The sequence below is a fragment of the Marmota flaviventris genome, chromosome 16 (assembly GCF_047511675.1).
Source record: "Marmota flaviventris isolate mMarFla1 chromosome 16, mMarFla1.hap1, whole genome shotgun sequence".
Classification (NCBI taxonomy): Eukaryota; Metazoa; Chordata; class Mammalia; order Rodentia; family Sciuridae; genus Marmota; species Marmota flaviventris.
This window is the reverse complement of record NC_092513.1, coordinates 31,323,251-31,467,429: the sequence shown is the minus strand read 5'-3', so window position 1 is coordinate 31,467,429 and position 144,179 is coordinate 31,323,251.

The following is a 144,179-nucleotide window of genomic DNA, read 5'->3' as shown; positions in this document are numbered from 1 at the left end:
CCCTGCAGTTATTTTGATAATACTGGAATCTACTAAAGTGCATGGAATTAACAATTAAAGGGGGTTAAGCAGACACTTAATACTTGTTCTATTTTGCACAATTTGGCAGTAATGCATCTGCTGTAATCAGGATTTTTATTTCTCTTTGGGAAAAAAAAAGGGAAATGTTTATGTTTTGGAAGCAAAGCCTCCAGGATTTGCAGCTCCTCCGTGCAGACCCGGCATGTATGTGTTTGTGTTTGTGTGTGTGTGGCTTGTGTGTGTTGGTGGCCCCACCGGGCGCGGCTGGCTTGTCTGGCTTTCTCCTTTTGCAACAGCTCCACCTTTGGGCTTCTTAAGGGAAGGGTTCTTTTTGCTAAAGAATATGAAAAACTGCAACAATCAGAAGGATGCACTCCATCCTCAATCTTTTGTTCAGTGAAACTAAAAAATAAAATTATTACTCTCATCAGAGACAGAAGAATAGCAATAGGAAGCATAGAGGAAAAGGAGAGGCTAACAGAAGAGGGAAAAGGAGGGAGGAAGAAATGAAAGAAGAAAAGGAAAAAGGAAGGGAGAGCAGGGAGGAAATGGGAAAAGCTTTCTTATTTGATCAGAGAAAGATGCAGCAGCTCATGAAATGTTTCTTTGTTGGACTGTAGACTTCTTTAAGATTGATAGACCCCAGGATCCAGGATTCCTTTTTCAGGGTTTATGAGCAATGTATTTCTTTAAAATTTGTTGTTTTTAAACTATAGTACCAGGTTAATGGACAACAGAGTCTAACAGAGCATTTGGGTTTCTATTCAGCCCATTCTTAATAATATAAGAGTTATATGCAACATATGCACTTTGGCAAGGTTTTTATCCTTTCTCTCTGAAAGCTCAACAGTGTTGCATTGTTTCCAGACGGAATATAGTTTCACTCCCAGAAAGCATGACCTTATCTAACCAGAGATGGGGGAAGGAGCCGAGAGGCTTTCTAAATTCTGCTCTCTACTATGTTCCAACTTGTTAATGTGATGTTCAGCTGGGCAGGTATTTCAGTAATATACTATCCATGCTTAGTGAGCAAGGCTGAAAATCTAGCAATTCTTTGTCTAAGAAAATTGGTTTGAGTTTTTGTTTGTTTATTTGTTTTCTTCCATGCTGTGGGTCAAACCCAGGGCCTCATGCATGCTAAGCAAATGTTCTACCTCTGAGCTGCACCTGCAGTTCTATTTGAGATTTTAGTGTATAAAAAAAAAAAAATCAGGAATATTTGCTTATAATTCTGTGCTCTGTAGAAATGCAGATTCTAATAATCTAATCTAATGTAATCTAATCTATAAGGTTATGGGGAGGAGAAAGAACAGAAAAAATGTCACAAATGGAATGGATAGGACACTCTGACACCACAGATTAACTCCGGGAGCTAGATAAGTCCTTAAACTTTTCTTTGGAGCCTACAGTTCTAACCTTCATAGTCAAGCTTGGTTATTTTTCATCATCCTGACTTCTTGCTCTCACTTCTCTGGAAATCACATTGCATACTTCACCCTGATCCCAAGTCCAAAAGTGCCTTCTTCAATAAGTCATTCCTCTGCTCAAAATCCTTTAAGTTCTCCTCATTGCTTGTAGGATAAAATTCTTATTTCTCAGCCCTAATACCAAGATCTTTGCAGCTCTGTTTTCAAACCCCTCTTCCAATAATCCTAAACAGAATAAGCATTCAATGCCTCATTCTCCAGACCACTCTGAGTTTCTCCCATGTTACTCCCAATTAAGTTCCACCTGCCGTCCTCAGCCTTGAAGAGGGCATAACACATTCATAAAAGCATTTAGTGAAAGGGAGAAACAAATTTTATAAAAGTATCCACTCTCATTTATAACTCTCTCCATGTGTGTATGTGTATATGTATGCATATCTGATATTTTCAACTTCACATATGGATTATGAACTTTTTGGGAATGAGAGGGGTACTGGGAATTGAACTCAGGGGCACTTAGCCACTGAGCCCCATCCCCATCCCTATTTTGTATTTTATTTAGAGACTGGGTCTCACTGAATTGCTTAGCACCTGGCTATTGCTGAGGCTGACTTTGAACTTCTGATCTTCCTGTCTCAGCCTCCTGAGCTGCTGGGATTACAGGTATGAACTATCTCTCCTGGTGGATTATAAGCTTTTTGTGGTTACAACTCACACAATTTGAATCTCTGTGTGGCAATTAGGGTAATGCTCTGTGTAGAGGAAGCATTGAATTAAAAAAAAAAAGGTTGATTGATTGAATAGATAGAGAAATATGTCCCATTTTGTGCACCCAAATAAGGAGTTAAATACTTCTGACTGGCATCTTTTTGGATAGCTTGAGAATCCAGTAATTGAATGATTCTGACCTGCAGAAAAGCAGGAGCTTTTACATTTAAATCTTTACTATTTAATATTCAGCCAATCCCTATTGCAGAAATAAGCGGGCTCTTTATATTACCTTCTTTCTTGCAGCTCCAAGCTACGTTTGCATGTTTTTATACTTATTTTAAGTATCTATAAATCTTATATAAGCTGAAACCAGAAAAAGAAGTTTGCTTATTTTGATGCATAATTTTTCATATACCCTATTTTATTGGAAGCAAACTAAGCTCCGAGAATTCCTGTAACTCCTAACAATCACTTAGGCCAGGAATGTATCCAATATATCCATATCTCTCTCTATTATGCATATCCACATTTTATTATTTTTGAATTCGGCTAAAGAATAATAGGTGCTCAGAAATCATCATTTTATATATTCTCCACTTAGAGGCATACCATGCTTTCCTTTATATTCTAAGGAAATATTCCTTCCTTAGTTACGGAACACTGAATTATTTCTCAGGCAGGGCCTTTACATTTCAACTGGTCGCACAACTGTGCAAAATAGACCTCAGGAACCCCTGAATCAGGGCAGAGTATACCACCAAGCACATTCTATAGCATAAATTGTCAGGTAAGGGAGGGTCCTCATTAATACAAATAATTTTTTCATGACTTTTGAAGAAGGTGGGCTTGGAATACATGTTTCATGGAGGAAAGAACAACTGTGTGAATCAATATGTTCATCTTATACAAATATTGTGGTGATTACAGAGGGAGTCTGGGTCATAGTTTCTTGCGTTGAAATTGTGAGCAAGGTCATCAGAGTCTTAAGGCTTAGCAACAGTGGTTTTAAAGAAATGAATTGTAAAAGATCACCTACGCTGAATTTGCTCAGAGAGGGAGGTATTCCAGAACTGGAATTAGAAAGGGCATGCAAAGCCCATGAAGAACTGCCAAAATCTTTTAGTTAGGATTCAATTTAAGCTATGAGGCTCTTTTCCCACATATTGTATGCTTCTTTAAAAATGTAAATTCTGGAAAGGTGCTAGACCTAGGAAAAAACATCTCCTCACTCTCTCATCCTAGTATTTGATTTGTAAACAAGTCTATTTTCTTCTAGAATGTGTGACTTATTCCTCTATTTTATAGAAATCATTTTTTGTCTCCCTCAGCGGGTATTTATGCAAAACAAAATATGTGGCATATCCGTCTAGTCACTTTGTGTTACCTAGAATGCCATCAGGCACATGCTTGTGGTCAATAAATGCTTGTTATCATGTTCCAGTCAATTGTCAGATGATCAGGAGAGAATTATATCTTGACCACACTTTCATCTTTAAAATCTTTAAAGTAATGCCTTGTAAACAGATGAAACTTGATGATTGTGGCTTTAGAAGGGAATGCATGAGGTAATTTCTACAAGATGAATGCTTTGTTAAGACAGAACACACCTACTTCCCAAGTTTGGGGCTCAGATGCAGAATCTGAGCCATTAGTTGATATGAAAAATATATAAGACAATAGACATTTATCTTTTCTTCATCAGAATAGTGTTTCTCAAAAATTTTCTTTTAAAGAAAGGAGCTGTCATTTGTTATTGTGGCATTTCATGTTTGATTTCAAGTTCCATTTCTTGGCGTCAGATTCAGTCCTGCACCATTTCCCTGGTACCATGTGTATGTGTAGCAAGTGTTAACTGCCTGTTGATGGGGCAGTTTATATGTGTCTGAGGAATAATTGTACCTATACTTTCACTTTAATCCTTTTAAAAATACCCTCTGCCTTGTTTTTAAAAGGGACAAAGGCAATTTAATATCATAAAAGGCTGAGAAAGTATCTAAGACAAATACATTTCAAGTCAGAGATAGGCTGGTTCCCTACTGTTCATATCATAAATTCATCCTGTAGGCCTCTGGAATTAAAAAAAAAAAGATTGTTTCTTTGTGCAGTTTTATCCCCACCCCTTATAGACTATTTACATGTGGCTGTTCAGCACATGTAAATAAATATGTCATTATTCTCTTTAGTTGCAGAGTAACTGAAGTAAGATAAAAATTGATGCAAACATCAGGACATAGGCTTACATGTTGTGAGTCTTTGGTCCTTGGAAATGCAGAGACAACCTCTTGCCCTATGCTGTAATTTGTAAGAAGTGGGATGCATGGGTGTGACTGTTGGTGTACTAGTGTTTTCCAGAGATACAGAACCAGCATGCATATGCGTGCACACACTCACACTCACATTTATTATAAGGAATTGGCACACATTGACTAAGTAGGCTGAGGTCCCTCAATGTGCACTTGGCAATCTGGAGACCAAGGAAAACCAATGATGTAAGTTCACCTGTAAAGGTGGCAGGCTCAAGACCCAACAGCTGACTTTTCATCTTGAACTCAAACGTACATAAAGAATGATGTCCTAGTTCTAGCAGTCAGGCAAGAGGAGTTCACTTTTCCTCAGCCTTTTTGTTCTATCAGGTCTTCAACTGATTGGGGAAAGCCACCCTTAATAAAAAAGGTGACCTTCGTAGTCTTTGGATTAAAATACAATTTCATCTAGAAACAACCTCACAGACACACCCAGAATAATATTTGCTTAAATCTTAAATGGCCCAGTCAAGTTGTCACATAAAATCAGCCATCAAACTAGCAATGGCTTTAAGACCATGGTTGACACTTGAATATATAAGTACAAATGTATATATGCAATTTCTCAACTTAACCACCTGTTATGTTACTGTATACATTTATACTTTGAATGCATTTTTGTACTGAATAGCAGCAAACATACATTTAATGTTTTGCAAATACCTTGCTTTCTCTGAAGAATTTTGTATTTCTGGCTTCATTTCTTTCTCAGGGCAAAATATTTCTTACAGGATGCACATTATTAAAACTTTAGATATGTACAAACTAACTCTAAGACAGGTAAAGTAAATTACCCCAAGTCACAAAACTTATAATTCGTAATCCGAGATTAGAATGCAAATCTGTTTGATACTAAAACTCTTCATTCTTTGTTCTATTTTGCAAAACAGGCTTGAAAATCATAATGCACTTAAAATCTGCATTGTATGCAGAATCTCAAGTTTTAAACATCATAATCCTGTTTTGAGAAATAATATTTCTGCTATAAAAGCTAACTTGTAAGAAAATACAATTAGAAAAAGCAATACTTAATCCTTTGTACATGTAGAAAAATAACAAGGAAAAGGAGGTGTTCCTGAGGTATAAATATTGGAATTCAGGTAACTGAATTAAACTCTTGGACAATAGACCACTGCTTTTCTCTGATAGATATAAATATCCCTAAAACCAGAGAGTTCAACTCTCATTTCTTTGAAGGATTTTTGAGTCAGGTCTAATTATGGCCTTCCTGTGGCAACTATTAAACACATAGTTAATGATATAATTATTGATATTTAAAATGTTTATATAGCAACCTGTGTGCTAGACCTAGCTATCTTTCAAATTTTAAGGAATAGCTATGTAAAAAGTGCACCTATGTGTTTTTTTTTTTTTTTTTTTTTGACTTTTGGACTTTAATATTATTCTTCCATAATAGAACCAAAAAAAAAAAAAAATACAATAATACATGTCTCTTATTTGTGCGGTCATCCCAGATTGCACTAATTTTCCTTTAAACTATTTGTTACAAATCCACTTTTAAATTCACCAGGTTATGTCTGAGTATTTCATTTATCTGCCATGACTGACTAACTCTAATCATATCACAACCCTGAAAAAAGCATCTTATAAATCTTATAAAATCTGAGAGAGACTTTTGCTTACAAGACATAATGGAGCAACTGGTACTAGACTCACCTTCCTAACAATATAATTTGGCAAAAATATGAAACACACTGTTTTTTAAGTATAGGACAAGAGGCAGTGCATAATTAAAAAGCTCAAAACAAGGTAAACAAAGAAAAGGAATCCTATAATTGCTCAATATTTCACTCTAGAAATATCTCCCAGACCATAGCCTGCAGGCCATTAAACCATTGCATGAGGCTCTTACAGAGTGAAGAACAAAACTCAGAATTTAAAATTATGAAAGAGGCTGAAATTTGCAGAACATGGAATCAAGAAGGAAACAGAACTAGGAATCTGCATAAGAACACTTTGAGATTTTGAACAGATGCTAATCAGCGCACTGCACGTACTGTTGAAAAGATGACTCTATACCACTAGGCAAAAACAACCATCATGGGAAGAAGGACTGTGGAGTGGCTACAACCAAAGCAATTCCTGGGGCTCACACAGTCTGGGTGATTTTGAGCTGTGATAGCCAGAATGAAAGGAAATAACTAGACAGCTAAAGCACTCAGTAGACACCCCAGAAGAACAAACCTGGGGGGCATTGCTTAGCTGATCCTAGGGTAAAGTCTATTCTAGACTCTACCTATTAAACTTTAAGCAACTCTATAAAGAAGCAAGCTGATCTACAAGAAAACTAATTTTCTGCCTGAATGAAACTTCATACTCTTCAAAGAAAAACAACAAAATCTAAATAAGCAGCAACATAGAAATCATAATTCTGAACACACAATCAAAACTTACTAGACATGTAAAGAAAGAAGGATGTAACCTAAAACAGAAGTGGAGGTGGGGAGGGAAAGCCAGAAGGGACAGATCATGGAACAATGGAACTGGCAAACTAATGCTTGCTTGATTTATTGATTAATCATTCTAATTTGTTATATATGACAGCAGAATGCATTAATTTATATTACACATATAGAACACAATTTTGCATATCTTTTGTTGTACACAAAGCATAGTCACACCATTTATGTCTTCATACATGTACTTAGAATAATGATGTCCATCTAATTCCACCGTCTTTTGTACTCCCATGCCCCTCACATCCCCTCCCACCCTTTGCCTATTTAGAGTTCATTTAATTCTTGCATGCTCCCTACCTCCAATCCCATTATGAATCAGCATCCTTATATCAGAGAAAACATTTGGCATTTGATTTTTTGGGATTGGCTAACTTCACTTAGCACTATATTCTCTAGCTCCATCCATTTACCGGCAAATGACATGATTTTATTCTCTCTTATTGCTGAGTAATATTCCATTATGTATATATACCACATTTTTTTAATCCATTCATCTACTAAAGGGCATCTAGGTTGGTTCCACAGGTTAGCTGCTGCTATAAACAATGATATAACAGTGTCCCTGTAGTATGCTGTTTTTAAGCTGTTTGGGTATATACCAAGGAGTGAGATAGCTGGGTCAAAAGGTAGTTCCATTCCCAGTTGTTCAGGGAATCTCCATACTGCTTTCCATATTGGCTGCACCAATTTGCAGTCCCAGCAGCAATGTATGAACTAATGTTTTTGAATAACTACTTCAAATTTGCCCAAGATTTTAAGGGAAAAAAACATGGATAATGGTAGAGAAAAGAGAATATCTCAATAGAAGACTAAAAACCACACATAAAGAATCAAGCAGCTGGTAGCAGGGGTGCATGCCTATAATTCCAGTGGCTAGGAGACTTGGGCAGAAAAATTGCAAGTTCAAGGCCAGCTTCAGCAATGTAGCAAGGCCCAAACAACTTAACTGAACCTTGTCTCAAAATTAAAATAAATAAGTTAAAAGTGCAGGGGATGTGGCTCAGTGGTTAAGTGCCTTGAGTTCAATCCCAAGTAAAACAAACAAACAAACAAAGCCAAGCAGAAATTCTAGAAATAAAAATATAACATCTGGGACCAGGGATATAGCTCAGTTGGCAGAGTGCTTGCCTTACATGCACAAGGCCTTGGGTTCAATCCCTAGCACCAGAAAAAAAAAAAAGAAAAGAAAAGAAAAACAAAATTTAAATATATTGATAGACATATATCCATCACATTTAATTCAAAACTAAATAGAAACTATAGAAGGAAAACAAATCAATTTGAAGATAAGGTAATGCAAATGATTCAAATTCCTTCAGAAATTTGAGAGAAAAGAAAGACATTTTTATGAATTGTACCTAATATTTAATACAGGTAAGAATATTACAAGGAAAGAAAATTACAGACCTGTGTCACTGCTAAATCTCCATAAACATCACTAACATTTATTATAAAATTTAATCCATCCAGTATTTAAAAGAGTAATACATAATGACCAAATGAGGTTGATCCTAATACTAATTCAAGGTTTGATTAACATTCAAAATCATACTAATTTAATGCATCACATTAACAGAAGTAAGAGAAAATTCACATGGTCAGCTCAATAGATGCAGAAAATTGCTTTGCAAAATTCAATATTCATTTATGATTAATTTTTTTTAAAAAGGAATTATGAGCAAACTGGGAAAAGACGAGAACTTCCTCAACCTGATAAAGGGAATCTGTGTAACACCTGGAGCTAACTTCAAATTTAATGACAAAGACTGAATCATTTTCATTTAAAATCAAGAATAAAAAAAAGTTCAGTCTCACTAGTTCCCTTCAACATTATGGTAAAAGTCTCAGAATGTTTATTAAAATATAAACATAAACAGAAAGCAAACAGATTTGAATAAAAGATGAAATAATATTTTATTTACAGCAAACTGATTGTATATAGAAAATCTTAAGAAATATACAAACAACAATGCTAAAACTAATAAGTGAATTTAACAAAATTGAAGCACAAAAATTTATTATGTAAAGTTCAGTTGTAATTTTAGGAGATTTTTTTAAAATGTGGGAATAAAAATGAATAAAGGAAACAAACGACGGTAGTACTAAAACAGTAGTACTAAGTGAAAAACAGTAAGTTTAACAAAATTGTGTTGTCGTTTAGATGTGATGTGTCCCCCCAAAGTCTGATGTGTGAAGAAACAATGCAAGAAGACTCAGAGAAGAAATGATTGGGTTACGAGATCCATAACCCAATCAGTGAATGACTCACCAAATAGGGATTAACTGAGTGGTGATCCAAAGTGGGTAGAGTATGGCTAGAGGAGGTGGGCATTGGGGGTGTGGCTTTGGGGTACATAGTTTGTATCTGGCGAGTGGACTCTCTCTGCTTCTTGATTATCATGTGAACTGTTTCCCTCTGCCATAATCTTCTGCCATAATGTTCTGCCTCTCGAGTAAAGAAGCCTGCTGTGTATGGACTGAGATCTCTGAAATCCTGAGCCCCTCAAATAAACTTTCCCTTCTGTACAGTAGTTCTGGTCGCATCTTTTAGTCAGAACAACACAAAAGCTGATTAAAACAAAAATTTGTCTCAGAAGTGGGATTGTTTCTTTGACTAACCTGACCATGTGGTTAAGAAGTATTTGGAGCATTTTGGAATTGGTGGGAGGAATTTTGAGATGTGTAGCCATGCACATCAAAAATGCTTTATATTGTTGAAAGTGGAGCTTAATAGCTGTTTTTCTGGTGGGAGTTCAGAAGACAAAAAAGTCAACGGGACTCTAGACAATGAAGACAGGGCTTAGGAGGGTTTTGAGGAAAGGAGGACACTACTGGTAATAAGATTAGTGGCCATTCATGTTATGTTCTGGCTGAGAAGTTGTCTGCATTTTGCCAGTGTCTAGAGACTTTCTGTGAGGCTGATTTTAAAAGCAATGGACTTCTTAATCTAATGGAAGATTATTTCTAGGCAGCATAGCATTGAGGCAGTTGCATGGAAATTGCTGGCAGCTTTTAGACAAGTTTATTGTGATATTCAGGAGCAGAAAGATTCAAAAAACTTAGACTTGGTAGGAGTAAAACTAGGACTAAGGAAGTTAATTTTAATACATAAAAAAGTTAATTTTAATATATTGAAATTCAGTTGTCATTTTAGGAGATTTTTTTTTAAATGTGGAAATAAAAGTTGAGTAAAGGAAACGAATGACAGTAGTACTGAAACTCATGTAATGGAAAGGTAGGAGTAAAACTGGGACTAAGGAAGTCGCAGTTGTTAAAGATATCACTGCCACTAAAGAAATGCTAAAGACTTTGCCCAGAGACAATAAGGAAGATGACTTAAGGTTGAGGGCATCTCAGAAATTGGCAAGATAATATCCATCTTAGTCTCAAGGGAGTAAGAGTAAAATTTTCTTGAGAAGAGACCAGTGGGGCACCCTTCTTACAAAAGGGGGCCTGGCAAGTTTTTTCAACGTACTCGGTCACCTACACATACACAGGCTGCTCCAGCCAGAGTGCCTGGAGGCTTGGCTACTCCTTGAGGTGGCAGAAGACCTTGGTAGTGCTGCTGGTTCTGAAGAAATGCAGGATGCTGGAGTTGGGGGTCATGCTGGCTTCCACAAAGATTTCAAAGGAAACCTGGGAAGCCAGGCAAAGTGCCCCAGGGTCAGAGTCCCTGAGGGTTGACCATGAAAGGGAAACGTGTGCAGATGTGAGAAGGAAGCCAAAGCTTCAATGTAGAAATGCCAGTACTGTGGAATGTATGCTCAGGAAGGCAGCAGGAATTTAGCTGAGACAAGCCAACAGAAAGGCCATTTGGGCTGCAACCAACAAGGCCACAGGGGCGGAGTTACTGAAGCCCTTTGGAGAAAACATCTGGATGCCATGTGTTCCAGATGCCAGACACAGAACTACAGAACTTGTTGGCCTAGCTACATTTCAGTCTTACTTTGGTTGAAGCTCTTCTTTCTATGCTCCTGTTTTTGTGAATGGAAAAGTTTACTCTGTACCTTTATATGTTAGATATTTGTAAATCACTTTTGATTTTTACAGGAGCTCACAATGGTAGCTTGCCCTGAATATCAGAGGAGATTCTGGACTTGAACTTTTGAGCAGTCCTGGAACTGTTGACAATATGGGGACTCTTGGAAATGGAGAAAATTCATTTTGCATTGAGAGATGCTTGTGAGCTTTTTGGATCCAGGGGCAGAATGTTAAGTTTTGGACATGAAGTATCTCCCAAATGCTCATGTGTGAAACAATGCAAGAAGGTACAGAGAGGAAAAAATTGGGTTGTGAGAGTCTTAACATAATCAGTGAATTAATCCCCTGATAAGGAGTAACTGAGTGGTAACTGAAGGAAGGTAAAGTATGGCTGGTTGAGGTGGGGCATTGGGGGGCATGGCTTTGGTGTATATATTTTGTATCTGGTGAGTGGAATCTCTCTCTCTGCTTTCTGATAATCATGTGAGCTGTTTCTGTCATACTCTTTCATTATGATGTCCTGCCTCACCTTGAGCCACAAGAAATGGAGCCTGCTCTACAGGGACTGAGACCATGAATCTCCAAACAAAATTTTCCTCTTCTACAATTTTTCTGGTTGTGTTATTTAGTCATAGCAGCAAAAAAGTTGAATAAAACAATGTGCAAATACCTACACACTGAAAAACACACGCCATTGATAAAATAAACTCTAAATAAATATTTTTGGAATGGTGGCAATATTGTTGAGATATCTCTTCTGTATAATTTGTTCTATGGATTCAGTGTAATCTCAAACAAAAATCACAGAAGAATTCTGCAGAAAATCATAAGCTCTATTTAAAACTAATACAAAAATTCAGTGACCTAATGTAGGCAAAGGAAGCTAGAGAAAGAACAAACTTGGAGGATAACTTATTTGTGGATCTATTATAAACCTATATTAATTTAGGCAACATGATATTTTATTTAAAAAAATATATATTAATGGAACAGAATGCTAACTCCAGAAATAGATCAACTATTTTTTTAAGAGAGAGAGAGAGAATTTTTTAATATTTATTTTTTAGTTTTCAGTGGACACAACATCTTTATTTTTATGTGGTGCTCAGGATCGAACCCAGCTACCTGCGCATGCCAGGCGAGCGCACTACCGCTTGAGCCACATCTCCAGCCCAAGACCAACTATGTTTTAGCTTTTGTATGCATGGTGTCTAAGTAATGCAATGAAGGAAAAACAAAAACATTCTAAAAATATTCTGGAACGACTACATAGCTATAAGAGAAAGAGAAAACAAAAGAATGAGAGCCACAACCTTTACCACACACCATAAAAAAATAAATAAATAATTCTAGCTGGCTCACAATTCCACACAAAGATAAATCTAGAAAGCTTTAGAAGAAAACAGGGGACAGTAAGGCAGGCAAAGGTTTCTTAGATGATACATATAAAGTGTTATAATTAAAAATGGATAAATTTATCTAACTTAAAATTTTTGGCTCCTTAAGAAACATTGTTAAGAAAATCTAAGTCCTCTAGCCACATATGAAGAAAAGATATTTGTAAATACACATATTTCTTAAAGGACGGGTTCATAATATATAAGCAACTCAGAAAAGCCAATATAAAAAGGCTTTTTAAAAGAGTATAATTTAAAAATGTGTAAAAGACCTTAGTAAGCACTATACTAATGAATACATAATAAACATCTAATAAAAACATTAAAAAGCACTCAACTTATTTGTTATGAAGGAAGTATCAAATGAAATCTCAACTGCTAGTTCATATCCACCAACAATGGCTAATATTAAAAATATTGGCAACGCCAATTATTGGTTAGTAAGAATGTTGAACCACCACATTGCTGGTAGATATGTAAGAGCATTCAGCTCCTCTGGAAATAGATTTGGCAGTTTCTTTCAAAGTTAAATGTGCATACACTCTTATGATCCAGTAATTGCACACATAGGAAATTATACAAAAGAAATGATAATAAATGTCCATTGAAAATCTTGTACAGAATACACATAGCAACTTTAAATATATAAGTGAACCAATGGATTAAAAATATATTGCATTTTATTCACACAGAAAAAAACCATGCAGCAGTTAAAAGGAACTACTGATACATGAAACCACATAGAGGAATCTCAGCAGTATATAATGCAAAAGATCAGACATTAACTGGTACCATATGATTGCACTTATAAGAAGTATTAGAATAAGAAAAATGAATATATGGTAAAAGAAATTGGATAAGTAGTCAAATCTGGGGCAGGATGAAGATTGACAGGGAAAGAAAACTTTATGAGATGAGAGAAATATTCTTTCTTGGTAGAAGCATGAAAATACACAGGTGCGGGTATTTTTCAAAACATGAAACTACATTCTTTAGATCTATGCATTTCATTGTCCATCAATAATATCTCAAGCTAATATTCTTAACCCTCCAAAATAATTCAATGGAGACTACAATGCCCTGGTACATAGTAGGCACTCAATAAATACACATTGCCTGATATTCGTAAGAAGAATCATACATAATATTTTTCTTTGCAAAGAACTACAGCCAATATTGAAGAAACAAGTCAAAGAGAATGTGAGTTGCATCATCTTTGCTCATAATGGATGTGAAAATTATTTTTTCAATATTGATTTTTGTTCCAAGTGAAACTAAAACAGACCGATTTGTTCAATCTGTAGAGAGATTTAGGTAGTGTTAAAGTGGCTCATCAGCAGAGTAGAAACAGAAGCAGCACAGATCCCTCGGCCTGACCTCTACCTTTATCAAACCCAAGCCAAAGATTGTGGTTGCATCTCACAAAGTCAATTTGACCGACAGGAACTGTCAGCAACAGTGATACTTAGCAGAGATTCATTAACCTGCAGACCTTTCCCATTTGGGGAAATATTTTCTCAGTCTATTGAAAGCATACTCATTTCTCTAAGAACAACCTCACATGTACTTCCTCCTTGAAGTCTTTTTCAAGCATTGCAGCCTGAAATGATCTCTACATCTTCTAGATCTTATGGCAATTTCCTAGTGCTTCTATTATAAAACCCATCACCTTCCACTTTATATTACAGCAATTTGGGTACCTGTTTTATCCCCTCTTGGATTGCAAACTGCTTTAGAAGAGAGAGCTTGTTATTCATTTTATATTTCCACAGAACATACTACACTGTAGTTTTCTATTCACGTATATGCCCAAAATGATCATGAATAAATAGAAAATGGAGAAATGTTTGGATGGATGATGAGAGAGGAAAAAAGTGGAAGTACAAAAGAACAATGTGATTCTATTTAACAGGTTTTATTGTAATTTTATTAATTTTTTCAAAGAAATTTATTGAGCCCTGATATTTTTTCTAGTTATTTTTTATGGGTAGTACTTGAATTAGACAGGGATCTTGCCATTGAAAAAGATCAGAGATAGGACTGGGGAGAGGGATATGTAAATAAATAACCCTAAATGATAACTTTAGTGTAACAAGTGGCCTAAGGGAGAAGAGATCATGGGAGACTGACAACACAATGAAAAAAAAAAAAAAAAACTAAACATATTAAATGCAAGTTTAGAGAAATATATGGGGAAATTGCACATAACTTTTTGGGCTCATAGTAGCAACTAATCCACCAAGAGTTTCCCAAGCCCTGCTCAAGTCCTCTAATTCTTTCAATAACCATAGGATGTATTATTGTTATTCTTATCCTCAGATGAAGAAATGGAGACCCTGAAATTAAGTATTTTGTCTAAGGCACTGGAGCAATCCGTAGTGGATTAAGGATTTGGGTAGGGAATATGCAAACCCAAAGTGTACATTTTTAATCGCAATGATCTGGGTCTTGAAAAGTGAGTGGGTTTCCTTTGTAGGGTACATATGAGGACGTTCATGTGCAGTTAGAATGGTTTCCATCAGTCAATATTTTTACTGTTTTACTTAGAACAAATTGCTGAATCTTGCTACTCAGAGAGGTAACAACATTTATCAGAGTTTCCAAGCAGGTATTGGTATTCAAACCCCAGGAAGGGCAGGAACCACATCAGAGTAACAGATCTTAGCAGGCAGAGATAATGGGTCTTCTCTCTTGATATGATTTAATTCTTCAATCAGGTATAAATTCCTGGATCAATCAATTTTGGATTGGGGAAAGGCCCAATTGAACCAGGACCACTGTTTAATTTACATGGGACAGCATTTTTATGACAAACTATTGGCATATATTGTAAAATATATCAACTAGAGTTGTGTGATATGGACACTCATGTGAAGTTTGATAGTAGCCAAGTGGCAGGTGGGGTGAGTACAGATTTAAATATAAAAAAAGCAAAACTACACAATAGGTATATGCCTCATGGATGGGAGAATCCTCATGTATGAATGAGTGTCAGATATTTTATATCAGGCCATTCTTTTCTTCCTAGTTCCTGCTTGTATTCAATGCACTGAATAGTTTCCAACAATCAAGATCCCATTTCCTGTGATTTCTTTTCTGTTTCCCTCAAAATTATTCTAGATTGATTTTACCTGGATTAAAATACAGGACATTTTCTCTCTGACTCAATACATTTCTTAGAAATAGTACCAACCTTTACATTCTGAACTGTTTAGCATCAGGGTGTGATGGGACTGGGTAACTAATAAACTAAGTAGTTCTCAATTTGAGTTGTTAGAAGATTCAAGATCAGAGTTCTGTATCCAAAGGCAAGTCTAAAATAAGACTGTTTGCCTGCAATAATAATGTTGATTGTTCTAGTTGTCTTGTCTGCTTTGTCTTTGTGGGAAAAGGGAGAAAGCACAGAGAAAATAAATAATAGTATTTTATTTCCATGTAATTATTAAAGACTACACCTATGTGTGTATTATTTTATTGAATCTTTCAATTGGCACACACATTTCTTCCTTTTATTTTAAAAATGTGAAAACAAGCTGACTTCAAACAAATAATTTATTTAAAGTTTTACTGCTAGAAGATGGAACAGGTAAATAAAACTCTACATCTCTGCTTGTGTTTTCCATGTCAGATCCGCCTGAAAAGACACAGAGCAATTTTCCAGGCTCCTGGTGGACACTGGAACAAACCTGGTAGTTGATATGATTGGGAGATTTACCAAGATCCTAATTAACTTTCATGATTACCTCCCTTCAAACCCATACTTCTTGTTCTTCAAGGGTCCAGTATGATACATTTAGTCAATTCCAATGTCATAGAGAAATTAAGGTGTTCATTTGGTAAACTTAGTTACCAAATGCTGCATTGCTTTTGTTAAGCAATAGAACTACCATTTACTAATTATGGAATTCATCCTTGATAGCTTCTGTCCAGGTTTCCTGTTATCTCCCATAAGTCTCTTTCTCCTTACAGAAGGGCCATATTCCTCCTCTTACTATTGGTTTTATCTATACTTAATAACAACTCATGAGAAAATGGCTTCTTCTTTCTATCAGTAGACTTGAAAATAGAGACCCCTAATATTTAGTACAATGAATTCCATGCAAGTAGGTGGGAAGTTATACTCTCATTGTTGGTTTATCAGTGTCTCATAAGATATGCTACACAACTAATGTAACCACTCAGGGCTTCTTCTTCCCCTCCCCTCACCTGTCAATCATAACACTAGGTCTATTCCCTAAAACACCGAGAAAAGGCATAAATGAGTTAATGTCTAAGCAACTGCCTTAACCAAATACAAAATCTACTGTTACATATTTCCGTGCTTTCCTTTGACAGACATTGTAAAAGAATTCACTAATTCTTCACACTTTTTCAAAGGGGAAAAAGTGGGAAGCATTAAGTTAAAAATAGAAAATACATATTCCAAGAGTCCAGTATAGGAATTGAAAGACCGGAGAGGGTTCTAGGGGCTAAATAGCCAGGTGGGATTTACTCTAAAGCAGGTTAGCTATGGCAGGTGCTGATTTTTCAAGACAATAAAAATAAAACTTTAAGAACCCACTAACTTTAACTAGTAACATCTGGAATTTTTAAGCTCCAAGATCTACCATCCTCACCTGTCTATTGACCTTTGTATTTGGTAAAACCTTCCCTGACTTTCTCCCTTTAATGAAGCCCTCAGGAATATCAAGCTTTACTGCAATGACTCAGAGGTCACAGGCAAGAATCTCTTCTGGTCTACTACCAAAGCTCCAAACTGCAGGACTCTCGATCCCTTTGAGATTTCATTTTATTTAAATGCTCCCACCTTCTAGAGAGTCCTCTCTTAAGGCTTCGTTAGAAAAGACCATATATTTCCAGATTTCCTTCAGGGACAGCATTCAATCATTCAGAGAAAGACAAAACTAATTCCCTGGGGCACACTGACATTGGTAAGAAATAAAGTTAGATCCCTACAATAGTGCGAGAGACAAGGCAAACACCAGCAACTCGGAATGAAACTCACAAGATGATTCAATTGCTCACAAAAAATGTGCAGAACGTTTGGAGAAACTGCAGCCACGTACTGGAAAGTCCTTTTTAAATGTGGGTTTGGGGGATACAGATGGTAGGAGGAGGTCCTCTCTGAAGAGGTCTGTGCAGCCAAACTTTTGGTCCAGTCATTTTGGACAAAGTGCGTTGAGTCAGTCTGCAACAGCATCAGCTAGCTGGAAAATGATTTGACCTTCACTGGAGTGTCAGTCATTCTTTTGCTTGAGTAGCTGAATGAAGAGTATGTCATTCTGTCATAGCAAAAACCTAAAGAAGGGGAAAAAATTAAATCGATCCTCTCCTACTCAGAGAGGCTTAGTTTCATTGGTGTCTAACTGACACAAATACTCTTTGCTAGGTTTCTGTTTGCTCACAGTAATTAAATATTCCTGTCTTGGACTTCACAGCCAAATGCCCTGGCTGATGGGCAGGACAATACTATCCACATTCAAAGGACAGGGTTGGAATTGTGTTTATTCTAAGTGCCTCTGATCTCAGATATGTGTTTGCCTGGGTTCTCTCCCATTCTCGTTACAAAATCCATTCCACTCACCAAATGTAAGAAGCTATTAAAAAAAAAATACTATGCATAATGTGTAATTCATTGACACTTGTAGTTCTTATCTCAGCTGTTAATCAGAGCATATCCTTACCAAAAATATGGATTTCAGATGAATAATTTAAGCATTTCATGAACTTCTAATTTTTCAGTTATTAATTAAAATATTGAAAATGAATTAAAAAATGGAGAGAATAGTGACAGAAAGTAGGAGATCTAGGCAATAAATCCTGTAATTATTTTCCTACAAACTGTTCCAAGATTATCTTACCTTTCTGGTTTGTTTGCTTGATTGATTCTATTTGTATTTGAGCATCTCCCTGAAGTTAGAAGGTAATGGAATGGTTCTGTGACTGACCACAGTTTTTTTTTTTTTTTTTCTAAGATAGTGGTAAAACACAGGGACTTCTCTTTCTTAAAAAGAAATGAATAACAATTGTCCCATGTGCCTTTCAATAACTAGCAAGATTAACCCCAGAGAAACCTCTTGTAGCTGGGACATTGATTGTTCTTTCTCATCTGGGCCAGAATCTATTTGAGGAGACTCAGTGCCATCTTTACAAGGAGAGGGAGGAGGTGAAGGTCAGCAGTTACACAGTCCGATTTTCTTCTTTAGATTCCTGTGCTCAGGACAAGTCTCTACACATGGTCTACTTGGGAATTGGGGCTATCACCCACAGACTTACAACCCTAAAAATGCTTTATTTGGAGATATATACTTTAATTTAGAGAGCTTGCTTTTTATTTCTTACTTCAACTTTTCTGAAAATTACATTTGGACTCCACACTGCTTTGCTATAATTTATCAAACCAGTCTTCTTATATTATCTAAGAATCTTAGGATCTGAAATTATGCAGCAGAAGCTGTAGGAATATCTTGACAAACACTAGATGCTAAATAAATGCAATTGAAGTGCTGAAGATCTCAGCATAAATATTTTCCTTTTATGTTTTAGATATACACAATTTTATTGATTCTATTTTTTTTTTTTTTTTTGGTACTGGGGATTGAACTCAGGGCCACTTGACCACTGAGCCACATCCCCAGCTCTATTTTGTATTTCATTTAGAGACAGCGTCTCACTGACTTGCTTAGCACCTCGCTCTTGCGGAGGCTGGCTTTGAACTCACGATCCTCCCGCCTCAGCCTCCCTAGCCACTAGAATTACAGGCATGCACCACCACGCCTGGCTAATGATTCCTTTATTTTTATACAAAGTTTGTACATTGGGAACTTGGAAGAGCCAGAATGTGTCTTTTGGATCATATGTGTCGATATTCAAATTAAAAAAAATTATGATGAATTCATTAAGATTTTAGAACTCTTGTTTAATTTTATAAGCTAAACCAAGGTAAACCAATAATATAAACATGTACCATAAAAGGCATTGATTGAAGCTGGGAATAAATTGGTGTGAAAAAAAAAGGAAGAAGAGCTACAGGCATAGAACTTCCCCTTCACTAAGTGGCCACACAACACAATTTTCTGGATGTGACTTATGTCTATCCTCATGAATGGATTTGTATTTATCAGGTTTGGTCTAGTTCTTATGCTTATACATAGTATTTTTTTTATTTCTGATCTTCATTGTAATCCTAAATTATTATTCACCAACTTAGATGGCAAACTTTTGACAGAACTTAGAAGAACTCATTCATCTTTCTTCAAAGTCAGTACTACTCCAGTATAATATGCTACTTCTACATGATCAATGAATTGGCTAAGGGAAGAAACATTGGTGTTTAAAGAATGCTAAAAACTCTGTGGTGACCAGGATGAGCATACATGTTGGGGTGTAGGCAAGTTAACTTTAAATAGAATGAATGGGATAGTTAAAGGAGGTCTTTAAACATCAAAAGTTAAGACTGAGCTCTATTCTGGAAAGTACAGAAGGCCACTCAAATAGAACACAGTGTGAATGCTACTTAGATAATAAGAAATAAAAATAGTTCACTATAATTTTCATTATTTTGTAGGCAGGTAAATACATTGAACCAGGGATACAATAGTTACTGATCAGTAAAACTTTTATGAAATAACAAATAAACTTCAGTTATAAATTTGCATAAGGAGACTAATCAAAATTTATACTAGGAATCAAAAATCAGTTCTATTATAGATTAGATTTCATTGATCAATTGTGATACCAGTGGCAGAATTTGAACCCAAGTTTTTCTCATTTCTAAGTACTCATTGAACAATTGTATATTAAATACCAGCTTTTTGTAACAAATATATATTGAGCACCTGCTATTAAAAACAATATACAAAGCTATTAAAAGACCCACTTTGATTCTTTGCAGATTTCATGAAGTTTAAAATAATGACTCTCTTTCAAAATACTTAAAATCTTGCTGCATGGAGTAGACTTAGTCATTTGAAACCCTTGCTACTAATAAAAGCAATAGCAGTTCACTGGTAAAAACATAGGAAATACATGATTATGTAGCAAGAAATGGCTCACATGTTTTGTGACTTGAAACTACACTGTAAATTAAGAGCCAAAGTTATTAATGAAGCCAACCTCATGGTCTGTTCTGAGAGGTTTCTTGTTATTCTATTCCCTCCTTAGCTTCATATTATTTTAAGGCTCTCGTTCTGTTTTGTTTTTTAACATCTATGGGGGCAAATTTGTTATGATATTTGGACCAGTTAAAAATATACTCTGAATGGTGCTACTTTCTGTCTCTGACATCCTCTTCAAGTTCAATGTAACCATTATAATTGAAATCACCCTTCCTGGATCTCAGGTTTATCTGTTAGGGTGACTATATTAGTTAGCTCATCCTCCTTCTAGGCATTAAGGTCCACCCTGAACTCATGGGGAGAAATCACTTTATCAAAGAAGAAAGCATCTCACTATGAAGAAACCACTGTTGACCACCTCTTCCATATTAAAGAATAAGAAGGAAAAGAAGAGGAGGAGGAAGAAGGTGGTCATCCAAGTTGTATTCAGTTTCAAATTCAAGTTTAGTTCTACATATCGGGTGAGAAAGAGATGGCTGTGTATTATAAGGAAGATTCATGATATACCCACACTGTAAATGATTTACAAGTGTACTTTCCTGTAGTCAGAAGTCTGCATTAGTTACCCCTGTGGAAGACACACATTTAAATGCAAATGCTCTCTAGCAGTGCATTAGAGACTTCAAGTACTGGTTGACATGAAGTCTAACAGGGTTGAAGGGTCAGGAAATATGTTACTGACAACATTTGTGGAGAAGGAAAAGCTTATTTGGGAGGTCCACAAAGAAAATGAGGAAGGATTCACAGGATCATTCTATGACTGTATGGGAATGGAAGCATTTTTGAAAAGAAGTGTTTAGTACTTCAAAGATCAAACTTATTTATTTATTCTGTTCCAAAATCTGGCCAATGGTCAGACTATAAAGTTTGTTCAAAATATCTGATATTTTACAGAGTTTAGATGTAATAGAGAAACTGAGCTCCTCCAATGTTGCCTTCCCTTCTAAAGGCTAGGAATGTTTAGTTTTTTCCTAAACTTTAGATATTCTCCCACCATTAAGAGACACTGTGTCCCTTCAATGCTGGTGAAGCTCAGTGAAGACCAGGACCCTAGTATGAATGAATGTTGATAAAAGAATTCAGAGTTAAGTTTGCCTCTTCATTTTAATTCATTATGTAAATTCTGAAAAACTTTTTTAGATATATTCACATTTTATTTATGTTGTTATCTATATGATAATGCCATGAAATTCCATCAAACAGTTTTCCTGCTTGATTCTTTGATGATTTACAAACTGTTGTTATCTATTCTGCCTGAGGACAGTTTTCTCCAACTAACAACAAATAGAGCTGCATTCAAGTGGTTGAATTATATTTCCCTATTACCTGTCAGCCAAAAAAAGAAGTGGAATCATATCAGTATATGCTGGAAAAAGTATAATAAGTAAGAAGTTTAGCTTAATTATTCAATTCACCAATCATGTATGTAACTAAATTGTGTATAACAATGATCTAAAGAGAATGCACTATACTGTTAATGGAAGTAAAGGAAACTTAATAATAGTTACCATTTAATTTATTCTAAGGACTTCATAAGAATTCTCTTAAGAATATCAGGATCATATGCAATAGAAATTGTTCAAGTTGTTGTTGTTATCAAGATGAGAAGCCTGAAGCTTAGTACTTTGAACAAGGCCTCATGTATAAGGGGAGTTAGAGATGGAATGCAAACCAATCTGTGACTTTGAGTCAGCACTTGATACTTTATCGTATTCTTTTCTTACATTTAAGGTTTTTTTTACAATTTTATTTTATTTATTTTTATGTGGTACTGAGGCTCACCTGTGCTAGGCAAACATTCTATCACTGAGCTACAACCCCAATCCTACTGTATTATTTTCTAAATAGTCCTCTTCTATTGACATAGTCCACTATCCTCTCTGAGCAGAACTAGGAGCCATCTCTAATATGTTGAAAATGCAAAAGTATCAAGAGGTGAATTTAATAACTTCTGAGTAAAAAATAAACAGATCATCTAGATGTCTTGAGAGGAACTACCAGCTATAGTATTCCTCTTCTATGGCCCAACTCTGTTCCCCAATACCATATCCAGGTTAAATTAGTACCTATGGCTTCTCTGCTTTGAATTCCATTTTATCACATTCCCAGTTCACCTCCCTTTCCCTCTTACTGAGTCCCTGCAGGAACTTTAGCCTGTGTGTAGCTTGGGTAGGTTTATCAGCCTAGTTCTCACTAGCCCACCCATGCTGGGCACCACTCCTCCCACAGTATCAGTTGCCTTCCTCTCTACAATCTCCTACCCTTCCTGCTTGGATTGATAAGCCTGAGTTTGGTTGCAGCTTTCTATAACAACAAAATTTGAGAACTTAATCCTAAGAGATTCTAGTCTTCACACCTCTAGCTATAAAGTGTAATAATGCCATGACTGGAAGAATTCTTGTAACCCTAACATGTTTATGTCTGATTATATTACCCATCAAGTGGAAAAATTCACTTTGCAAAACTGTAAGTTTCTTGTGCACAGAGACCCTACCTATCTTATTTACTGATGCAAGCTGAAAGGCACTGTAAGGAATAGCCCTTAATAAGAGGTCAATTTTTTTTTTGAATTTGAATCAATAGAGGAATGATAGAGTGCATGAAAGAAAGGATGACGACATGCCCACTGGCTAACATACCTGCTCTCTCCCCGCCACCATACATACCTTTTCCTCATGATTATGATAACTCTATTAACTGCTTCTGATTCTTGCAATTAAGGCTTTGTTACATCACATAATTCACTCTATTTCCCAGGATACCTGAACAAAGTATCTATGGGAGATACGATGGCCTAGGAGTGTATTAGATTACCTGGGTAAAGTATCATGTCCTCCCATCACTCCTCTTTCTTTCCTGGAAAAATTAATTCGTTTAATTACCAAAAATATTTATAAAGAGGACAAACATCCACATCACACATTTTCTCATCTCAATTCTAATTGCTTTTGTTCATTTTGTGTTTGTCTGATTTCTTTTCTCCACTGTAAACCTCATCCATGTAGAGGCACTTTGGTTTAGCTTAGTAAATAAATTCTGATGAAATTTTACACGGAAGTGGCATGGTCATAGTCAAAGTGCATATCTTTAAGCAACAGTATTATTAAGAAGATGCTTTTAGTTTTTATGATATATTTTGAATCCAATTTTGAGTGATTGAAAAGTTTTCTTAAAATGTGTACCATATGCCTACATTTTTAACATTTATAAAGAAGGCTATTCTATATCCAAGCTCTTTGGTTATCTGACTACTGGAGAATATGATGCAGAGAACACTTACTGAAAGGGAAATGCTCTTTTACAGCATCCTTTAGTATGCATTATAGCCCTAAAAGAAATGGAAGCCAAGACTTCCAAATATATTAGGCTCCAAAAGTTATCACTCAACAATATTTGACACAAGGGGAGGCGATAGATGAAGTTTGCATAGTCCTTGTTAAACCCTGAGTTTAATGATTTTTAGGACGTTTGCATTAAAATGGGATCGTTAAAATATACTGCCATTCCAGCAGTATAAAAAATACATACAATAAGTTCACACAATGCATACCGATAATGACTCAACAAAATAAATGGCGAAATAAAGCCAGCATTGCTCACCCTGTGTTTAAAATAACCTTTAGGCATTTGGGGATTTTTATTGGTAACAATTTGGTGGCAAACTATGCAGTGTAAAAGAACAGTTTAAAAGCTAATAGGAAAAATCTGGCATTAATAATAGTGTAGATTACAGTGAGGACAATAGTGAGGTTACTGCAGAGAGCAATGTATCTAGATAATTAAACTGAAACCCTTTTAGTCCTATAGCAGTGTAAGATATGCTGCTGAGAAAGTTAGAGATCCCATATGCACAGCTAAGAGTAGGAAGTTGGCTTTCTGGTTACACAAGTAGATTGAAAATGAATGTTGAGGAATGCAGGGAAGGGTAGGCAGATCATCAGAATTAATTGATCATCATTTCTTTAATGCCAAAGATTCTTATTATCATTCAAATCTTGAATTATATTGGTAAATATGATACCACCCTCTTAGCTTAATCTGTTCCAAAATCACAAATAAACAACTTAAATGTACCAAATATCTCTGAAACCCATATCAAAATGAACTATGGATAGAATTATCCATGACTTGATATTAAAGATAAAATCCTCATGAAGTTACTTCTTACACAAATTCATGAATAGGCTAGTAGTATCTCTGTATCTCAGTGTCTCAATAAGAATGATAATGAAGCAAATGTTAATCCTGATCTTGTGATTCAGAGTGATTATTAAGTGATTAGTTCTTGTTATAGCTAAATGATTTTTGTTGGGAGTCTTAGATATGTGTTTCTTAGAGAGCCACTGCTGTCTGAGATTGATTCTGACAATGAGTATGAACGAAAATAAAAGAATTATAATATTTTATTAATAGCTAAACAATAATAGGAGTGGATTTGGGCTAAGTCATTGCACAGAATATGATCACAGATATTTAGACATCAATGTAAAAGACATGCTTGAAAGCTATCCCACTTTGCTATGCAGAAATTAAAACCATGGAATCATCCTATGTATTTTATTCTATTTGGTGTTATGAAGGTTTTTAACTCATAGTCTTTGGGTATTGCTTTTTTGCTTTCTATCATTCTAACCTTAGCAGCATCCTAGATGAGAAACATTGTGTGCTACATATTTTACATTTGTGATCTCTGAGCTCCAAATTTAAAGAGAAGAGACAAGCACTTTTGATTCTAGCTTGCCTAAATAGGTATTCAAAATACTGAGTTCAAAATTTTTCAAATACTCACTAGTTCCTTACACATGAGGATCCCATGAAACTTTTCAATATATATCATTCACATTTAGTTTTTCACTTGCAAACAACAAAAGCCAGGTCCTATGTGATAAAGATGTTGAGCCCCCTTGGAATGATGAAGAAACTTTAAGCTCAGGGACTCAAGAAACTTGTTCGCATAGAAAGTCAAGTCCTTGGACATCGAGTTCTCACATGTTTCAATTAAACAGAGTCAAACTATCATGATACAAGGGCAATTTTGATTTAAGGTGAGTAGTCCATGTTAGAATTTCACAAAATAGCCATAAAATTGTTCCAAAGAAACCAGAAAAGAAGTTAAAAATAAATATGCAGAGGCCACCACCACATCCAAGGGAGGAGGCAGGAGGGGTTCTCTGCTTCATTTTAACAAATGACCCTGAATTCAGATTTGTAATATTCACTCTCAGTATTTTTGTACATCAAGTGTACAAAAGGGAAAGGGAAAAGTGTTTTTACATTTACATTCTGAATAGTATTTTCAAATAAGCTGAAGTTTATTTTATATCTTACAGGATATCCCCAAAAGACCAATCAATAGTAGAAGAGAAGGAAAAGCAGGAGGAGGGAATTCTCATTTCCCTTGGTTTCCCTGAATTTTTCAGCCACAGACCCAGCATCATGATGCTTTTCAGAGTCAGTTCAATAGGGATTGACTATTAGCACAAAGAACCCAGAAAGAGCCATGCCAACTTAAGATGGCAACTATATACATATAGGGATCAATACTTGATAGTCTTCCCTCTTTTATTCCTGGGCTGTATTCTGCTTTCTTAAAACAAGAGCTATCTAAAAGAACTGGGAACAGAGAGGGAGGCATCTGCTAGATGGAAGAAAAAGATAAAAAAGAAGAGGAGGAGGAGGGGTGGAGGAAGAGAGAGAGAAGGAGGAGGAGGAGGAGAAAAAGTAGCCTGATTGCAGCTTAGTTTTGTGAATTCAAGAAGTGTGTGTTTGAAAAATGAAGGTGCATAAGTTAGTGTAGCTCCAGGGCGCCAGCTTCCCTAGTGTTAGCATAGCTGACACACTGACAGTTTATATGGAATTTATGTGCCTATTTCCTCTGCTTTTTATGGGAAAACATGTTGTTACCTTACAGCTGCCCACATCACACGCCGCCAATCCGCCTCTGAGCCATAGAGCACCTTTCTCAAGGAAACATACATACATCAAGGGCTTATGTATTTTTTACAATGTTGTAAGGGGAAAATAATAAAATATGGGTTACTGTGTACACCATTCCACGGTTTAATTTTTTTTTATTTCACTGGTTTAATTGACTCTGACCATTTTTATTGCCCTTTTTTCCCACCTCATCTCGCCATTTTAATTGTTTATGTGTTTGTGTACAATTGGATGGCATCTGGAAAGGACAGGAGCTGTAACCACAACTTAAACGCCAATTGCAGGGCTTTAAAAAGTAAATAAAGCATTTAAGCTGCCACATCAGTGGCAAGATATATGCAGATGTAAACAGAAGGAAATGTACATTTTAAAGTGAAATGCTTAAAAATCCGCTCCTCTTTTCAATCACCTGCAGGAGCTCCGGGTCCTCTGTGCTCTCTGAATGATGCCTAGAAGCACACAAGGAAGCAGAACTGGAGCCTTGTTCTGTCTATTTCTTTCACTATATGGTGCTCTGGGTGGGTCACACCTAAGTATCACCGAGAAGTAGGTTGATCATGGCCAAGGAACTGGGGCCCTTTGACTTGTTACCTTGCCTTTGATCTGCCCTGTTGCCCACACTCCCATGTCTGCCCATCTGCCAGCTTATAACTTAACCTAGCTTTGGCATTGCAGCATTTCATCCAGGAAGCAAACCATTTTTCTCTTTAGCCTCTATTCCTATTCTTTCAATGAGATGACAGAAGCAGGCAGGGGTAAACTCTGCCAGCTTACATTTCCCAGAGTTTTCTCCACTTGCATATAAGATCTTACTGTTCTAATTCAGTCTCTAACTCAGAAGTGAAGACTACAATGTAATAAGATCAGAAATCTGGGGACAGACTGATGAATCCAAAGCCTAGGAGGCAGCTTCTTCTTTGCAATAAATAGGACTGGCTCTGGACCTTACAATAAACGGAAATAAGGATCAGTATTTACCTTGCCACATTCCCCTCACACTTGTGTGCCCAAGCTTCTTGTGGTATCCCTGCTTATGGGCATAGGATTAGATAAGAGATCATATAAGAGATTTTCACTGAAAAAGGAAATATGGTGCATGTGAACTTTGCCTTTCAGTGAGTAGGTTGGCCACTGAATGGTGTAAAGAAGTATCTCATTTTTCTTTCGTATGTGTGTGTAGGTACATCTTGTACATCCCTGCCTGCCTAATGCTCTTGTCATAGTGAAGGTCCAGACGTTTTTATATTGACTAATTCATTGAGCAGATGAAGATTTTAACTCTAAATATTATAGTCCTCCACCATACTAACTTTTTAAAACAAACATTCTGTAAATGCACAGTTGAAAATGTCATAATCTAGGATATTTGCATTGGAAAGATCAAGCGAGGCATAGGACCAGCCCCACCTGCAATCTGGGTGAATTATAGCAAAATCAATGGAATCTACTTGTTCTCCTTGTAATGTTTGTCTCCTAAAATGACATATCACCTTCTTTTAGTATTCTGTAATGAAACTGACACAGGGCTTGACTATTTAACACATTTTAAAAGTATCTGCAACAACAAATAGCAAATAAATACATATTTTCATAAAGCAATTTTCCTGCTTTGCTAGATACAGATTATTTATCTTTGTGTTCATCCTGATTTAGGTTTGGTCCCCTCTCTAATTTCTAATCTGCTTCCACCTGCCCTCTTTGGCCCCACCTGCTGGAATTCCTTGAAGCCCATATCAAGTCCAGTCAAGATATTTCCTGGTCAGTCTACTTCAAACACATGAGATTCTCCCACTTGGGAGAGAAATTTGACTTCCTCTTTGCATTTCTGGTGGTTGATATTATGACAAATGAAAGTGACACGAAGATAAAGCCCAGCCCAGAAAGAAGAATTTTCAAACGATTAGCTCTGGATTGCAATGGAATATGATTCTTTAGGAGCAGCACCAGTTCCCTGTGCTGTGTGTCTAGCAAGCACAGGAAGGACATAGGATATTCACAAATGAGGACTGGAGTGGTTTGTAAAGTTGCTTATAGGGTAATCATTCTTTTTATCTGAAAGTCAATTACTCTATCCTGGTTTCAGTTTCATGCTAAAATTCTTAATGAAATAGCTCCAAAGGAGGAGGCTCCACCCTGATGTAACTCATCCTACAGTTAGGTAGTAATGGCATTTGCCAACCCCTAGGTTTGGATGAATGTCAAAGGTGAGAACAAACGTTAGGAGGATTTGATTACCTGCAACACATAAGTCTTAGTGATATCAGAAACAGCAGGGTGGTATTGGTTTCCTCTTGCAGTTATTTAGATAATGTTTTGGATAAGTTCTCAGCTTGGTTTTATCTATTATTAGTTTTAGGTTTCATGTATGCTTATCCTATTTATAAAAGGGTTGTGTATGACCTCGCTCATGGCTCTCTTAGCATAGATTCTGAGGGATAGAAATGTGCTCTGCAGTTTTCTTGCCCTTCAGTTGTTCCTCCAGACCAGGAATATACATACACAGGAAGAAATATGACAAATATAATCTGCTCTCATGTCAACATGCATTAATTTAAAGCGAAAAGCCAAAGAGATCAGAAATTCTCCTGTACCAAGATTTGTACAATGAGTATCTCTTGACACTCACAGGGACAGAACAGGAAGCAACTTCAGCTTCCTGCAGTGAACAGTGTGTTAAAGAAAGAGAAGGTTTTCAACCAAGCATCTGAGTGTATGTGGCCATGCTCAGTCTTTTGTTGAGCACGCTGTTTTGCTAGACTCCTTTGATCTTCTAAACTTTGTCTAAAAAAAAAAAAAGAAAAAAAAAAAAACAATAAAAACACAGAGAGGTCAGCCTGAAAGGAATCCCAGAGAGTCTTCAACCCAACTCCCTCATTTCACTGATAGGAAGCGTGAAGCCACGGAGGTGAAGGTGGGTAGACTGTCTTGTCCAGAGTTGCACAGCTTGTTCATGGCAGAACCAGGACTGGGCAGCAGTCCTTTGTTCTTCCCTTCACCACATCCCTTAGGCAAACCACTGATGGGTTTTCAAGTAGCTTGAATAGAATGGTGGTTTAATAAAGAATTGCTATTGAACCTGATCTTATGTATCTACTATAGGGTATTATGGGTTTGAGGACATTGAGAGTCACACCTAGAAAGCTATTTTTCATAGTATCCTAGTATACTACTGACATGAAGCACAGTAAGTTTTTGATAAAGGGTTAGACCTAAAAGTAGTATTTATATGACAAAAAAAAATGGCTAACATTTGCTGAATGCTTGCTTCGTCAGTCTCAGCTCTGAGTGATTTCATATATTATTCTTATATAATCCTTAATATAGAGCAATGATGTAATTATCATAAATATTCCTCTTTACAAACGAGGAAACTGAAATGCAGGAAATGTGCCCGGTGGCACAGTTAGTAATAGCAGGAACAGAATTGCAGTCTCAGCAATACCACTTGAGGGGCTGCTTTCTGAACCACTAAGTTATGTTGTCTCCCTACAAATGAGTGTACCACAAATGGTTCCCTGTGCTGTGTGATTCAAAAAAAGAAAACAGTCCCAGATTGGTTCATTGCCACTTTGGAAAACATATTACTCTAAGAGAAAGGCACTTGGAACAAGTTGCTTTTCTGACATGGCAGCACTAGAAAATTCCAGATCCTACAAAGATTTATATAAAGGCTTAGAGTAAAAAAAAGTTATGCTAGCTAGGCTTGGTCGCTGTAGTCCCAGTGACTTGGAATGCTAAGACAGGAAGACTGCAAGTTCAGGGTCAGTGTGGGCAACTTATGGAAACTCTGTCTCAAAAGGGCTGGGGATGTGAGTCAGTAGTAAAGTGTCCCTGGGTTCAATCTCTAGTACCAAAACAAGACAAAACAAAAATTATCCTAGTAGAAAGCTTAAGGAATCTAGAGCAAAGAGAAATTCCTGGGATTCTGAAGGGAAAGAAAGCAAGAAAAATGAGATGAAATCAAGGAATTGATAAATATATACAATGCATATAAGTCTATTGCATGTGTTTATATTTCACCTATTAATAAGCATGTGTGTACAAGGTCTGTCACAATGTGTGCTCCCATACACAGCCATTTAACTATTAGAGCTGAGGTTACAGTGCATGCTCATTCTTTCTATCCTTTACTAACTAAGGTCACAATTTAAATATGATGTCCCCTCACTCTTTTCTTTAATTTTTTTTTTTTACTATAATTCAGGTCATTAGCACCTCACCTCAGAATTGGTGCATTAGTTTTCATATTACTATATAAATTCCTCTTTTGAATAATGCCCCTTTTTTTCTCCAATCCTTCCAAGTCATTTTCTTTTTCTTCTTTTTTTGTGTGTTTTTTTAAATTAAATTATTTATTTATTCTATTTTGTTATACATGATGGCAGAATGCAATTCATTTCATATTACACATATAGTGCACATTTTTTCAAGTCACTGATTATACACAAAGTATTTTCACACCATTTGTGTCTTCAACCATGTACTTAGAGTAATGATGTCTAACTTATACTCATTCTACCATCATTCCTACCCCTTTGCCCCCTCTTTTCCCCTCCCTCCCTTAGCCTTATCTAAAATTCCTCCATTCTTCCCATGCTCCCCTGCCCCTACATTGCCATATGAGTCACCATCCTCATATCAAAGAAAACATTCAGCCTTTGTTTTTTGGGGGGAATTGGCTTGCTTCACTTAGCATTATATTCTCCAACTTCATCCATTTACCTGCAAATGCCATGATTTTATTCTCTTTTAATGTTGAGTAATGTTCCATTGTGTCTGTATACCAAAGTTTCCCTATCCATTCATCTACTGAAGAGCATCTAGGTTGGTTCCATAACAAATATCTTCTTTAACTTCTTGCCTTCTAAAAGTATGGACCCTGAAGTGTCCCCATCATCCATCTGTAATCTCTGCACTGCTTTGATAAGTCTAGTCAGGGGGAGCCATTGGCCACCTCAGAACTTGTTTCTTCTTCCTGTTTCTGAACCTTGGCAACTGTTATGTCCTCTACTTAGAGTAACCTCTCTCTTTTGCCTGAGTTGAACCATCCTCTTCTAGGAGCTTCTTTTATTGTCACAATCAGAAAACATGCTTTCTGGTGAATAATACAGCACCCAATTACAGGTAGCCTTGAATGATTGTTATTTTTATGTAAGTTAAGAACATTCAGTAGTGACTCAATCCGTGTCTGTCTCTCAGCCCCCTTCATTGCTGGATACATTCTTCTTGATCCTAAATTACAGCTTCCCATTTCAACCCTGTTGCAGAACTGCTCAGAATTAGGTTTCAAATACATAAAAGTTCTAAATGAAGCTCTGTAAAGTAAAAAGATGATCAGTGTTTCATGATGTGTCTGTCCACTTGCTAGCTCTCTGACCTCATCTTCTCCTAGTCTCTCTTATACACACAACTAGGTTCCATGGCCCCCTATTTTGTTCCTCAAAACTTCCAGAATAGCCTCCGTCATGACTTTTCTCTGGGACTGTTCTTCCCACAAAGATCTCCTGACTCATACCCTCAGTGGAAGCAGGGCTCAGCTCAGATGTCACCTGATTATAAAGTCCTCATGACAGCCTGATATAGATATCAGTCCCTTACCACTGTTCCTACAATTTCCCTGACCCTATTTATTTTCCAAATACTTTTCTCATTACTTGAAATTTATTAATTAATTTTTTGGTTTTTGATCTGACTCTCCCCAATTGACAGAAAAACCCACTGATATAAAGCATAGTAAGTTTTTGATAAAGGGTGACTTAAAATTAGTATTTATATTACAAAAAAGCAGCTAACCATTTGCTGAATGCTTGCTTTGTCAATCTCAGTTCTGAATGCTTTTATACACTATTCTTATATAAATATAATCCTTAATGAAGAACAACGTGTTACTCTGGGAATATGACCACTAGCTAGTAAGAATGAATTATTTGGTTATTATTTTGTGTTTTTTTAGCAGAATATGAATTGAAAAGAGCAAAGAAATCATCACTATCCCTAAATCAAGGTAATTTAAAATTTCAAAAAACAACATAAATCAATGCCACATAGTACTGTTTAGATGTGTGTTTCTATAAGTGTTAGAAGAAATGAATAGAGGACCTTGGCCCAATGATATCAAGGTGAAGTCTGATCCATTCTCTAGGTCCAATTGACAGTTCATAGAATATTCTAAGTGCAGAAGAACATGTTGAACTGAGTCAGGAATGTGAATTCAGCAGTACACAGGCTATGGGAAATGTTCTACAGCTCTAACAAGGTAAATTGTTTAGATAAGAAAGGGATATTCTGATGGCTAGGGGATTACCCACCTGTCGCGCTGGTTTCAATGCAATAAGAAAACAAATAACCCAATCAACAAATGGGCCAAAGACCTGAACAGACACTTCTCAGAGGAGGACATACAATCAATCAACAAGTACATGAAAAAATGCTCACCATTTCTAGCAGTCAGAGAAATGCAAATCAAAACCACCCTAAGATACCATCTCACTCCAGTAAGATTGGCAGCCATTACGAAGTCAAACAACAACAAGTGCTGGAGAGGATGTGGGAAAAAGGGTACTCTTGTACATTGCTGGTGGACCTGCAAACTGGTGCGGCCAATTTGGAAAACAGTATGGAGATTCCTGGGAAAGCTGGGAATGGAACCACCATTTGACCCAGCTATTGCCCTTCTCGGACTATTCCCTGAAGACCTTAAAAGAGCGTACTACAGGGATACTGCCACATCGATGTTCATAGCAGCACAATTCACAATTGCTAGACTGTGGAACCAACCCAGATGCCCTTCAATAGATGAATGGATAAAAAAAAAAATGTGGCATTTATACACCATGGAGTATTACACAGCACTAAAAAATGACAAAATCATGGAATTTGCAGGGAAATGGATGGCACTAGAGCAGATTATGCTTAGTGAAGCTAGCCAATCCCTAAAAAACAAATACCAAATGTCTTCTTTGATATAATGAGAGCAACTAAGAACAGAGCAGGGAGGAAGAGCAGGAAGAAAAGATTAACATTAAACAGATACATGAGGTGGGAGGGAAAGGGAGAGAAAAGGGAAATTGTATGGTAATGGAGGGAGACCCTCATTGTTATACAAAATTACATATAAGAGATTGTGAGGGGAATGGGAAAATAAACAAGGAGAGAAATGAATTACAGTAGATGGGGTAGAGAGAGAAGATGGGAGGGGAGGGGAGGGGGGATAGTAGAGGATAGGAAAGGCAGCAGAATACAACAGTTACTAATAGGGCATTATGTAAAAATGTGGATGTGTAACCAATGTGATTCTGCAATCTGTATTTGGGGTAAAATTGGGAGTTCATAACCCACTTGAATCTAATGTATGAAATATGATATGTCAAGAGCTTTGTAATGTTTTGAACAACCAATTTAAAAAAATGGAAGCATACAGGATTTAACCTTTAAAAAAAAAAGAAAAGAAAGGGATAGAGGGAAACACTTGGAGACTAAAAGAGTCATGCTGTGTTAATTAAAAAAAATAATGGGTAAGATGAAGCTAAGCTAATCTGGAGATGATCACTTGGGTGATAAAAACCATAGAGATACGCATGTAAGTAATATCTATGAAAATCAGAAAAACCATTTGGGCAGGAGAAGGGACTGGATTGGGACATTGTCCATGGAAAGGTAGAAGGGACATGTTAGTAGCACAGTTCTATTCTTCATCTGGGTGATGAGTCAGGAATATTTGTCATATAGTGAGTAACTAAGCCATGTGTGTGTAATCTTACATTATATTATAATCAAGTGAGGATAAAAAAGGTTTGGCTCCAAAATAGAGGCTTTACACTTTAAAATTCGCATTCACACTGTTGCAGCATCTGCAGTGTGTGGTCTGTGTGATGCCTCTTCCTTCGCATCACCCATGAGAGGTCTAGATGATGAATTTGGTAAACTGGGGAAATCAGGGCCAATGCCTCAACACCTCCACCCACCCTCCCCTGTCCTTGGCTTTCTATTTTCCCACTGAATTCAAGAATCAGTCTGTGTGCTCAGTGGTCTGTTGCTTGCTACTTAGGGAGATTTAAGAGAGACCTTCTAATTTCCCTACAAAGAAGGAGGAAAAAAGGAATGGAGGGAGGAAGGGACAAATGGAGGGAGAGAGAGAAGAGGGGAAAGAGAAAAAAGGAGGAAAAGGAGAGGAAGGAGATAGAGAAGAGAGGGGAAAGAGGAAATAGTAATTCCCTATTTACATTGTGTTTTTGTCCACAGCTCTACCTTGAGTGAAAGAGAGAGTGAGTGGAGTCTTAATGAAGGTTCTGTTTATTCATTTATTTTCAAAAAGCAGGAAACATTGGTCCTCAAACAGCTTTAAGGATAATTAAAGCAATGATGAAATGTATTGATCGATTGCAAATTTCCTCACAGGAGTGATTAATTGCATTTTGGACTTTGAGAAATTCCAAAGGTGATTGCAAGAGAAGAGACTCTTGATCCTGGGCCGTGTCTCGCATGCTTTCTTTGTTTCTGTTTTTTCCTTTTGCTTTCTTGCTGTTGTTAAGATTGCAGCTCTGGATACACAGACAGGAAAAAAAAAAGTGAACCCAAAGCTTAAGAAGATTTAAAGAATGACTCTCATTATGTCACTATGCTGATGACATGCAGTCAATAATTTAGGAGAAAACAATCAATATATGGACATGACATAAGCCCACAGTCAACCTAGGTTATGGAAATTTCGGCTGTTTCTCTAAAGGTGTGAAGCGATGTGATGGGAGTTTTGCTTCTTTCGATACTGCAGTAGATTAATTTAACACAATGGTGGTCTCAAGAAGTCAGAGGAAAAGTATGAGTTTTCCTCCTGCGGAAGCTGTTTTTCTTGGCCAGAGATGAGTGTTGAGTCACACACCCCAAAGTAAGGGGGATCTACAAGGTTAGGCAGCCAGAATCCGTTTCTGTATCATAAGAAGAATGACTAATATTAATCAAGTGATCTCACAGGTTCGAGCTAAGACCTCAGATTTAATCCTCCCCATGATCCACCACAGAATACACCCTGCTTTACCACATACAGAAGACACAGTGGTGTGGAAGGCTTAGGACACTGGTCTCAGAAAAAAAAAAAAAAAAAAAAAACAGAAGAGATGGAATGGTCCACCCTGTGGAGCATTCCTAAGTTCACTCTCCCAAAAGCAAACAGGCTCACTATTTGTGATCCTGCCGAAATTGCATGCAGTTCCTCAGATCATCAAATATCTCACAGATAAAAAGCCTAAAATGCTAACCTTTGAGATAATTCTAAATGGGGGGGGGGGGGAGGAAGGGGAGCTTCCACAGCACCTGGCGTCAGAGATCTGGGCTTCAATTCCAGGGGTGCACATTTACTGGCTCCGTGATTCTGAATAAGTTTCTTATTCTCTCGGACCCTCATTTTCTCATCTATAAAATGGGCATTTATGTTACACATTTGGCAGGAAATAGTTGAACAGCAAATGTGACATAAATATGCTTTTATGGGTTGTCTATGAGGAAACTGAGTCCCAGAAATGCCCAGAAGCTGGTTAGCTGGTTAAAGCCTAAGCTAAGGACCCAAGTCTCTTGACACACAATTATAAACTTTCCCTCAACAAGTGGGTTCAAACAAAATTGAATCAACTCCTGTTAGTCTTGGAGATTTTAGAGGTAAAATGTAAACATTAATATTTTAGCACTGTGCTTGGTATGCTATAGTTAACCAATAAATGTTAGATATTATAATTATGAATATTACTTTCTCTCAGCATTGTTCTGCAGAAGAAATTAGATGAGAAATATAAATAGATTTCTCAAAAATAATGTGCTATAATAGTAATGTTGGGCAATGCTAGAAAATTATCTCCAGTATTCAAATTTAACAGCTCTTAAGTATAGCGAGTTCAACCATTTTCAGTCAGAATGCCATCAAAAAGAAAACAATTGATCCTTTTGGTAAAGGGTCTTACCTTCTATTCCAATCTAATTTTTAATCGAGTAGGTTTCATAACCCAAATCATTAAAGACACACAATATCTTTCTCTCGCCTCACAATCCAGTATAGATTTAAAAGTGTTTGAAGGAAATTTACATACTTTCACCCATGTGCTCAAAACTGTGATCGCATCTCTTGGTCATCTCTCTGAACTCTGGCAGAGGGACTCCTCCCATAGACCTTCTGTTCCCACCAAAACTAGCTGCTGTTTCATTGGTACCTTAAGCCAAAGGCCATTTCCAAAGGGGATTTGAACACATCACTTCATAGAGCATTCATTCACAAATCACCTGCCCCAGTGGGCCTCATTTTTGTGCAGCTGAAATTGGGTCAAATAAATAACACCCTTAGGCACTGGGGTGGGTGGTAGAGGATGGGCAAGAAAACAGGACTTAGGTTTGCAATTAGGTAAGGATTGTTCTCATTATCTTAGTGTAAGATGATACTGTTGGCAGGGGGCACAGCTATAATGTGCCATTTGTCTATTTTAAGTTCTTGCCACCTCCTCATGACCTTTCTTATTGTGAGTTGGGTATTCTTATCTCTGGCTTCTGGTGTGGATCCCCCAACTGGAAGCCTGGGTTGAATTGTGACCTGGCAGCCTTCTCTGGATCACCCTACGCTGTACCTGAGCTCCAACAGCTGCTGCATTCCTCATGAATCAGATACACAGGGGCCTAAATCAATCAGCCTGACTCTTCTATCTATAGCAGGAAGTGCCTTCTCTCTGTTCAACTGGCACACACCAAAAGCTGATACCCGTGGTGTGGCCCTTGCGTTATCAGGAGATGGCCATGCAGCCGGGCTAAGCCAATGACAGCCTCTCCCTAGAGCTGGGGGCTTTTCCCACTTGTTTTCTTTTTCTTTTCTTTTCTTTTTTTTTTTTTTTATTTGTCGACCTATGATGTCTCTTTGCCTTGTGCAAAGGACATAAGAAGTCAGCCCAGGAGCTTCCCACTGGTAGTGCCTGCCAGGAACTGAAAGGGCCAATTAGCAGGGTCCCCTATCCGGGATCTCTTCTCTTCTGGCTGTCTTACTGGGGACTCATAAATTACCCATGCTGAGGAAGACGCTGAGACCCTGGGCACCTGCTTGCAGCTCTTCAGACACCACAAACTGAACAGAGGCTTCCCTCTGAGATACCTGCGGGACTTTCACTAAACTTGCCTCAGTGGGAAATCAGTGGTTAACTAGGTCACTGATGAAAACACGGGAGAGAGTGAGTCTGCTAGGGACTAGCTGTCTTTAGAAGAAAAAGTTTATTCTTTATTCAAGGAGGAAGGATTGGAAGAAACTGGAAAGGGGGACAAAGCTTTACGAAAGAAAAGAAAGGAAAGGAAATTCTATGAATTTCTGCTTCTGCCTGCTTCTCAGAAAAAGCACAGAGACTTGGGCCCCTTGATATGTTAGGATCTAATACTCACGTTAGGGCCTGATTGAGCAAGAATTGAGATATGTAATTTTATAAAGAAACATCTCATGTGACATCTCCTCTGATTCAGGTTCACCGTGGACATAAACTTGAACATAGGTTTTTCTTACTACAAATTTAGTCCTTTCTCTGAGCTGCTAAACTGATACATTGGTTTGAATGAATCAAAAGGAGATGACTAGATAGAGAAAAAGGACGAAGGGATGAGAGGAAGTGGAGCGGGGTAGTGCCAGGAAGCCAAATTGGCCAAATTACATTGTCCTACTGTGTACATGTACTAATGTGTAACAACAAATTGCACCATTATGTGCAACCATAATGCACCAATAAAAATGTGGGGAAAAATGTATAAACAATTTAAATAAAATCCTCATCTAATTTTTAGAGGTTGGACGATTTTTCTTCCCGATATCTTCCAAGGAGAGAAAACACAAGCAGAGAAACAGGGGTGGGAAAGGGAATGGAAAGTTTGCTTCTAAATCTGTTGAGGCAGAAATCCAAAGAAAGCTAATGCACCAAAGACTAAAATGTACACTAGATTTTCAAGAGTTGGCATTAAAAATTAAAATATCTCATTAATAATTTTATATTGATTATATATCAAAATGATGATAGTTTGAATATATTTGGCTAGCGACAATTTATCATGAGAATAAATCTAACTTGTTTCTTTTGACTCTTTTAATGTGATTACTAGAAAATTTAAAATGACCTATGTGGCTTACATTGTATTTCCATTACAGCTGCTAGAGAATGTTTGACATATCATACTGTGTTTTCTTACTGTTAATGTATATCAGCCTTCCTCCCAGAAGATTGGGAAGCTCAAGAGGGGAGGAAGCAAGTCATTCTATTTCAACCATAGTAGCTGAGTAATTCCAGGAACTCAATAGTGTTTACTTAAATAAAATTCAAGGTGGAGTTGGGGGTCTTTTTCTTTCTTCACCATTGTGGTCTTTCATAAGTTTGGTTGCTATTCATGATTTATTTTCTGTTTGTTTCTTCTTATTGAATTTTTTGGGTCTTTTTGTTGTTGATTTGCAAGAATTCTTTATATATTCTGGATATGAATTTGAGTTCCTTGTATACGGAATATCTTTTCACTCTTGTGTGAAAAGAGAGCTCTTGATGAACAAAAACATTTAATTTTATGCAATTGAATGTATTAAACTATACCTTTATAGTATGTGATTATTTTGAGTTAGTCATAACAATAGTTGTCTGTATTTCTTCTAAAATGTTTAATTTTTGAATTTTGAGATTAATTTCTTGATTCATATGGGACTGAGTTTTTAAAAATTCAGTAATACAGTATCACAATCAAATACAACATATTAAATTTAGTGTTACATTTCTAGTAGCTAAGACTATATTTTAACTACCTTGGAATTACTGCGAGGGCAAGGTAGAACTCTTTAGTTGACTCTTTCTAAAATATAAAAGTATTAGAGACTCACCTTCCATTCTGGGCGTACAATTGAACTACTCTAGAATCCACTCAATAGAGTTCAGGTTTGTACAAAGCCAAATAGGATTTTGTTTGTTTCTGCCTCTTTTCTCTATACCACAAGCAACTTTCTCCTCTTTCAGCATAATTTTAAGAATATGAATAATAATGAGTCCCTAATTGCTATCCCTTGGTTTCTCAACTGTACCCCCACTACTGCTAGGAATTTGGAGATAATTCAGGATAGAAATACAAAAATTATCTTTCATATGTGTAAGGCAAGGAAAAAGCTATGTGTCAAGTGAGCAAATGTTATGTTTGTGAGTAAAAGACTGAAACACAGTAGATCAATTTATAAATTTTTACCTGAAATTTACCAAAAACAAGCAAAAATGTGTTTTTTTCTACTTTTAAATGTAGAAAAAGTCAAGTGCATTTGTGAAAATATGTGTAAATATAAAAATAAAAATTATGCACTTTTTTAAATTAAAATTTTATTCTATGTATTTATATTTTTACATCATTAGTATATATTATAGGTATTTTCATGTGTTAAAATCTTTTTTTTTGCAAATAAATTATTAAAGATGGTTTTCTATGTACCAATTCTCTTTTTGATTAGGTTTTATTTTTCCCTTCCTCATTTTTTTTTTGTTGTTGTAAATAACAATGTAAGTATCTGAGGACTTCAAAGAAATTTGAGCTATATCCTAGTATTTCCTTAGAACAGCTTCTGTAAATGGAATTATTGGATTAAATGGAATGCACATGTTGAACAGCTTTGCCACATACAAGATAAGGTGAATGCTCACACTTCTCTCCTATGTGAGGGTTGCTGCGGAAGATAGATTCAACATATTTTTTTTTAAATTGCAGAGTTTCCTTACTTTACTAGGTGAATTGCTAATGACTTGTAACCTGGTTCCCAAAGAGCAGTGAAACCTTTTGTGAGAGAATAACAAAAGGTCTGGGGTTGGGGCTCAGTGGTGGAGCACTGGGCTAGCACTGGCACGTGTGAGGCACTGGGTTTGATCCTCAGCACCACATAAAAATAAATAAATAAATATATTGTGTCCAACTACAACTACAAATTTATATATATATAAATGAAAGAATAAGGAAAAAAAAGAAAAAGAATTCAAAGAGAAGGGCAAAGGGTGGACCTGTTTCTGATGAAGGAGAGGGGAAATGTCATAGAGAAAACAAACCCAAACCTGATAAAGGAAGGCTGTCTTTGAAAGGGCATCTTGAGGCGGAGAAAGAAACCACAGCAATAAGAGAGAGACCTTTTGCACCGAGGGTGAAATTTCCCCTTGTTAGATTTGCTGGGGTCTCTAGTGAAACAAGACTAAATAAAATGGAGTGTGAGGAAGTAAAATGAATGGCGGTGGGATAATAGGACAGTAGATCAGATCAGAGAAGGTTTTCTCTGAGGCCATTCTCAGGAGTGGTAGTGAGGGCTGATCCCTGTGTGATGGAAATGTGGAGGGCCTAGGTCTGGCTTTGTCATAGGTAAACAAGGCAGGTGTTATGATTTGAATATAAATCTGTCCCCCAACAGCTCCTCTGTTGATGCAGGAGGTGAAATTATCAGATTATGAAAGCTATGAGCTAATCAGTGCATTAATCTATTTAATGGATTAATAATTTGAAAGCACTACGGTACTGGTTGGTAACTCTAGGATGGTGGGACATGCCCTGGGGATTATATCTTGTCTTCCTGGCTCCTTTCACTTTCTCTCTCTGCCTCCTGGCTACCTAGAGGTGAGCAGCTTTCTGCTGTCTTGACCTTCTGTCATAATGCCTCTGGCCCAAACCCATGGAGTCCTCTGATGGTGGACTGAACCTCTGAAACTGTGAACTCAAAATAGATAGTTAAGTTGTTCTGTTTACAATGATGGAAAGCTATCGCAGCAGATGTACAAGAGTTGTATCCATGCCATATGGAACAAGGCAGTTCTTTGTAGTAAGCTGTTTGGAGAATACAAAGGGATAAGGAGAATTGCTTAATCTTTGCTCTTTTCTAGGGAAACAGGGCTCATTGAAACATCGTCAGGAAAACAGACAGTCTTAAAACAAAATGGTCAGAAGTGGTGAAAGGAGGGAATTGGAGAACAATTTCCCCAAGAAATTGGACCAAAAGAATATATGCTGACCCCCAGAACTCTTTATTTGAGGGAAAGCCCATGAGAGCTACAGAAATGGCCCCTTGAAACAAAGAAGGTACTTGGGCTTCTCTGGCAGACTGCCCGGCTAGAGGTGGAGGATGCCTCCATACATCTCACCCACAGCAGAAGTGATCCAGGGTGAAGATGGCTTTGCCACTAGACTTTGCTGGTTCTTTCCAAACATCTAGTGAAACAGACAGACATACAAGTAAACAAACACAGAGTGTGATCTGAAGTAAACGAAAAAGCAGCATCAATAAAAGAAACACAGACAGCTACTTTGGAAAGTTGAGTCATGGAGGAGATATTTAGGCTGAAGTCCCAGGGATGGGCAGAAAGGAATCAGGTGGGAATTGCCTTCTAGATAAGACCCACCAAAGACTCTCAGGAAGGCAGAGGCAGCTCAGCCTTTGAGAGAAGGAGAGGTAAGTGCAGCAAGCTGTCTGGCTAAGACCTTGAGACATGGAGAAAAGTTTAGATTATAATTTAAATGATCAAATATTTTTAAATGGAAGGACTGCAGGATATGTAGTCATCTTCTAATGATGCTTCCAGCTGTTAGATGGGGAAGAGATTGCAGGAAGACAAAGACCCAAAGTGGGGATTTCTAGGGGAGAGACAACAGTGGCACGAGTAACAATTATATTCTCCTGTCTACATCATGTTGTTTTAATTGTTCCACTTTTATATTAAGACTTTAATGCCTGATGTCGAAATCTCTCACTGTTCTTTTTCAAAAATATCTTGGGCATTTTCAGCTATTTTATTTGTTGAGATAAATTTTATAATTACCCTGTTACAGTTTACATCCTCTGATATCCTCTGAGATTTTGAGCAGAATTACATTTTTAAATCATTTTGTAGAAAATCTGCAAATATCTAATATTAAAATGAGCCTTCTTGATCAACAGAGATATATGTATTTCAGCTTATTCATTTTTTAAACAGGTCCCTCCATAATGTCTGATAGTTTTTTATATACATGCTAGATAAAAATATTCTTTATTTGCATTACAGATATTTTGTATTTTATGCAATTTTCACCTGTATATTTTCTTTTTATACCTTCTAATAATATAATGTGGTAGAAAAGAAATGTACAGATTTTCATGTTGTTTGTAATATTTTTGAAATTGGTTTTATTGGGTTTTCCAAGTGGAGTCACATCATCTTCCATTATTGATAACTTTTCTCAAATTTTTCATTACTTATTCTTATTTTTTTTAAACTTTCAACTTCTATTGTCTTCTTATTCCAAACAATATTTTCAAGTGGTGCAGGAGCATCCACCTTATATATAATCTTGATTCTTAATGTGAAACAAATATCATATTTGGGAAATAATTTGTTTTCATTTCAGTAAGCATTTTGACTAATATTAAATTTAGGTTATTTATAACTTGTCAATATTTAGAGGTGACTTTCATTAATAGTTTCATTTCTAATCTTTCATTTATCTGACTTAAAGTCAGTATAATTTTTTTCTAGTATCTTAAAATGAATTTGGAAACCTTTTACCTCCTGATATTATAGGGAAGTTTTCCTGTCTGTGTAAGTTAGACATAACTCACCCATTGAAACAAGTAGATCAAGTAGCATTTTAAAAGTAATTATTTAATAGAAGATGTAGCTCAATGGTTGAGTACTTGCCTAGCATATGTTATTAGTGCCCTGGGTTCAATCCCAGCATTGGGAAAATAATAATTATTTGATAGTTTTTTTTTCAATTTCTTTTATAAATTCCAACTACTAAGATTTATATTTCTTCCTGGGTCTATTATAGTCACAGTTTTTCTGAAAATTTTATTCTGTTCATGTATGCATATATAACTGTAGATAATTTTCCCTTAGTATTATTTCTATTTCACTTGTGTATATATAATCTCTCTTTTACTAATTCTTAATATTTCTGCTGTTATACTTCTGTTGCATGTTAGTCATCATTTTTTTCCTCTCTGTATTATTTGTTTTCCAAATAAGTTAAACTAATATGCTAATTTTGCTTATTTCATCCTTAGTTGTTAATTTTTTTAACTTCATCCTGTTCTTCCTCATTGTTTCAAAGTGTGTAATCTACAGATTGTTCTGTTAAATAGCCTTCTATGACTATAACATAAAACCTGAGGAATAAACTTACAAAGAAAAAAGTTTTATTTTGGTTCACAGTTTTGGAAGTTTTAATCCATGATCAGTTGACCTCATTGGTTTGGGCTTGTGATGAGGCAGCACATCCTGGTGATAGCACATAGCCAAGAAAAAGAGGAGGATAGGACTGAGTCCCCCGATCCCTTTCAATGAACCGCCCCTAGGTTCCACCTCCTCAAGTTCCCACCTCCCAGTAGCTCCAGGGGGGTTTCAAACTCTAGCAACTATTTAGAAAAATGTGTCATAATTTTGGTTGTACTTTCTTTTCTCTCTTGTAACTTTTGATATTTACTTTAAGCTGTTTGTTGAAATCTTGTAATAAAATCTAGATGATTTTGTGCTTTTATATTCTTCCCCAAAGCAGAGAGTTTGGACTTTACCTATTAAACCAATTTGTAAGTTTGCCTCCTTAATCTGTGAAACACCAATGGTGTGAAATTCAAATATCCTACTTCAACAACAACTTTTGCCTTACATGCCTATGGAAAATAATCTCATGGTAATTTGTATATCCTTTATTTTATAAACATAACCTTTTTAGTCATACAAGGTGATTATTCCAGATTTCCATACATGTGATACTTTCATGAGGATCATTGCTTCTTGTTCTCTCTCTCTCTCTCTCTCTCTCTCTCTCTCTCTCTCTCTCTCTCTCTCCTTTCCTCTCTCTTTTCTTCTCTCTTCCCCTCCATCTTCCCTTTCTCCTCTTTCTTCCCCCCCCTTCTTTCCTCCCTGTATCCTTTCCCTCTACATTAATTCTAGATCTTTTTGTTTAGGTAGGGTCAAAACTTTTCAATTTCTTATCAGCTGCATTGGGCAAATGAACATTTGTAGCTTATGTCTGTCTTTTTTATTAAAAAAAAAAAAACTTTTGATATGCATTCCTCTGATATTTTTTTATTTTCTATCTTTCACATTTTATCTCCCACTCTTTGTCTTCTTTCAATAACTTGGAAAATTTACAGATTTAATTTCATGTTATACTTGTATCTATAATTAAGTTTTAAAATATCAATGCATATTTTAACCTGTGTTTTTCTCTGTCCTTAGTTTGTCTTATTTATTTTATTTTAAATTTATTTCAAAATTATGGACATGAGTTTTATCAAAAACATTTGTACAAGAATCACGAAGAAAACCTTTCTCTGATTCCAAATGAGAGTAAAAAGAGCAATAATTTGAAAAATGGGGTTTTATTGCATAATATAATCTGACTGGTGGGAAAGAGAAATGAATTAAGAAATGGCCTCAGGAACTCAAGAGAATTCATTGTGTGAAAAAGATTCCTATTAGAAGAAGAAATGATGGAATACTCAATAAATGATGTTGAATAAGATAATTATGTATTTGGAAAAAGTAAAGTCTATGTCCTATCCCAGAAGCATATATTCTAATGGGAAAAGAAACTGATTAAAAGATGAATCCAGGCACTTTTAAGAAAATGTAGAAAATTAAAATGATAGAAAGCAGAGAGAAAAGTAGGAACGGTGAAAAATTTCAATAGGACGCTGTCGAAACCTTTTCTGAGGATCAATACTGAGGAAACAGAATATTTAGCAAGAGTCAGGCACATTTCATTTAAGGAAGTTCATTATAGGACAAGGTATTGTATGTATAAAAGTCCTGGGGTAGAAACAGCCATAGGAGGCTTGTGTGAAGCCCTGTATTTCTGCAGCTCAGGGTAACCCTAAAGACACAGAAAGTTAAAAACAAATTAAAACAAAATTCATCCCTTTAAAGCCATATTGCCAAAATTTATTCAATAGCTAATACAGAGTTTGGCAAGTATATAGAAAAATGATCAGTGTTACGAATTCGTTTTAATTGTAGATTGGTAAAACCTATTTGAAGAGTAATTGGCTGCATCCACCAAAATGGAAAAATGTCTCTTTATTTGAGTATTCCATTTTCTTAACATTTATCTGAGAAAATCTCCCCAAAATAAAAAAAAAGCATTTCTACTGTAGCATTTATAAAAGAAAAAGGGGACAACATGTTATGGTATAAACCATGTAGTAGAATAAAAGGTAGTCATTAGGATAATCAAAGATATCTACCTGTATATATTGATGTGGAATTTTCCCCAATACATTTTTTTGTTGCCATTTGATTTGAAATTGACATTCATGGTTTTTGTGGGGTTGTTTTTTGTACCAGAGATTGAACCCAGGGGCACCTAACCACTAAGCAACATCCCCGGCCCTTTTTAATATTTTATTTATACTTAGAGACAGTGTCTCGATAAGTTGATAATGGCCTCACTAAGCTGCTGAGGTGGCTTTAAGCTCATGATTCTCCTGCCTCAGCCTTCTGAGCTGCTAGGATTATAGATGTGGGCCACCATGTCTTGCTTCACAGTATATTTTTAAGTGGGAAAACTATTGTAGGAATTTCATAGTATGATCAATTGTTATTGAAAATATAATGTTTTATGTTCCATACAAATGTATATGCAGTCCCATATATTTAGACATAAATTTTTGGGATGAGGCCCCTGGGCATCTAACATCGATCTGTACTGTGATAAACACATTGACACGTTTTTCTTTTTCAGATCTAGAGTGTTATTTCCATGACTTCTATGTTACAGAGATTGCTTGTAGTCCTCAAGCACATGAATCGTGATGTGTACCCATATTTGAAGGAATCATGTCATCTATCTCTGTGACTGGATATTACCCACTATCAGGATTCTCTTCCCAGGTACTAAGGCAAATGGATTATCAGTTCACATTCCAACATAGTTAGCGTGGTGGATGAAGGGCACATCTGTGTTTTGGAAAGTTTTCATCACGCTATTTCTTCTTCCAGCAAAATGTACACCCACACAAACATGTAACTGGATTTCATTGCAGCAGTCATCAAATTACAGTATGATTGTCAAATAATAATACTTTTTGGAGAAAGCAAAGTAGCTCACATCTTACAACTATCATTGCTCCATCTCTAGTCCCAGAATAAGGTTTCTCTGTTCCTTTCTTTAGGGAATACAGTCACTATAAAATACTCACAAAGTATTTTCTTTAAATCTGTAACTCAAAGTGATTGTATTTTTGTGAAGTGAAAAATCAGAATATAATTTTATGCCTTTTGAATTACTTTTCTAATCCCAGAAGAATATTTTATTTTACTGCTTATTGGCAGTGCCACATTCAAAATATTCTTAAGTGAGTAGAATAGAGAGAAACAAAACATTGTATTCAGAACACACCACCTTCTCAGATGGATCATATTGGTCCGCATTCTAGGACCATTTCCCTCTGTTTGAACAAACCAAAGTGTAGTGTAGTAAATATCACATCCATTATTTGTATCAGATAATCCTCACTTCCATGTAAATAGTGATTGGTTTTATTGACTAAATGCATAGGAACAAGGTAGACAGCTATCTCCCCTTGATATAGTAGTGCCTTCGGCAAATGGGAGGATACTAACTACCTCAACTATCTTGCTTGCTGCTCTATCTTTTAAAATACTCAAAGACCACCACACATCAACTTTCTGTTATGTTTTCCTAGCTTGCTAGTATATATATTTGTTAAAAATAAAATAGAAAGTTCCTAGGTTGGTGTATTCTATACATCAGAGTAGTCTATGCTATAATCTACATTTTAAGAGACATTGTTTCTTATATTTGAAATATAATAAAATAGATGTACTTCATCATATCTGTTTCAGATCTGCTAACCTCATCTTCTAACAGTCCTGCAAACATCCCTTCACATGTCACTCTTTGTACATCTTTGTTCATCATTTCCAGTGGTACCAGAATGCTCAAATTTTCCTCCTCCACTTCAATAAATCCTTCTCACTTTTCAAGATCCCCTCTATTCTTTTCTCTGTTTTGAAGCCTCACTCACATCTTTTTTTTACTCTTCCTTTCATTCTAATTATTTCTGCAGCACTAATAGTTTATACCATACTACTCCAACATCTAATTATATGCTGTCACGTTACGATGTTCAAAATTTCTTCCTTTCACAGACCGTGAGTTCTACCAAACATGAGTAATACATTTCTTCCACATTTTCTTCAAAAAAAGAGACACATGTTATGAATTTATTAATAAATGTCAAGGAGATTAACTGATTACATAATTGATTTTAAGAAATAATGTTTCTTCAAACACAGATTTAGCAGAGACTACCCTGGTATATAAAATACACAAACCTAGGAACTTTCTATTTTATTTTTAACATATTAAAAATTATGTACATTAATGCAGTACTACCTAGAGATTTTTAAAATCCTACACGACCTCTGTATTCCATCATTCTTTCTCTATGCCTCCTCTGTGTCAGCCTGATGTTTCCACCAGAGGGGATATATGTCTGTCTATGAGAACCATCATCACAGAGAGGAAAGGGCACTGATGGAAATGTTTCACAACCTTCTATGAGGCAGAGTGTGAAAAAGTCCTTGACCTCTGAGCTGTATCACAGAACGTGCAAATCACTATAAAAGTATAAATATATGAAAAACACATTGTATTCAAATCCTTAATGAGAACAACTTACCTGTGTCTAATTGAGATACAGAGATAGGCCATATTATGTAAGGTCTTGGATACCATATGAGTATTCTCCCTGCATTTTTTACAAAATACATATTCCTTAGACCTAGGCTTTCTTTCACCAAAGAATGAAATCTTGAACTTCTTTTCATGTTAATATTTAAGAATGATATCATTTTATACTCACACCTATTATATTTTATTATCAAAAATGTTAGAAATAATAAGTGTTACCTAAAAGGAGGAGACATTGAAACCCATGCATACTGTTGGTGCAAATGTAAAAGAGTAAATGCATGGTGGAAAACCTAAAGTTTAGTGATTTCTCTAAACGTTAAACACAGAATTACTATAGTATCCAGAAACTGTACTTCTAAGTTTATACCCAGAAAAATGGAAAGGAGGGAGGGATGTTAAAATATTTGTATACCCACATTCATTGTACCTTTACTCATATTAGGCAAAAGATGGAAGCAAACCAACTGTTCCATCAATAGAAGAGTGGATATACAAATAATAGATTATTATTACACCTTAAAATGAATGAAATTTCAATGCATGATACAAAATTGATCAATTTTGAAAACATGATAAGATAAGTAAAACATACATGAACCAAAAATTATTGTAGAGTCTCACAAATAGTACAGTCAAGATGATTAAAGTGGTTAATTTTATGTTAAGTTTGTTTTAACACAATATAAAATAAATATATCTTTTAAAAATTGCTCTGTAGATTCCACAAGCCCAATTTGAATATTTCCTCTATGTTTATTTTTCATTCTTTTCTTGTTCATTAATTCAAGCTATGCCTGCCTAGAATGATTGCTTAGAAACACTCATCTATACTTGTATCTTATAACTTCCCATATATGGAACACATGGTTCTTTGGTACCTGCCTATCTCCCTCATTGAATGTGTTCATTTGGTAATGTCAATCATACCATTGCCTCACTTTTCTACAGGTCTGCTATAACACTCCCTTAGTCCTAACCACATTTCAGATGTCCAGTTTAAGAGCAGCCACTTCAGACACATGCAAAACACAATTTTTATCATAATTAGGAATCTTATATTGCATTTGAAATGACATTCTGTAATGCTGCTACCTCACAAAATATAATGTTTCCACCATTTTACTATACTTCCGTATTTTAATTTTATACCAAACAGTATGCATTCTGTGAGTTTATTTTGTTAAGTAAATTCCAACAAGCATTCATTTCCATGAGTTGAATTAATGTAGAGTTAGGTCTTCTATGACTCAACCAGACAAGTCTATTCACATTACTTTGCCTGGCAATCTGGCCAACTTTATATGACTTCTTTCTTTATTTTTCAGGTAAACAACAAACATTCATTCTTAGGTAGCATTTATCATTCTAGTCAGTTCCAGTATTTAATTTCATAAGCAGTAGCTAAAGTAATTATGGTTTTGGCTTAGGTACCTCAGAAATATCTCTATAGTGACTGCCTAATTGTTCTTTACTCTTCAGTAGAATTTTCTGGATTTCCACCCATTTTCTGGAAAGAGAATTAAGTCAATTGTTCTCTCTTATAATTAGTGTACTTATTTTATTCACCATTGTTAAATACTATTCTAAATCTTATAGCAGGAGCAAAACTGATTATAAAACCAAACTTGCTATATAAACTAATTTGACTTTAGCTAACCAGCTATTTATCCATAGTGTTAATTTTGAAATTCCATTAACTTAATATGACTCCAAGGAGTAACTATTAAGACAATATATGTTGATAGTAAAAACTTGTAAGAGCTCATTTCAATAAATAAAAAACTTTGTTGTGAAAAGAGATAACATTATCATCAGCCTCAGATACATAAAGTGAGAGGGCTTATGAAGAAGGAAGAAAGGGAAAGATTTCAATTAAGACAAAAAAAAGTCTTAACAAATTAAGCAATACAGCAAAAAATAAGTCAGCAACTTTGTGTTGCTGGGTATATAATACATCGAATCCACCTTAGGGGCTCTTAAAACATAGTGGGGCGATAAAATAGTGTGCACAAGAGGATCACCCTTTCCAATTGCTAGGGGTATATACCAAAAAATACCATTTAGAGGAGCAAAGCACAGAGAAGCCTTTGTTAAGTTGTGTGGTACTTGGGTACCATCTTGAACAGTGGACAGGATTGGGTGAACGTGGAGGAGAACAGAGAGTGTAAGGAACAGGGAAATCCACAGCACAGGAGTCTGAAGTCAACATGACAGAAGGCGATCAGAAGCTATTAGGAGGAAGTGAACTGATTTTGAAGAGAGTATCCAGAACTCTCATATAGACCACTGGAAGGGGCAAGCAGCCTGTGGATGACTTTGAAGGCCAGAAGAGCCAACTGCATTTGAACATTGGAGGCCCCACTTCTCAAGAGGCATTTTAGGGAGACAAATCTGCTGACAATATGAAAAATGTTTTGGAAGGAGACACTTCAGCAAAAAATCAAACAAACAAAAAAACAGGAACTAGGAGCAGAGTTAACAGTAGGCAGAGATTATGATTATGACTTTCCCACAGAGATTCTGAAGTAGCTAGAAGGGAGACATCAGGGTCCCTCTTGTGTGGTTGGGAGGGCAAAGCATTTTCCCCCACCATCTGATTTCTTTTAATCATACAGTTTACCTTGAGACCTCATAAACATTTTATTTTCCAGTGGAGAATTTTTTAGGGGTCAATATCCACTAAATAATGTTTTGAGTTTTACTTTCTGTTGGTCTATTTTACAATTTACAAGTACAAAGGGAATTTTAAAAGTACAAATAAACCTTTGAAAATTGAAGACATATTTAAGATTAAGCCAAATAAAACTTATATAACAGCAACAATTTTATAATAGCTAATCTGTATTAATGTTTCCTATGTACCAGCTAATATTTGAAGCATTTTCCTTACAAAATCTTATTTTATCAGCACAAAAATCTCTGTGAGGTAGGTCCTATTACTATCCCCGTAGATGAAGAAACCAAGGCACAAAGAGAATAGGTTTGCCAAAGCTGTCACAGTTGAGAGGGGATAGGATTAAGAGAAGAAACTGAGCATTCTGCCTATAACCCAGGGTAGGAATCAGGGCAAACTGGCTGTGGAAGCAATAGTAAGGTAAATCCAAGACGAGGCCTTACAACACAGGCACTCTATCAATCAGTGACAATAACAGTAAAGATTAGAATGCTTTAATTTTTTTTTTTTTTTTTTTTGGTGGGTTGGTTGTTTGTTTCTTTTGCAGTGTGGGTAATTGAACCCAGGTTCACACACATGCTAGGTAAGCGCTCTCACACTGAACTGCATCCCCAGTCTTTTAAGAAATATTTTCACCATCTCATTACTGCATGAGGTTCTCACCATGTACAAGAGAAACTGAGGCACAGTCAGATTATTTGACAGAATATTCTAGAAGCATAGGGCTTAAGCTTAAATTTTTTTCAAAGTTTCCATACTCGTCCACTTTACTTAGCATACCCACAATTACCATAAAAATTTAGCAAGTAACAGGGAAAAAATGTAAAATATCCCCAAAGAGAAAAAAAGTTACATGCAATCAAAACTGAAAGGAATGTCAAAATTAACAAATAGCACCTGCAGAAAATGAATAAATTAGGTACTTATAATGCTTTATTATTTTAAATTATGGCACTGCTAGCTGAGCTTGGAAACTTTTTTATATTTTTTTCCTGGTTGTTGTATCTTTAAAAATATGAATTCCATCTTGACTGCCTCTTTAAATAAGATTAATTCCTAGCATTTCCCATTTAATTGCTTTATCTGTTTTGGTCCATTAGATTCTATTCGAGAATATAGCTTGTATGATAAATTAAATTCTGGGGTTTTATTTTGACATCTAAGTTAATTTTTAATTCTGGAAAAAGTTCTGCCTTATGCAATTTAGTTCTTTTAGAAGTGGTTAAAAAAAAAGTGAGATTTGGAACATTGTAAGTTTTCTGTGAAACAGGTGTTTCACAGCCAACCTGACTTGACTGGGCTTTCTAAAGATTTTCTTAGTCCTTATCCACACTAATGAAAGGCCTCTTCAAGGGATATCTGTATATCACATTTTGCTAAGATTTCCAAAGAGAGGTTTCATAAAAGAAAGTTGCACACCTGGTTGATGTACACCTGTTTGTCAGGATGGAGTTGAATTTCCATGCTGACTTCACTTGAGCCCTGAAAAGGCATCTGAGATTTCCGTATGGGCTATTGCCTATGAATTAGTCCAAGTTTCATGAAATCAGAGCTTCCCTGATATAGATATTAAAAGTTAGAATATAAGAATTAGGGCTCACACAGGGAAGAAGAAGGTCAGGATGATTCTAGACACAAGGTTGGAGAAGTTGTCACTGATGCCTTTAGCTTGAAGCACTGACCTGAGGAATTGGCTGGAAAACTGTCCATCCTCTAGTTTACATAATGACCTCTCATCGTCCCAGTCTACCTTTTGAAGTGGGAGATTCAAAGATTTGATTTTGATTTTCATGACCTCCCAAAAGCAATGCCCTCTCTTCCTTTCTACCTTGTGAATTTGGAGCTATATGAAAAAAGGGACTGAGAAACATAGCTCCTCACTTCTCAAGAGAGACTTATGATAGAATGAGTCATTAAACTATAGAACAATGAGGATTCAAGCTCTTCCATGAAACTTTATTTTAAAGTGTCTTGCTACATGGAAAATCAACCCAACCAATACCAGTTGCTGTTTGGACATCTGCTGTATAGCTGGTGCTCTGGTAGTCTCTCCAGGTGTATTTTTGGTATTACCAAATCAAATTCTCTTCTGAGATAAACTTTTAAACTAGGCATCCTTTTAGAAAAAAATGCTAAGCAATGTTGTCCAGGATTATGTAGCTTAAAGTCAATTCCAAGATTTCTACAGAACTCTTGCTGAATCCAGTCTCCAAAGGTCAGACTGTGGTATCAATGAGTAGTTTTATATGCTCAAGACATAGTCCAGGATGACCCCTGAGAAAGAGAATATGGATTGTTAGTATTAATACAGGACATCATGTGAAACTGTCCCAAAGCTACTCATCTTCCTCAGAGTAAAACCTTGCTAGGAATTATGACTTCATGACCCTGTATGAACTAGCCTCTGGTCACCCTCTGCCATGGTCTCCTCTGCTGCCCTTTATGCTCCAGATACTGTCACTTTAACTATACTGGCCTTCTGCCTTGGAGCTTGCCGGGCACTCTTTCACTTCAGGACAGATATAATACCTCTGCCAGGAAATTTTATCTCCAAGACAATACCAGACATTCTCTCTCTCTGTGTCTGTCTCCTACCATATTCATTTCCACCCTCCATCTCTTTCTCTCTTTTTCTCCTCCTTCCATTCATAAGCTAATCTATAGTTATGGCTCCTTCTATATAACACATTTTAGTCCTAAAAGATTTCCTGACATATATAATACAAGCTCAATAAATATTTAATGAATGAAGATTGAATTTCAATTAACATAATATTCAATCAGGAAAAAACCAAAAATTTATTGTTAGGTTGTTAATAAAATCCTTGTGATTGTTCCATACTGCTGCGAACCAGCAATGAGTGAGTAGTTAGATGAAGAGTGCAGTCCTTCTGCTTGATCAAGGGTGCTCACAAAGATTCCTAATCAATTACCTAACATTAGAAGTCAAGGAACTAGAAGGAGGACAATGAAATAAAATGCAGCAGATCATGGGTAAATCAAAAAGAGAATTTAAAAAACAGTAGTTTAAATCAACAAAACCCAAACCAATTCACTGAGAACATCAATATAAGGAATATAAATTTAATTAGATAAACTCAAAACAAAAAGAAAGAAGAATTAAATTATTAAAATCAAAATAAAAGGCAAAGACATTACTGCCAATTGGACAGAAATAAAAAGGATTATAAGAGTATGATGAATACTTACATGCCAACAAATTGGATTACCTAGATGAAGTGAAGAAATTCCTAGAAATACAAAATCTGTATCAAAACTAAATCACGAAGAAGGAGAAAATATGAACATACCTATAACTAGCAAATTAATTGAGTTAGTTATCAAGAATTTCTTAACAAACAAAAGCCCTGGACCTGATGGCTTCACTGGTGAATTCTGCCAACCATTAAAAGAAACTACTACAAACTCTTCTTAAACTTTTCCCCAAAATTGAAAAGGGAATGCTGCTCAACTCACTGTATGAGGCCAGCCTTTGTCCTAATCCCAAAGTCAAACTAAGAAACTACTATGATTTATGAATATTTGATGCAAAAATCTCTAACAAAATGCTAGCAAACTAAATTGAGTAGCCATACTAAAAGGATTTAAAGCCATGGCCAAGTGAAATTTATTCTTGGAGTTCAAGGATAATTCAACATAAAAATTAACCAGGAAATTACTGCATTAAGAGAATGAAGGGGGTGGGGGTGGGGAATACATGATTAATCCAATTGATACAGAAAAGCATTTGATTAAAGACAACATCCTTTCACGTTAAAAACATTCAACACACAAAGGAGTAGAGGAATACCTCAACAAAAGAAAAGCCATATGCAAAAAATTCACATCAAATATTAAATGCTGGAAGTTTGTAATCTTTTCCTCCTAAAACCAAGCACAAACATGAATAATCACATTCTCCTATTCAACATAGTACTAGAAGGTCTAGCAAGATACTACTGTTGGATTATATTGTTTCTTTGTTGTTCAATTTTAGAACTTTTCTACATACTCTGGATTTTAACTCTTTGTCAGATAGTTGGTTTACAAATATGTGTTCTTATTCTGTGGGTGGTTGCTTATTTTCTGTGTTGACAGTATCTTTTTAAGTGTACATATTTTCTTTTGCTGAGTCTAACTCATCTATTTTGTTTTTTCTTTTGTTGCCTATGACTTTGGGGTCATAGTTGAGACATCATTGCAAAATACAATATCATAAGGTTTTTCCCTGAATTTTCTTCAATTTTAAAGATGAAAGAATTACTGTAGAGAGATGGATAATATGATGACGGTTGCATGACCCTATGAATATATTTAGTGATACTGAACTAGATATTTAAAAATGCCCAAGGTGGAAAATTATACGTTGTGTATGTCACATTTTTAGAAAGGTAAAAAAAGATAAAGAATCCCCTATTACACTCCAAATGTCACCAAGGAAAGATATTTGCACCTCTGTTTCCAGAATTAATAGAACTGGCATATTTTAGGGAAGTATACATGATAAAATATTATTATTATAAATTTTATACCTAGTTTTAAAGCCCTGGAAAAATGACTCATCTTATTTATAGAAAATCCAAAACACACTAGGCTTAAAACCTTTTTATAATTCAGCTATATTGAATTTATACATATATTTTTGGAAACCAATCTTTTTAACTTAATAAATATTTAATCTTATCCTAAAGTGTGACATTTTTTAATATGTCTTGAATTATTATTCCCTGTTCAATTAATTTACTTTGCATATGGGTGATTTTTTCCTTCCAATAAGAGAGTAAGTGATTTGAAATTAGGAATAAAATATATTTAAAAAACCATTTGTTTTATATTGGGATTTGTCTAGCCCCATTCAAAATATAAGAAGTAGTCAAGATCCATCTTTGAGACAATTCTTACTGCATCAATTAAATCATTTATATAAAAGTTGATATAATGGTTAGTGTACGTCCAGAACTATTCTCTGAGGTTTAGGTAAAGAGTCTACGGAAGCTTCAACCTATTGGGAATTGAAGAGTAAGGTTGAAGTTTCTTGTCTGAAATTTGTATCAAACACCGGGAGACATTTAGGAATGCATGTAGTGATTTTCATTTTCACACTGATGCGGCACATTAGTGACACTAACTACTGACCACCCAGGGATGTTCAATATTCTGTCATCTGTGAGGCAGTTCCACAGTGGCAAGAACTATGTTACCTTAAACACTAGTAGCACTCCTTGTTTGAGAAAGAGTGACCAGGACATTGTGGGAATTAGGTAGAGTTACAGGAAATGATAACTCAAGCTGAACAAGCAGGAAACGATCCTTTAGGCAATGGAGCCATCAAATGTGCTTGAGCATGGAAGAAGACTAGATTGCTTTTACTTCATAAGGAAACTGAACTACCACAGGCAGAAAGAGGAAACAGAGAGACCACATGGTGTAATTGTAATTGAAATTGCAGCAGTATGCTAAGGAGTTATATCTTTGTTCTCATTTTGGAGTGCTCTGTCTAGGGCACTGTAAGTAATAGAATCATCAAAAGTAAGGAAAACTCAGGAGAGAAGAAGAGACCCTGGCGAAATGTGGTAGGCTCATCTCTAATCAGGCCTTAGGTAATAGAACCCAGGTAATGGAAAATGCTCCTTGGCTTATTCTAATTAAACCCATCCTGTGAATGGGTGGAGCCAATCTTAAATTCATCATCTAGCTCAGAATGGAGTGATACTCTAAGGAAATGCAATGTCCTCTCGGATATTCACAAGGGGGAATATGAACACCCAATAGTATTGCACCATGTGGAAATAATTCATAAAATGATTACAGAATACTTTACAAGAGTATATGTGGAAATTCAGAAATTTATTATTCCAAAAGTCTTTAAGTCTTACAATGCTTAGCATAGAACCAGACATTCAGTAAACTTCAGTTCAAAACCTCAACTGTATTGTGATAAGTATAATTTTAACTTTTTATTGCAACTTTTAATTTTAACTTTTACAAAATAAAGGCCTAAGTGAAGTTGCTTATCAAATTTATTCACTGCCAAAATACATTGAGATAGCTATGTAATACTGTATTATCTTCAGGCAAAACATCATATTGGAGTATTTACTAGATGGAAGACAAAAGTGAACCTTACAAAAACAAGAAAAATAGAACCATTGCTAACCTGGAGATACCTCATGACAGAGATGAAAACTGCTTCAGAGAAGAGTGATTGATACAGACTGCTGAAATCAGGAAGTATTCATGGAGAAAAGGGGCCTGGAAGTAGAGAACCTGGGTGAAGGAGTAAAGAGTTGGTGCAAATCAACATGATTACAATAAACAAATGGAGTTAAATGAGGTCAAAGTCATGGTCCCAATTTTGGCTTTTACTTCTTTGCAATTGAACCTTTTAGTCTCAGATTTCTGATCTGTAAAAATGTGACTAATGGTGCTTATCTAACAGGACTGCTATGGAGATTTACTGAGATTATATGTGCCACAGCTACTGGAACGGTGCTCAGAATGTTTATTCAGATATTCTCAACTATTCATCTGCTGATTCTCGACATGAGAAAACTTACAGCTTTCATCCTGAAAAAAGTCAAAATTGTGAGATGTGTGTTTTAATTCATCTTAAGTTCACCTCTGATCATTTCAGCATCATCTAGGTACTCGATATTGAGAAAATAGTACGGAAAGCTGCCTTATCTGAAAAATTATTTCAGTTTGCAATGTGTTTACCTTTTTTTTAATAAAAATTTGAGGGAAAGAAATCTATAGTCATCACTCCATAGACAATGCCATTAACCAGAGTTCTTGTAGGAAACCTCTAGTCAAAAGTAAGTTACCATTCACCACAAGCCACCTACCTTCCCCATTGAGTCTCTTTAACTTCTATCTTGAGAAATCTCCAGAAGTCAATGCCATGGACACAGATGACTGAGACAGGGTCTAGGGCTGAAACGTCTCTTATATCTTCTGGAAATAATGTGTATGTCTGAAAATTATTGACATGTCATAGAAGTGTGCATGACTAAAGCTTGCTCTTTTTCTTACAGTTGAATAATGTATCTTCTATTTCTAATTTTTATAACTTTTCCTATAATGATTACATTAGTTTTCAGACATAAAACTGTGTGTTTCAAAATTTAAAAAAAAAATGACTTTATGTCTAATCTGTCTGCCAAGAACTATTGCATTCTCTTATTTAGCTCAGTGTTTTTTCTCTTTCTTTAGTATTTCCACCTTTTCCCTCCAGCCCTCACCCCATAGGCCCCATTTCTGTCCACTTTTGTTGTTGTTTATTCTTCTGTGGCAGTTTGATCTCTCTAGTCAACCCTGATCATCGCAGGAAGGATGGCAGCTGAGTTGGGATTGTACCAAATTCTAGTGACAGGCACAGTTCTTAGTCAGAGCAGGTGCATGTAAAGCCAGAGGGAGGTTTCAGGCAGGGAAAGCCATCAGCTCTCTCAAAATTGAGGTGGCATCTCCTGCCTTATGCAGAGCTCATGGTTGTAAATGGAAACCTGCTTTAAACATTCATTCACATCAATTTATTCAAAAGTGTTTAAGGTAGAGCTGAGTTTATTACTACAGATGTGGTTGAGGCCCTTGCAGTGTAGCATAATGTTGTATCAGTCGTAATGCCAAATACACCCAAGTGACATGTGGTGTCTGTTGACAAGGCCATGGGGGTCTTTATGACAAGGAAGAGATTGGGGGAGAAGATTTGGTGGAGAATTTGTTCCCATAATACGCTGAGGGGGTTAAAGTTTATGAAGATTTTAAATCTTTCCTTTAGCTTGAATTATCTTTTTTTTTCCCTTTTTGCCCATCCCTGTCTCCAAAGAAAGCAATAAGCCTGTCAAAGGAGGAATTAATTAAGCAAATCAATCAGTCAGTTTTATTAAGGTATTACAAAACCCAAGTGGAGCATTAATTATTCAGATAATGGGACATCTCTGAGCCTTTCTTTTCAATTATTGATAAGCTGCTATCTATCATTCAGACTGCTTTAGTAGTGACTTAGTTGTGAATGAAGCCAGGTCATTCAGCCAGAGCATATGGTGGTTATGAGCCATACCAGGAGGCTGGCATAAAGGAGCAGGCTGGGGTTCCAGGGCCAAAATAGGAGTGCAGACAGCAGCCATCATCGGGAAGGATGGGGCTGGGCTGCACACATCTCTGTGAATGGGGCACCACACTGGTATCATCCCCCTGACTGAAGAGGTTCACTGAGGCCGTGAGCCAGAGTTTTCCTTCTTTTATCATACTTGGGTTTCTTATTGGGCTAATAAGAGTGATTATTGAACAGGATGGCATTTATAAGAAAGCTAATGACATTGTTTTATAGCTAAGAGGAATAAATTGTCCTTCATTTTATCAGGAGAAACTTTTTTTTTTTCCTTTGTAGCATCCGAGAGAAAAATGTTTTCTTCAATATCAACATTATCTGTAAGACCCTTGGTTATATTGTTTATATGAAGGATTAAAAGTTCTTCTCAACTCTCTTTTGATTTGATAAGAAGTTTAATCATGTATTCATTCTCTCAACAAATAATTCTTGAGTATCTATTAATTGGTGGATCTTGACCCTTCAAGAAATGATACCTTAAGGCGTTCATAGTTCTGTGATAAAGGCATGTAAATGTGTGTGTATAATATATATGTATAATATATAGAGAAAGATATATTATAAATATATATTAATCAGACAAGCTATCAGTGCCCAGAAGGAGGTTCAAGATAAGCAGAACCAAAGATCTTAGTGTGGCACAGAGAATCACAGCAATAAGTAAAATAAACTGATAATATTTTCCCTCATAAATCACAGAGAACATATAAAAACCCCAAGAGTTTTATGCCCAGACTTTTAAAGAAACTCATGTGGAATATAGTAGCTATGTGGGTGGTACTCAGGAAAAGGAAGGAGGTAGTTCACCAAGTTGGAGAGTTGAGGAATGTTACTCTTTATATCACTAATGGTTTGGTTTAGGGCTCACTGGCCATAGATTGGAACATTTCTTAAACTTTATGTGTTCCAGCCAAATCTTGAAACATTAACAATATATCTCAATACTTACAAAGTTCAGGAGTCAGCAGCAGTTTACTGGAAAACTGTTAAGCAACTTTGCAAAACTACCTACTTTTAAGTTTTATCTCTCCCCCCTGGACTTTTAAAGCACTTTATATTACTTACATACCACTTAGCATATCCTGTGTATATTCAGACAAAAGCTGTAAGCATGATGCTGCATTAAAAGCTCCTTGAGGCAACACCAAAAACAGGAGCCATAAGAAAAACATTGATAAATTAAACTTCATAAAATTAAAAATGCTTGCTTTGTTAAACACATGCACACAATGTTTGGAAAATAAAATACCACAGACAAACATTGATAGAAAATATTTGCCAATTACATATCAGCACAGAAGTTGCATCTAAAGTATATAAATAATTCTGAAAACTCAAAAAATAGAAAACAATCAATTAAAGTGGGCAAAAAGCTCTTTCAACACACTTCACCAATGAAGAAATAAATGAGTTGCAAGCACACAAAGAGATGCTCATCCTCACTAATCATTTGGAAAATGTAAGTCAGAATCATAAAGAGATACTTCAAACCCATTAGAACAGATAACATTTGAAATCTGACCTGCAAAATAAGTGTGTAGAGCATCTAGAATTCTCATGCATTGCTAGTGAAAATGTAAAATGACACAACCACTTTGAAAAACAATTTGCAAACTTTCTTATAAAATCCAAACTATATGTTTCATGTGACCAAGTAATTCCTCTCATAGTTTTATGAAAGAATATTGAAAACTAATGTTCATATAGAAACCTGAATGTGAATTTTCATAGTAGTTTCATTTTTCATTGCCCCAAACTCAAAACAGCCTAAATAAACTTTAATGGAAGAGTAACATGTGGTACGTCCATCCAATGGAATGCCACTTATTAATAAAGATGGTTAAACTGTTAATACATGCAGTCATGCAGATGAATCTCAGGTGCATTATATTAAGTGAAAACAATAGGCACAGAAGCTACATGCAGCATGATTTCATTTCTATAAAATTTTGGAAAATATGAAACTACAGGAATAGAAAAATATATCATCAAGCAAAGAAAATTTCAGACCAGTATTCCTGATGAACATATTTACAAAAATTCTTAATAAAACACTGGGAAATAACATAAAAATATTAAAAAGATAGTGCACTGGGATCAAGTGGGGTTCATTCCAGGGATATAAGGTTGATTCAACATATGGAAATCAATATATGTAAATTCATTACATCAATGGACTTAAAGACACTAATCACAGGATGATCTCAATAGATGCAGAAAAAGCATTTGACAAAATACAGTATTCATACATGTTCAAAGCATGAGAAAATCTAGGGACAGTAGGAACATACTTCAACATTGTAAAAGGCGTATACGTTAAATCCAATGCCAATATCACAGTAAATGAAGAAAAACTGAAAGAATTCCCTCTAAAAACTGGAATAAAACAGGAATGCCACCTTTTATCACTTCTATACAACATAGTCCTGGAAACTCTAGCCAGAGTACGTAGGTAAAAGAAATTAAAGGGAAGAAATGAAAAAGAAGAGCTCAAACTATCCCTATTTGTTGATGACATGATTATATATTTAGAAGATACCAGAAAGCTTCTAGAACTCATTAAAAAATCAGTGAAGTAGGATATAAAATTAACACCCATAAATCAGTTTTATTCCTATTCAACAATGATGAATCAGCTGAGAGAGAAGTCAGGAAAACTATCCCATTTACAACAGCCTCAAAAAATAAAATAAAATATTTGGGAATCAATCTAACAAAAGAGGGAAAAGACATGAAAACTGCAGAACACTGAAGAAAGAAACTGAAGAAGACTTTAGAAGATGAAAAGATCTCAATGCTTCTAAATCAGCAGAGTTAATATGTCAAAATGACCATATTACCAAAAATGCTATACAAATTTAATGCAATTCCTATTAAAATGCCAATGATGTTCTTCACAGAAATAGTCATAAAATTCATTTGGAAAAATAAGAGGTCCAGAATAGCCAAAGCAATCCTAGTAAGAAAGGTGAAGCAAGAGGCATCACAAAACCATGCCTTAAATTATATCACAGAGGTTAGTAACAAAAATGGCATGGTATTGGCACCAAAATGGACGTGAAGACCAATGGTATATAATAGAAGACACATAAACAAACCCACATAAATACAGTTTATCTCATACTAGACAAAGTTGCCTTAAACATACATTGGAGAAAAGATAGCCTCTTCAAACAATGGTGTGGGGGAAACTGGAAATCCATATGTAGTAGAATGAAATTGAACTCCTATCTCTCACCCTGCAAAAAAACTCATCTCAAAGTGGATCAACGACCTAGGCATTATAGACCAGAGACCCTTCACCTACTAGAAGAAAATGTAGGCCCAACTTTCCATCATGTCATTTTAGGAACCAGCTTCTCAACAAGACACCTAAAGACCAAGAAGAAAATCAAGAATTAATAAACGGAATTGTGTCAAGTAAAAAGCTCTTCACAGCAAAGGAAACAATCAAGAATGTAAAGAGAGAGTCTACAGAGTAGGAGAAAATCTTTACTACCTGCACCTCAGAGCATTAATCTCCAGGATATATAAAGAATGCAAAAAACTTAACACCAAAACAAACAAACAAACAAATAACCCAATCAATAAATGGCCAAAGGACTTTACAGGCACTTACAGAAGAAGAAATATGAATGGTCAACAAATATATGAAAAAAATGTGCAACATCACTAGCAATTAGAGAAATGAAAATTAAAACTAAACCAAGATTCCATCTCAGAATGGCAATTATCAATTATATAGGTAATGATAAATGTTGTCAAGGATGCAGGGGAAAAGGTACACTCATACATTTCTGGTGGGACTGCAAATTGGTGCAATCATTATGGAAAGCTGTATGGATATTCCTCAGAAAACTTGAAATGGAACCACCATTTGACTCAGTTACATATCTTGTTATATATAGCCAAAGGAATTTAAATCAGCAAATTACAGTGACACGGCCACATCAATGTTTATAGCAGCTAAATTCACAATGGCTAACCTATGGAACCAACCTAGGTTCCTTCTGACAAATGAATGGATAAAGAAAATGTAGTACATATACACAATATATATACTGAATGTTCTCTCTGATACAAGGATGCTAACACACAATATGAAGGGGAGGAGGGAAGAATAGAAGTTCACTGGATTAGACACAGGGCAATAAAGGGAGAGGAGATGGGTTGGGAATAGGAAAGACAGTAGAATGAATGAGACTTAACTTTCCTATGTTTATATGTGAATACACCACCAGGGCAGCTCCACATCATGTACAACCACAAAAATGGAATACTAATTAAAATAAGTTATATTCCAGGAATGTATACTATATCAAAATACACTCTAATGTCATGTATATCTAAAAAAATTTTAAAAATAAATACATATCAATAGTAGACAGGATTTGGGGGGTAGAGAGAAGGTTAGTCATTAAAGGGGCAGTTAGAGGAATTTGGGTGGGAAGGAGCTGCCAAACTATTATGTTTATTGATTGGTTTGGCAGGTACAGTACTGCTTATTTGTCAAAACTCAGCAATACACACAAAAGGACTGAATTTACAAGACAAATGAAAATTTTAAAACGTAATGGAGAAAGGGCTTCAAGAGAGTCGGATTTGTTCTATTTTTACCCTTATAAATGTCAGAATACAAACACCAGAATGTACACATGGGAATAGATCAATAAACATGTTTTAGATCTAAGTTATTATAGTCAATCTTAAAATCCCAGTTAACAAGATATAATAGATTAAAGTTGGAATAAGCTGATCTAAAACACTGGAACTCAGCAAATAGTGATATTTTTTAAAGAGTTTATGTTAGTTTATCACAGTTTCTTTACGAAAGAGACAGACAGACATCATGATAAACAAAACAGGCTTGCCTTTGTATGGCGATCAGTCCTATTGTTGACTCAGTACAATTCAGTATTTGACAAACAGGAAAAGGCAAATACTTATTGAACAGTTGAGATACACACAAATTTTACTAATTTCTTTCTTTCTTTTTCTGTCTTTATTTATTTATTTATTTATTTATTTTTTGCTATTTTATAGTTTATTCTTTAAGCAACTATTCAAGACAGGTAATGTCTTTGTTTAACAAATGAAGAAAATTAAGTGTATTGCCAGGTCACACAACTGTTAACAGAGACAAACATAACTCACCTAAGATCTTGCTGGGTCCAGTACTTGCCTTTTCAAAGAATCTTCTCTTAGTAAGCAGGCAAGAGAGCAGCAGGTTGGAAAAAGTAGAGCAATGCATTGAGATGAATGAGCAGTTAGATCCCTATGTGGAGTAAACACCAGAAATTGTGGTGAGGTTGGAACCAATATTCTAAACACAGTGAGGATTCATATTCCAGGCAATGATTAATGTGATAAGAGGCAGAAGAAAGAACAAATGTGTGCTAGGTTGTAAAGAGAAGAAAATGTTCTCTGCAGAGCCCCTGTGAATGAGTCTTCTCATAGTATTTGTAGCCACCTTAAGAATGATCAAATCACTTGTCTGATATACAGAAATGCTGCTTTGTGCTAGATACTCAGCTCAGTTGATTAAAATAATTCACATAAGCTAATTAAAATGGAAAGAATTGATTCCTGCTTAAAGTATCTCAATTACTCGCTACTGAAGTCAGGCTTTTAAAGACCACAACCCAGGAGATCCAACATGGTGGCAGAAAGGGAGTGAGCTGCCAGACCTGCAGATCTCACCTAGTTGGAATACTATATCTCTGAGAGTGTTAGAGAACCCCTATCCAGCTGCAGTCTGCAGAAATCACCAGTGTTGTGACCCCATATAGGGCTCCAGGCCTCAGCATTCAAGTAGGATGCTCAGCATTGGAACAGAACACAAAGCCCAAAGTTCAGTCCACTCAAGACTCTGTGAGCACCTTAGCAGAATCACCTTTCAACACATCTGCAGAATAGAATCACCTTTCAACACATCTGTAGATCGCCAAGACTTCCCTCTCCCAAGCAAGTCACTCAGCTGCTACCTACCCACAGCACAATGCCATCACCAGCCTCCCCCCACTTCACTAGGCTCCCTCCACCTCACCAGAAATCCGGTGCTGAGAGCAGACCGCCACCATCTTGACTCAATATTCTGGCCATTCAGCTGGGGGCAGTTCCCAGATCTGATCTCCAGTGGCCAGGTACTAGGTAACCAACCTTTTCTCCTCCCCAGCAGCGGTAATTGAACACAGTAGTTGCCCAACACCGGGGTGCAGTGAAACCAGGGAGCCTCCCAAGGGAGCCTCAGGGTAAGAGTTTCCTCAATTGGGAACTGCTAGGGGAGAGGGAGAGACAAGGAACTGGGAAATCTCCAGGCAAGAGAGGGAGATAGTACAGGGCGCTCATGTCAGACCCAACATACAGAATAAGGAGAGAATTTTAAAAGCCACAAGAAAAAGGAATCAGATTACATATAAGGGAAAACATTCAATTAGGATAACAGCATATTTTTCAACATAGACTCTGAAAGCTAGAAGATCCTGGAACAACAAATAACAAGCTTTGAAAGAAAATGGGTGCCAACCAAAAATCTTGTATCCAACAAAATTAAGCTTTAGATTTGAAGATGAAATAAAAACCTTCCATGATAAACAAAAGTTAAAATAATTTATAGCTAGAAAACCAACACTATAAAACATCCTTGGAAAAATATTCCATGAAGAGGAAACAAAAAAAACAACAATGAAAATCAGCAGAAGGAGGTAGTACCCTAAAGGAAAAAGTAATCAAAGAAGAAAATCAAGTCAAGTTAATAACAAAAATAAACAAATATGGCTGGGAATACAAACCATGTCTCAATAATAACCCTGAATGTTAATGGCTTAAACTCACCAATCAAGGCTAACAGATTGGATTTTTAAAAAGACCCAACATAATGCTGCCTCCAGGAGACTCATCTGACAGGAAAAGATACACAGACTGAAGGTGAAAGGTTGAGACAAATCATACCACTCAAATGGACTGAGGAAGCAAGCAGGGGTTTCCATCCTCCTATCAAATAAAGTAGACTTTAAGCCAAAGTTAATCAAAATGGATAAAATGGACATTACATACTGCTCAAGGGAACCATACACCAACAAGACAACAAGACGTAACAATCATAAATATATATGCCCCAAACAATGTTGCAGCTATGTTTATCAAAAAAATTCTTCTCAAGTTCAAGAGTCAACTTGATCACAACACAATAAGCTTGGGTGACTTTAATACACCTCTCTCACCACTGGATAGATCTTCAAAACAAAAGTTGAATAAAGAATCTATAGAACTCAATAATGCAATCAATAACTTAGACTTAACTGACATACATGGAATATTTCAACCTGCATCAAGCAGGTACACTTTTTTTCTCAGCAGCACATGGATCATTTTCTAAAATAGACCATATACTATGCCACAAAGCAACTCTTAGCAAATACAAAAATGTATAGATACTACCATGTATTTTATCAGATCATAATGAAATGAAATTGGAAATCAATGACAAAATAAAAAAATAAAAATTACTCCAACACCTGGAGACTAAACAATATGCTACCGAATGAACAATGTGTTGCAGAAGACATCAAAGAGGAGATTAAAAAATTCTTAGAGATAAATGAGAATATAGACACAACATATCAAAATCTCTGGGACACTATGAAAGTGATTCTAAGAGGAAAGTTCATTGCATGAAGTTCATTCATTAAAAGCAGAAAAAATCAACAAATAAATGACCTCACTTTACATCTCAAAGCCCTAGAAAAAGAAGAACAAATCATCAGCAGCAAAAGGCAAGAAATAATTAAAATTAGAGCTGAAATCAATGAAATTGAAACAAAAGAAACAATTGAAAAAATTGACAAAACAAAAAGTTGGTTCTTTGAAAAAAAAAAATTGACAGACCCTTAGCCATGCTAATGAAGAGAAGGAGAGAGAGAACTCAAATTACCAGCATACAGGATGAAAAAGGCAATATCACAGCAGAGACTATAGAAATACAGAGGATAATTAGAAATTATTTGGAAAACTTATTATACTCCAATAAAGTAGAAGATAGTGAAGGTATTGACGAATTTCTTAAGCCATACTACTTGCCCAGTCTGAATCAGGAAGACATACACAATTTAAACAGACAAATGTCAAGTGATGAAATAGAAGACACCATCAGAAGTCTACCAACCAAGAAAAGCCCAGGACAGGATGGTTACACAGCCGAGTTCTACCAGACTTTTAAAGAAAAACTAATACCATACTCTTCAATTTATTTCAGGAAATAGAAGAAGAGGCAGCACTCCTAAACTCATTCTATGAAGCCAATATCACCCTGATTCCAAAACCAGGCAAAGAAACATTAAAGAAAGAAAACTTTAGACCAATATCTCTTATGAACATAGATGAAAAAATTCTCAATAAAATTCTGGCAAATCGAATATAAAAACATATCAAAAAGATCGTGCACCATGATCAAGTGGGATTCATCTCAGGTATGTAAGGTTGGTTCAACATAAGGAAATCAATAAATGTAATTCACTGCATCAATAGACTCAAAGATAAGAATCATATGATCATCTCAATAGATACAGAAAAAGCATTTGACAAAATACAGCACCCCTTCATGTTCAAAACACTAGAAAAACTAGGGTTAACAGGAACATAGCTGAACATCATAAAGACTATCTACGCTAAGCCCCAGGCCAACACCATCTAAATGGAGAAAAACTGAAGCCATTCCCTCTAAAAACTGGAACAAGACAGGGATGCCGTCTTTCACCACTTCTATTTAACATAGTCCTTAAAACACTGGCCAGAGCAATTAGACAGATGAAAGAAATTAAAGGGGTCTGTATAGGAAAAGAAGAACTTAAATTAGCACTACTTGCTGATGATATGATTCTATACCTTGAAGACCCAAAAAAGTCCACCAGAAAACTTTTAGAACTAGTAAACGCATTCAGCAAAGTAGCAGGTTATAATACTCATAAATCAAAGGCATTTCTGTATATCAGTTACAAATCCTCTGAGATGGAAATGAGGAAAACTACCCCATACCAAATAGCCTCAAAAAATACAATACTTGAGAATCAACTTAACAAGAAAGGTGAAAGATCTATACAATGAAAACTACAGAACCCTCAAGAAAGAAATCAAAGAAGACCTTAGAAGATGGAAAGATCTACCTTGTTCTTGGATAGGCAGAATTAATATTATCAAAATGAACATACTTCCAAAAGCACTATACAGATTTAATGCAATTCTGATAAAAATCCCAATGGCATTCCTCATAGAAATAGAAAAAGCAATCATGAAATTCATCTGGAAAAATAAGAGACCCAGAATAGCTAAAGCAATCCTTAGCAGGAAGAGTGAAGCAGGTGACATCACTCTACAAGACCTTAAACTGTACTTCAGAGCAATAGCAACAAACACAGCATGGCATTGGCACCAAAACAGACTAGTAGACCAATAGTACAGCATAGAGGACACAGAGACTAACCCACAAAATTACAATTATCTTATATTAGACAAAGGTGCCAAAAACATGCAACTAGACAAAGGAGGCCAAAAACAAGCCTCTTCAACAAATGATGCTGGTAAAACTGGAAATCCAAATGCAACAAAATGAAACTAAACCCCTCTCTCTCACCATGCACAAAACAAAACTTAAATGGATCAATGACTTAGGAATAAAACAAGAGACCCTTCGTCTAAAAGAAGAAAAAGTAGGCCTTAATCTCCATCATATGGGATTAGGCCCCAACTTCCTTAATAGGACTCCCAAGTTCAAGAATTAAAACCAAGAATCAAAAAATGGGATGAACTCAAACTAAAAAGTCTTTCCTCAGCAAAAAAAAAAAAAAAAGAATCTGTGAGGTGAATAGAGAGCCTCCATCTGGGCGCAAATTTTTACCACTTACACATCAGATAGAGCACTAATCTCTAAGGTATATAAAGAACTCAAAAAGCTAAACACCAAAAAAAACCAAATAACCCAATCAATAAATGGGCCAAGGACATGAACAGACACTTTTCATAAGATGATATTCAGTCAACAAATATATGAAAAAATGTTTATCATCTCTAGCAATTAGAGAAATGCAAATCAAAACTACTATAAGATAGCATCTCACTGCAGTCAGAATGGCAGCTATTATGAAGACAAACAACAATAAGTGTTGGCGTGGATGTGGGGAAAAAGGCAAACTCATTCATTGCTGGTGGGATTGCAAATTGATGCAGTCAATATGGAAAGCAGTATGGAGATGCCTTGGAAAGCTGGGAATGAAACCACCATTTGCCCCAGTTATCCCTTTCCTTGGACTATACCCAAAGGACTTAAAAACAGCATACTACAGGGACACAGCCACATCAATGTTTATTTTTTTTTAATTTTTTATTGTGGGTTGTTCAAAACATTACAAATTTCTTGACATATCATATTCCACACTTTGATTCAAGTGGGTTATGAACTCCCACCTTCACCCCATACGCAGATTGCAGAATCACATCAGTTACACATCCATTGATTTACATATTGCCATACTAGTGTCTGTTGTGCTCCGCTGCCTTTCCCATCCTCCACCCTCCCCCCTCCCCACCTCTCCCCTCCCCTCCCCTCCTCTCTCTCTACCCGCTCCACTGTATAACCCTGAGGGTCTCCTTCCATTACCATGCAATTTCCCTTCTCTCTCCCTTTCCCTCCCACCTCTCATCCCTGTTAAATGTTAATCTTCTTCTCCTGCTCTTCGTCCCTACTCTGATCTTAGTTACTCTCCTTATATCAAAGAAGACATTTGGCATTTGTTTTTTAGGGATTGGCTAGCTTCACTTAGCATAATCTGGTCTAATGCCATCCATTTCCCTGTAAATTCTATGATTTTGTCATTTTTTAATGCAGAGTAATACTCCATTGTGTATAAATGCCACATTTTTTTATCCATTCGTCTATTGAAGGGCATCTAGGTTGGTTCCACAGTCTTGCTATTGTGAACAGTGCTGCTATGAACATCGATGTAGCAGTGTCCCTGTAGCATGCTCTTTTTAGGTCTTTAGGGAATAGACCAAGAAGGTGAATAGCTGGGTCAAATGGTGGCTCCATTCCCAGCTTTCCAAGAAATCTCCATACTGCTTTCCAAATTGGCTGCACCAATCTGCAGTCCCACCAGCAATGTACAAGTGTACCCTTTTCCCCACATCCTCGCCAGCACTTGTTGTTGTTTGACTTCATAATGGCTGCCAATCTTACTGGAGTGAGATGGTATCTTAGGGTGGTTTTGATTTGCATTTCTCTGACAGCTAGAGATGGTGAGCATTTTTTCATGTACTTGTTGATTGACTGTATGTCCTCCTCTGAGAAGTGTCTGTTCAGGTCCTTGGCCCATTTGTTGATTGGGTTGTTTGTTCTCTTATTGTCTAATTTTTTGAATTCTTTGTATACTCTGGATATTAGGGCTCTATCTGAAGTGTGAGGAGTAAAGATTTGTTCCCAGGGTGTAGGCTCCCTATTTACCTCTCTTATTGTTTCTTTTGCTGAGAAAAAACTTTTTAGTTTGAGTAAGTCCCATTTGTTGATTCTAGTTATTAACTTTTGCGCTATGGGTGTCCTATTGAGGAATTTAGAGCCCGACCCCACCAACTGTAGATCGTAGCCAACTTTTTCTTCTATCAGACGGCGTGTCTCTGATTTGATATCAAGCTCCTTGATCCATTTTGAATTCACTTTTGTGCATGGCGAGAGAAAGGGATTCAGTTTCATTTTGTTGCATATGGATTTCCATTTTTCCCAGCACCATTTGTTGAAGATGCTATCCTTCCTCCATTGCATGCTTTTAGCCCCTTTATCAAATATAAGATAGTTGTAGTTTTGTGGATTGGTTTCTGTGTCCTATATTCTGTACCATTGGTCCACCCGCCTGTTTTGGTACCAGTACCATGCTGTTTTGGTTACTATTGCTCTGTAGTATAGTTTGAAGTCTGGTATCGCTATACCGCCTGATTCACACTTCCTGCTTAGCATTGTTTTTGCTATTCTGGGTCGTTTATTTTTCCATATGAATTTCATGATTGCTTTCTCTATTTCTACAAGAAATGCCATTGGGATTTTGATTGGCATTGCATTAAACCTATATAGAACTTTTTTTAATATCGCCATTTTGATGATGTTAGTTCTGCCTATCCATGAACAGGGTATATTTTTCCATCTTCTAAGATCTTCTTCTATTTCTCTCTTTAGGGTTCTGTAGTTTTCATTGTATAAGTCTTTCACCTCTTTTGTTAGGTTGATTCCCAAGTATTTTATTTTTTTTGAAGATATTTTGAATGGAGTGGTTGTCCTCATTTCCATTTCAGAGGATTTGTCGCTGACATACAGGAATGCCTTTGATTTATGCGTGTTGATTTTATATCCTGCCACTTTGCTGAATTCATTTATTAGCTCTAATAATTTCTTTGTAGAGCCTTTTGGGTCTGCTAGGTATAGAATCATATCATCTGCAAATAGTGATAATTTAAGTTCTTCTTTTCCTATTTTTATGCCTTTAATTTCTTTCGTCTGTCTAATTGCTCTGGCCAGTGTTTCGAGAACAATGTTGAACAGAAGTGGAGAGAGAGGGCATCCCTGTCTTGTTCCAGATTTTAGAGGGAATGCCTTCAGTTTTTCTCCATTCAGAATGATGCTAGCTTGAGGCTTAGCATAGATTGCTTTTACAATATTGAGGTATGTTCCTGTTATCCCTAGTTTTTCTAGAGTTTTGAACATAAAGGGATGCTGAACTTTGTCGAATGCTTCTTCCGCATCTATCGAGATGATCATATGGTTCTTATTTTTAAGTCTATTGATGTGGTGAATAACATTTATTGATTTCCGTATATTGAACCAGCCTTGCATCCCAGGGATGAATCCTACTTGATCATGGTGTACAATTTTTTTGATATGTTTTTGTATCCGATTCGCCAGAATTTTATTGAGGATTTTTGCATCTAGGTTCATTAGAGATATTGGTCTGTAGTTTTCTTTCTTTGAAGTGTCTTTGTCTGGTTTAGGTATCAGGGTGATGTTGGCCTCATAGAATGAATTTGGAAGTTCTCCCTCTTTTTCTATTTCCTGAAGTAGCTTGAAAAGTATTGGTATTAGTTCTTCTTTAAAGGTTTTGTAAAATTCTGCTGTATACCTATCCGGTCCTGGGCTTTTCTTAGTTGGTAGTCTTTTTATGGTTTCTTCTATTTCCTCAATTGATATTTGTCTGTTTAGGTTTTCTATATCCTCCTGACTCAATCTGGGCAGATCATATGACTTAAGAAATTTATCTATGCGTTCACTATCTTCTAATTTATTGGAGTATAAGGATTCAAAATAGTTTTTGATTATCTTCTGTATTTCTGAAGTGTCTGTTGTGATATTGCCTTTTTCATCCCGTATGCTAGTAATTTGAGTTCTCTCTCTTCTTCTCTTCGCTAGCATGGCTAAGGGTCTGTCGATTTTGTTTATTTTTTCAAAGAACCAACTTTTAGTTTTGTCAATTTTTTCAATTGTTTCTTTTGTTTCGATTTCATTAATTTCAGCTCTGATTTTAATTATTTCTTGCCTTCTACTTCTTTTGCTGTTGTTTTGCTCTTCTTTTTCTAGGATTTTGAGATGAAGTATGAGATCATTTATTTGTTGGTTTTTTCTTTTTTTAAGGAATGAACTCCAAGCAATGAATTTTCCTCTTAGAACTGCTTTCAATGTGTCCCATAGATTCCGATATGTTGTGTCTGTGTTTTCATTTATCTCTAAGAATTTTTTAATTTCCTCCTTGATGTCTTCTATAACCCATTGATCATTCAGTAACCTATTGTTCATTCTCCAAGTGATGTGTGCTTTTTCCTTCCTTCTTTTATCATTGATTTTCAGTTTCATTCCATTATGATCAGATAAGATGCATGGTATTATCTCTACTCCTTTATATTGTCTAAGAGTTGCCCTGTGACATAATATATGATCTATTTTTGAGAAGGATCCATGTGCTGCTGAGAAAAAAGTGTAACTGCTTGATGTTGGGTGGTATACTCTATATATGTCAATTAGGTCTAGGTTATTAATAGTGTTATTGAGTTCTATAGTTTCCTTACTCAACTTTTGTTTGGAAGATCTGTCCAGTGGCGAGAGAGGTGTGTTGAAGTCTCCCATGATTATGGTATGGTGGTCTATTAGACTCTTGAACTTGAGAAGAGTTTGTTTGACGAACATAGCTGCACCATTGTTTGGGGCATAAATATTTATGATTGTTATGTCTTGTTGGTGTATGGTTCCCTTAAGCAGTATGTAGTGTCCCTCTTTATCCCTTTTGATTAACTTTGGCTTGAAATCTATTTTATTTGATATGAGTATGGACACTCCTGCTTGTTTCCGAAGTCCATATGAGTGATATGATTTTTCCCAACCTTTCACCTTCAGCCTATGTATGTCTTTTCCTATTAAATGCGTCTCCTGTAGGCAGCATATTGTTGGGTCTTGTTTTGTGATCCATTCTACTAGCCTGTGTCTCTTAATTGGTGAGTTTAAGCCATTAACATTTAGGGTTATTATTGAGATATGGGTTGTTCTTCCAGCCATATCTGTTTATTTCTGTTACTAAACATGGTTTGTTTTCCTCTTTGATTATTTCCCCCCCCTTTACTGTCCTACCTCCCACTGTTGGTTTTTATTGTTATTTTCCATTTCCTCTTCCTGTAATGCTTTGGCGAGGATGTTTTGAAGAGATGGTTTTCTAGCTGCGAATTCTTTAAACTTTTGTTTATCGTGGAAGGTTTTAATTTCATCCTCCATCCTGAAGCTTAATTTCGCTGGATACACAATTCTTGGTTGGAACCCAATTTCTTTCAGTGTTTGAAATATGTTATTCCAGGATCTTCTAGCTTTCAGAGTCTGTGTTGAAAGATCAGCTGTTATCCTGATTGGCTTACCCCTAAATGTAATCTGCTTCCTTTCTCTTGTAGCTTTTAAAATTCTCTCCTTATTCTGTATGTTGGGCATCTTCATTATAATGTGTCTAGGTGTGGATCTCTTATGATTTTGCACATTTGGCATCCTGTAGGCTTCTAGGATTTGGGATTCTGTCTCATTCTTCAAGTCTGGGAAGTTTTCTTGTATTATTTCATTGAATAGACTTCTCATTCCTTTGGTTTGGAGCTCTGTACCTTCCTGTATCCCAATGACTCTTAAGTTTGGTCTCTTAATGTTATCCCATATTTCTTGGATGTTCTGCTCATGGTTTCTTAACAGTCTTGCTGAGCTGTCTATGTTCTTTTCCAGTTGAAATACTTTGTCTTCATTGTCTGATGTTCTATCTTCTAAGTGTTCTACTCTGCTGGTAGTATTCTCCATTGAGTTTTTAAGTTGGTTTATTGCTTCCTGCATTTCTAGGATTTCTGTTTGTTTGTTTTTTTATAACCTCTATCTCCCTGTATAGTTGATCCTTTGCTTCCTGGATTTGTTTGCGTAATTCATTGTCGAAGTGATCTTTCATTGTCTGATTTTGCTGTTTAATGTCTTCCTTGATACTCCAGATCATCTGAAGCATGTATATCCTGAATTCTTTATCTGACATTCCATCTCCTGCAGCTGTTACCTCTTCTAAAGTTCCGTTGACCTGTATTGCTTGTGGTCCTTTCTTTCCTTGTCTTTTCATACTGCTTGCGTATCTTTCCTGCAGGCGCGGGCGGCGGCTCTGCTCTCTCCTTATTCCAATTGGGGTGTCGTGGCTACCATGCCGGCAGGTCACTGGGCCTGTTCTGGGCGCTGGCAGCGGCTCTGTTCTGCCCCTACTCCAATTGGGGTGACGAGTGTACCACGCCGGCAGGCCACCGGGCCTGATCCGCCGGTCGGTTGCAGGGTTGCCTACCCTGAAGGCGCGGGCGGCGGCTCTACTCTGCCCCTACTCCAAATGGGGTGACGTGTCTGTCGTACCGGCAGGCCACTGGGCCTGTCCCGCTGTTCGGTCGCAGATCTGCCCACCTTTCGGGCACGGGTGGAGGCTCTGCTCTGCCCCTACTCCAATTGGGGTGTCGTGACTACCCTGCCTGCAGGACGCTGGGCCTGTTCCTGGCACGGGTGGCGACTCTGCTCTGCCCCTACTCCAATTAGGGTGGTGTGTGTACCACGCCGGCAGGCTCCTGGGCCTGATCCGCCGGTCTGTCGCAGGACTGCCTACCTTGGAGGCGCGGGCGGCGGATCTGCCCTGCCCCTCCTACCAAGCCTGAGGACCCCTGGGCCTGATCTGCAGGTTGGTCACAGGTCTGCTCACCCTGCGGGCACGGGTGGCGGTTCCGCTCCGCCCCCACTCCAATTGGGGTCACGTGGCCACCACACCGGCAGGGCCTGATCCGGCCGTGGGAGAAGGATCTGCTCTGCCCCTACTCCATTTGGGGTGACGTGTGTACCACACTGGCAGGCCACTGGGCCTGACCCGCCAGGCTGTCACAGGTCTGTTTACCTTGCAAGCGCGAATGGCGGCTCTGCCCTGCCCCTCCTACCACGCCCATGTACCACTGGGTCGCGGGTCTGCCCACCTTGTGGGTGCGGGTGGCGGCTCCGCTCCGCCCCCTCTCCAATTGGGGTCACGCGGTCACCACGCTGGCGATCCGCTGGGCCTGCTCTGGGTGCTGGCGGCGGCCCGGCTCCTCCCCTCTGGCTCGACGACAAATTGAGGAGACTCGGGTGTCTGTGCCTCACCCCCCCTACCAGGAGACCAACTGTTTATGTCTCCGCTGGTATTGATGAAGTTCTCTCCTCCGCCGCTTTCTGATGACATCAGATCTCTGCCATGTTGGTATCCTATGCGAATGGCAGCATTTCGTTCCCCTTGCCGGGCAACCAAAGCAACAGGTGAGTCCTGACCGGCCCTCAGCAGGACCCCGACCGAGAAGCAGTTTCCGCGGGCTCCTAGCCCCGGGCCAGGGAAGTTCCGGGAGCCGGAACTCGGCCGCTCCGTGCTCAGTGTAAGCTCCTATCCACATCAATGTTTATAGCAGCACAATTCACAATAGCTAAACTGTGGAGCCAAACTAGATGCCCTTCAGAGGATGAATGGATTAAAAAATGTCGCCTATATACACAATGGAATTTTACTCAACAATAAAAGAGAATAAAATCATGGCATTTGTAGGTAAATGGATGGCATTGAAGAAGATAATTCTAAGTGAAATTAGCCAATTCCAAAAAACAAATGCTGAATGTTTTCTCTACTATAAGGAGGCTGACTCATAGTGGGATAGGGACGGGGAACATGGGACGAATAGATAAATTCCAGATAGGGCAGAGGGGTGGGAGGGAAAAGGAGGGGACAGGAGGTTAGCAATGATGGTAGAATGTGATCGACATCATTATCCAAAGTATATGTATGAAGACATGAATTGATGTGAACATACTTTATATACAAACAGAAGTATGAAAAATCCTTCTGTATGTGTAATAAGAATTGTGATGCATTCCACTGTCATGTGTTTAAAAAATAAAACCAATTAAAAAAGACCACAAAAAAGGAAAGAATTTTGGCAACTTCACCTATAATTCCATCCAAAGTTTAGTTGCTAAGCTACCAGGTTATGTGAGACACATGATTTCATTTGAGTCAGGAACCGGGGCACTAGGTGGAGGCAGTGGTGTGTTGGTAGTGTCCTTGTAGAACTCCCCCATGCAGTCATACCAACTAGGGCCATGTCCTTATATCCCTAAACTATTTCCTACCTCTCTCTGATTATAGACGAATGGAAATATCCATTGGGATTGAATTTTACTTACATAAATAAAGTTAGGATAGAATTTAAAAGAGAAAGGATTGAATGAAAGATATCTTGTGGTTTTTGACACTTGCTTAGAAGCTGTCCCTCCCTCCCCACCATAACAGCATTCTAAGCCTATGGGAGCAGCACGCCAGCCCTTGCAACACTATCAGACCTATCTTTCCAGCTCTGGCACCAAATGTTCTTCTGACATTTTCCTTCTGCCTCTTGCCCCTGAATTCTCCAGATGAAGCAATATCACTCTTCCTCCCAGAGAGTATTGACTTCAACAATGAATGCAGAAGGACCAATTGCATTTAATGAAAAGGGGTAAAAACTGGATCTTTGCTTCCTTTGTATCCTCCATTTGTTGGTGGTCTAGGTCCATACTACTGCATTCTTTTTTAAAGCAGTGAGAATAAGGTACTTCTTGTATTTGAATGCTTTTCAAAGCTAATTCTGTGTCAAAAGCCAGATCTCCAAATAAAACTAACATAACTGATGAAACAATCCTGAATTGATCACTTGTCATTGTAAGGCAGGACACCATCTAATAGAACTTGTCAGTGTTCTTAGGAGAGGAAATAAAGTAAAAAGTTGCTGATTTCAGGCAGGTCTTTCAAAGTTGGGGTTTGATTGTGATTGGGTGAAGATTGGATTAAAATAGTTCAGTATTGATAGAAACAGAAAGGTGAGTATTTTGAGATGAAGAATTCAAAGAATTTGGTGGGGCATAAAGTGTTAATATTTTCCATTGAAGAGCTAAGATTTTTCAGGAGGTTGCTGTAGTGAAAAATCAAAGCATTTTCTAAAGCAGGAGACTTTGGAAAGAATAAGGTCATGCTAGCAGAGACAGGGCAATAGCAAAAACAATCTAACAAAGAGAGAAAAATGAGACAGTTATGGTTTCTATTCTGAGTTCTCAAGTAGAAGTGAAGATTGGTAGTTTTGGTTATTATTATCACCACAGTATCTGAGAGTAGTTTCTGGTTATTTTGCCAGTTTATTTAGTAATTATATTTATTATCTCCAAAGTGTGCTGCCTTATCATACTTGGTGACATCACCGATGTGGACCTTCAACAACTTTGAGTTTCGACTTTGGTTCTGCCATTTCTGAGCACTTGACCTTGGTCAATTTACTTCATCTTCCCAAGCTTTAGTTTCCTCACCTTCACACTTGATTTATTCTGTTCTTGAGGCCTTAAAAAAACTAGCTTGGATTGGCTAATTTACAAACAAGAGAAATTTATTATTCACATTCTGGAGTCTGGGAAGTCCAAGATTACAGTGCCAGCAGAATCACTATCTGGTGAGGGTTTGTTCTCTACTTGAAGATGGTGACTTCTTGCTCCATCTCACAGGCAGAGGGGGCAAAGGAGCTTGCTTGAAATTCTCAAGCATGCTAACCGGATAGAGCCCTGATGACCTACTTTCCAAAGGCCTCACCTCTTAATATCATCATCTTACTCATTAGGCTTCTACCTCTGAATCTGGCAGAACACGTTCAGATCATAGCAATGGGATAATTTTACTTTTTGAAGAATAGTAGCCCAAATTAAGATATCAAGGTTTCACAATGTCTTAGCTTAGCACCACTGTGTCTAAAATACCTGATAAGAACAACTTAAAGGACAGAAAGTTTATTTTGGTTCAAAGTTTCAGAGATTTAGTCCATGGTCCATGGAGCCCATTGCTCCGAGCCCAAGAGAAGTCAGAACATCATGACAGAACAGCATGATGCAGGAGTGCTGCTCCATTTGGGGTAGTCAGGAAGTAGAGTGGGAAAGGGAAGTGACCGCAAGGAAGGTAAACCCTTCCAGGGCATATCCCCAGTGACCTACCTTCTTCGGCTACGCCCCACCTGCTTAGAGATACCACCCAGCTTGTCATTCAAAATAGAATGGACTGATTTATTTACAGCTCTCATAATCTAATGATTGTACCTCTGAATATTCCTGCATTAACATGTCCAAACCATAACTCATAGTGTGGAGCTCTTCTCTCTGTTTTCAACACTGTGTAGATGCCTTTATTCTGAGTTTTCAGTCCTCACTCCTTTGATTTTTGTTTAAGTTCATTGCTAGACAATCATTTTCTTGAATGTTTGGCTAAATTCTCACTTTGCCTTCCCATGTTTTGCTACATTTTTCAAGGCACTGACAATTTTATATAAATTTCCACTGTATTATTTGGCTCCATCTTTTGATATTTATGCAGCCTGAAGCATGATGAATTGGAAATAGTACTGGAATTGAGTTGGAAGCTTTGATTTCATCCTTGACTCAGCTCTCCACTCTCCCTATGACCTTGGTCTATAACCAGCAGGCTGAAGTTGGGCTCATTTAGACCTTCAGTTCTAATTCAGTCCCTACTGAGAAGCTGGACTTTGAAATTCTTCTCCAAAGAGCTCCACACTCATCCAAGCAAGTTGGCCAACAAATTCATAGTTTCATAATGTATCTCCGTGGAACTTTAGGACTTTTAAGAGCATAGTTTGAAAACAGCTGCCATGGACTTGACTTGATCCAATTCTTTTTTTCCCCCTCTAGCCACAGATTTATTCTCCAAACACTTACTTTCAAAGATAAAGTGTTAATGTTGATGGGAAGTCAACTAAAATGATCCTAAAGATAGAGGCCAATAGATTCTTTGAAATTTTGTGATTCCCAAGTCCTTCAAATGAAAACAAAGTTTTCCTAGACTCCACCCACACCACCATCGCTGGCACGCTTCATAGGTTCCAACATCTTTGCACTGCTTGTTCATTAATAGGGTGTCCCTTCTGCAGAACTGAGGCTCAGCCTTAGCTGTTCAGTCATTCTCAATTTGTCTCAGCTGTATTATTTCTCCTACCAGCCATTTCAGAGCGCATCTATGCCTTCTCTCCATCGTTCCTCCATCTCATTTATTTTTTTAGTATTTTCTCAACACTTCCTCCAGACACTCTCATTAAATGCTGGGCTAATTAACCTCCTGTTTCTGAGCATTGGAGCTGTGGTGAGCTGCATGGCCCTGCAGGAGGCCTCCCCTTGCATGGGAAGAAATCGGAGCAGTTCCAGTCGGTTCACACACCTGCAATGCTCGCAATCGAAACTGGCACCTACTAAGCAAGGTTGTTTAGGGGTCTGAGTGTTTTATTTATTTATTTATTTATTTTAAACTGCTGCTCATTTTTCCAAACAAAGATACACCATGGTCCCAGCAATCCTCACTGACAACACCACTGATTGAAATCTCCTTAGCCCCTAGAAACCAAAGCTCTCTATTAACTTTGTAGACATGTTTTCCATGCTACAGACGCATAGGCACTTAGCGGCTCCTCTCCACGATGCGCTGGTTCATGACTAAGAGCAGCTGATATGGCCAGTGCCACAAATAGCTGTGCACAGAATCAAGAGCAAGGGATCACAGGGCTGTTCTGGAAATCTGAAGTATCTTAAATGGCACCTCACCAGCATAGCTTTTCCTCCGCAATTTCATAACCAAGCCAAAGCACATTTGAAACTTTTCTCCTAGATTCTTCGCGTAGCAAACTTTTGGGGTCACAGTTGTGGAAACAAGTGTTCAGTTTTGAGCCCCACATTTATAGGAAGGAAGGAAGGTAGAAAAATATTCCTATACAGCTAAGATAGAAAACCAATATTGGCTAACCCCTGAAGGGATCTGTCTAGATTGAGGTCATCAACAAGTTATTTATTTGCCCATCTTTTTATATCCTGTGAGCAAACATTGCAAAATAATAACATTATAAGTTCTTAGATACTCTCTAAGTTATCTTCCTTGCTCTAAATGACTTTAGCATATTACTTTGTAGTTAGCAAAACCCTTTCAACTCCATCTTCTTTTTTGTTTCTAAGTTGGATGAAAGTGTTATCATCATTTGAGTGTAAGAGAGACTTGTCCAAAGCCACCCAAATAAAAATGAGAAAACTAGGGGAAAAAAATAAGGAAAGTCTCTTCACTGACCAAGTCTCTGGAGGGTCCAAGGGGATGTTTCTCAAGCCTCTGGGTTTAGCCTAATGCTTTCTCCCTCCATTCCCGGCCCTTGCCTTCTTACCTCCTCACTCCACATTCAGCTGCTCTCTTCCTTCTGCCTTTACCATCTTCTTCGCCCCTGCCTCTTTCCCAAAGCACTACACACAAATGTTAAAGACCTAAATCTGTTACTGCATCTGGCAATTTTCTTACTCTCCTCTTTCTGATATAGCCAAATTCTTTACCTGGTTTCTACCAGGGAGGGTAAGGTTTGATTCTCATTATGGTTGAGGAGTTACTTGAGAAGTGATATGCATGGAGATTAATGTTATTTAACATTTACATGCTTTTCTCTTATTACAAGTGAAAGAGAAATGCTAATATTATGATGTAAATACATTAATGCCCTCCTGCTCTTCAAACATTTGTACTCAAATTTTTAACAAAGGGAGGCAGGCTCAAATCTCCTCTCTCTAACCCTTCAGCCCCTCCAAAACCTCAGCCTCTCTCTGGAGTAACAAAAGGAGAACACAGGAGATAAGTTTTCATAGCTGAGACTTGGACTGCATTTTCTGATTCTATATCCCTTCTAAGCAACTCTGTGAAAGTCACTGAACCCAACCTGGCTTCAGTCATTTCACAAGTTGAGAAGAGGAGCTAACATGATTTCAGAATTTGCTTCCAGCCATAAAATTTCACAATCTGACCTTCTAAGGTAGAGAAAAATATAAAAGAAAGTTATTTTGTCCATTGAGCTAAAGTTCACATGCCTTTTACTGATCTACACCGACTCTACAGTTCCCTTCCCCTTTCCCTTCCCCCACATAGCAACACCACATGGGTTCAGGGCAACTTCCATTTTCCCCAAAGCTACCTCATGGCTAATTGATTTCCTCAGCAGTGTCAGTGGCTTGGTCCTGATGTGATGTGTGAACCCTTTGAATGGCTTTGATACATCCATTGAAATGTACTATGGCTTTTGGGGCTGGGTGCTCTTTACAGGCAGCATGAATAAAACCTGTGGACTGTTTTCCACCTTTCGTGACATTAGTCTTCCTTCTAGAAGATCAGATTACTTTAAAAGCAGAGAAAAGTGACATCAGTCACTATATGCTCTAATTTCTGACCTCCTGGGCCCCAAGATTCCTTGTACCCCAGAAGCATTTTGCAGACCCTGTGAGCCTACATGAGAGTGCAATACGGCTGATGTTTACAGTCTTTTTCTGGTTAGGTATTTAATTGTTACAGCAATGTGAATATTTTTAGCCCAAATAGAGATGAAGGGCTGGAGGCTCATCTTGTACAGATGCTCCAGAGCTGCACAGTGATGAAACATCCAAGCTGTAACCATCAAAATTCTAAACTATTTAACCATTAAACTATGAAACATTGAAATAAATTCAAAAGTATGTTAGCAATATATTTGACTCTACTGTAAGTCAAATAATTGAAAATATCCTAATATTAACCCAAATACTGTTAAGAAAGATTGAGAAGGTGATTTGCAATTTTAAAAAAATGAGCTCTCTTTTGTTGTGATGAAAACAAAAGAAAAAGAACATACAAGCATGTTCACTTTGCAGGCCTTAGGGCAGTTTATGGCTGAGCAGGTAATAGAGCAACCATGCAGACCTATATCCTGGTTTTCTTTCATCCTTGCTAGATCATCTTTCTTAAGCCACTTCTCCATCTTCTCACTTCTAAACGTTTAAGAGTCAAGCACTCCACACTCAACCCTCTTCTGTATTTACAATTTCTGCCTAAGTGTCCTAAAATCTGAGCCAAATCTGCATCCTGGTGTCAAATCATGGAGATGGAGACCAAAAAAAAAAAAAAAAAACACTTCAATTCTAAATTTGATGCCTCTTATTAAAATGTATCTATGTTTCAGAGAATAACATTATAAAGACTTTTATTATCAATATGTTGATGTGAATTTATTTACCAGAACCTTCCTTGAGATACATGAGTATGGTGTTAGAAAGCACAGGCGATATGTAAGTGTGATCTCAGGTGTGCAGGTCTCTATGAGATGCCTTCTGAAATCCAGGACCCCACATGAAGGGGACATGCAAAGAGGAGAAACAGATCATGGAGCCAGGAAGAAAACTGGGGCTTTTAATTATATTACACATCCCTGAGCAGACACTCTACTAAGCACTCTCTGGATTCTACCTTATTTGATCTTTGCAGAAACTCTATGTGCAGAAATCACATCATCCATGCCCTAGCATGAGTGGCTATAATTGGAGGAGCTGAAACAAATATTTAATCCATATATATATATATATGTGTGTATATATATATATATATATATATATATATATATATATATACATATATATATATATAATTTTGTGTGTATACATATATTTAATTGTTGATGGACCTTTATTTTATTTATTTGTTTATTTATATGTGGTGCTGAGAATCAAACCCAGTGCCTCACACATGCCAGGCAAGTGTGCTACCACTGAGCCACAACTCCAGCCCCTAATCCCAATATCTTTTATGCTGTTTTCTTTCTTACATCCTAGTTCACACACATGACCCATATCCATAGATGTGTGAACTTTTTTCTTTTTGTCAATAATTTCTTTCACAACAAGTTTGATTTTAGTAGCCAGTCACATTAGAATTATCTGTCACTGGTGGCATTTCAAGCCCCTTGGAACTTTGGTCTACACCTAGGGAGAAAATCATTCTGGGGCTTTCCAGGCTGTCTTGACAAGTTGACCTTGAATAAATTACTTGTAGCTTCTGGGAAACGATTTCTTCATTTATAAAATAGAGGCAATAATAGCATTAAACTCATAAGGTTTAGAGTTAAGTGTAACAATGCAACATAAGAATCTTTTTACTAACACCTAGTACTTTTTCTATGTTTATTTAATATAAGTTATGAATACAATCTAGACTTCTTCACCTATCTTTCTTCCTCATCACAAGTTTCATTGACTCCCCAAAAGAAAGGAAGTCTCCTTCATTTAGAGCATTGAAAACATTGTCAAAAGTCCCTTGTCCTGATATCTATATACTGAAAAAATAAGTGAATAAATAAATAAAAATTTTAAAGTCATTGTAAACTGGCTGTCTTCTATTTGTTTTATAATATGCATACTGTGGGAAATCCCACCAGCGATTTATAAGATTCAGATTTCAGCTAGCAGGATGGAATACTAAGTTGCAATCAAATGAATGGTAGTCACAAATGCCACATATCTGGCCAACCCTAAAAATAAGTCAAAGAAAGCAATTCTAAGCTCTAGAAGGGCACTTCCAACAATCAAGCTAACTCACTCTGCACCAGCAGCTTATTGTCTAAGCCTGAGAGACACCAATCACAGTCAACTCAACTAAAGTGTGCTGACTACTTTAGGATATGAATGAAGCCATTATAATACAAGCTATTTCATGCATTTACCTTGTATGCCTTTTGGGAAAGAACTAGGCAATATAGTTGCAGTTAAGATCTTAACCTGGAAAATTCACTCCAATGTTATATATGTTATCTGACACATCTGTCCCTTGGGAATGAAAGCAATCTGATAATATTATACTAAAGTGTAACAGCATCATGTATTAGTGTTACTAGAAGAAATTGCCTTTTAAATGAACAGTCTGGACAGGTCAGTGGTTAATCAAAACAGTGAAGATTGATAAACTTCCAGACTTCAGTAGGTGAAGTATTTGAAGGTAAGAAGGCACTTGGCATCCATCAAGTTACACCACTTAAATGACTCCTCTGATGTATATCCAAGTGTTTCTGTAGCCACTTAGTCATTCATGAAAGAGTCTTTGGTGAGAACTTACTGTTCACAAGTTAGGTGTACTAGAGCACTAAACAAGCAATCATGCTCCTAGACATTCATTAATAAAGAGCAGCTATAAGCACAAAGCACAATGACATTGTATAATCAGGACCTGAGAGAACTTCAGGAGTCATGAAGGCTTTCTGGAAGGCCTCCTACTAAGCTGTGGTAGAAATTATACATGAGAGGGAGTTTGACAAAATAAGAAAATGCACTTTCAGAAGAGAGACTGACACCTGTGAACACCTGAGATGAGACAAATATGCTATGTGCAAAGCTTTTAGAGGAGGTAAGAATGAATAGGACACACAGGGTGAGGGAGGGCATTTTGGTAATAAGTTAATAGGGCAGGTAACAGACAGAGTCCCCAGGGAAAAATTGAATAAGAATATTTAAAGCAAGAGAGTGGTCTGATTATGAGTGTGCTTTCAAGAGAGGCTTCTGGCTTTATCTTGAGAAATAGCTTTGGTAGGAAGAGGAGAGTAAATGAGGACAAACCACATGAGAAGCTATAGTTCCTCATGGCTTGGACCATGGTAGAGGCAGTAAGCAGAGGGGAGGGGAGGCATTTGAAAGAACACATGAGATGTTGTATTTGATGGTATGTAAAAGCCAAGCATCAAGGAGACGTCAGGAATAACATTTGGTCTTCTGGTTTGTTCAGCAAGATGGATGAGGATATCAAGTCAGGACTGTCTGGGAATTTCAGGTGCCTCCTGTTCAAGATGGCTGTGCATATTTGTACTCCAGTCATCCCTTCTGCTTTGCCACATGTTAATTATGAACAAAGCACATAATAAGAAAACCAAAAATACAATATTTTCATGAGCCAAAAAGAGAACAGATACACAAAATGAAGAAAGGGGCAAAAACTGCAGGTTCTCTCACCACAGATCTAAAAACAGATGGTGGTAGCTGGGAATTCTGATTTTTCTGAAAAAAGGAGACAAAATGCCCTGCATTTCAGAAAGTGATTTCAAAGATACAGGATCTTCGAAAGCAGAGGAAGATTTCCTTCCATTGGTATACATAAGATGTGGAAACAAAAGATTCACTAGTAAAACTTGATTTCTATCAAGAGGCATAAGAAATGTGCTCACCTACGTAGAATGTTTTTAACAATTATATAGCTAATTGACAAAAAGCATAAAGAATCCAAATTATTCTCAACTAAGAAATGTATAAATTAATTATGGTTCATTCACCATGGAAGAGAATATATATATATATATATATATATATATATATATATATATATATATATATTCTCTCTCTCTCTCTCTCTCTCTCTCACACACACACACACACACACACACATATACACACACACACACGGCAAAATTTTCTAACCAAATGGTTTGATTCATTCCTTTACATTTCAGAACTTATTTATTCTTCTAAAATAATAAAAGTCATGTAACCAATTGTATCCTTAAATATTTGGAGCTTAATTATATTTAATTCATTGAATATTCTGTAAGATTTATTTCAAGATTTATTGTTACTAGAAGGAAGAAGGTAATGAATGCTACATAGATAACTGACAATGTCTTCAGCTACTGGAAAACTATCATTGTATTTAATGGTGATATTATAAAAGCTAATTATAATTCGAATCAAAGCTTAGTTAGAGAATTTGCTATCATGGCTCCCACTTATTTTATTTGGAGGTTCTAGTCAATTTGATAACAAGAAAATTAAATAATAGGTAAAGGTAAAGCAAGTAAAAGGATACTGTAGAAGATGAACATGTCAGCAGTAGGACATCTTACACATAGTTTTACAAAGATTTTGAAATATTTATGAAATATCCAATTTGAATGTATAGATATAAATTTCAAAGGAAAACTGAGGATAGGGAAGGAAATTTGAGTCATTGGTGAACAAATGAGAACTGTCTATGGTTGATGATGATGATAATTGCCCAGGAATAAAGAAGAGAGTGAAGTTAAAAAGGTGGAGAGGGATTCAGGACTAATTTTTGAAGAATTAGGATAAGTAAAGGCAAAATGGAAAAGGAATGTCTAGAAAAATACAAGTAAATACCAACAATTATGGTGGCAATGTCAACAATAGAGAGTTTCCAGGGGAAAAAAGGTAGAAGTGTTTGATTTGTTCTGAGTAATCAAGAAAAAAGAGAAAAAAAAATGTTTAGATATATGGACTTTGGTCTCCAAGAAATATAATGATTTAAATAGCAGGTCTTTTGATTTGAGCCTGATCAAGGTAACCTCAAGAGTTTGCAGAATCACAGTAGTCAAGATAAAGAAACAATCCACAGACAGATAAATAAAGATGTGGAATACACACTTAAATACTATTCTGTCTTGTAAAAGGAGAAAATCCTACACTTGGATGAACCCAGAGTAGATTATGCTATGTGAAGTAAGTTACAGGAAGACACATACTGTAAGATTCCATTTAAATGAGTATCTAAAATTGTCATTACATAGAATCAAATGGGTGAATGGTGGTTACCAGAAGCTGGCAGGGGTGAGAGAAATGAAATGTTACCAAAGAATGGACATAAAGTTTCAGTTAAGCCAGATGAGAAAATCTCGAGAGATCCAGTGTATAGCACTATAGCTATAATTAACAACAACGAACACTTAAAATTTTCCTAAGAATGTAGATCTCATGTTGTGTTCTTACCAAAATAATGTAAAATAAAAGTTCAAGGAAAATAAATAAATTGAAACATCATGAAAATCTCTTGAAAATTTTAATTTTAAGGTAAGGAGATATGTAGAATAGTATAGGGGGTGGGGGAGGAATAGGGCTGAGAATAAATTTTATATATGAGAAACTAAAGTTTGTCGATCAAGATTGTACTGCTCCTAAATATGTAGGAATTGCCATTATAAGAAGATGGATTGATTTCCTTTTTTAAGGAGTTACAGAGAGAAAACAATGAACATAGGTAGAACAATGGAAAGACAAAGGAGCTCCCATATGATAACCTACATTTTCCCTATGAAGTGAAGAATAAAATCATCTGCTGAGAACTGATAGGAAAGATGGGGTGAATCAGAAAATTGATGAAATGGAATAGGTCTAAAATAGCCTTTGGAGAGAAACTGGCCAGATAAACATAGAAGAAGTATTGAATGGTACCATCATTGGGATTCTGCTGAGGTTTGCAATCATATATTTGCAGTGGAATCACACTGTTATATATTTTCCCAGGAAAACCTGATGTTTTCTGGTGATAGTTTCATTCAGGTTTGGGTTTGTCCCAGTTAAGAGCAATAAAGATCAAAGGAGCAAAAAGATTTAGCATTTTTGTAAGGTTTAATTGTAAGGTTTAATTGTAATAATAGATCAAGCAGTCTAACTTGAACAGGAAGGAGAATGAAAGCAGGATAAAAGTCATGGATAGGAAAATGAATGGGGCTCAGAGGGTCAGACCTCAGGATTTCTGGTGAATCTTCTTGACCAAAAAGCTGGAAAGGTGGAAAATTGAATGCAGAGAGCAGTAATTTTATCTAGTGGTTTTTAAAGTAAAACCTTTCACAATTAAGGCAAAGAGCCCAAAAGACTATTTAGGAAAGAATTTGAGAACAATGAAGAAATAGGCTGAATATATAGTAGGTATTCCAGAGAGGAAAATAATGCGTTGGGATTGGAAACAAGACAGTAGAGGAGAATTTGAGCAAGATGGTGCAGTTTACAATTTGGTGTGAGAACAAAATGGAAGTATCCCTTGGTTAATGGGATTGAGCATTGAGGCAATGCCAAGAAATGAAAGCCCTTTCTGGCTACCGTCATGAATTGGAGAACCGCATGGGATGTTTTACTATATGGCACAATGTTTTACAACTCACCAAATAATGTTGCCTCTGGGATGACTTGGTCCATCTCAGTGAAAACTGGCATCTTTTGTTTGTCAATTTCCTGAGCAGCCTACACATGGAAAACCAGGGAGCGCAAATAATGAGCATGATTATATGATGTGAGATGAGGTTCTAAGTCTGGATTCAGAGCTAAACTTTGGCATACTGGGAGTTCCAACAAAATTATATTCCCTAACCCTCTTTTACTCCACCTTCTGCACATGCACCTACTGGCTTTGGTTATCTTGATCTTGGCTTATCAGAGCTTCCCCTGTTGCCTTCCACAAGCTTAAAAATAGACTCCACTGCTCTAGGCTGCACCCTCTCCTGTGCTTAAACTCACCACATGATGACAACATTTAGATTCTGATTCTCTTTGGGTCTTGGTGAATGATTGGTCAAAACAATCTATGCCAGAGGTACAAATGGTCAAGAATAGCACAGTGCATTATAACATCCTTGCAACGAATTCTTAACTTAGGTTATCAGAGCTTCTGTCTGAAAAGGAAGGAAGAATTTTTAAATTTCTTAATTCATTCTTTCATTTATACAGTATCTGAGAGCCTGCTATATTCCAGGCATTACTCAAGGTGGTGAACATAAGAAAAAGCCAGGCCAGTATCCCACACTTCAAATAATTCGTACTCTGGAAAGATGAATGACATATGAACAAACATTTATGGTAATAGTGCTAGAATAGAAATCTGAGTATACAAAAAACAAAGGAGAAAGTCACTAATCCCAATACTATTATTTTCTTTGGGAACTTCCTCCCTTTTATTTCTTTTTTGTTTCTTCTTTACTGACCCTTTCTACCTACACTATAACTCTCTTTTACCAAAAATAATAATATAACTAATAATAAAACAGAACCTATTACTATTTCTGGATGTCCTTCCATTTCTCAATTTCTCTTTTAGCATTTTAACCAAAAAATTATTAAAATTAATTGCATACTGAACTCCCTGGAGGGAGCTTTAAAAACTATTGATTTCTGATCCCCACTTCCACAGATGTTTTGATTTAATAGATCTGAGACAGTGGGCATCAAGAATTTTTAGCTCGCTCCAAATATATTCTAATATTGCCAATGATGAGAGACACTGTATTAAAGAATAGTAAGAGTTCTATGTACACAGCAGGACATATTAAGCACTGAATAAGTGATAGCCATTATAATTTCATTAATCAATTAATTGCATTAATCAAGTGTGTTTTCTATGCAGAGATGTCACAGTCTAGTTAGGAGAAAGCTGGTAGACAGATTTGGCTGGCTGAGGTTGAAATGACAGTAATTATTGGCTGCTCCAAATCTGTTTCATCTTCAACATGTTGACAACTAAAACACAAGACACTTGGCACTCAGTTTCTCCATCTATAAAATGGGAAAAACTGCTTTGTCTGAAATCACTGGGTTGGTGATAGGATTAATTAGTTCATCTTTGTAAAATGGTCTGCAGAGGGCGAAAAAAATTCTAAAGAGCTGAGGATTGTGGTCTCCCTGTAGCATCTATAATTTGTAGAGACATTTATAGCCAGTCTGGTCAGTGAAACTTGCAGTTGGGAGCCTCACCCTTGCTTTCAAGCCTTAGAGCACAGATTGTTGCTAAACTCATTGGCTTCCATTAAGCCCCTAGTAAAATGACTATAAACTAGTTGCTGTCAAAAATGTCTATGACCTTTGCTCTTTTTGCTCTGGGTGAATGTTCAATCCTACACATTTGCCAAATGCCACCTTTTATGCTCCTCCTGGGAAAGTGAGTGGTGGAAGTGAGGAAGGACAAGGGGATCCCCTGCCCCTAAACATATTAATTAGAAGATGTTTCTCAGCAATCAAATTGGGCCTTTACCTATTTTTCCTGGAGGACTTCCTAGTGGCTGTTTTCATATCCTGTTTCAGTAATGTCCAATGTTCCCTCACCTTCCCATTGTGTTCAAAGGTCTTTGTAAGGACGCTGAAATAAAAAGGATGGCTCCTGGCATCTGCGTAGAGAGAAGCAAGAGAATATTACGAATGAGAAAATAGAACAGGGGTCTGCTTCCTTTCTTTTGGCAAAAAACCTGCTATAGAAACTAATGTAGATGAGGGGGCACTGAGCCATATATAAGTGAGTAATTATCTACTGTTACAGGCCTTATTATCTCTCCAAATGTTTGCTAAAATTCTGTTGGGCAACCATCTGGACCCAGAGATTTACCCGTGGATAGAGAGTGGATTGTTGTTTTAACTTGAGATGGGAAAATTTCTTTCTCTAATTCTTTTCTGTCATCTTCTGTTAAATAATTTAACTGAATGTCTCTTAGATAGCTCTCTGTGAGTCCTTAGAGTAAGTGGATTCTGTGTGATACACTCTATTCTTTGAAAGTTTTTTTCCCCCTCTTCCCCCACCAGAGAATCCAAGGACAGTTTGCCATCTGTTGTAAGAATTTCATTAATGCACCTATTTTCTCTTCCTTTTTGCAAGAGTGGTCAGTCCAAGTAATTTGTAGCCTTCTCCTGTTATGGGTAGGATTTGCTGCCCAGAAGACTCACCCCATCCCCACTAAGTCCCTGCTCTCTCATTATGGCTTTCTCTCAGGTGGCTTTGTTAGCTCAGAACAACAAAGCCTGTGTCCCGAAGCCTGGCTGGGTATCAATAATTTAACAACATGTCATAGACAACAGTGAACCATGCTGCTCGGGTTGAAATATTCCTAGGGCTCACCATCTATTATGCTCTGCTTTCTCAGTGCACAGTGAATGGAGTACAGGTGGGCCCAACATTTTCCCAATTCAGAAAATTACTGGATAAGATAATGGCACAGGGGAAGGGTGATTTGCATTAAAAAGGATTCCTTGCTTTACCAGAGGGTTCACTTTGGATATTCGTTAACTTCAAACTCCTTCTCAGTATTGAATAGTTTATAGGCTTACTTCATTTGGGACTTACAGGGTAACATACTCAGACAAGACTCTCTTTGGGTAGAAATGATGGCTACCTTTGAGATTGGATTGGTCAAAAGTTTGTGCACAAAATATTGAAAGCCCTGACATCCAAAAGCCAGAATTTTTGCTTCAGATTTTCTCCTTGTCCAGATTTCATCTCAGTCTCATACATCCAAGCACAACTCAGAGTCTGTTGCACCTGATTTGAGCTGACACTGACCTTTTCAGTGTCAGAAAAAGTGTCCAAACACCAAAAATTCCAGATAGCCATGTAGAATGTTCTGTTTTAGTGATTATATGTGGGAGACAGAGGAAGGTTTTAGCAGTGCAACCCCATAGCACACAACCACAAACATACTCAGGCATAGATTTATCTTCCCTAAATTCCTTCTCGGAGCTTCACAGGTCCTTTTCTGCCTACTGTCTGCAACACAGTGCCTAGACTCCCATCACTGGTCTCCATCCTCCTGGAGTCTGTTCTTCTGTTTCCAATTAAATTGTTCAGTCCAGCTTCTACCTGCCCACTACCTACACTGTTTCATTACTGTATTTCTCTTGGAAAGAACCCTCTGACTACCAGAATCCCCTCTCCTACCCCAACTGTCTGCCTTCTTTTATATGATAGGTAGATCTTTAAATTTTAATTAAACTGCCCTGCCTTTACAGGGAGTAAATGGAAATTTAATCCATTGGAGACTGACACTCTCTGAAATATCAAATAGGCTACCCAGGAGGATCAGGCAAAGGACAACAAGTTGGACAGCAGCCTTAACAACTTAGTGAGACCCCCTATCACAAAAAGAAAAAAAAAAAGGGCAGGGATGTAGCTCAGTGGTATAGCAGCCCTGGGTTCAAACCCCAGTATCCCTCTTCCCCCCAAATAGAAACATCAACTAGGCATGGCCTAAATTTGAAGCATGACATTGGATCACTCAACATAAATCCTCAGAGCAGTTTGGATGGGGGACAATTATAATAAGCCCAAGAAAATCAGAGAATCGTTGCCAAAGAATAATTTCTTGTGTTTTTCCGAGTTATTTATGCCATTTGGCTTAGCTTAAGTCAGATTAGGAGCTCTAACTCCTCATATCCGGATGAACAAGAGTTGGCTCCCTGATCACAGGGGTTTCCCATCAAAGGAGGATTGTGGTTTACTCAGAAATTTTGCTAAGAAGGGCAGGAGGCCTACATGAGTCATGTGAGAGTCAAAGGTCAGGGGTCAGGTTAAAGAAGATAACTGTGGTCTGTGGTCCTTTCTTCCAGGGCCCTGCTGATATCAGTAGTACTTATCTCAAACTCTCCTGTCCTCTGTCACTGTCCTTGAGGTATCAGTCTACAGTGCCATCAAGAAGAGCAATGTCCTTGCTGTATTTTTGTCTTTTCTTCTCTGTAAATTTCTTGGATGCTAGGGCCACAGAAATCTTCCTAAGACTTGGCTTCCTTCCCATCAGTTCTCTTACTCAGAAAGCTACACTGCTCCTTATTTTTCTGTATCACTTGTAAGAGACATTATCATAGAATTTATTGTCCAAATCAGGACATATTTAAAAGCAAAAAAGGCACTTTCAATATTTATGTCAAGACTGCCGTTGTGAATGGGAAATGTGTCAGGTAAACAGGACTATATGATCACCTTGGATATTAGCTCCCGAACTTCTCCTTGAGATTTCATGCGTGTGACCACATACCAAGGCTTTTATCAATCGAATCTTAGTTTAAAGGTCAGAACACTTATAGCTGCTGCTAAAAATAACAACAGCAATGGCAGATATAGCAACTACTCATGGCTCCTCTTATGTAAGTGAGCACCATGTCTCACTGTCATTAACTGTTTCACTCCACAACATTCCTATGACATCAGTGCATATTACAGTCATTTCAGAAATGGGTAAACTGACACAAAGTGGCTTAAATACATGGTCAAGTTTACTTAGCTATTAAGTAGCAGGACAAAAATTTAATCCCAGTATTGACTCTAGTTTTACCATGGTTTTGCCTAAGATCATCACCTAATATTTTAAAGTACTTTGTCAAACACATGAGGAATATTCAGAATTACGACCGATGAAATGTTCTGCTATTCTGAATGTTGCTCAGCGACATGCTTGCCATCATGTGTGAATGCCATTTTAATAGCATCCTGTTTTCTCTTGATGCTGCTTTATTACTTAGAGTGTTATCTCTAAATTTATTGCCTACCTATGTTCTCCATGTCCATCCATAGTCAATCCATCTGGCAAAGCCCAGTTTAATTTCACACTCTCTGTGAAACCATAGCTGGATACTCAATTGACATTCATCCCTCCCACCTGTATCCGCCTAGCCTAATTATCCTTATATAATGCACAAATTGGCACTAGATTATAAATTTTCCTTTTCAATTCTCTAATTGTTTTCTGTTTATTATCTTCTCTCCCAACTCATAGGCAAACCCTCCAAGGAAAGGTAGGGAGCTTCTAAACATAATTCAACCTACAATTTGGCCAGATTAATATGACTTGGACTTTTTTTTTTTTTGAGCAAACTTGATTAACAGGAGATAAATTAACATCCACAGTTTCATACCCAAAGTGATTGCCTCAAAAGGATTCTAATTTAATATTATTTTCTGCTCAAAAATGGGATATTTTTAGTAGCATTATTAAGATAATTTGAAACAAGATTCTTAGTTCAAATGAATGGAAATATAGTGAAACATGATACAAAGATATTTAAATGAAATGCTATTGTTTTCATTGCTGTTTGTTTGTTTTGTTTGCAGTACTCGTAATTGAACCCAGGGGTGCTTTACCACTCTTCTTTATTTTTTATCTTGAGATAGGGTCTTGCCAAATTGTTCAGTTTGACCTCAAACTTTTTATCCTCCTGCCTCAGTCTCCTGAGTAGCTGGGTAATAGGAGTTTTCCTCCATACCTGGCTACTGTTGCCTTTTAAATAAATAAAAAAAATTCCAACCATTTATAGTGGTCTCATGCCATGGCAAAGAAAAGTAACCTCTAACACCCCTCATACCTGCAATGGGAAAAACACATTATTCTCCTGCCTGGAGCAGAGAAACCAAGAAGAACAGTAGATTTCTTCTTGTACCTAGTTCACTAAGCTGGATTGGAGAGATAGAGCAGGAAGCTGGCCTCAAAAAGCTGCTTTGGCTGCATTGCCCCATCCATGGTGCATTGAAATTCTCTAGGAAGCTGAATGATGCTCATATCATTGGGTTTTCTCTGGCTTAGTCTTTTTTACTGATAAATTTGTGTGAGTTTCTTGATAGCCTTGGAGTCATCTGTCAACTTGTGACATGATTAATTCTATGTGGGGAAAAAAAAAATTCAGCAAGTACTGCTCAGTTGGTCAGAAACTTGCTTCCTGTGTTTAAGACCTGAATAGTGTGTGAACCTTGGAGTTATTATTTAGATCTGGAATGTCCCCCAAAGGCTCATGGGTTGAAGTCTTGACCCCCAATTCAGCAATGTTCACAGTTGGGGCTTTGAGGAAGTGAATGGGCCATGAGGGCTTTGACCTCATCACTGGATTAATAAATTGATGACATTATTGGGAGGTGTTGGAAACTGTTGGAGGTGGAAACTAGTTGAAGGAGTAGGTTCGTGGGGGTGTGCCTTTGAATACTATATATGGCTCCTGGCCCTTTCCTTCTTCTCTCTTTGTCTTGTTGCTTCCTAGTCAATATGAGGTGAGCAGCTCTGCTCTAACCATGCCCTTTCCACCATGATGCTCTAGCTCAGCACAGGCTTCTAAGATTGGGACCAGCAGATCAAGGACTCAAGTTTCTGAAACAATGAATCAAAATAAATTTTTCCTTTTCTAAGTATCTTTTTCAGGTATTTTATCACAACAATGAAATCTGACTAATACATTTGGATACATAGATGTGATGGCTTTGAAACTGGTGGAACAGACAGTGGGCATGCTGCTTTCTAAACATTCTTGGAGAGCCATGAGGAGAAAAAAAAAGAGAGAGAGAGAGAGACAGGAGACATTCAAGAATGCCACAGATGCAGGGTATCATGGTCATTAATTTGCAGGATTATACTGGTTGGAATCTTGTGACCTAATTGCAAAACCCTTCTCTGAGTTACCCAGCAGGGTTTACAGTAAAAAACTAAGAAGTTAGTCAAGGTGATGATTTTTCTTTAAACTATTCCTTTTATTCCAGTATCATTGAGGCATTTCTAATGCCAAAGTCACTATGTCTCTTATGTTTCTTTCTGTAACTCTGTATCAAGTCACATAATAAAATAATAATAGCAAATATTCACAGATTGTTTATTAGGTACCAGAAAGTAAATACTTAAAACTACAACTTGATACTGGTTAGTATTTTTATCATGATTCCAGAAAGTTAAGGAAACCATGCTTAAAGTTGTTGACAAATTTACCCAGAGACACTGTGCTAGATAAGTGGCAGAAATGGGAATGAAGCCAGCCAGGTCCACCTGAGTCCTGGGCTTCGGCAGCCACATATGGCATATGCCCAATTCACTCATGCAGCTATTTTTCCAACAAGGAAAATTGGTGGGGAACTAATTTTCTCTGAGATTAAGGCAGAGCTAATACACTTTCAAGGATTGTTTGTATTTAAAAGAACATCTTAGGATGAAAACACTATATGTTTGTCTAATGAAATATCATCACCCTGGTAGGTTAGACTTTTCCTGTGAGTAAGAAAAGTCTTCTTAATCAGTTTGTAAGTTATTCTAGAACAATTTTCATCTCTATTGATCACAGAACTGGACATGAAGGTACTTTACCTAGCTGCTCAAAAACTCAGGAAATTGAATTCATGTTTTCTGTCCCCTCTTTCAAATCTTAATTAAATGAGTACTTACATTTATATGCCTTTAGTCCACATAACCCACTATCGTCTTTCAATTTATTTAAGATTATCTACTATTCTGACTCATGTTTTCCTTCATGTAAGTCCCCATCAATTTCAGCCCACTAGTGCATGGTTTCTTTGAATTTGCCACATATATCTAACCTAAGGATTCTAACAGAACTTTATATTTGTTTAATTCTAATATGTTGCTCTCTGGTTACTGAGTTTATGGCGTATTTTCTGTCAAAACTCTTAAGTTTATTAGGAAATAGGATTGAAGCAGATTGCAATCAATATTTATGTTTACTTTCAGTACAAGTTAAATAAAAAAGAAATTATTCTTGATAGTTCATAAAATATTTCCTATGAGGTGCTGACACATAGAATGTGTTTAACACATATTCACACACACACATACACACACACTCGTACTCACACGTACAATACATAATCTGTCCTTTACCTTAAAAAAACACTTCTAGTAAATAACAAAAATCTCATTGTTTTGACAGTTATATTAAAATATATATGTTTAATGCAAATAAGAATTGTGTTATTCTTACAGTCCTGCTTATAACCAGAAACCGAACAGATGGTAAAGGGACTGTCTCAGACATGTCCTCTTTCCTTGAAATTAGTTGTCCTTTCCCTGAAACAACAAAGCTCCTAAAGGGTTTAATTCCATCAGTCTAATCATGCAAAGTCAAGAAGTTTGAGGAACATAAACCAAGATAACAACTGTTCTCACGTGGGCCACCATCACTTTGACATCGGTGGAATTTGTTTCATTGCAATTTACCAAAGGAAGACGTTTCAGAAGGTACATAGCTGGACAGTATAAAAGCATTTATTCTAATGGCTAAACTAGCTCTTTCAGATTGATTATGGTTTCTCAATCCACTATAATTAATTTCTTTAAGTAAATGGAAAAAAATTACATAAAACAAATAACCTTATGTGAGTATAAGATTTGAATTAGCATAATTGTATCAGCCATTTTTTCTTTTATTAATGCATATCATTTTATCTCAAACATATGTTCTTGTTCATATGGAAATGTGCTCATGAATGTTCCGGGGTAAAACAATTATCAGTAGCCTCTGGCAAGTAGAGATTCCACATCTGGTAGTTTTACCTGTTCTCATTTTATAGTTTGTGAACACAAGTCTGATGCTCTGGAATTCATCCACCATGGTGCCAGCAGTTATAGATGGGAGAACCATAGCTGGAGTCTTATTGCACAAAGACCAAGATTTCAAATAGAAATAGATGGAAGAGGCAGAGATAAGTTTTTAAATCTACTCAATATGAAAATTCTTTCCCATGTAAGAACTATTCAATAATATATATCAATATTTTAAAATATATTTTATAAAGTAAATACACAGTTTGAAATCTTACTAATTCTTTAACTACTTTCCATAACTATATATTTGAGTATTTTTTAAGTATTTTTTAAGAGAGAGAGAGAGAAAGAAAGAGAGAAAGAGAGAGAATTTTTTAATATTTATTTTTTAGTTTTCGGCGGATACAACATCTTTGTATGTGGTGCTGAGGATCGAACCCTGGCCGCAGGCATGCCAGGCCAGCACGCTACCACTTGAGCCACATCCCCAGTCCCATAACTATATATTTGTATATATTTTATTTTAAATTAAGAAGAGGGCTATGAATATATTTCTAAATACCATATAACTTTATTTAATTCATGGTTTTTCAGTGATGATAGGACTTCAAAAATAATAGAGCATGATCACCCCTCCCTATCCATTCTTGGATTTAACCACTGGGTATGGAAAATATCTGCAAAAATTGTATCTGTAGTAAATATGTACAGATGTTTTCCTTGTCATATTTCCCTGAGTAGGATAGTATAAGAATTATTTACGTAATATTTACATTGTGTTAGTTGTTAAAAGTAATCTCAGGATGATTTAAAGTATACGGCTCGATGTTCATAGGTTATATGTAAAGACTTCATCATTTCATGAATGAGAGTTGTAGATTTGGCACCCACAAGAGGTCCTGGAACCAACCACCCTCGTATTCCATGAGATGACTACATTGTTCGAAACTGGTATGTACTCACTTATGAAAGTAAGTGGCAAATCAGGTTTTTTACTATTATTAAATATGATATTAGACTAGCAAATCCCTTGAGAACACAAACCAATTATTAGGAATATATTTCACAGAACTTATATTTCTTACTGATTTCAGATGCTTTTGTTTATTTGTTTTCCTGAGAGATTGGGAAGAGAAATGTTCATCTTTTTCATGCCAGTGTTATTACTCATATAAGATCACACTTAATAACTGCCCCCATTTTTATATTTTTCTTCTTCCTCAAATGAATATTTGTGCTCAGTTTCCACGTTTATTTATATCTACTTTTCCAAATTATAACCATTCAAAAACTGCATGTAACTAAACCAACTGCATGATTTTCCTACCTCAACAAAGCTTCCCACTTTCTTATCACACATTAGATTTGACCTACCAGTCACATTTCCTCCAAAATGTTACCTGTATGTCTGTCTCATGAATCTCCAGCACATTTATGTCTCTGTCTTCCTGGTCAATAACCCATTGTCACTGCCCTCTAATCCTCAGTCCATCGATTTTTCATTATCAAAAGCCATTGTTTTCTCTTTCCTGCTTCCCCAGCTTAGACCCCAGGGCCTATTGCTCACTCGTTTCCTTGCATATACTCTCATCCCTTGCCTCCTTCCACTTGGTGAGAACTATTTCATTACCTCCCATATGTACACTAAAGCTATGGGATGTGAATTTGGGAAAAACACAAAAAATGCTTCGGTTTCACTTTAAGTTTATGACCATCCATGTCCCTTTATGTCCCTCAACTTTCCAAATTTCCTCTACAACACTTTCACAAGTTCTCCTTACTCTGCTGTTGACGTCATTTTTCATTTCAATGAAAAAACAGATGAGAACAGCAATCCTCACAACCCACCACTGGAGTCGCCAATGTACCTGTACTTCATCTGACCATGCTTTTCTTCTGTCACACTGAATGAAATTTCCTACCCAGGTTGAAACCCAAAACTCCACTTCCAGAGTGGATCCCATCATTTCTAAAACATTCAAAAAGCTTTGTTTCTGCAACATTACTCATCTCTTATCACTCTGTACTCCTTGTTTTCATCTCTATATATTTAATTATACACACACACACACATTTTCCTAATGTATATATTTATATGAAGGACCCCTTATTTTAACAATTCCCTTGTCCCACAGTTCAGTCACACAGGTCTCTCTTCCCTACTGTAACAAAACCCCTAGAAAGAGTTCTTTTATACTCATCCTTTCCATTTCTTCACTTCAATTTTGTTTTTGTTTTATTGTTTATATGGTTTTTTTTTTGTTGTTGTTGTTGTTTGGTTTTTATACTGGGGATTATACACAGGGGCGCTTAACCATGAAACCACATCCCCAGCCCTTTTTCCTTTTTATTTTGAAACAGAGTTTCACTAAGTCGCTTAGGGGCTTGCTAAACCATTGAGGCTTGTCTCAAACTTGTGATCATCCTGCCTGCCTCAGTCTCCCAAGTCACTGGGATTACAGGCATGCACTGCCGCCACAGACTCCTGTTCTGTTTTGAAGTCATTTCAATCAATATTTTGTCGCACCACTTCAATGACAATGTTTTGGTGAAGTCACCAAAACCTCCATATTGCTAAATTCATGATTCTCATCTTTCTCTATTGTACAGAAGAATTTTGTATAGTTACTTGCTTCTTGTACTTGAAACACCTTATTTACTTGGTTTTCACACCCCCTTGTCTTCCTGGTTTACCTTGTCCCCCACTGCCTGCTTTCTCAGTCCCCTTGGCTGGTTTGTTCTCATCTTATCAACCTGGGATTAGGCTTTCCTTTCTTAAACTGCTTCCTGTTCTCCACTTTCCTTCCCTCTCTTCCCTACCTCCTTTTCTCTGTAACCACTCTCTGCCTTGCATCATTTATCCAGCCCACAGCTTTAAGCATCATTTGTCCACTAGAACTTTCACTCTGTGACCCCAGCCCAGGCCTTTTCCTTGACATTAAGGTAAATATGGTTGAATACAGAAATCTTGAGGGCTATTTTTACTTCATACTCATATCTAAATGTGATTCTTCCCCATTTTTATAAATGGTCCCACAGTTTAGTCACTTCCAAACCTAAGAGCCGTTCATGATTTGCCTTCTTAATTCACATAACTGTCTCAAAAGACATTAATTATTTGTTTCTTTTCTTCTTTCTGGTCCATTAACATCATTAGGTCAGGATTTTTTTTTTCTAGTTTATTCTATATTCTAGTGCACAGAATTACCACCTGCTACTAAATATTATTTTTCCTTATGATGGAGTGAATGAATAATTTCCTCTCCTCTTTGAAAAATTTTGTTTTGCAAGTGTACTTCTGTTGGAGTCTGTAAACAAGTCAAAATAACACCTGGCATTTTGCCAGGGGAATGTTAGAGTTCCTAAACAAGTCTGGATGGTGCCTGGCAAAATGCCAGAGGGAGTGGTTTGAGAAGTAACAAAAGCGAGCCATTAAGTGTGGAGATTCCTGATTGGTTGACTGATGTATCTAGTTTATGCTAATTAGATAAGCTGTGTGGAATGTATAAATACTGCTCCTGTCCTGCAATAAACGGCTCCTACTCCTGCTGTATCAACGTACACAAGTTGTTCGTCACCCCCCGGTTATTTTGCTGCAGCCGGACTGCAGCATACTTCTATACCATTTTGTTGTATACATGAGGGGTGTTCACTTTCACTACACAACATATTCTGAATGAAATCTTCACTGGAAACTCCAGGCAATTTAAGATTTTAATACACAGTTCTGTACATTAATGTGTGCTTTCTGCTTTTGAATTACCTGGCTCTTACATTAAACTGTCAACTTCTCAGAGCCATTGAATATTCAGATCACCTTCAGTTCCCTAATACTTATATCAGGAACATAGTTAAGGGTTGAGGAAAGGTTGAAAAGGAATGGTTTCCCATGTATACTGTACTTGATTCTTTATATCCTATCTTTCATGAACCCACTGTTTCTCCCAACAAACATTCATTAATAAATGAACTAATGAATAAATGAACATTTTGGGGCTAAAATTAGGTGGGTAGTTTCCCTTCTTTCATCAGTGTTAAATATAGGAAATATGCTCTTGGAGAAAAGGTGACTCAAAGCACAAACTCTGTGAAATTTTATAGCAAGAATATCTGATTCGTGACTTTAGGAATTCCTTCATCTGTTGATCAATTTCTCTTCCTTCGGAGCACAAGGCATATTGTTAATTTTCAAAGTGAATCAGTGTGATGATTATATCTGGATGAAATAAAAGAGGCTTCTTCTTGTAAATTTTTGTGTTCTTTATCTTATACCTTAGAGAATTTCCACTTCTTGGATTTGAGATATCTAAAAAGCAATTGCCAGTGACATGAGTCTTTTCCTTCAAAAAGATTATTCTACACTAATTTATTGGAATTTTAAGAGTATTTAAGAGTTTCTTTTTTACAAGAACAAAAATTCATATTAGTTAAAAAAAGTGAACATGGCAATGGATATCTGCACTTAAACTAATATTTTAAAATAGGAAAAAAATTAGACATAATGATGTTTAAAACTTATAAAGGGTGAAAAAGCTATTCAAGATTTGTAAGTAGTGTACTTATAATTGACATACCATATCAATATTTTTCTATATGCATATTTTCAATCAAAGTTTTATCACATGTGTTTTACTGAAACATCTGTCAACTCTATTTCTTTTTAGTTTTCCTCAATTCATTAAATTATCATTAAATATTTGTACTAGCCAACTTAGTTGTACTTTGACTCCTTTACAATAATTGCACAAAGATTATGAAAGTCATTGACATTAATCCTAACAAATTTGAATTTTATTCTACAAATTGCAATTGTTTACTTAGTAAACAGGGAATGAATGTTATTTGGTAATGAAAGTTTTCTATAAGTTTTAAATCAAGAAATTAGAAAAAATGTGCAGGAACCATATAGATGATCCAATATCTACTTTGCATCTGATATAATTGGGTCAGAGAATGTGGCTCAGATGGCTGAGCGTAATCAGTCTTCCTGATACTGCCCCTTGTAGTCTAGAGCTCAAGGAAGACTCACTCCATGGAAGACTGATGTCTGTAGATGTGATACACTTACCTAGAATCACTGGCCCTCACACTGATGTGTTTCTTTGTTGATTTACCCAACAAATATTGAGCACTTACTAGGTGCAAGATTCAAATGCTGTAGTTAATTGAGCAAAATGATCCCATTTTAAATTTCTCCATGCATGACAAAAAGAAAAAGAAAAAAAAAACCTGACAAAACTATTCCCATCCTTAGCCAAACTGATCAGAAAATAGGGAAGAGGAAGAGCTGAGAAAATAGCTTTTTCCCCAGTTTTATCAATCACTGAACCATTCCCTGTTCTTTTTCAAGGAGGTGTGAGTGATAGGATATAGAGAAAGGAAGTGGACGTGATTTTCCTTTGACAGTCTATTCTGGGGAGCATAAGTTGCTCCCACAACATGCAGAAAGAAAATAATTATGTTTGTGATTTAGAAAAAAAAATCATCCTATTGGCAGAATGAAGGATGTGTTAGCATCAATGGCTTTGTAAAAATACTTTAAAAAAATCTTTAGGTGAGTTGCCTTAATTAAGGATGCACAACAACTGTAACATGAAGTGACTTCTGCCTAAAACCTAGTTTCATGATAAAGATTAATGAAAATAGTATTTGTCCCCAAGTTCCTTTGCATGATCGCCTCTCTGATAGACTAAAATTTTTTTTCTAGGATTGTTGGAGAATGTGAATATATTACTACATTAACAGGCTACATCTTTACATTGCAATCACTAGAAACTATGATAGGAATAATGAGCAGAATTTACAGTGAGGTTATTAGTGATGCTGAATTTCTTCCCTGCTTTATGATTTTTTTATTGAAAACTAGAATAACAGCAGGCACCTTGAAATTTCACTTAGTCACAATGAATGCCACTGCTCTTTATATGGTATGGTTCATACATATCTTAAATTATGAGAGTATTTGTAATCTCTAAGTCATTAACACAATTTGCTTTCATATCTCCAAAAATCATAAGAAAATATTTTATTATGCAAAACACCTTTCTCTTTATTTTACATTTGCTTTAAAAATAGTCAACTTACTTTTTTGAAGTAAGGTTTAAAATTTGCAGAAAAAGCAAAGAGAAAATAGAAATTCTTCATTGTCACCATCACTTCCTCTACTCCTATTATTAACATCAGACACTAATATGGTACAATTTGTCACAAGTGATAAATCTAAATCAAAACATTATTTATTAATTTTACTCCGTTACCACAAGGGTTTAGTTTTTTTGTTTTGTTTTGTTTTGTTTTTTACTTTGTACCTTATATGGGTTTTGACAAATGTATAATGACATGTGTTTTAGTCAGATTTTTCACTTCTATGACTAAAAGACCTAACAAGAATAATTTCAGAGGAGGAAAAATTTACTTTGGAATCACTGTCTTCAGAGGCCTCAGTCCAATCCATATATGGTTAACTCCATTGGTCTGGACCCAAGATGGTAGAACATTATGGTGGAAAGGTTTGGAGGAGGAAAGCAGCTCAGGACATGGAACCAGGAAATAAAGAGAGATTATCTCACAAAATATATACCTCCAAAGCATGCCCCCAAAAACCTATCTCCTTCAGCCACATTCTACCTGCCTACAGTTACCAACCAGTTAATTCCTATCAGAGGATTAATGCAGTGATTAGGTTAAGACTCTCATAACCCAATCATTTTACCTTTAAACCTTCTCCAATTATCTCATACATAAGCTTTTGTGGGATACTTCATATCTAAACCACAGCAACATGCATCCACCTTGGTAGTATCCCATAGAGTAATTTTACGTCCCTAAATGTCCCATACACTTGTTTATCCCTCCCTCCCTTTCTCCAAAACACTGACAAACCTGGCAACCATCTTTTGTTGTTTTTTTGTTTGTTTGTTTACTGTATCTGTGGTTTAGTTTATTCTGAATGTTAGAGTTGGAATCATGCCATATGTAGTCTTTTTTTTCTTTTACTTAGTTATTTTTTTCTTTCTGTTATTGGGTTTTTTTTTTTTTGTTTTGTTTTTTTACTTAGCTACATCCACTTAAGTTTCCTCCTTGTCTTTCAGTGATTTGATAGCTCATTTCTTTTTACATCAACTAATATTCAAGGAAATAAATGACCACAATTTGCTCATTCACTTACCTACACAAATACCTCTTAGATGTTTCCAAGTTTTAGACATTATGAATAAAGTTTTTTATAGGTATCTGTGTGCAGATTTTTGTCTGGACTTGTTTTCAACTCATTTGGGTAAATGCATGCATGTTTCAAAGCTCAAAAGTAAAGAATTAAATTTTTGAAAAGTTTCTCAGCATTATTTCAATTGATTGGACATCATTTCTATGTGTGCTGTGCCTTGAACCTGGCATTAATCACTTGCCTTCATTAAGTGCAGTATATTCATGGCTATAATAGTCTTTACCTGCTCATCATCTCCTCCATTAACCCATATCTTCCTGTATACCCAAGGTCCCTGTCTTGTCTTTTGCCTATCCATTTATCTTTCACACCATCTTGACTATATTCTTCTTACCAGTTTCTGATTTAGTTTTTTTTCCAAAATTTTTTCTTTTTTTTTTGTTTGTTAATTTTTCCAGAAACATTTTGGGGAAATAGATAAAAAGCAGGTAAGTTTACTGGGCTGGTTTTGTTGATCGTTTTACTTAACCCTAGTTAAATAATCATTATGTATGGTTTGGGGTGGTGAATATGCAATATCTCCTTCAGCATTTGGAAAAAAAACAGCTGGTTGGAATGCTTTCCTGTAATACACGGGAGCTGAGATTTAGAGGATTGGAGGGAGAGAGCTAGGTTTTGAAGCACAAAGTTGCAGCAGCAATAGCATTCGAGGAATAGGAAATGATAGATCCAGGAAAAACTTTTCCGCCAGCATATAAAGTTTATCCTAATTTTATCCCCAAATTAACCTTTCTTTCCATGGAACCCATTTGTTCCTGAGTAGCCAGAAACTGCTTTGGGCAAAATGCAGTTTCAGCTGAACATTGCATTATACTGTGCATCTGCGGAGTGTGTATTTTCTTTATCTTTTTTCCCCCTTGCTTTTACACTCTGTTTCACAACAGACTTCTAAGAAAGGAAATGAGTGTACAATTCTCATTTTGCAAATGAGGAAACTGAGGTGCAGAGGCACAATGCCCTGCCTAATGGGGAGTTATGGGTAAGCAAGAAGAGGGAGTCCTGTCTTTTGGACTCAGCCCTCTGCACTCTCTTCCACACTTGCTGCCTTCCCAACCGTGGTCATTAGTCTGTGGCTGGGATTGTGATGGTGTCATGTCAGTGGGGCCAGAGCAACAAATTTAATGACACAGCTGGGAAAACTTAAAAGCCTGCCCTCGGCTGGGTCGTAAGTGGAGGTTAATACAATGGTGTCATTACAGCCTTTTGCCCGCCTCCCAAAACCACAGCACAGTTCAAGAGAATCAAAAAGGTTCCACTGGGGGTTGACTCAGGTCTGAATGAGCAGCCAAGGTCAGAATGGAAATGTGAAATGGACAGGGAACTGTTGAGCCCAATGCAAAGTTCAAAACTGCTCAGTGAATCCCACACGACCCAAAGCCTACCTTCGCCTGCCAATTAAAAGAAGGAGATCTTCCTCAGTTAGAGTTTAAATTAAGGCAGCCTACTGCTCCTTGGACTAAAGACCTGGCGATTGAATACAACTTACTTCTAAATCAATCCTTTTCAAAGTAACACACTTGAAACAAGGGCATATTACCTGCTCAAACTATTTTAAAAAACTACTCCCACTGCTACTAAATATAACACTCCAAGGTCCCATCACGCACTTTGCACCCCCTACTGTGTACCATATCTTTAATTTCATAATATATGCAGTTTGAAATTCAACATTTATTTTTAACACCTATATTTTAATGAAACATGAAATATAAAATGAAACTCCAGTCTGCCTTGTATGAGCACGAAGAAAAATCCTAATTACCTGTTTCAAAAGTGTGAAGCGCCTTCTAATTTTCCACCAGCCAGTTTCCTTAGACAGCACTCAGTATTATAACTATTTATGCCAATTGTGCTATTTCATGCATAAAATTACCGCATTATTGTTGGAATAGATGCCAGAGAGATATCTAAGCAGGGTGCAATCACTTCACTTTCTATCAAATTGGGCTCCTGAAAGGTATCATAAATTTTATTAGAAGGCAAGGGGCTAATGGCAGCCAATCAGTGTTAATGCTGATAAAATTGCTGTATTTTACATTATAAAAACCAGATGATATTTTTGTCAGAGGGCCACCTTTTGTTTTATTAAGAATGCATCATGAAAACTATATTGTAATCACATGAGATACTCAGGAAAGCTGGCTGCCTTACCCAGGATGTGGGGGTGACATTCCTCTAGGGGTGCCCTGGCAGTGGATTGTGAGGCAGCCTTTGCTCTTCGCCACCTGATTAATGGTGGCATAAAATGAAGCAATGCAAAATGCATCCCCTACACTATGGGGACCATAATTCAATTGCATGCAGCTTTATTCTCTCAGGGTCCACTCTTTGGGAAACAAATATTAATGTTCCACTGTTCTCAGGCCCTTTATTGTGCTATAAAAAAATTGTTTTCGATTAACCTGCCAATTGAATCTGGAGAGCTGGGTGGTTTTTAAGACTCCCTTGCTTCTTCCTGAGGCACCATAGCAAAAGTGGCAGATTACGATGATACTGGAAAAGGAAAAGGAAAGTCTGGTGCAGAGTCCTGGCCCTTTGGAATGGTACCGAGTTGTGCCTTACCAGAAGTAGCCATGATTTCCACAAGTGGAAGGCTAATATGTGTGACTTTGGACAAATCAGTTAATCACCTTCAGATCTCTGTGTCCTTACTTCTAAAATGATGGTGCAAGATGGTACAGTCTCTCGTCCTTAAAAGTAAAGTATTTGAACTCCAGTCCACACACACACATATACATACATCCTTGGAGAAATGACTTCTCGTCTTACCTTTGACCCTATTAACCACTCCTTACCTGAACTGGTGTCTTGTTATTAGAAATAAAGAACACGGATGGGCTGAGTGGTCTGACCTTTTTGTCATTGCTCTGTTTGGGGCAGAAAAGCCCAGAACAGTGTAATTCTCTGTGATTAGCAACTAGCAACAATACAAATAATCATTTAAATACTCATTCAAACTGGCAAAAAGTAATTCAAATGAGTTTGCTCTTTCTTTTCTTTTTTTTTTTTTAACAACTATGTCAAGAACATGGTGCAATTTGACTCTGTTACAATAGAACTTGTTTGGTCTCTTATCTAACCAGATAGAAATCCTTCAAGGGAAAGGATCTATTTTCGATTCTTTTGCATATGCTTTTTGCTCTACACTAAGCAGTCACTCAAAATTTACCTTGGAATTTCATGATTAAAGGTAAGTGGTTGGTAGAACACAAGAATCAAACATCACATGATGGAATGCCTCAAGAAATATGTTTGACAGGGAAAATGTGAAAATGCTGTTTTTCTCCTTCTCCTTCCCATTCCTCTTCTCCTTCTTCCTTTTTTCTTTTTCTTTCTTTCTTTTTTTTAAAAATATGATGTTGGAGATTCAAATCAGGGCCTTACACAAACTGGGCATGTTTTCTTACCACTGAGTGACAGCCCTGCCCAGAAATGCCGTCTTTGAAAACAGGGAATGTACATTACTGGCTAGGCAGACATTTGTTTATAACTATATCTCCAGTTTCTGTTCCCATTTGACTATCAACACAAACCCATCTAAAAAATTTGCATTCTTGTTTACTTTCATTTAGGTTGTATTATTTCATCACAAAATGACTGATGGCTGATTTGTTTCATGATGTTGGACACTTTGGTTGGAGGTTGTAATTCTAACCTTGTTACTAGTATTCCTAGAAGCTTATGGGTGCATAGTAACAAAATAACATATATTCATGTGGTTAAATAATATATAAATGTTTATATAAATCAATTTATACATGTTGTATAAATATATATTGTACACAGTAACAAATTACCAAGGTCCTGTGACTAACAACTATAATTTTGTACTAACCAGACAGACTTCCATATATGGTAGTGAGTATTACAGAAAGTTGTAGCCAGGATGGTAAATGGGGACTCACCAAGCTGTGCCCCTGCTATTAAAGGGAAGTCACCAGCAGGAAGGAATTATTCACTCACCCAGCCACACACCCAGAGAGAAAAGACATTTTTTTTTTTTTTCAATTCAACCAAAGGGGCCATAAACACACCAGGGAAATTATTTTTAAAATCCACTAAGAGTCCCCTAAATGCTAAATCTAAAGTGATCTTTAATTCAACCAGTTTCTATATACCAATAGCAACTACAATCTGAGAAATTTTGCATCTCCTAAAAACAGATTCCCCGGATCCTATACCCACCTGCCACCACGGGAGAAAATGCTATGCCTTCATCCTCCAGGAAGAAATTTTTGCTTGGATTTATCTAAAGTAACGATGCAGATTGGAACAGTCCCACATGGAAATGCTAAGAAATTTATGAATCCATGAGTTAAGAGATCAAGAGGGAGCCAGGCATGTACCCACCAACTTGCAGTGTAACGGAGAGCCACAACGTTCTTACTATGTAAACATGGCTACCCCATTCTCAAAATATTTCTTAATGATCTAGGGGATTATTTCATTATGATTTTTAAAATTATTCCTACAGTGAGTGCTACCTTTATCCCTCGCCTCCATGTAGTTTAAAAATAGTATATGAGTAATTCTGAAATACATTTGCTAAAGCTGAGACTGTTCAATCAGAATACAATTGTAATTCAAGGTAATGAGTACTTAACTATGGATTTGACAGAAGCATCACCTCTAAGGCCTTGTAGTCAATCAGTTAATATTTCATGTGATTTATATTTGCAGATGAACTACATTTTGTTTAGGGCACTTGAAAGAGGTTAGGGCGTGATCCAAAGAGGAATATTCTTATTCACCCAATTTTTATGCATTTCGCTCAAAATAGTCAGGTAATGAAATAAAACATTTTAATTACCTCCTTCACCTTTCAAATGACTTGTACATCTGATGTTTGCTTCATCAGAATAGCATCCTGCTTCTAAGCCCCGCTGTCCTCCTCATACTATTGAACCTCAGCCCATCCCTAAATAGATCATTTTTTATGACAATCCTAGACTACTCTCTATTACAACACGCTTCCTCAATACTGTATATTTGCTTTTAAGAAATATCAAATTGTACTTGAAGTCAAAACAAAACCTTCCAAGTACCTCGTAATCAATATAGCCTAGGCCCTCAAGTTGTTTATAATATAATTGTGAAATTCAGTCCATTGTAACTCTAAATTACAGTAAACGTTTAACAAGAAATGCGGCTGCAAAGTTGTCAAAAGCTGATACATGTCTAACAGAAAATAAGAGGATATGGTAATAACTGATCTAAGAGGTCAAAGAAGGATAGTCTTATCGTGAATTGTGAGCATTGATGTGAGACGGAACCTTCTACCAAGATCAAGAAAGAGGTACACAGGTTCCCAGGGTGATTCAATAACCAATATCTTCAATATCTTCAATAATATTCAGTTTCCCATTATCTTCAATTCTTTTCTCACTCTTTCAGGTTTCAAATACAGGCCGTTTGATGATATAAAAACATTTGATCAGATCACCTCATTTTTCACGCATTTCCTTATATCTATCTTATAGAGAATCCACTTGTGGGTCTGTTGACACCTGGTTCAAGCTGTGGATAATGCATGGGGCCAGGAGAAAAGGCGTGGTGATTTGAGTACACGTTAAATATAAAGAAGCATCAAGGGGCTTTGTTTCTCTTTAGTGGTGGTTATTTTTTATACTATCTTAAATTTTAGATTTGGAGTGCATGGAAAGATTTCTAGTCTCCTTGAAGGAGAAAGTTAATAGAAGAGAAGAATAAAATGGGTGACAGGTAGATGAGACGACAGACATATGGGAGTTTTAGTTATTTCTTTAAAGAAAGGGTATTTAAAAAAAAAGTTTTAGCAAAGGAATCATGATCAAATGGGTTTACAGAAGCAGAACTGGGATGTGGACAGATTATGTATATGTACGTGATGACATGTGGCATATTTATATAGTATGAAGCTAGTATTTCTATAAAATTGTTTCTTGATCTCATGAAACCTTGGTGGTAACAAAAAAGCATAAAATTTGAATCGTCAATGGGCTGAAAGTTTCATGATTCCATTCTCAGGCTGATTACATGAAACTTTCTACCCATGGCCAGCATATCATAAAATCTTGATTGGTTTATAACCTTGCAATTTATTTGTACCCATTTATTATCTGTTATATAAAATCAGACATACCAAGCTATCTCTGATGCTGGATCTAAGGAGTTGAAAATAGAGGAGTTTAGGCCACAGGAGCCTTTTTGGAGAGAGAATATAATGCAAGAGATCAGCAAAGCAATAAAAGGGTTTGAATGTCCCATCCCTAGTATATGAAATTCAGTTAAAAATATAACACCAGGATTTTTTAATAAAGGGATGGAAGTTTGCAGCTCCTGTCCTTGAAGATTCTAGCACCAGATGAGTCTTTACAATTCAGACCTTGAGTAAGAAAGGGAGGGATGTGGGGGAAAAAGGACTAATAAATCTCTAAAATTTGACAAGTGACAGATCTTTGCCTGGTTAACTGCCTATGCAAAGATTCTTAGTAGATTCCTCTGTCATTCCCAATTCTTCTTATTCATAAGAATTTTATCATATTTAAATGACACAAAGGAGGGCAATCCTATATTTGCTTTGCAGAACATTTTCAGATGTGCAGAGTGTATGATGTGTTCCTGTTTCCACGACTCTGCAAAGACAGAGTTGTATAATCAATTCTAAATCAGGGCGAGGGCATACAGAAAACTTTTCATTGTTGCAGAATAGAGTGACACTGATAAAAACAACTAGGTATACACTTAGAGCTGTTTTCAGCTAAAATATCTACAGTGCATCCATCAGTCTATGAATTGCCATAGCCTCCTTTCTATCTCTGTTTTATTCTGGAACCCTGCCTCTCTCTAGGTCCCCTTTCTCTTTGTCTTTGTCTCTGCTACTTTAGTCTCTCTTCTGCATGTCTTTTATCTCCTTCTGCACATCCCCACATCAACAGACACTCCTCCCTTGGCCCTTGTTGACTATTCACAACTAATGACTTTGCTAAACCAGAATTCATTTTCTTCTAATCAATACTCAGAAAAATCCAAGTGAAAAAATGGATTCAAGCAAACTTAAGGGACAAGTTGCAATAAAACGCAATAATCTAGAACAGGGATAAGTAAAAATTGGTCAAGTTAGTGGAATTATTTTAAATAACTATCCTTAGTGTTGCAATGGGATGGAGAAACAGATTTTCAGCAACTGGCAGGAAGCTGATGTTAAGCAACTGGCAAAATTTTAACCAATGCTGAAACCAACTGTTTCTAAAAAAGACAGTGAGTTCACAGTCTGAGGTGCCCACTATTGGATCAGAGAGACCTGGCTTAAAAGCAGCCTCTGCTATATCTGGTCCTAGATCCTGAAGCTACTTATGATCCTTCCTAACACTCAATTTACACATTGACAAAAGAAAAAAAAATAATCATAGTATGGTACCTGAACAAGATAATGTAAGTAAGGTGGAAAGTTTCTTAGAACAGTTTCTAACAGTAACACATGCTCAAAAATGTTCGTTATTATCATCAAAATTAGAGTTTTAAAAAAAAACTTTATCTACTACAGGAATAGCAATTTCTAGATTCACTCTCTTAAAGGCAATTATACACTTAGTTTCTAGGCTCTTTTCGTCCATAAAAGTTTAGCTGATTCTTATTTTATTTTAATATTTATTTGTATCGAAGTATATATGTACAATGTTTAATAAGTGAGGGTTTCTCAAAATTTATGAGGAAAAAAAGTATTTAGCCTCACCTATCTAGATTAAATTCCCATTTCCCAGAAGTAATTACTTTCATTTTGTACTTTTATATTTTTTTTTATTTATCTATGACAGTGGAATACATTACAATTCTTATTACACATATATAGCACAATTTTTCATATCTCTGGTTATATACAAAGTATATTCACAACAATTCGTGTCTTTGTATTTTGGATAATAATGACCACCACATTCCACCATCATTTCTAATCCTCCCTTCCCCTCCAACCCCTCTGCCAGATCTAGAGTTTGTCTAATTCCTCCCATGCTCCGTCTCCCTATCCCACTATGAATCAGACTCCTACTTTTATATTTTTCTGAGTTCCCTCTGTATATACCTGAAGAATGTGCTTTTTCTGTTTCTTTTTTTCAGTTTTGTTAATTTCTGTTGAATTCCTGCTATGGAAGTTGTAAACTGGCTATCTGTATCATTTCCCCACAAGCTTAGAAACCACACACTTTCTACATGTTTTACTCTTTCATTTTCATCACAATTTTTAGTTAAAACAATATTTAGTGCTCATGTAATTATGAATGAACACATAGTACTTACAGGTGAAGCCATTTAGTGTATGAGTAGAATATTATGTTTATCCAGGAGCCAATATTTAATTGATTATTTTCAGTTGCTTAGTTCTATGTACCTCTTACTAATGCACCCCCACACAAATTGAATTCTCCTGTCTCTGTGCTTAGACACGTCAACTGTTCTATGTGTTTCATTTCATATATGTATATATATAAATCCTCATAGGTGTGCCCTTCTGCCTGCTCTATAGGAACCTTCTTTAGGCCTGTGACAAAACCATTACTTTTGTATTCTCATTAACTACCAGTCTAGGAGTTCTGTTTGGTTCTCTCCTGTTTTGGATCCTCTATTTCTTATGATTTTTCTCTTAAAACATGGTGTTAATCTTAATTTTTATGGACACATTTACAGAATGACTTTTTGAAAAATGATACAAAACAAGAAGTTTTTTCCTATGAACTTGCTCATCTGAAAATGTCTTTCTTCTAACAATCAGCAAACTTTGTCTTATTACAGAGTGAATGTTTAGTTGTCCTGCAACATTCTGATTTCTGATCTTTTATACAAAAAGTACTTTTCTCACACTTGAAAGGTTTAGGAATCTCTTCTTTTTACTTGACACAGGCACTGTTTCATCCAATTTGATGAGCACTCAATGCACCCATTTGATCTAAACTCAAACAATATCTTTGATAATTTTGTCTCTTCCATTTTATCTTTTCTCTATTTTATAAATTCCAATTGGTCCTTTTATATATCTCTTAGACGGACTTGGTCTTTTTCAGACACACAAAAGCTGAAAGAATGCATGAGTACCAGATCTTCATTATAGATGTTGAAGGACTTTGTCCAGGTGGAAGGAGAACAGCAGACTGAAGTACAGATCTACAGATAGGAATGGATAGCATCAGAATTGAGAACTGCATGGGAAAATATGGAAGATCTTTTGATTGTGTTTTTAATCTCTCTATGAAATAATTTACTGCTAAAATAAAAATAACAACAATGTAAAATATGCAATCAAAGTATAAAAACTAAAAAGTTTACAATTTAAAGTAAAATACATGACCTTGCACAAAACCTGGGAAGAGAGAATGAGAAGTATATCATCATAACATTCTACCTAGTACTATAGTTGAATTAATTAAATAGCATTGGAAGAAAATCTGTGATAAATTAAAAATGGATACTTTGAACACTAACACAGCAACCAAAATTTCAGACCAAAGAATAGCTGATAGTAAGCCTATAAAGATAATAGAAGAAATCATAATAAAATAATAATGATATGAAGGCAGATAAAGAGGAAAAAGACAACAAATATACAGATGAGACAAAAGAAAACAAAAATCAAAATTTAAGTCAATAATCACATTACATATGAGTTTTCTAAACACTGTGATTTGAAATCAGATTGTGAGATTGAATAAAAAATCGAAAGACCTGTTTATATGCCACCTTCATTAAGTTTGTTCTAAATAAATGATATATATAGTCTAAAAGTAAAAGAATGGAAAAAGTCATACCACTCTAACACTCATCAAAAGAAATCAGGAAAGGTTTTAATATCAAAGTACATATCAGAGCAAGTAACTTTTACTAGAGTTATAGACAATGATTTTATAATGATAAAAGTACTAAGTCATCAGAAAGATACAGCAATTCTAAATGGTTATATATTTATTTAAGAACAGAGCTTCAAAACATAAAATACAAAAAACAGGTACAATTACAAGGAGAAATATAATAGTGGGCATGTTGTCTAAAATTTCAGTACTCTTCTTTCTGTTTTAATTGGCAGAACAAGTGGACATAAAATCAGCAAGTATACAAAAGACTCAAATGACATGATCCATCTACTCAGTCAAGCCACATTTGAAGGATAGTCACTCTCCTGAAAAGAAGAGTAAGCATTCCTTTCAAGTGCATGTGAAACATACATGAAGTCACAAAATAATTGGGGTCATAAAATAAATCTTATTAAATCACAAAAGAATTCAAGTCACAGAAAATATGTTCCAGATTTCAAGGGAATTAAATTAAAATTGAACAATAGAATGTTGTCTTGACAAATTTTTTTAAAAAATATTTGAAATGTGATTAACAAGCTTATAAATAACCCAGGTACCACAGAAAAGACATTAAAAGGGAAATTAATAAGTATTTTGAATAGAATGAAAGTGAATATTCATGTGAACATGTTGGATGCCACTAATGCAGTACTCAGGGGGAAATTTATAGCACTGAATGCCTATATGAGGAAAAGTTCTTATATCAAGCAGCTCATTTATCACCCTAAGAAAACAACAAAAGAAGAGCAAATGAGATGGAAATCAAACAGGTTAAAGAGAATAACAAAGATATTTAGAGAAAATAATTTAAATAGGAAAGTAATATGGAAAAAATGGCAAAAAATTACTTTGTTTCTTTTGTAATAAATAAGAACAATTTTTTCTCTGGACAAAATTATCAGAAAAAAATAAAGAAGACAAAATATGGTAAATATCAGATGTGGAAAAAAAAGGAATTCAGAAGAGTTTCTATATGAACCAAAAATATGTAAGTGCGTGCGTGAGTAAAATGTTATTCGTTCATCTTTATTTTCTACCAATGTTCTTATCTCTAGAAACAATACTATCATATTATTATTATCAAAATTCCTATGTTTTTACTCTAATTTGGTCTTTGACTTTTAAATTTTTCTTCAAATGTCTATGGTCCCTGACTGTTTATATTTAAGAGGAAGTCACTAAAATACTGATTGAAAGCCTAGAAAATATGGACAGTTTGAGAAACAGTGAGTTTTCCTTAAGGCTACTTGGTCAGGGATCCAGTTTGATTTTTTTGTTTGTTTTTTTGTAATGAATCTTAGCTTTCTTTTATGGGGAATGGCTTTCTCCCTGGCTGGCCAACATATGCAGAAGGCAAAACTCCAATCTTACATCTGTAGAGTGGAGAAAAAAGCTGCCAAATATTTTAGAAAATGGAGGGCTAAAAACATGGATTTTTACTGTTCATGACAGGGTAAGATGTTCCAGAAATACTTTGCAAATGAGGCCATGGAATGGAGGAAGGGTGTGGCTTTTAATTTTTTTTTAAGTCTTTTGATGGTACTTAATATTCTATATCAGAAATTTGTTTTGAACATTTAAAATAAGGGACATTGTACATTATTATTGGTTGTATCAGTATTTTCAAGCCAATCCATTTAGGAATGGAGACTCTCAATATAATGGTCAGATATTGTTAGAAAATTTTCTGAAGCTTCTGTTGGACTTTCATTGAACCCAGAAGTACTTCTCATGAATATTTTCCATGATCAAAGAATGAATTGTTTTGAGACAAAGGCAAAGGGAAAATTAGATTAACATGGAACATGGTCAAGCTGAGGAGACAATTATGACATCAAAATAGGCCTCCTCCAAAAGTAGTGGAACTTGAACATGAGTTCTGAAGAAAATTTCAAAGGAGAAATTCCAAATGCATTTTGAATGCTGACAGCCTCATTAGAATAAATGTATCTGCTCCTAAAATGACTACTTTGAAAGACGGCTCTCACTGGGATGTATAAATTTAGGTGTGTCAGCATGGGTGGGAGTAATTAGGAGATCCAATTTATTTCTTTACAGACACACTTTGGATAAGTATACCAGGTGAGGTCAAGATAGTCACACCATTACTCACCTGCAAAAGCCTATTAATGCTGGATTGCCTCCTGAGAGTGTGGGGCTGGTGACAGCAGAAGACAAGAAGGCTACTGCTTTGATAAATACCCTAAGGGTCTGCAAAATGGCAGTGCTAGGAGGCATGTGCCAAATCATGTTTGGCTTTGGCCCCATAACTTGTGAGTCTGTCAAGGACTCATCACGTCAATTGGTGGAAAATGGATTACTGTCATTCTTCAAGGCACGGCACATCATTCCCCATTGATTGGCATGCCAAATCCTTCACAAAGTAATGAGTCAGGGACGATTCAAATCATCATCCAACTGTCAGCTTGATTGCATAGCCCTCTATCAATGGGATTAAACTGGTGTGGCATCCAAAATGTAATGAAACACATTACTTTACTTGAAAAGTTGACAGAAAGACAGGGATGCTGGACCCAGGAGGCCTAGGCATATAGAAAAATAAATAAATAAAATAAAAGTGGGGAGTGAATTGATCGATGATATAAATATATTTTTTTCTGCTTCACAGGAGATGCTATGACTAAAGGGAACTACGCTTCTCTTCAAAGGGAATTAAAACCAAAAGCAACACTGTAGGCATCATCTATTTGATCTTTAACAAAGAAAGAAACTGAGGTAGAGAGGAAAGTGGGTCACTGATGTTAGTGGATGTGGAGAGATGGTGAATACAATAAAATCATGTTTTTTGGAGGGAAAGACACTTAGTTTTTGTATCTTGGTTTTTCTTACTAAAACATCATGGGCAAGTCCTCAACCTGACTCTTCATCTGCCAAATAAGAATAATTGTACTACATACATCACAATATCAATATCTGTAGATACATATTTGTCACATATAATACATACATCATATCACAGAAAGATTACTTATCGCATATATCATAAATATGGGAGGATTAAGGGAGCAGGCTTATCAATAAAATGACTACAATTTAGTGAAAAAAGGAACTCTGTTTCTTCTCAAAAATCAAGACAGCTAGAATAGCCCTTCAGTATTTGCCAAGAGAAATACTACACTGCTTTGCTTAATTTATATATAGTATACTACAAATACCCAAAAATGTCTATCATGGAGACTCAAGCTGATTTTTTTCTATTTATTTTAGCTTGGTGATCCCTAGCATTTTATCTCAGGGAAGGGCCATCCCTTGCAATTTTGTAACTCATACACATTAATCTTAGTTAATGTGGATTTTTTTAAAATGATAAATCTTGCCACAGTCATACACCCAGTATTAGTTAGGGTTTATTGGTGTGACCCCAAATCCATAAGCTCTGCAGCTTCCCATGGTGATGATGGTCTGTGCATCTACAACAGAGAATATTTTTTCCAGTTTTTTTCAGTAGTTGCACTGGGATCATGATGGATCACCTAAATATGGCTGTCTCATGTTCTATGATCCAATATGTAATGTTGCAGGAAGTTTCCTTGCATACAAATAGCTACCTGTGTGATATTACAGTGGAACTTGCCTATAAATTGCACAAGAACATTTATTAAGGTACACTAAGCTGATTAAATGAATTTTAGAAAATATTTTATTTGGGGGATAGGATTAGGGAGTATTATACCTCGACTGGTTAAACAAATTATTTAAGAACCTGTGAAACTAAGTATTTTGTTGTGTTGTTGGGGTATTGAGACCTATCAGAACATGTGTCATTTTATGAACAAAAGCTGTTGGTGGAGTCAGGCCTCAGGACCAAAGTTGGAAAGGTGAATGGAAACTATCTAAGCATCTATTCCACTGTTATAAGTTCTACCATATTCCCTGCCAGATTCATTAGACATAGATTCTGCACAAAGTTCTGGAATCATATCTTTAGAACAGCATTGAAATTTCAAGGTACATACAAAGAAGGGAAAATGATCTTTGATTGAAGAAACTGAGAAAACCTTACACACTATTTCCCTTTTAGCCCAAATGCTTACGGACATGTTAAAGACCTTAAGAAGTCCTATGGTAAAGAAAAGTGTTCAATTTTGTTCTCTTCAGCACCTACAGCTTCTTTAATACAAGAAATTCTCTGTTGTGTAATGTCCATCATAGCATCTAGAACAAGGCTAGCCATGCAATAGGGGCTCAAGAAATACTTGTAAGAACACTGTGGAATAAAATTCCCATTGTAATAATGTCTAATGGTTGTTCTACAGAAAAAGCTGATTTGACAGATATATATATTGTACTGCGGCAGGCACTAGGGAAAGGGTATAAAACAATAAATGTGACATATGCATTGGCCTCTAAGGAGCTTATAGTTTAGTGGATGAGGCAGACATGTTCATAAGTGACAAAAGGGAGGCCCATAAATATTGAGAGCACTAGCTTTGTTCTCAGACAGATCTGAATTCAAATTTTGACATTGCTCCCTACTAACTTGATGCTCTAAGCCAAGTTATTTAATCTCTCTAAGGCTTTAGCCTTTCAACCTGGAAAATGAAGATAAAAATGTCATCCATCTCATATGAATATTATTTGATGCAATGTATGCAAAGAAATTGCATCTTGTCTCACTACTCCTGGCACCAAGTAATGCCAAAATACAGTCATCACTCAAATATTTATTGAGTGAGCTAATGATGACTTAATTAATCATATCTTTATAATTTTTACTGAGCACAACACCTTACATGGAAGAGCTGCCTGACAAAGTATTATTGAATAAATAAAATCATGAATCAGAGAAGCATTTTCTAAGCTCAGCATACATAATAATATTTTCATCTGTGCATAGATAATTTTCTTATCTTACTATTGCCTTTGTGCCCATACAACTGAGCATTTATTAATATTTGATTTTTCCACAATCCCACATGATGGCTTTGCAATATGTCAATGTGGTCAGACAGAATTACATTTACCATTATTTCCTACCAGTATGGAGTGGGCCAAAGGAATTTTTTTTTTTTTTTGCAAGATGTAAAGAAAGGAACAGGAATTTTTTTGTTTTTGTTTATTTTTGATTCCTTTTTTGATGCTGGGTACTGGACAGACTTGTAGCCACTACGCCTTCCTCTTGCATCCTCATTAAGTTTCTGACTCCTGACCAGGTAGATGTGTGTGTTTAGCTTCATGACAAAGGGCACCAACTTGACCCTTTTCAGCAAATTAAGGGTATGAAAAAAACTGACATGAATCAACCCATCCTTGTGGGTTTTATCTCAAATTGCATGTTTTTTTCTAAATAGCCTACATTTTCCCTCTACTATGGAGAACATATGGAAATTTCTTTGATTCTTATGAATATGTTTAGTATGTTTAGGGTTCTTTATCCATATAACACTTTCTGAGTTAGTCAGCTTTTTGCCACTGTAACAAAAATACCTTACCAGACAGCTTAGAGGAAGAAAAGTTTAATTTGGCTTACAGTTTCAGAGATTTGTTCTGTGGTCAGCAAACTCCATTGTTCTGTGCCTCAGGTGAGGCAGAAGATCATGGCAGAAGGGTATGGTGGAGGAAATCTGCTCAGTTCCTGGCTGTTGGGAAGCAGAGAAAGAGGATAGCAGAAGCTGAAGAGAAGAAAAACATTTTCAGGGACTGTTCCCAATGACCTACCCCCTCCAGCCATGTCCTACCTTCCTACAGTTACCACTTAGAACACTGGTTCTTTTAAATTATCAATACATCAAGTGGATTAATCCACCAATCAGTTTATAACTCTCTTAATCTAGTCATTTTGCCTCTGAATATTCCTGCATTGCTTAATGTAAGCTTATGGGGGAAACATCATATCCAAACCATAACATCTTTCCAAGGAAAGGGATGACAGGGTGGTAAAAGCTCAGCCAGAGACATGGAATCTAGTCCTAGTTCTCAACATATCAGTCCTGGGGGCATGAGTACATCAGTCATTCTGTAAATGTCGATTTATGCTTTTTTAAATAGATGATATCAGTTCTTCCTTTATTTATATTATGTTGCTATTGTTGAAATAAACCACTATATTTAAATCCAACATACCTTGAAAAAATACATAAATCTCAAGAATGTGAAAAAGTGAGCTATTACTTTGAGAATTGTTATTATTCTTTCAAATCTATCACTTGTTAAGAAGTGAAGATAAACACTTGTTATTTTACAACATCACCATGCAGAGCACACACACCATTCTCTAATTTAGTCCCTGGAGAGTAGGCTTTGTTGTCCCTATTACACATATGAGAGAATGTTAGAACTTAGGTAACTACCTCAGAGTTTATAGACTGTCCTACCTTATTAAATACCCAAAGGGCCTAAACATGTCTTGATAACATATAGAACACATTAAAAAATTGTGCTAACTTTGTTGTGTACTTAATTACCTGCGTTGGAATGTATAAAAATTATACTATATGAAGTTGTTTGCAATACATTTTTATTAAATTGTACAATGATGTAATACTCAATTGAAAAATTAACTCCATTATCACAGCAATAGTCAATTCAACTCTAAGCAATAGAAATTGCTATTACTTGGTTTACATCAGAGATTTTTTTCATACTTAGGAAAGTTTACTGTCACTGATAAAGTACTTTAAAGACCTCTCCCCAAGACTCCAACCATCTATCAATCAAAAACTTCCAGTTGATATTTAAGAGGAGCAATTTAACTTCAAGCAATATTATCTTAATTAGAGAAAATTAAAAGTGAACATTTAAATATGGTAAATAGTAAATGTGTATTAAAGCATTTGATATGTCTTAAAAGGTGATAATAAGGTTAAGACTTTAAGTCTTTGAAAATTAGCAAGTCATATTGATGGTATAACTGCCATTGGCCAAAAATGTATCTGAAAAATATTTAGAACCAGAATGTGAGAAAGGTTTAGACTTTGATTGGGATAATGAAAAAGAACTATTTGTATAAATAAATATATACTCTTCTGTGTGAATATGAATATATGTGTAGCATGTCTATATGAGCCACATTTGAGCTACATTAAAGAGCTATCAGGCACAGTCATACAAAAAATGGCCACATGGCTGGAAGGTTCTTGCTGACATGGTGAAAGCACAATGTTCAATGAACATTATCTAACCCTAAGCTTGAATGTGCAAATAGTGTAGGTATGATTGGTCTTAATGTGAAAGACATAGAAGAAGTACCTATTAACTGCAGTGCCTCAAAGGGGGATTTCCCTGAATCTCTAGGGGTGTTCTACTGCAAGGTTGCATGACCTAGATAGTTTGCTATTCTGGGTGATTTTATGTCATATCTTCATTCTTAAACTATTATTTTTTGTTCTTTTTAGATATGCGTGAGAGTAGATTATATTTTAACATATTATACATACATGGAGTATAACTTATCCCATTCTTGAGGATGTACATGATGTGGAGTTTCACTGGTTGTGTATTCATATATGAACATAGAAAAGTTATGTCTGATTCATTCTACCATCTTTTCTAATCCCATCCCCCCCTTAACCTATCCTTTGGTCCACCTCCTCAAGGTCCTTCTGAAGACAGAAGAAGGTAAGAGTAACTATTTTCAGGTTGGGCATTATGGGAACTAATGGATTAATAAACTACACCTTGATAACAAATGCAGGACCAATAAAATGGAAAATAAAGAAGGAAGTAATACACTTGCTGTGGGCTAGATGATTATTTTAGGACAGAGGGAGATGCAGATCATAATATTTAGTCAGATTTTTACTTGACTTATTCTTGAAGCTGGGCTAAGTTGTCTATGCACAAATTATCAAAGCATACAGTTCAAAGTCACTTTGTATGTTCACAACACTTGAAAAATCCCCCTTTCCTTTGCCTGATGGATAAGAAACAGCCTGATACATTTTTCTTAACTAAGGGTCTCACACATTGGCAATTTTGTCAACCTAGATGTAAACACCACTGCCACGTCCGAATCATAATAAATTTTGTTTACTGTAGTTAGACATTGGGTTTGCTTACATTTTAGTTAAAACAGCTGAAGATTTATCCTTCTGTCAGAGCCACTGGAAAATTGAGAGTCTTGTGCAAGTTGTAAGCTTTCTGCTTAATCTTCTGGAAACTTTTCCAATTTTCCTTTAATAACACCAGGAGGCCAGTGGTGTGCCACTTATGGATGGAGGGGGAGGAGTTCTCCATCCCTAGTCCCCCTCCTTTCCTCAGCTGGCAGGCTCCACAGAAATCAAATGCAGTAATATACATTAGCACTAACTTATACACCAGGCTGTCACCATCAGGTAAAATTGATCACAAATTACTGATTACTGAATCAAGAAAGTCATCAGTTATATTGTACTTGATTACTTTCTCATAAGAGGAATATATTACTGAATATGGTGAGATTACTCATGCATAGAATTTAGAAGTGACACCCCAGCAGCCCACACTCAGGAGCGAAGGAGAATGTGCTGAGGAAGTAGAATCCAAGTTCCACATAAAAAAATATTGTAAGCCAGCTATTATATTATAGCCAAGACTGCAATGTGTACTTGAATAATTCTCAACTAGTTTCTGGGCTAAAAGATTAAAAAGTTTCCAGCTTTCTTTTTTCTAAGAAGTGTCATGGTCACTTTCCTCAACTCCCATCTACCATCCTGTTGGAAAGAACTTTGATGCTGGTGAAGTGTACAATATTAGGCCAATATCATTGACACAATTCTTGCTAGAACAAATGGAGAAATAAAACACGCTTTTCTTTGTGGCTCATTTTCTTCTTGAAGACCTTTTTTGATTTGTCTTTCCCACTCTCCCACTTCTCTCCCATGCTGTATTTTAAGACCTCTTAGAAACTGCATCTTATTTAAAAGAGGCCCTTCTGCCCTTGGAAGACTATATGGATGAGATGTAATCATTAGAGAGATCTTAAGCAAATAAATCGAAGGAAATATTTGCAATCACACATTTTCTAATCAGCTTATCATGAATACGGACCTGAAGCATTGTCTTAGAATAAAGAGTGTGCAGTTTCCCACATATAGACAGTTTTATCATTGCCCAATAAGGGTAGCTTATCAAAATTGGGATTCTGTGAAAAGAAGGTGAGCATATAGATGAAATATAAAGTTAGGTCAGTATCTCACACTTTGCACCAAAATGAAGTCCAAATGTTTCAGGCATGTGGTTTTTTTGTTTGTTTGTTTGTTTTTTCCCAACTGGGGTATGCAGTATGCAGACATCTGGGGCGTGGGGAGCAGCCATGGAGTTAGAGCATAAGAAGTCAGAGGAAAACCAGGAAATATCTTCCTGTGTTGCCTACTTAATGCTGATTTGTTAGTCCAAATTATTTAGGCTCATCTCTTATTTTTATTTAAGATCACTTGTGTTCAAGGAGTGACTTGAAATATATTTTATGTGTGCCATGTGTCCTTTAGCCCCATCTTCTTCACCAGGTTATCAACATGGTTGGGGCCCTGTGAATGCAGTCTGTTCTGCTAAGGGAATAGATGAGACTGAGAGCACTGGTCCTGCTCCTGGTCATAATCTGCAAGTGATCTTTAGTTACTGGTGTTCGCCGAAGTCACCAGTTCCTGGAGGCTGCATAAAAGGCAGAGTATTAGGAAACCTATCTCTATACATGGTTTTGAGTCTCTACATTTCCAAAATTCCTGATCAAAATCTTCACAACATACGTTTGGATTCTGTCAGCCCCTTCCAGAAATGTGGTCTTCACCTCAGCAATTCTAATTGCTGATCAAGATTCTATCAACTAATCGATGAGTACTCAAAACCACAAAATTTCCTGACTAAATAGGCTTACTGTCTAAAGATTGCTGATCCAATTGTTTCCATACATTTGGATTGTTTTGAATATTGACACCACCACAAAAAAAACCCAAAGCATCATTCATTTTCTGAATATGAATACTTGTATGATGGATTCTCCCTGTATGTCCCAGTTCTGTTACCACAATCATGGCACACTCCATTCTCATTTGGAATCAGTGTCCAGCACAACTTAAAATTTCATAGTTTTAATATTTTGTGAGATCTTAAGAATACATCTTCCACAGTAAAGATAAGATAGTTTATTTTCAGATCATTCGTTGTGTGGCATATTTTTTTTTAAAAAGGAAATAATTGTATCATTGATGTTTATCAAATTCTTTAATGGTAGAATTTGAAAGAAGATTCATTATAGTCTGCAATGTTGGGTTGTCTCCTTGTAATTCATTATAAATGTATTCTGGACAATGCTTCATGCAAAAAATGTTTGCCCCAACCATTTAATCATCAAAACTGTTTGTTTATAACAATAGGATATTTAATGCTATAGGACATAAAACAAATGTCATGCAGTGCATTTTTTTCTTTGCCTGAGCTTTAGTCTTCAGTAAGATCTGACAAATATTGGCATTATATGTCACTAAGAAGTAAAAGATCATGCTCTGACCTTCAAAAATCTCCACAATATGTACATTATGTTGATGTGCCCTTTGTTTTTTTCTGTCTTGGTTTGCTTTGGCGGCCTCTGTAATTTCAGGATGAGCGAGATTGTTTTACCAAGTTTCCAATGGCATCATTTTAGCCAAGGAATTAACTAAAGGTGAAGACTACTTCTTCCACTATTTATTTATTTCATTCTGACACAGCTGGGAGTCAAGACATATTGAGAAAGGCAGGAGCCACAAATGGCTCAGATGCTCATTTAGGATCATTTGAAGCCTGAATTGACTTCACCAAAGCAAAGTGTAAACTTTTCAAAGAGCCATTTCATTTTAAAAGGAAATCTCCTATGAAAGGATTTATCTGTGAAGGTCAAAATTTTGCTTCTTCCTTTGAAAATGGACATCCACTCACATGTCAACAATGTGTGTCATCTCTAAGGTTTCAGTCGCACTCTCCCTAATCCATGGAGACTTTCCCCGCCTCCCCTGTTACACTTACTCCTCTTTCTTTAAACTCCTCAAATTTTAAAAATTTGAATTGTACATTTTGTTATTTGATTATGTTTTCTTGTTTTTCTCATTGGGTTTGCTTCCTCAACTACAGATTAATCAAATTAAGATGAAGAATCACATATCTTTACTTTCAGTATATGACAGGGATGTATGTACTCTTAAAAACTCATTTTCATGTTTTATTACTTACTGAAATATTGGGTTTAAAAGCAGATAGAGGAAAAAATATACATAAATATTATCAAGGCCCTGCTTTCTCCTTCTGAAGTCAGAGAAATTTCTCTCTAATTTTAATCATATATTTTGACTTACATTTTTTTTCTATCATCATCTGTTGTTATAATGATTCTCACAGATGGAGATGAATGCTGTTTGGGTGTGTGAATATACACTCATACTAAGAATGAGAGGCAGAGTCTGGATCTTAAGGTGCGAAATTCTGAATGGATGTTATTGACTTTGGACAACACTGGCGTAATTTATTATTAATTTAGGAAAAAAAATAAAGCTTTAGGTTCTGCCAGCTAATGGCTTCAAGAAGGTGTTGCTAAAATGCAACAGAAAATAACATGTTCCAAGGAGTTTAGTAGACCACAGAAAATGCTCCTTTAACATTTGTAAAGTAGCAAAGCAAAGGTTTACATAAGGGTAAAAGTATAATTACTGAAGAAAAGCTCAGGAGGTAGAAGTAAGACAATTAGTCTCAGGGCTATACATTTCAACTCTGGGAAATGAAGGAGTTGATTTTAAACATCCCTTCCTCTTTAATTCTTATGACTAACCTTTCTCTAGCATTGATTATTAAGAATATCTTTATCATTTAACTCTACGGACTGTGTCTACCCTATTATTTGGGCCTTACTTAGCATGGTACTATGTGAGACAGTTTTTAACTGATGAGAGTTGGACTAATGATTTTTAACTTTACAATAGTGCAAAAGCAATAGACAACTAGAAACCACGCTTCAACATTTGCTCTTTGATCTTTTTCGAGCTAGTGATATGTGGGAAGATATTCTCTGAAGATTCCAGGCAGTGCCACTGAGCTATAACACCCAGAGAGCCACATGATCAGAAAACTCCACAACCTACACTACACACTGACTGCACTTTGTTGCTAAACCCTGCTGTTTAGCAGGATTTGATGTTTGCAACTTGTGATGGCATTATTGGAAGGTAACCCGTTGGAAGTTAAGGGAGACTTGTATTTAAATAGATATTTGAATTGTGGCAATATTTATTATCAGTTCCTGCATTATTTACCTGGCTTATAATTTAATTGCTTGACATTGATTTATGAATATTTAAAAAGCTCGATGTTGATTATATTTATTTAAGAAGTCAAAATATGTCTCCTGGAGACACATTGCAAGTTCAATCTAGTACCACTAAGAAAAAAATCCCCATTCCCTCTTACAGTTTGAAAGTGCCTTAGTCAGTTAAAATTCATTAAGCAAATATCCAGTGCTTTGAAACACTGTAAAAGGCATGCTGGAAATACAAAAATGTGAGTAAAGGATCCTAAAAGTCTTGTGAGAAAGTGAAGCATATAAAAATGAGCAATTATCTAACAATCCAAAAGTAATACATAATAAATAACAAATTCTTGGTATGTTTATTGTCTAATGATACACTGGGATCTGTTCAGGGGGTGGAAATAAACAGATTGGTAGCTTTTTGCAAAATTTCCTGGAGTAAATACTCTGACATAGACTAATTCCATACTAAGAACATAAGATCAGAGAACACAGGCTTGGGGAAAGATGAAAACAAGTAGGCCCAGGTAAGCCAGTTCCAGCTGATTCCAGAAGGCCAGCACTCCCGTAGGAGTTAAAGTCAAGCAAAATCTTCAGGGCCAAAGTGGACAAACATGTTCCATGGAGGAATATTTTCCATCTTAGAAGGATGATGGGAGTAATAGGGAAGAGTTGATGTGGCACAAGCCTCTTAAAACAGGATAATGCAAACAATGGTCCAGGGGTCCAACCACCAAGATAGACTTGGTGAATAGAGACTCACCAAACTGAAGCAGAACATTGGTTGGGGATGATCTTATAGAGTTGGAAAGAACTCTGCAGTGCTTTGCCTTATGCTATTTCGGTTTGACTTCCCAAGGGTATAAATGATACCTGGTCTATGAAGAAAAATGAAAAGAATAGTGACAAACACTAAAATTATTTTTCTCCAAAAATCAATTTGGTGTTCAAAATAATGTTACTAAATTTTTTTCACAGGAAATTTCTGCAAAAAAACCCCAAAACAAAACAACAAGAACAACAAAACACTTTGGACAACACTGGAAAACAAAGTCTAAATCTCTCTTCAGTCAATTCAGATTAAATTCTTATAGTCAATACCATATTGCAACCTTGAAGATTCTTGTTTTTTTTTTTTTTTTTTAATTTCCCACTAACTAAACTCATGATCTGAACTAGGAAACTTTAACTTCAATTCTTCTTCAGAGCAGAATCCACTGTTGTAGCATTATTTCAAAACATTTCCATCCTTGTCAGAATCCCTGAAGATAAGGTTTTATTTTGATAATTCATATGGTTGGATATCAAACAGCTGCCAAGATATCTACCGACATCTGCTGTTTAGTTTTTATCAGTTTGTCCCATCTGGCTTGTATTCAACAGGACCCAAATCAATGCTGAACAAAATCACAGGACCTTCAAAAGCAATTTCACATTATTTTTGGAAGCATGAAGTATTCTTTTTCAGTTGTTAGAATCATAAACTGGGTTGTCTACTGTCCTGTAGATAACTTTGAATCTTTTCAGATTAAAATTTTCAACGCTGTTCCTCCACCAAATGTTAAGATTTCTAAAATACATGACTAGTATTCATCTGTACTACCTTTTCTCCCTTTCTCTCTTTCTCTCTCTCTCTCTGTCTCTTTCTCTCTTTCTGGTTCTGGGGATCTAATTCAGGGTTTCACACATGCTTGGCAAGTGTTGTACCACTGAGCTCCACACCCAGTCCTGTACTTTTAAAAAAATATTTTTTAGTTGTAGATGGACACAATGTTTTCATTTTACTTATTTACTTTTATGTGGTACTGAGGGTAGAACCCAGTGCATCACATATGCTAGGATAGCACTCTACCACTGAGCTACAACCCCAGACCCCTGCACTAACTTTTATTTGGTTTGGAAACATTAACTGTGACAATAAATATAATATTATTAATATTCATGGTAATTAAAATATATATATATATATTTTTTTTGTACTGAGGATTTAACCCATGGCACTTTACCACTAAGCTAGATCCCCTGTTCTTTTCATTTTATGTTTTGACACAGGGTCTCTCACTAAGTTATTGGGGTCCTAGCTAAATTGTAGAGGCTGACCTTGAACCTAAAATCCTTCTGCCTTAGCCTCCTGCATCTCTGGAATTACAGGTATACACCACAAATAGTGACTGAAATTTATTGATTTAATCTGTATGTACAGATCCAAGAGTATTTCTCATCTTGGACATTTCAAATTTTTCTCAGTATTTCCTGCTTCAATTCTTTGTTCCCTTCAGTTTTATGTAACAGATGTCTGATAATATCTTCCCTTCATGCCTCACATTCTAACTCTGTATTACACATGTTCTGCTGCTGTCCTTCCTTACCTATTAAATGGAATCAATATAAAATATGACATACACAGAAACACAAAATTCTATTGTAACTTTGACTCCCCCCCTTTTTTTCAAATTCTCCTGTATAAGGCTTCTGAAGCTTTGTAAGACATATTCTGCCCCAGTTTCTCCCAGATATTTAATATATACCTGGCATTCTACCACTTCAGTGAAAATAAGATGTGCAGTTTTATTTTAAAATTAAGATACAAGAAAAGTAAATTATCTTCCCAAAGTACATTAATGGTGGAACAAAAGTTAAAACAGGAAGATTTGACTCATCATCAAAGAACAGTCTTCCAAGATCTTTTCTAGATACCAGCAGGGGCATAGTATGTGTTTGCTAAAGCAGAGGAGAAATGTGTTTTTCACTTCAAAGTGTGACAGAAAATCAGAAATAACTGTGTATAAATGAATTATTTTATCCACATTCTTTTCTACAAAATCTTGATGAAAATAAATATATAGTTTGAAAAGGATCACATTACAATCATTATTTTTTTCCTTATAAAATATTAACTAGAGAAAAATTGTTTCTACTGTGTCCATATATTCAAGGTTGAAAATTGAGACAATTTTCTCTCATGAAGTTCCTATAACAAACTTTACTTTCTCATAAGTGTTTAAATGCATGCTGTATATGAATTTGTAAGTAAATTTGTGTAATTTCTCCTCTCACATTTTTTGTACCCATGGTTTGTTTGATGGTGCCAGTAATGCTACATAGGTTTTCTTCTTTAGTGATTAAAAGTAACAAGCCAAAGCTCAGTAAAATCAAGAGAACTGGGGATCTGGTTTTCAATTATTATCCAAGCAACTTTTATTCTAATATCAATCAGGAAGTTTTTAACCAATCTGCTCCAAAATCATTCCAAGGTCTATAAGTACATCTTCCTCAATTTTCTCCCCAAGGTCAACCATACTCCAGAGGCCAAGCCACCTCCCTCCTGTCACAGGGTAATCTGGTGCTGTGGATGGAACTTCGATATATAGGATGAGGTGTCCACACTGTAGGTACCAAACCCTTTGCAGTGTTGAATAGAGCCAGAGATATGAAGAGAGGGGCCTAGATCAAAGGCCAATAACCAGGGACTGTGACCCTTTCCCCCTGTGCTATCCTATTCTGTGTGGATTCAAGAAGTTTGTGAATTCCACATTCACACATGATGATCTGAGGTTTTAACACATTTAACAACTTCTTTTATTCATTTATAAATATTAGATATTTAGATGTTTAGATATGAGCTGTAAAGTCCTCCTTTACTATCATTTATCAGCTGTGAAAACATTACAAGAGGGCCTGCTTGTCTCCACCATGGGTGTGGATGTACATCTCAAGGAAACTTCAGGTAATTTGGCAAATGTAGTCAAGACTAAACTATGAGTCCTTTTCAAAACAGTTATTGTTTAAGAATATTGACCACAAAATTAGGCAAAATTCAAGTTTATGATTGCAGAGAATTTTAGATCCCAATTTCTTTTCCAATTTTGCTGTCTGTACTGATCCTTTTGTTGATATGATGTCAAATTTCTACTCTGTTCATTTTATTGAGACTGTAACACAGAATAAGACTTTAGTTTCTTTCAACTATGTCCATTTCAAAAGCTGAGCAAATTTAGCCTAGCTCTCCATTCCTCTTTATAGAGAAATGGTATTTTTATTGAAATGAGAAATTTGCATGCCCATTTCAAAGTGCTAATTCTTGCTCAAAAATAGCTTTGGCATAGTATTATGCAAGATTTCTCCCCAAATTAGGAATTGCTGAATTAACACATCCAGTGTGGGGAATTTAGAGGTTGTGCCCAGTAACTTTACTATGTCTGCCAGGGAAGTCCCTCTCACCATTCAAGAGTAATTTCATCTTTGGTTTGAGCTGAGCTTTTGTAGCTTAATGGGTGATAATTTCCTCCTGTCAGACATTTCATATTCTGCATGCCCCTCATCTGGTCTGTGTCACATAAAGAGAAGGGAATGTAATTTTCCACCCACCTGTAGAAAACAGCTAAATTTTATTTCCTGTACGAATCCTAATACACTACCCCATGAAAGGAATTCATTATCCAGAGATAGAAGTAATTATCCGCAAGTAGAGTTGAAGCACATAAACTTTCAGTCTGACAGGGATGGGTGTGAAGGCCGGCTCCCCCAACCCTTGCAAGCTATATGATCCCTGGAAAATTGCTTAATGTCTTAAAGATTCTGGTTTCTCATCTGCAAAGCGGAAATAATACACCTATCTTATAAAGTAATTATGAGGATTAGATAAAACAATATATATAAAGTTTCTGGCACCTGGTGGGCACTCAATAACTACTATTATTATTCAAGCATCTAAATAATAAGCATTACGCTGCTATTAATTTTTTTTGCTGTATCCATCACTTCAATGGGAATGATTCCTATGTGACTTCAAAAGTCTTTTGTCTCCAATCAGGCACTTCTCAAATGTCTCATAATTATCTCAATTTAATCCATGTAATACCAAACTCCATCAGATTTAAAAATTAATCCCCATATTTCCTGAAAGTAAAGAAGATGTGGATACTCCTTGCTTATTTTTATTACAGCAATAGTAAAGAATTTGTGAAATTAAAAAATGAAAATACCCTCCCACTGTTCCCAATTTCCATAGCTAAAAAGGTTAGAGTTTGATGTTTCCTCAATGTCATTTTTATTTATCTTTTATGATTCAAGTATATACCATTTATCACTAATCCTAAGTGCCTCTCAGGTGTGTTGCTACAACTTAATTTCCCTTCTGCTAATATTGCTTCAGGACTTCAACACTATGTATTAACCTAGACATCTATCTGTCTGACCTCAGATCCTTCTCCTTTTAATTCTTCCTCCTCCAAGTTAGTCTTCTGTGCAGGTTTTATTTTCTGATGCATTCAATAAATAAACCATTCTACCTGGTTTTCAAGACACATGGATGTTTATTCCTGCTTTTCTTCTTTTCCTTGTATAGTTTGATATTATATACATGGTCATTTTATTTGAAATAGGTATTTTTCCTACCTCAGGGACTTTGACTATGTTGCTCCCTCCTGTTACAAATTAATACCTGTCTTCCGCAAATTCTTATGTTGAAATTCTAAACCCTACTGCATCCAAATGTCACCATATTTTGATATAGGTTCTTTATAGAGGAATTGAGTTAAAATGAAGTCATGAGGGTGGGTCCCCTCTGTAACAATCACCCTTCTGTGTGTGCCAGCTCTGTTAATAAGAATGGTCTCACTTGAAGTGTGGCCATCCCTCAGAAATCATTCCAGAACCCAGAAGCTGATGCTGACTTCTCATCTCTGAATTCATAGAGCCTAACAGCAATAACACAATTGTGGCATTCAGCTGTGGAGGCAGATGCTGTTCACTCTGTGTACAGTGCAAGATCCTTTCCTCTATGCTGACAAAAATCCTCAATTTGATTTTTTATTTCAAAAAAATTTCCCTGGTTCCAGGAAATTAACTGTAAAAATTCAACCTCTTTTCCATCATTCCTTTTCAATTTGCAGTGATTGATGTTCTTTATGACCAATAGGTATAAGGACAAACAAGTAGGAAAGCTTTTGCTTTCTTACAGAGGGACAGATGCACCTGGCATATCATCTTCTATTTTCTTCTACTTTTCAGCAGATAAAAAGATGCCTGCAATGGTGATCTTGGTGACCCAGAAGAACCAAGTATGATAAAAAGTGGCCAACATGTTAAGCATGGCAGAGCACAAAGACTAAGTGATGAGTTCTTGATGGCATGACTGACAGCCAAACTAATATCAGCATATAAGGATCTTCAGTCATCTTATTACATGAAGAAAATCACACCTTAGTGGTTTCAGCCACTTGAATGAGAGTATACCCAGCTGGCAATATGCAATAAGATTTTGTTTCCCATGAAGTATTTCTATGTCTTGCTTACTAATAACGGATGGAATTTTTTTTTATTCTGGCATGATATAGATCCTCAGTAGATAAATGACAATGTTTCTTATGTCACATTTTATTCTTTAATGAAGCAGTTAACATCTCACCAAGGCAGGCTTAATTATTTTGTGGATCAATGGGGAATGAAATATTTATTTATGATTTCAGCTGTGGTAGTCCACAACTTGTAGTCTCCGAAAATTTTCTATCTCCATTATTCAAGTACAATGGTAGAATTGTACTTGTTTACTGCATTTACATTAGGCATGACTATAAAACTCGCTTAAGGAAATACAAGTGGAAGAAATAGGTAGCACTTTCAGGTGAGCCTGGAAGAGTCCCTTTTGGAGTGGAAGTAAGAGTTACCTTTGTTTTAAGCCACTGAGTTTTTTGCTGCCCACAGGGGTGAAAAAACTAGCCTTACAAGTATATAAAACTATCTTATCCACTGAAACAAGATTTCAGATTGATTTGAGCATTAAAATATCCTATGGCCACCATTTTGGCTTCAGTGATCTGTGATTTAGGTCTTTTTCTGTGTCTTTTATTAACATTCATATAGTCTTGTAATATTATACAGCTCTCACCCAGAATGGTTATGAATAATTTTATGACTTTATTAACCTAGGTCCTGCCCTCGAGGCACTTACAAGATCTATGGTGTATTGAGTTTCTCTATAAATATTCAGCACATGCACAAACCACTGGCAAAATGTAAAACAACAACAGCCTCAAAAAAAAAAAAGAAAAATTACCAAACATATTTGGAAATTGAAGACTTAAGGAAGGATGAAAAGGGAGAACACAATTTATTTTTCAATGCTTTCAGCCTTCATTTCCATAAAACCCTTCCCTTTTATGTGTTACTGTGTTATTAATACTCAGATATCTCTACCAGTGAGGTTTGTGATCCTAACTCCAGCCTGGGCAGTAGTAACTTTTAATGTTTCCATGGAGTGCTTTCTCCAATCTGCACCCTCATTTCCAGTCCCTTTTCCTCCAAGTATCCTTTGCTCTTGCTTTATCAAAACCCTACATGGAAGCAAGCATTATTGGTGGCTTGAAATATAATGGCCTACGAGTTTCCATTCCGAATCTTTGCTGCAATCATGACTTGAGGACTCCCTGTCTCCATTTCAATAACCTACACAACTACTGATCTTGTAGAGTGGAAATCTTGAATGTTGTTGGAGAATCGTGCTTCATAGATCTGAAGTATCATGGGAGTTTCTTTCATCTAACACTCAGAAGCCCCTCCTTTGTGGTTTTGTTTTCTGCAGGTTTAGTTTTCTATAGTCAACCAAGGGTCCCAAATTTTTAAGTAGAAAATTTCAGAAATAAGCAGTTCATAAGTTTTAAATGACTTTTATTACAGTATGTTGTTATAATTGTCCTATTTTATAGCTGTTGTTAATCTCTTATTGGGCTTAATTTATATATTAGACTGGATCATAGGTATATATATATATATATATATATATATATATATATGGAAAAAAAAAACATACTTGATATATGTTTAATACTATCCATGGTATTAGGTATCCAGTGGGGGTTTTGGAATGCAATTTCCACAATAAGATGGACTACTGCACAAGTAATTAGGATTTTCTCACACTACACCAATTGGTGGACACCCCATAATAGCAATACCTAATAACATCACTCAGTGCTCCATGCCGGGCATTCTTCAGAACATATCCCATGAATTCATCCGTTCAATGCTACCAGCTCTCCTGTAGGACAGATTAATTGCCTCTTTTGTTTTTAGAGTTCAGTTGAGTAAATGTTTTGAGTTTTTTTGTTGTTTTGTTTGGTGCTGGGGACCAAATCCGGGCCTTGCACTTGCTAAGGAAGTACTCTACCCCTGAGCTACCTCCCCAGCCCTCAAAATCATGCAATTAGTATAATGTAAACCAGGGTTTAAGGTTCTGATGTCTCTCTCCAGAGCCCACCCACTTCCCTTCTATTTTATTCTGCCTGTGAGTTCAAGCTTAGCTCACATAGAAAACTGTAAGTTGCACATTGTCCATGAGATTTAGACTTTGTATGTCTGAAGATGAAAAGGAAGAGAAAGATGATGCTTGCTGAGTCCCCTGTTTCCCTGCTTATCTCCCTACTCTTCCATAGAGTTTTACAAGCAAGACGTGTAGATCAGACTGTTCTGCTACCACTTTAGGCCATTTGGGTGTTTTGTTTTGTGTTTTTCCTACATCTTGTGCTTCATTGCACCAGAGAATAAATTCAGTCCTCACCTTCACATGCATGGACCATTTTCCTTCACTGCACTTCAGCTACCTGCCTCTCTCCCTCTTGAAATTCAGTTCTTCTGTTTAAGCATCCTACCAGTGATTATCCTAGAAAAGGTTCAGAATATTGCAATATGAGAATACTGTCTCACATTTGGGATCTGGCTACCATGTCAGAATTGTGTTCTTTCTGTTCAGAGCTATGTTTATAGAATCCTCAATATACATAATCTTGCGGTGAATAGAGTGACATATCCAAGTTATTTTTATCTAATCATGATGGTCATTAGATGGTTTGAGAATACAGTCTTCTATTCTTGTATCCCCTGACAATGCCATTAGCTGGCACAGCGTACACTAAACAGTCAATAAGGATTATTGACTGACTTCTTAAGTTCTTCCCATAATTTGCTGAAATTTTTTTCTTCTTTAATTGTGGAACTCAAATTTATTTCAGAGAGAGTTAATTCTGTATTGGTCTGACTCATTTGCAATTTATTTTTTTTAAAGAAATTATCTAATGTCTAAGAAAAAAAAAGAAGCCATTTCCTTTTAAACAATGAAATCACGTTTCACTGACATAATTGGACTGGAACACAGACAGGCTCCAGTTTAGCTCTAAACTCAGAACCCATGAAGGTCGATTGAAAAAATGCAGTCGCCCATCCCAGTCTTAAGTGGCTCTTTTTTTTCAGATTGTGTCACAAACATGCATACAAAACAAGGGCTAAGTGTTAAAGATTATAACCTGGAGCTTTCCAGCCATGCCAGTTACAGAAGAGAAAAGGAAACTTGCAGTACTTGGATATAACGTGCTTCTTCCACAGCACGTAGTAGATGAGGGGAATCAGGTAGGGTGAAGTTGTGCCCAAACATCAGGAAAGGAAAAAAAAAAAAAAAACACAACTTTCTCATGCTTTGCTTTTATTCCAGAGCAGTATCTGTTTGGCAACACTCCGAAAAAAACAAAATCTGTCTTTTTAAAAAACGTCTATTCTCATAACTCCCCAATAAATCAACAACAATGAAAGTTGTATCCTGCTCACAGACCAATGAACAGCAATTATATCAAACTCACTCACCTTGTGGCTCCTTTGTTCAGCTGCCCACATTCACCTCACTCCTATCCATTACAGCCCCATCCTCATTCTCCACTTCCACCACCATTTGGTGGTTATTTTTGTCCCTCCAAGCTCTGTGGAAACCATGCTCATCCTTCGATTGTCTTACTTCTAGTTTTGAGGAATCACCCCCTATAATCTCATTAACTTGTATTTGGCTTGTTTATAGTATTCCCAGCATGAGGAGATGTTGCCAGACCAACTAGTGAAAGAATCTACATTAAATTATGGAAAATCAGCAGGATCAAAAAGAAATCTCAAGGCATGGAAGGGTACCATTGGTGGAAAAGACTTCAGTGTAGACATCTCTCTTTCTCTGTCTCCATATTTCTTTCAGTATCTCCCTCACTGAGATCTTCCTGATCTGCTGGGATTACAGGCATGCACCACTGTGCCTGACCCCAGGACACAAATACTAACACAATGCCTCCCCTTTGAGTTCACTAAAATTCTTGCCATTCTCAGAATTTCACCCCCACACTCTCATGCCATTGACCTAGACATCTTCTCTTGGAATACTCTTCAGCCACATTCCAATTATTATTAATAATATGTCTTAAATAATATCTCTTTTTTGAAGCTACAACCAGACAACCAATCAAATCTATTTTTTTCCCCCTGGGGCTAATCATATTGTGCCCCTGCATTACAGATTTACCATGTACCTTCTTTTCATCTCATTCAAAAGAGACTTGAGATGACTATAGTAAAGCTCCTTGAGATTAAGTATATCCTTCTCTACCAGGTTCTGAATTCCTTATAGAAAATGATGTGGCCAAATTTATCTCAATATTCTGAAAAATCTAGTAAGTGCCTTGCAGCAAGTAAGTAAATAATAAGTTAGTAAACAATATTTACTTATTTGAATGACCAGGCCTTACCTGACCTAACCTCTATTCTGTAATCTCAGAAACAAATAAAAAAAAGTCATTTTACTAAATGAAGTAAATGCCATTAAAGTGAAATAAATTAGTACATGCAAGAAATGTAATCTTGATGTTATCTTCAAGCCAGTTGCACACATTGGAGAACTGCTCTTTAACAATTACGAGTAAACTAGGCCAGACTGCCCAGAAGTTACTATCTGCTGCCTTAGCACAGTCAAATCAGCATTTATTATGGATTTGGAGGCATATAATGATTTTTTTCAGGTTAAATAAAGGAAGAAGAAAATAAAACATAGTAGAAGAGAAATAATCACAGTCAACAAATACTGTCTCCAAAGTAACATCAATATAATGTAATTAAAAGTCAAGAAGAAATCTTTTCATTCTGAATGTACTTAAATTGTTTATCTCTTTACTATTTGAAGCATTTCATCAAACTCAGCAGCTATTCCTGTGGGCCTTTGCAAGTATAATAATAAATATGAGCTTTGAAAGTTCTGCTTTTTTGAGTTATTCTGATGTATTTCTTTAATAAATACCAACCTTATTTATTTATTTTTGTGGTGCTGGGAATTGAACCCATGCCTCCAATATGCTAGGTAAGTGATCTACCACTGAGCTACATTCCCAGCCTGATGCATTTTGATTTATTGTGTGTGTGTCTACAAATGCACACATGCACACACCTGCACGTGTTCCCACGCACAGCTCTGGAAAGAACACTGCATGGTAGGGAGGAATGCCAACCCCAGATCTGTATCATAACCTCCCCCATTGGCAGAGCATATTGCCTTTGTGGGTGGGAACTTCTTTACCGTTATAATAGGGGAACTGAAAAACATGATATCTATAATCCTTTCTGGTTCTCAGATTTTATGCACACCCATTTAATAATTACTTAACATTGAGTTTAGGGATTTTTTAAAAAATTTATACCAACTCAAATCTTTGGTAGGACCCTTAGGTTCTATTTGTGACCCTTTCCCATGGAACCTGGAAAAGCTGCATGGGGAATGTCCATAATTAGCTTTGTTATCTAATACAGATCAGTATTTAGAAGATGTTCTCTCCAGCTCTAAAATTAATAAGAGTCCATCACTCTTGACCACAGGCTTAACAGGAAGAATGTTTTTACTGAAACAATGCTCTGATTTCATCTCATATCGGGTGTTGTCACACACTCTTATTTTGTCTTCTCTCAGTTTGGTTTCACACATGAAAAAGAAAGCCCTTGCAAAATGTGTGCAAATTGTTAAATGTCAGCTGAATGTCATTTTCCAAGTTTGGCACTCAAATAGAGCTCTCTGAAAATTGGTTGTCATCCGCTGGGAGTTAAAGAAAAGATCTTTGAAAAGGTCCTGGGAGGCTTCATTTCCAGAGGTTTCTAAGGTCCTCTATGAGCTGACTGCTTCCCCACACAAGTCATTTTCCTCAGGGTCTGCAAAGTCATGGTCCTTTCTGTCCTTATGTCCTTGTGCCATTCCCCTGCTCACAAACGCCCACCACCTCTTGATCTCTGTTCATGCAAATGTGACTATTCCTGAGACTACATTAAGACACTTCTTCCATTAAGGAGTTGACTCCCTCAGCCATACATCATCTTTCCACTCCCTGCAACCCAATTGTACTTGATCCTTGCAATAACTGCTTCTGGTTTATGATAGTGCTGGTGTAGCCAATATTTGCCCACATTACTTGATACTCTTTTCCCTTGTCTTGCAACTTGTTTGTAAACTCTTCTGGATAATACCCCAAGTTTATCCTACCACTCACTTTGCACAGCACTAAGTTGTTCATGTAAGAAGTATTCTAATATGCAACACTTGTTCTACTTTATCCCCTTTTCCTCAACAAGCAAAGGAATTTGAATAATCCTGTTGCCTGTAAGGATGGGCATGAACAGCTGCCAAAAAGGAAAGAGAAGAAATTAAGATAACAAAAAAAAATATGAGCAGAATTTTTTCTGCTTTGATTACATGAGAATTTAAGAAGCAATATTTGTCCCTCAATTACCTGGTCCATTGTCTCCATCACCTAATTAAACTGTCTGAAAGCATTTGTCCACACCCTTGGTGGTTCTTCATAACCTGGGTATAACTGCCACAATTCAATGGGAAACTTAAATGTCACAAATGTCCAAAACCAGTCCCATTAGGGAATGAGGTGTGACCTGCCCAAGGATGACATGAGTATCTGATGGCACTACAACCCCTCCAAATCCCGGGCATTTGTCTTACTGCCAGATTGACCTTCTCTTGAGAAATATGGTTATTTTTCTCCCATTGAGGTGGCATAATCTGTGTGTTGACTCTTGTTTTCCTTCCAGGTAAGTGGGACAGAGACAGATGAAGACAAATATAGAGGGAGCTTTGATGAATCTATGCAGTGTTTTATTGCTGATGCAGACAGATTTCCTACATTTCTAGAAATGAAACATTTTAGAAGAAAAAAAGGGTGGGGGTCAGCATTGAGGGAGGGCCGGGGGGGAACGGAAGTTGATGCACCTTATCCATAGTCGGTCCTCTGCGGATGGACCTCGTCACATAGGAAAAATCAGATGACATCAAATAGCGCTTAATGTTTTCATTAAAGCGAGAAGAGACTTTTACTTGCCTAAGAAAAATGTCTTAACTAAAAAATAGATTTTTCAAAGACCACAGACAACAGCAAGGTAAAATGTGTCTGATTTATGGCAGGTTTAAAAGGTCTTCTCCCACATGTGAGTCCAGAGCCACTGTAGGTGCCACAGTGGGATGATAAATGAAGAAATAGCTCAACAGTAAAGCAACAAGGGAGTGGGCACTGGGGCGGTGACAGCTGCGCCACTCGGCCTCAGGGTGGAATCCAAATGTGAGGGTGAACAACTATATTATGGGATGGAAGAGACAGATAAAGAAAAGACAGTGACATTGGGAATCTGAGCAGTGGAATTTTCACCCCAATTTTATCACTAATGATCTTCCTAGACTTCAGGAAATCCCCTGGCCTTTCTCTGCCTCCACTTCTGCATCTCTGAATGAGAAGAACAAGAGCCCATTCCACCTACTCATTGAGATGTTATAAACACACACACACGCACACACACACACACACACACACACAGTGATAATAGATGATCTAGTGCTTTGAGGAGCTCAAAGCACCATACAAATGCAAGATATTAATTACGTCCTAAAGGTATCATTTCAATGAGAGAGATAAAAAGGAAGAAGCATATTATTAAATTACATATTTGAAAAGATAACAGGTATATTGGGAGGGCTGCTTTCAAGAAATATTATAAAAGCTGGCATTCTGTCTTCTAGACACCAGCCAATCCTCACACAAAAACACAGATCGGAGATGAGAGAGAAATGGATGACAGCGTACAGCAGGTGAACCATGTACCTAGGTAAATTGCAAAAATGTACTGACAAAATAAAATTGGTAACTTACATAATGAGCATCACAAATTAACAAGCATTCAAAAGACTTAACATTACAAAGAAGTGAGACAAAAGAGAGGTTCCGTTCATATTCAAAGCTACAAGATGAGCTGAAAGAACAATTATTAACAAGTGCTCCTCCTGCCCAAAGACAGAGAGCTCTGAGACAATAGGCACCCAGGAGCCAGGCCTTTTGGCTGAGGTCCATCATGCTACTGGAGTGAAAAAAAAAATTCAGCAAATAGCTAGCTTCAGGGCCAAGCAAAGGTAATCAACTAATAAATTCCTAGTTTATTTACTATTTATTCAGATTTATGCATTAGAATAGATTACTGGGAAACAATAATAACAATAAAAAGGAAATTTGGGAGACTGTACCCTTGTAGAATAGCAAGAAAGGATGAAAATGTCAGAAACAGTGAAATGATGCTTATGTACAAAACAATGACTTCTATGAACATTTTAGTTCATTAGAAAAGAAAGATAATGAGAAAGCTTGCTCCATTATATCTAAAAAACATTGCTGGATTTAAGGGTCTGAAATTCTAGCAGCATTTTTTTTTTTTTTTTGCTAGAGATAATATTCAGAGACATCTATTTTCCAGCTCTTTGTAAAAGAATAGAAAGTAACTCTGGAGGGGTGGAAATAGTTTATTTTGTATTCAGGTACACCAGACCCAGCTAAAAGTGTGAGCTCATATTGAAAACCAAGAAAGAGTAGTGCAAGTCTATATGTTAAACCTGCCCGAGACTCAGAAACACTGGCAAACAGGCTTGTGTCATTCCAAGACCCATATGAGGAAGAGAGAGATTCTATGTGGTTGGGGTTCTACACCTACTCTGGACCTGATGAGGGGACTCACCTCTAATAGTTCCCATCTATACACGCAGAAACTCATCAGCTCTAGCATAGGTGCATGTAGGCTTTTACTGCCAGACAGAGGACAGACTAGCAAGAACTGACTGACAGTTATCAACAGGAAAGATAAAGATGAAAACAGACACTCAAACAGAAGCAATAAATGACAATGCAAAAAATGCATAAATCTTTTAGGAGAAAAAGCTTTCCAAAATCATTATAATTAATACTCTTAGAAATTAATAAAAATTGCCTAACCCCTTATTAAAGAAAACCATGATTATGAAAATTGGAGACACATATCAAAGTAGAAAAAAATAGTGTAATGAACCTGGTATACCAACAACCTAGCTTTAAAATTGTCAATCTATGGTCTTTTTTGTTTTTGTTTTTGCTTTGACTTCTAAATCATCACTCACTTTCCATCACTGATTATTTTAAAGAAAGCCCTAGACATACAGCTTATTACCTATAAACATTTCAGGATACTTTTCTAAAAGACACTCTTCAAAAATATAACTATAATGCCATTATCACAACAAAAGGAAATATTTTTTAGATTAAAAATCTTCAAATTTCAAATATCCCTACTAATCTTTTATTTTATTTAGAGTTTATTTGAATCTGGATCTAAACTGTGACATTTTGTTATGAGTTTTTTTTAACCTCTTTTAATCTGTACAGGCCACTTTGTTTTTCCCTCTCTCTGTAGTCTTTTTATGCCCCTTGCAATTTGTGTTTGAAGATACGATTCATTTTTCCATAGAGTATTTAACAGTCTGTATTTTGCATCTCTGTGGTATTATTAAATATGTTTCTCTATCCCTGATAATTCCTATTAATTGGAAATTAAATTTAGAGCTTTAATCAATTGTGAGTTTAATATTTTAAAATGGAATTTTCTGTAGTGGATGATGGTAATTCCATCAGGAAGGCCACAGTGATTGTCTACTGGTGTGACATTTTGACATTTCATAAGTACTGCTTACACATTAGAACTAGATAATTTTCTTAAGGTCTATAAAACATCCTTATTCTATAATTTCTCCTTTATGTAGTTTGCTATACTACTTTGACAAAGAAAAGTTCATCTCATCATATATTTGATCTCCCTAAAATACATTTGTATAAGAAAGTCATGATAAGTGCTTAAGTTTTGCCTTTATAATCACTTTTCACAGTAATGAGTTGGTTCTCTAGTATCCTCCAAAGGTAATCGATGGGGCTTTTTAATATCACCATAAACATAGATATGCATATCATTGATTTGTTGCAATCTATCACGATTACCATTTTTACTGATGCTCAACCCCTCTTCTTGTTGATTCCTAAATCCCTTTGACATAACCTGAAAGTCTTTGGTAGTTTCTTTTCTTTTTGATATGTTAAGATGTCCCAGGCTCATCATTTGTATTTCCATTCTTAGCCCTGTATTCTTTCAGTTCTCTAAAATAATACTCTTTCATTTTAGTAGAAAATGGTATTTCATGACTACAATTATTTTCCCTCATATTAGCTCTTTATTGCTTTTCAAGAAAAAAATTAAACTTTATTTATCCAGAAAGTTTGGTTGCTTGAGTGGGAGGGTTGTTATAGGTAACCTTCTTTCAGGATCTTTGCTAAATCCACTCATTTGCATGCACTTCCCCTGTTCACTCTTGTCCCTAATTCTGTGAAGCTTTGCTTAAAATGTAGCTTCTCCATGAATTGTTCCTCAACTGCACAAACTGTAAAGAAGTGAGTTAATGTTGAATGAATGAATGACTAGCGTCTGTATGAAACACAAAGAGAAACTTACTAAAAAGGAACATAGTGTCACCAAAAAAAGAGATATTAAATATTTTAAATATCACAACAAAATGAAAAACTCAGAATATCAATCCAGAAGCATAAATACTTAAAATAAACAGAAAAATACCTGAAGATATATAATTATACAAAAAGTTAAAAAATAGTCCCAGAAATAAAGAATACAAATTTCTAGGAAGCAATTAAAAAAATCCAGCATGATGGCAGTATGAATGTCCAGCATGATGAATGGGGGAAAAATAAAACACATCAAGGCATATCTTCATACCATTTCAACACTGTGGACAAATGATGATCTTAAAAGTTTCTATTCAGAGACAAATTCACTAATTACATACAAAAGGTCAGGCGTTAACAATACTATTTATCTTCCTAACAGAAACATTCCTTTGGTAGATTCTGAGAAAAAATGAGTCTCAATCTAGAATAAATCATTGATCAAGTATAAGGAAAAAAAAACAAGAATATTTTCACATGTGAGTTTCCGTGCAGGGTGATCCCAGGATAACAGCCAGCATGAAGAACACTGAGCCCTAACATAGAGTAGGACTGAAGATCCACAGAAGGAGTACCTCCTAGAACATGAGGAGAAGGAAGGGGAAAGCAGGAAAAGAGACTACCCAAATCCTTTGAATCCATTGGAAAGAGATTTCTACAAGATTATTTGGAAATGATGTATTCATTGATTAAAAAAAAAAAACTAGCAAGATAAAGGTGATTATTAAATTCAAACAAAATAAAATCAAAAGAAAATGTTGAAGAAAGGGGACAAATTTTTCATACACATAGCTCAGCTCTGAGCAATATTTAGATTCAAAATAAAGTAAATATTGCATAATTATCTCAAAATTATGAAGTACTTATACGAGAGTAAGAAAGAGGAATGGCCTGAGCTGGTATTTTATGTAAAAGATGGTGCATGTAACAGAGCTAAATCCATTTTTCAAAGGAGAAATCAGAAGATTTCATAAAATTACTTCCTCATCAATGGTGGATATATTCCACAACCCCCATCTATGTCTGAAAGCAGGCATAATACTAAACTCTACATATGCTTTGTTTTTTCTTAGACATACATGTACAAATTTAATCCCTTTCCATTTTAAATAAGTACTTATCATGTTGTGGCAGTAACTTTCTCAATTTGACTTATAAGAATA